This window comes from Tauraco erythrolophus, chromosome 2 (genome assembly GCF_009769465.1).
Source record: "Tauraco erythrolophus isolate bTauEry1 chromosome 2, bTauEry1.pri, whole genome shotgun sequence".
In the NCBI taxonomy this organism is placed as follows: Eukaryota; Metazoa; Chordata; class Aves; order Musophagiformes; family Musophagidae; genus Tauraco; species Tauraco erythrolophus.
The window spans coordinates 6384283-6528461 of record NC_141466.1 but is presented as its reverse complement, the minus strand read 5'-3'; the positions used below and the strand labels follow the sequence as shown (position 1 = coordinate 6528461).

The 144179-nt window shown below is 41.0% G+C and overlaps 1 protein-coding gene across 1 annotated transcript; it reads left to right on the top strand.

The window, feature by feature from the left end:
* Positions 1 to 59602: 59602 nt before the first annotated feature.
* Positions 59603 to 143614, top strand: PDE7B (phosphodiesterase 7B). The gene is made up of 12 exons (XM_086632052.1): positions 59603 to 59840; positions 107923 to 108006; positions 121777 to 121928; positions 123095 to 123158; positions 124769 to 124864; positions 126533 to 126633; positions 128371 to 128502; positions 134243 to 134334; positions 135416 to 135560; positions 137550 to 137646; positions 142756 to 142836; positions 143363 to 143614. The coding sequence occupies exons 1-12, from the start codon at positions 59603 to 59605 to the stop codon at positions 143578 to 143580; spliced, it is 1500 nt and encodes a 499-aa protein (XP_086488178.1). The 3' UTR covers positions 143581 to 143614.
* The last annotated feature ends 565 nt before the right edge of the window (positions 143615 to 144179 follow it).

Below are 144179 nucleotides of genomic sequence, written 5' to 3'. Positions count from 1 at the left end.
AGGGTGCATAATGCAGCCCCTTTTACTTGTTAGTTGATCCTGCCTCTGTTGAGAAACTGAATAGCCGTGGTTTTGTATAAGCAGTGAAAGACACCATCTCTCCTGTATGGTAACCAGTGCTATATGATGTAGTGCTAAGGGTCTACTGCTAAGAGCAGTGATCTGGTGTGTGACGGTCTGACGTCTTCTACCTTCCCACCCACCAGAGTGCAGGCTGTTCAGACTGCGAATATGCTCCATATGACCTCTCAAAGTTGTTCTTCTTTGCCTGGTACCATTAAAGATTGAGTGGGCCAGAGCACAGTTCTCTTTCTTTTGTGGTCTGGACATGTAAAGTATCTGTGGTCTTTGCTCTTTGGACTGCTTGTATTTATTGGTCAGTAGCTCTTTAATGCAAAGTCAGGAATCTGAACACCAGCCTTTCCTTTTCCAGGTAGGAGTACCGTGAGTGTGGAACGTTGCGCACTTCCTCTCTCCCTATTGCAAACCAGTCCTTGACTCTTTCCTTCACAATCAGTCAGCTTCAGTAGTTGGACTGTCTTTGATACTCTGAGCCAGACATTAACTGCAGTAGAAGTGGAGGCACTCACATCTTTTTGTCCCTTTTGTGACGTACTAGCAGCCACATTGGTTTTGGACAAGATATGTAGATATATGTAGATAGGTCCTAAGACTTTTCAGGGCACATATGGGAATCTCTGGTTTGAGAACTGGAATGAGACTCAAAGCCCTTTCCAGTTCTCAAAACATATATTCCCACATGACACAGGCAAGGCTTTTCTGGAGATGACTCCATCTAGTCCAGTAAGACCAGCTGTTAAAATCACAGCTGGTTTGTGAACAAGCTGTAAAAAGTTACCTTCAGCAAGTTTCATACTTTGTCGCTACTGTCTTCTCCCAAGAATACCTCTGTTCAAAGCTGGCTTGGCAGATAACTTCTCTCCTCCTTCCCTTGCCTGTTCAGACCTAGAAATCTCTTCTTCTTTGAGGAATATCCAAGTTCATGTCAGGTTGATGTGCATTTGTCAGCACACCCTTGGAGACTGGCAGCAAAACGCTTGCAATGATAAGTATCCCAGAAGTGCATCTTTGAGCAGAGAGGAAAAGTTGCTGTCAAAAAAATATGGAGCAGGGGTTTTCATGATGGCACATTCAAATATCCAAATTTCAACTGTTCTACCTTAGCACCTTCTGTACTTTTGTGGTCTGCCACAATCTCTTTAAACTGTAAATGACAAGACATCAGCTTCTGGAGCAATTTGTGTTAATTTGTATCCAAGTTGGTAGAAGATAAATAGGATATTCAGGTAGTGGGGATACAAGAAAACCATATCAAGAAAAGGATGCAGGACGACAGTATTAGGAGAAAATATAGCAGACTATACACAGAGGAGACTGAAGGAAAACAATTCAAGAGAGAGAGCTGGGAAACGACTGCAAAGCTGTGGAACAGTGGAAGAAATAGGGCCCTGAACAAGCATGAATGTATAACATTATGCTAAATAACAACAATATTTAAAAAAAAAAAAAACACAACCAACTATTAAATTCCTAGATAAATTATTATAGAGATAAAGGGCCTGATTTACCTCTTCTGCATATTAAGTTTATAAGGTCAATTTAACTGACCTTATAAATCAGAGATGAAATAACGTAACAACAAATTGGATCTAAGCAATAAAAAAATATATTAGGCACTACAACACAGAAGCAACATTAAAAATGAGAATGTTTGGGGAAAAAGTCCAGACATTTTCAAAATAAAATATTAATTTCCTACAGATTTTTTTCTAAGGTTTGTCATGGAAAAAATAAGAAACACTGAAAATAAAATCCTTGCAACTGAAATATTTTACCTCAGTGACTATGAAAGCATTATGGAGCAATATTTATAATAATATTTCTTTTATACTTGAACCCTACAAAACTGTTTCTATAAATTGCAAATAAGTTCTTCAAATTAAATTACTCATGATATTGGATGAAATATTTTCCGCATGTTATCAGCTAGATTTACTGTGATTCCTTATTCAAACTTGACTGTATTCTAATGACTTCCTACAGCATTTTCAAATTTCTTTTTTTAGCTATTTCTAGTCTCTCTTCAGGTGCTCATTTATGTGTGGATATACTCAACAAAATATTGTTAGACAGCAATTTTTCACCTCATTATTGTCTTGTCCAGCTCATGAAGCTCTGATGCTTTGGATGCAACCATAAAAGATTATTTTCTCTACTTCCTGGCAGTAGAGAAATCAGAACAACATCTGATATTTTAGTGAATCCTGACCTGCATTACTAATCTCTTTTCAAGTCAGAGCTTCGCTGAACATCTCGGAATTCCCTACCTATCTTCAAAGGCTTCTGCCAAGGGATTTTTTTCACCTTACAGGTGCTGAAGGATCATTCTTTCAAAGGCTTCTTTGCTGTTTCTGCCTCTTGGATAGGTTTCAAATGGGATATTACATGTAATTGTTTCACCACCAGTGATTTCCACACTCACTACCTATAGAGGAAGAGGAGCATGTCCTAGTAAGTGCTCTGTTTACAATGGCTGTAAGTACTATATTGCTCCTGAATGGCAGTGTTATCCCTGGAACTTCATATTGAAAAAGTTCCTGAGCTTCTCAGGTTCTGACAGAATGAAAAAAAAGGCCTATTTTGTTCTATTGGTGCATCTTCTGAATCATTCAACACCTCTTTTTCCAGGCAACCACTAGTTTTTTGACAAGAAGCAGATCAGCGGAGTAACAAAACAGCAGCATCAATAGTACTGTAACATCTCACAAGCAGGAGACAACACATGAAGACAAGCCACCTCAGCTTTTCTGTTGATTCTGAAAGTACTGACTAGTGCAGCAACACTTAACTAGGATTATCACCTTTTTCCAACATCAGCTGATGTCCTCTGGCACGGTGAGGATAGGAGAATTTTTATTAAATTCTTCTTACTCTTAAATTCTTACATTCTACTGTTCTTTATTTTCTGTGCCATAACTTCTGCTTCCTAATGTTGAGGGTTATTGTCTTAGGTTAGGGTGACCACTCATCCCAGGCACTTCCCATCTCTCTGTAAGATATTAACAGAGTGTTCCTCCTGTTCATCATAGAATCATAGAATGGTTAGGGCTGGAAGGGACCCTCAAAGGTCATCTAGTCCAACCCCCCTGCAACAAACAGGGATATCTCCAACTAGATCAGGTTGCTCAGGGCCTCGTCCAACCTGGCCTTGAACGTCTCCAGGGATGGAGCATCCACCACCTCTCTGGGCAACCTGTTCCAGTGTTCTACAACTCTCATGGTAAAAAATTTTTTCCTAATATCCAATCTGAATCTACCTCCCTCTATTTTAAAAACCATTACCCCTTGTCCTATCACAACAGGCCCTCCTGAACAGGCTCTCCCCATCTTTCCTGTAGGCCCCCTTGAGGTACTGGAAGACCGCTATAAGGTCACCCCGGCGCCTCCTCTTCTCCAGGCTGAACAGCCCCAACTCTTTCAGCCTGTCCTCATAGGAAAGGTGCTCCAGCCCTGTTTTGGTCTCTTGTTCTGTCCTGCACTTACTTGGCAGAAAAGCAAGTGAGTTGACGGAGTTTTGCTTTCCCTTTAGGCCTTAGCCACCAACACTTCACAAATAGAAATGAAAACTGGATCTCCGTGATAGGCTTGGAAAGGTGCATTTGTTTTTTTCACAAGTCCCACATTCAGGATGCTATCACGATTCACTCCTGTCAAATAATTTGCACATCTCAGTCCTCAAGTCATGAACCTCCATATCTAAATCAAATTTTTGTATTGGAAGGATCTATGCAGGAATTAGGACCACTTCCAGTATCAGCTTCTGCCATTCACTTTCTTCAGCATTCATGGTATTTCCCAAAGCTTTGAATCCAGTTTCTGCCTACCTAAAGATAAGAATGATAAGAGTCCTGTCAGCATATTTGGCTCATAAAAAAATATTTCCTTGGACTGTTTCAAGAGCTGTGAAGCTTATACCACTGTCTCAGTTCTTCAGAGGCATCATCATATTGTGTCCAGTTTTGGGCCCCTCGCTTTAAGAGAGATATTGAGCTCCTGGAGCGAGTCCAAAGAAGGGCAACTAAACTGGTCAAGGGGCTGGAAAATAAAACTTATGAGGAGCGGCTGAGGGAGTTGGGGCTGTTTAGCCTGGAGAAGAGGAGGCTGAGGGGAGACCTGATTACGGCCTATAAATACTTGAGAAAAGATGGTGGGGAGGTGGGGGAAGGGCTCTTTACATTAGTGATGGGAGATAGAACAAGAGGAAATGGGCATAAGCTTAGTCAGGGGAGATTCAGGTTGGATGTTAGGAAGTATTTCTTCTCTGAAAGGGTTGTCAGCCACTGGAATAAGCTGCCCAGGGAGGTGGTTGAGTCCCCATCCCTGGATGTGTTTAAGAATAGGGTGGATGAGCTACTTGAGGATATGGTTTAATGGGGATCAGGGATGGTTGGACTCGATGATCTCTAAGGTCTTTTCCAACCTAGAAATCTATGAATCTATGAATCTATGAATCATGACTGGTCTTGTCCAGAGGTTGATACACACCTTCAAGAACTCTTCTGCCTGACCAATAATGAAACAAAAAACTGGATTCACTACCTGGGTTTTCCTTCTCCATTTTCTCTCCAAATTTTCTTTCATGAACTGGGAGAAGAGGGCTCTCATTTACTCTACTCCTGGAATACCTGGCTGTGAACTGCAGGAAGAATATTATAGTCTTCTTCCTTACTGATACTGTAAGGTTTCTGTAGGATTTCATGCCTGTTCCTCCTGCCAGTCAATTTCTCTACAGAATTCAGGCTGTGTCCCCACCTATTACCATGTAATCATTTTCTTACCTCTTTGCAGTGAAGGTGGTCTTTCCAGCAGTTATCTCCTCATCTAGGAAGGTTTGGTTAGTTCAGGACTGTTTGGTAGACTCTATGTATGCCACATTTTGTACGAATGAGGCTATTCTCCTGTATCATCCCCTTTTCCTCCTTAAAATACTGTCAAAATTTCATTTCAGTGAGGATTTCAGCTTGGCAGTACCCTCATGTTTATAGGTCGGGTTGCCAAACACATGCTGCATGTTAGGTCAGTCTTCCCTTTTTATAAGGAAAAAGAGTCAGGGAAACATCTCAGATTTGCCTCCAACTGGAAGCTGTAAGATATTAGTAGAAAGTGTCTTCCTGGCTAACTCTGTGTGAAGTCTGCTCTTACACTTTCCTGGTGAAACGCCAGAGCTGACACAGTGACCTTGCTTGTGCAATGTCCTCAGCTCTGAGATGGTGCAAAGCTGCTGCCTGGAGCACTGGTCACACCTTCACCAGTTTTCATGCCACTGCTGAAGTCTCCAGGCACCGTGACACCTTTGAAGAGCAAACCTTCGGTCTTTATTCAGCCCGAGGTGCCAAGCACTTCTTCCACCAAGTAGCGATTCACCGCGAACATTGGCTGCATTCTCCAACAGTGAAAATGGTACCTATAAAGCAAGAATACAAGGGAGGAACTTCCTCATCTTTTTAGCTATGTGTTGTGATACTATTTTCTGGAACTATTAGAGTTCAGAGAAAGCAAGAGGTAGGGACAAAGACTGGTGCGCAGCATTATCTGCAAAGTAACTGCAGCTTTCTCTGTGGATGTGGTGGGGTTTTTGTGTTTGTGAGCAACTATTACAAGAGTATACTTATAGAGAATATACCTCAAAGGACGGCAGCTGTGGGTAAACAATCTTTCTCTGCTGTTGTGTTTTCAGTAACAGCGAGACATTGCCATGATGATACACTATTTCTGATCCCTGCAGGTACAACTTTCCTTTGTTGCATACAAGCTAAGAGGATTTCTATTCTCAATATTTTTTCTTTTTCTCATTTTTTTTTCTATTCCTGCACTGAGGCTTTTGTTCTCAATAATCTAATTTTCCCCAAATTAAAAAAAAAATCAACAAGCAAACATCTATTTAAGTGCAGATCTATTTCTGAAGTTATATATTTTGTTATGGAAAAGTAGAGATTTTACTACTTTTTCAGTGCTTTATACAGCAATGTTTCCTTAATCCTAAACGTATTCTTTGTAATACTTTTCTTATTCTTGAAACAAAATTCGTTTTTGAAAATAGAAATTCTGTGTGTCTTTTAAGAATTTATGTTTTTCAGGAACAAGCTATTTTTTCACACTTTCAAACTTTTCAGAAATGTTTTGTATTCATTTATACTCTTTATACCTTCCTCTTACATCGGGTTCATTCTATCACGTTAACATCTATGCCTTCATTATGGACAATTCATTCTGATTGTAAATATGAAATAGTAACCTGGATATCTTTGCAGATTTCAGTAATTATACAAAAGTTTTTATGAACAGTCCACTAACTTAACTTTAAAAACTGTGATATCTACAGTCAGTAAAAATAACGAGTATTCAAGCAGCCTTGATGGTTTTTCAGGGTAGAAGCGGGATGCACATGACAGGTGAGATGGTTAACGATGTAACCTAAGAAGAGATAAGGAGAAAGCAAACGGTAAAGGAAATGCTTTCTAGAGATTATGTCAACTTTTATAGACACTATACATAGAAAGTCAAACAAAATCCGTATCAATGCAATTCTTTGATTCAGAGGTGCTAAATCCAGTGTGAATTTGGCCTCTCTTTTGTGCCATATTAGCTACCATCAACAGCTGCCACTGTCCTAAACTCTCAAAGGAGTCATAAATCCTTCTCCTTTGAAGCACTTGGCAATGCAAGGAGGCTTTTCCCTCTTGGCCCTTGCTGTAACCCTGAGTTTAATTCTACGCTGATTTCCACCTTGAAACTTGGCTTTGAGGTACTGCTCTCTCAGCAGTTAAAACCACTTGGGCTTTCATGAGACTCTGCCAATGGAAATGATGTAGTGGATTTAGAGAACAAGAGTTGGTCATCTCCTGGAGAGTCACCTGGCCACGCTTACTGGTTTTCAAGCACAGAAGTCATATCATAGCAGCATGTGTAACAAGAAATAATAGAGAAGGCTGCCTAGTGTACTAACAAAATGAGGGAGGAGAGCTCACATCTTCTGGATTGCATACTTTCAAATTGGATTTGGACCAGTCTTATGTTCCTGTGCTGATAGCACTTTGCAAGTGCTCCAATGCCAGCAACAGGCTGGCTTATTCTGAGATTCATTGAGCAAAATGGCCTGAATGGGGGATACGCAAAGATTATAACTACGTGTCTGCCTGCGTAGACCCTCAGGATTCAAAAGCCAGAGACCAGCTTTCTGCAGTTCGAGCTCTTTTAATGCATTTGAGCCAACATAAAGAAGGTAAAACGGAGCTTTAAATTGTAGGATATTTTGGTTTTCTGGAAGGAATGGTTAAGGCAACCGAATTTTTGTCTCCCAGCTCTCACTGTTCCCCAGGGAGGAGCGGGGTTTGCCACTGCTTAATAGGCGTAGATTTTTCTTGCTGGCCTCTTTCAAAGCTGTCAGACAGAAGTGTGCGGTCAGTGGACCATGATGCCCCTCTAAGACTTCCTCCCAGCTGTCTGTAACAGTAGCAATATTGTGCCCTGCTTAAACAGCCACCATTCATGGTAGATGCTCTGGCTTTCCCTCATTGCTGTGAGCCCACGGGGAGTTCCTCTGCACATGTGCATAAATATCACTCTAGGAGTCACCAGTAAGGATTGTTACAGTTCAGATAGGTGTTATTTCCCTTAATACTGCTGTTTTCACACACATTTCCTGAGCAGTTTCCTTAGGAGCTAAAACTGTCTGGAGTTGGCACTGGCTGGAAAATCTGTGCCACTCTGTGTGTACGAACGCAGTAGCTATGCCAGGACGTAGCATGCACTAGAGAACAGGAGCAGCTTGTAAGGTGTTTGTAAACAGTAGTCTCATACAGGGGCCCTCAACCCAGTTTACACTGAGGAAATAATTCATTAATTGCAGGGCTGTTATCTAAATGTCTGCAGCCACCGTGGAAAAGCTGCCGGAGGAGTGAACCAAAATGTAGGAACCCAGAGCCTGATTGCCTGTTTTGTCTCCACCTCGGTGCCTGGCTCGCCGTCCTGCTTCTCATGTACCGTACAGTGCTCTCCAAACATTGCTTTGCAAACATTATGTAGGTGGGCCTCACAACACCTCTGCGAGGTGATTAAACACACAAACCTCACACTGCAAACAGGGAGAGGGAGGCTCCGAATTTGGCGTTCTTGCCAGGCGTGCAGGGAGAAGCAGTCTCACAGTATTTCAGGCAGTTTCAGGCATAAAGAACTCATTAGTTCTTTATTTTAGCAGTTGTGAGGACTGTGCTAACCCGTGGCGTTTGATTTGCTTCGCAGCAGGATGGTCTTCAGGTGGGCTTGGTCTCGCTCCGTTTGTCACTGTGGGCAGCTTTTAATCCGCAGAGAGAAACGGACTCTTGTAGGGTGCTTCATTTCATCCTTAAATGGATGCCTGAAGTATTCCCTACAAACAAATCCACCACTGACTCTTAACAAAGGGAGACTGCAGTAACTACTCGGCTGCAGACACCTACAGTTGGGTGAGATAAACCCCACTCTTTGGCTATGCCCATGATAACAAATAAAGTAGTGCTGGAAAAAGTTCTGGGATATGTCAACTGTATCATGAAATTGTTAGCAATATCTGGGTGCAGTTTTGGCCAGGGCTGACCAGGACTTTTCTAAAGAATTCATGGTGTGGTTCGAGGAGTCCACGCTGGCCAGAGACCCAGTAGCATTTTGGCTGCAGCCATTGTTTTGGAGACTTAATGGAATTTAATATGATGGATGTGAACTGTTTTTTGCAAGTTGGCCTTAAAGAACAGTCCCTGATATCTCTAATTTGCTGGTATAGACAAAGTTTTTATGTCCAAACTGGAAAGTTCAGAAAAGAACAATGTTTTACTAAAACCTGTGTGAAGAACGATTTGACAGATAACAGTTTGTCTCTGATGAAAGCACAGATCAGCTCCTAGAAACTGATTTAAAAGACTATATAGCAAAGTATTAATATTTGTGATTATGAGAGATTTGAAAGTACTTTTCACAAAAGCACGGATTTAAATTCCTCTTTCAGATCCTTATATTTATTCTAAACTCTCTCCAAAGACTGACTGGATTTACTCTTCTCCACTTCTGCTGTATTGCAGAGCTGGTGCTGTCAATCACTTGCTTTGCTTTTCAGGAGGATGGTTACACATTATGAACTGGAGAACTGAGGTTCTTGTTTGTGTGCTCAAATGTAAATTTGCACTTGTTTGTGTACATCCTGTATACTGGGAAAAATATTTTCGTTTCATTTTGAATGAAGTGCAATGGGTTTGAAAATCCATTAACCCTTTCTGATTTGGAAGAAGATCAACATATCTGGTAATTCAGCTGTCCATTGATGTGGACTGGTCAATGAGAAGTGTTTCTTCGAAGGTTTGCTCATGCTCTGTCTTCTCTGGGAGTAAAGCTGCTTTGTTGTGATTTTGCATGGGATAAAGAGTGTTTCTGGCAGACTTTGAAAGTATCAGTGTTTTGGTATGAAGGCAATTGGTGTTCTTTGTTAGTTTTCCCTGCAGGAGGCGAGGTAAGATAGTTCATTTCTTTTTGCTGAGTGACAGGTATCGGGTCTTCCAGATGTCAGATGTAAGATACAAGTTGCCAGGATTCAAAACTATGATTAAACAAAGTTTTCAAAGATGGTTAGAAAAAGCTTTAGAGATAATTTTTGTGACTACTGCACTGTGCCTGGTCTGGCTACGGAGGACTGAGAATTTTTTAATAAGAGCTCCTCTTTATAAAGGAACCCTCAAGTTTTTCACTGTGTCCTGTGTTTTGGTAAAGATTGTTGGAGAACCTCCTGACAGCATACTTTCCCCATTGTCTCTTCTTACGGATTCTCAAGCAGTCCTTGCACACTTCTCTTTTTCCCTTTAAAAATACCATATTATTCCTTTATGTAGCTGGCTGGTGGGTGGAGACACTCATGTCCTGGACACTTGTGGCGAAGGTCAACAGAGTAGACGAGGTTGCAGTATTTTGTATTTGTTTTTTGAAAACGTTCAGGAACAAAATTGTAAAATATTTATTTTATGTATTGTTTCAAGTATTATGTAAAACCAATAAACGTAAGTTGAAAGAAAACATAAGCATTTCTGATTTTAAATATCAAAGGACAGGAAATTCTCCATTCTTGATTTCCCATTGGGATTATAGCAATTTACTGTTTTGAAATTCTCTGCTTTAGTATGATATAACGTGTAAAGGATAAGCAGGATGACATTGAATTTCAGCTTTGTTTGGTTCCAGTCTGACCCTTCATAGTTATCACACCATTGTGAGGTGACATCCGTAAACTTCCAAAGATATCACAGCCTAAACACTTTTTGATACTGGATTAACATCCTTTCCATGGGGAAGACATGTTTTTAATCTTTTTCCAGGCTTCTGTGTTATTACAACAGGCTTTTTTAGTCCTTTCTATATAGTCTCCAGATAAAAATAGATGTTTGATCAAGCAATGTCAAATCTCCACATTGAGAAAGGAGATGGACTTATTATAGAGCCATGTAACTGGAGGAGAACCAATATACTTCGAAGTACTAACCAGGCTGGCCCGTGTCATATTTAAAGATGCTGCTGTTAGTGAGCACCACCAGAGCAGTTCAGTAGTAGCTAAACAGCTAGTGTCTAGTAGAGATGAATAGGCAGCCTTGAATGAGGGCTTATGTCATCACAGTAACGTCCAGAATGCCACTGATGTGTGATGGCTTCGATTTTTGATGGACATCCAGTGATGAACAGGATCTGTTATTTAACTCGTATGTGGTTAAAACAAAGAAGAAAGTAGTTTTATTCAGTGATGGCAGGTTATGATTTAGGCATAGAGAGGAAAGCTGCATGTCTGCTCTTCAGAAAGGCAAGGTTGAATCTGGCTTGGGATCTGGCTTGATGGCTGCCACCTGATTCATCTGTACATGGGGGACGCTAAGTGTTGACCACATCAGACCCTGGGGCAATTACTGTCTGTGGAAGATCGAATTTGTAAGCAACACTAGCCCAGTGTTGGTAGACCTCCTAGTTCAGCTGGAGCGTGATTTCCAGTGGCCAAAGAGGGCTGTCTGCCAACTGTAGATTAATTTAGCAATGGCTGGAAACTGAGCTATGCAAAGAGCCAACTTGTTGTGTTTCAGGAGTTAGATTTCTGGCAAACTATTATCTTTTTTCATTTATAGAATCTGGTACTGCAATGGATGTTTCCCAATGTACTGAGGAACGAGGCCCCAGTCAGTTGTGAAATACCACACTGAACACAAGAAAAACATTGAGAAACCCACACAATAACTTTGTTATCCTTCTCTTGGATTACTGTACATCTAGATGGGAAGATTAGTCTTACTTAGAGATTTTTTAACTTAAGGAGTTTTTGTTTGGTGATTGTTTCCAGAATTAGAATGTCTTTGGCTTCAGTTTTCTGATTTTTTACCAAGTCTTATTATTCTGAAACAGACATTTCGTTAGGATAAACCTTTTCAGTGTTTCCCCTTGAAGGGAAGTCCTGAGAAGGCAGTTTTCATCTCTATCCTCATTGACGTTTTTGTATAAATCCAATTAGCTTCATGCAAGATACATGTGTCAATACTAAACACAGAAAATACCATTTGCAATACTCGCCCTCTCCCTTCAGTGTGTCCTCATGGTTCCTGTTGACATCAATGTGTGATGGCTGCTGATACTCCAGGGATTCATCCAGTGGCTTCCAGATGGGGAGGAAGAAGTGGGGCAATTGGTGGTCAGCTTTAGCTATAGAATCACTGTTGTACCAGCCAGGGTCTTTACTTCCTCTGCAGATCAGAGACAAACGGAGCCTCTCAAACACTCACTGACACGTTACCTGTATGTGCTGGATTTACATACATACAGGTTCATAAGGAAAAACCAAATGGTCAACAAGCACAGGGCTGGTTTAGTAACTGTGCTCTTAAGTCACCGAGGTGTCTTTCAGAAATTAAATCTTTACAGTGTTTCTGATCTAATAGGACACTTGTTTTCAAAATATCTCCCTTTTCTGGCCTCAGTTGCTTGGTTGACTTTCTGAGGTGAGAGTGCTCATCAGCCTACACTATTAGTTCCTATATTTACTCATCCATTACTCAACAAGGTAAATGTAGTCATACTGTTAATGTAAAAAATATTAGACAGAATCAGAGGTAACTGGAATGTTACTTCCTGCTCTTTCACTAGGTTGACCACCTTTAGCAAGTTTGTGTAATCAGTCCTTTCCTTCAGCTCCCATCTGTACAGTATCTAACTGCAAAACTTAGCCTGTCTCAAGGGCAATGTTAAATAATATTGCAAAAAAAAAAACCCTAACATAAAAATGGAAAGACCTAAACAAAAAATCATAGAGACACCAAATGTTTTCCATGTGCAGAGACCTGTTAAAAACTCATTACATTGTTCGTGTCAGTCTCAGCATGAGATCTGCTGCAGTCACTTCAGTCAGTAGGTTGGCATTGCGTTGCCACCATTCGAATAATAGAAATGCATCTGCATCCATCATGCAGATGTAGCTGAGCAACAAGAGTTTAGATCCAAATGAAAATATCATGTGTTTTCATATAAACAGGAGGTATTCCAAAACCTCTTTTAATTGGAACTCAGCACATTTCCACTGAAAAACTTGCTTACACTGAACTGCATTTTCACCTGGGTCATTAGTTAGAATTGTGTGGCATAAAATGAACAGTACGTTTCAATTTTTAAAAAAAGTCAACTAAGATAATTAGATATAACTTCATTTTTTATATATTATGTAAATTCTGTTTAAAAAAAATATTAAATGCTCGGAAAATAAGTTTCAACAAAGTTTCTAATTGCTGGTGTAAAATCTTCGTTGTTCTTTGCAAAATGGTACAGATGTACCACTTGTAACAGGTGCAGTTTTGTGAGAGTCATGTGGCTCAGGTATATTGCAATATATGGGAAACCGTGATTCATTTGTGAAGAATGACTAGTGCCATATGTAAATACTACAGAAACCATAATAATGTATTAATGCTTTTGAAAGAAAATTTTTAATAAGAGCTGATTTCAGATTCGGACAAGGAAAGTGCTTCTCCTCCTTTCTTTCAATCACTGCACTACACGACTTCTAATGTACCACTGCTTCCCACAAAGTATAATTCACTCAGCAGTCTTTACCCTCAATGAATTATAACTGGTTTTTTATACTTCATTATAAGCATTATATGTTATATACAAAGGTATATAACAAAATAAAACAAGAAAACTGGAAACATTATTTTCCCTTCTGTTTTATTGTTTCTTTAAAGCTAGGAGGAAATAAGAGGATTTACCCATAGCTTCGTAAAAGGTGTTCTATTTACTGTGAAGAAAATGGCGTATTTTCCTTTAATTGTCTGTGAGCCTCACATCTGTACTGAGCTGTCCACCTTGTACTCTTCTCAAGTGGTCAATTAATCTTAATAACGATGACCAAAGCAGTATTAAAAATATCTTTTTAAGTCCTTCACAAAAATGCAATAAATCTAGAGTTGTTAAACAGTCCATGCTGGCCTCCCTCTATAACCAAACATTCTGGATATCCCATGTATCATGGTGAGACCTTTTGCAATTCCTTCATTTTCTACCTGCCATCCACCTTGCCGTCATCTGGCAAGGGGGAAAACATTTCTTCTGTTGTGCAAATCCAGCCTCTAATGTTCAGGATTAACACAGATTTTAGGGCCCAAAAGTAAAACAAATGTTTATGCTTAGAGTCAGCTAAATCCTTCAAACTTTAATTGATGAAGAGTTAGGCATTCAGGCTTTCTCCACAGTCAGGTGGACTAAGTCGGTCTCTAGAAATTTCCATCTCTCTCCCTTTATGAACTTAAAAATCTAGAGGTCAGTTCCACCAAGTGAGATTCAAAAAAGTTCACTGTAGTTTTAAATATGATGTAGATGTTAATTGCTTGAGAGTTTTACGACACAGATGTTCTACCAAAACAGAGACTTAATTGAAAGAAATAACTGGGTAAGACGTTCAGTATCTTAGCAATTGTCTGAAAATATACAGGGAGAATGATATTTCTTGAAATCTCTCATGTAAAAATTGAGAATTCAAGAAAAAAAAATGAAAAACAATAGATCTTAGGAGTTTTCAATCCCATCTTTAAGACAAATACATAATAATGGTCTCATTTAAATAGCACAAGACAAAAACAAACACATACAAAAAATAAAATCTTTTGAAAAGAAAATGCTACCTTGTACACCCAGTTTTCCCTTGGGGGACCAGATAAAGAACAAACTATGTATGGCAGATATTAGTCACATTACTTAACACGCCTACTGTAACAATTTCAGATGTATGGTGATAAAGTTGGTAACAGACACTGAATAGAAATGATGCTGTGCATATTATTCAGAATCAAATTGGTTAACACTAAAAATCAAAAGCATTGTCTGGTCTGGTACAGACGAGGAGGGGATATATGATAGAAGCTGCACCAGTAATATGTTCACCATGTTGACTTTGGCAGCTAAGAGTGGAAGATATGAGCAAAACTAGGCCAAAAGGTAATGTAAGATTATTCCCATGACAACAAGAGGTTAACAGGTTAAGATTTTTTTCTTCTACAGATGAATTACAGTTCTCAGTTTCCCCCCAGAAAAAGTGTCTGGTTGAATAGGGAGTAACAGGAGACATGGCCTTGCATTTTTGCAAAATGCTACGTACAACAGGAGGACACGTCTCTTCAAGAGAGTTTATCTTCGGAAGGTAAATCCAGATGAAGAGAGGGAATCACATTCAACCAAATCCTTTTCTAACCTTCATTTAGCTCCCATAAATAGTAGGTGTTGTCTCTTAGCAATGCCTGAAAGAATAGTAACTATTTCCTTCTTCCTGTTTCTATTACAAAGAAAGCCAGTTTAGTGCAGAGGCTTTCTATGAAATTAATTTGTACCCTGCTTTTTACTAAATGCTACCTTTCTTATATGATGCGCTTTACTGTATGTCGTAGCAATTTAAAGTGTGAGGAACATCATCTTTTTCTTCTGCAAAAATATGGTTCTTCATAATCAAGTCTAAAATACTTTCATGTTCCTTAGTGAGGAGAACTTATTAAGAAAACGAAGTGTGGCAGGTAAAGTGTTTGCAGTAGGGTGACTTAGGAGGTCTTTTACTCTCCAATATGCTTGGAATCTTATTTGGATTACACATGGAAGTGAACTCTATAATATTATTCCAGACTTATTTGAATACCTGTTTGCAAAACAGGATTATGACAGTCACAGGTAGCTATGAAACTATGATGTCTTTATTTTCTCTAGACTGGTGATAGATGACTCAAGAAGATTTTGAGTGCAGACCTAAGGGACGTTTTGTTCCCATGGAGTCTTTTTGCTGTTTTTTATTCCAGTTGTTTCTGCAGTCTAAAATGAGTCTCCTTAGAATGAAATGGTTTTGCAATTTTTGTGTGGGGAATCAAGATGCACATCACCTGGGAAGGCCTTGGGTCTACAAGAGAAGAAGGAAGCTACCTGGGCAACTCATTCCTTGTGTAAACTCCAACGATGAGTTTTACCATGAGTAAAAAAATATTTGCAGGAGCTTTGATGTTTTCTTTTACGATTTTAGGATAGGCATAGATGTGGTCTGGCTAAGGGATTATAACCAGAATCTGTTGAGGAGTGAAGGAGGAGAAAAGAGCAGCTTTGTGCAGCACTTGCCAACAATACATCTGTTTCGAACTGATGTTTTCACTCATTAAAAAAAAAAAAAAAAAGACTCTAAAAGAAAGTCTATGCTTCCGGGAATTATTTTCAGGGAGATAATTATTCTTTTTAGTATTGCTCCAAAAGACTGCAACTTTGGAAACTGTAACTAATATGTCCAAAAAACATGGATTTTCCCTGTATCTGAATATGTTCATAGTGATTATTGCAGTAGCATCTAAATGTTTCCTGACAAAAATGGCATTTGTATGGCTCCAAATATGCTATTAATCCCACTTTGAAAGTTGTCAAAAAGTTATGTTAGCATCAATGACACTTTCTTTTAATGCAGAAGATGCTCTTCCCCAATGTCTAATAGAACAATTTTTGAAATGCAAATTTTTCCTGTCAAAACAACACTTGCTGTTTTTTAATTCCATATGTTCTGCATGTAGAAACGTGATGTATGCTGGCTGTAACTCAAGTTCTGAAAGTCATTTTCCCAGTGCTTTTACTTAGTTTTTTGGTTTGATTTCTTTTTCTAAACTGCACTTGTATAAGAGTACTTCTAATTGATAATTATGACTGTAGAAGCATGTATTGACAGGCTAAAATACCACTATACGTGCCCGTTTTTACGGTATGTGTTTGGTGTATGCTGGACAGATGCCCACAAAATTTTGTATCAGGCCATTGGTACAGAGCAAGGGAAGATAGTGCTTACAGATTGATTGCTTAAAGTGGCAAAAGAGTTTAAAAATGAGAGCTCAAAATGTTTGAGAAAGATAACAAGAATCAAATTTGGGAGTAAGGCTGAAAGCGGTTGGTGATAAGCTCAGGAGATACAGTCCAAAGTGAGGATTTCATGTTGTGACACAGGGAATGGAAACAAAGCCTGAGGCCGTTCTTTGGTTGCGTCCTCTTGGCAGAGCGGTCAGGCCCAGGTTTCCTTAGGGCATTGTGTGACAACACAGTGTTGCAGAAAGGATTTTGTTCGCACAAAGTCTTATTTGCAGAGTCCCTCATGGATGACAGACATCAAGCACAAAGTTACCTTAGGGAAAGAGCAAGCCAGGAAAGAGCAAGGAGAGAAAGAGAGCAAGAAAAGAAACAGAGAAAAGCTCACTTCTAATGGGATGACCAATTCTGGAGTCACTGTATACCTATCCGTGAGACCCTGCTACCTTCAGACCCAGACAGTGTGTGGTGCGCAAGTGAGGAACCAGGGTAGTTTCTTGCCTTCTGCCTCTAAGTGTTCTGTTTTCAAGCTGTCTGCTTGACCAGACCTTCCACATGTATGTTTTGAGGTTTGTTTGATGACTTCTAACTCTCTCCTACCTGGTTGGTTGGTCCACTGCTAGTTCTGTTACCTAAGTCTGCGTCTATGCCAGCAGGTGAGTGAAAGCAGCGGACTCGTGAACATATTACCTAGTTGTTAGTAGGATTTTGGCATAGGTCGTTCTCACCAACTCCCGTTCCTTAGAAATGAAGTCCTGGAAAGGATGAAACAGGACTGCATCTGTGCATGCCAGTGTTTTAGGGAAGCAAGAACGCCCATGTCTTGAGAAGCAGGTGGCCACCGGCGCTTGGTACCACTCAAAGCAATCAGGGAGACTTACTGGGCAGGAGGAACCCGATGCTTGTATCAGCTTACTGACACTGTCTTCTTGTCCTTCCTGAGACTGTGCTTTTGTAGGTAAAGTGTCCAGTGTGCAGTGGGCACACGCAAAAAGGCAGGTGCCAAAATTCATCCCACATTGCTCTGAACAGCCTGAGGAGACTCTTCAGGAGATTCGTTCTCCCACAGACCTTTGATTTGCTTCCTGGAAAGAGTGGTGTGTCAGTCAGTACTTCTGAGGCTTTGACCTTTCCTTTGATCCAGTAGATCAGTGGGAAATATGTGAGAAAAACATGTGATTGAAGTTGAGACTTAATTTTCACAAATCAATCCTATATTTTCCTCCCATTAGATATTTCAGTAGAACGTGAAGGTTAAAATGGCAGTGACCATAAAAAGCAGCTAGGAGAACTGTACAGCTCTGCAACTCAGAGGAGGAAAAACAATTATGTGGTCCAGAAAATGTTTAAATACAAAAAAAAAATCTTTGATGTTTCACATCAGAGATACAATAAATAGAGACAATGAATTTGCCTTTTCCCTAGTATTGATATTTTCCTCCCATCTTCCCACCCACTTAGAACCGTTTTTGTGGTGGGAGGATCCATTACGTAATCTACAGATGTTTTACATTCTTTAAAATGTAAACTAGAAAACGAACTGTAATACAGATTCATCCCATGAGGCTCAAAAATTAGTCTGCTTTTTAACATCTCTTGGATGATGGCACCCACTCAGAACATGCCCACAAGTTGTGCCTCGCCTGTTAATGCACACTCAGCTGTGACTTATTGCTTATTAAAACCCAGCTTTTTTATTGCTTAGTAATTCTAGATTTGGCTTCCAGTGCCCGTGTTATAAACACTTAGAAGTAGGGATGCCATATTGAAACACTGACAGATTCTCAGGGGGGTCAGGGCTACTGGCGCCTCCCTAATGAAGTCACACGCTGTTAAACTTTTTTTTCCTTAACTGAAGAAGAAAACAAAGCAGTTAAACTGCTATATCCATTTTCCAGCAACATTAATCCATTTCAAACCACTCTTAAACATAGTAAATCACAGGTTTGTGAGAAAATGAACTGCCTGAAGGTTCACCTCGGGCTATTTAGCCCACAAACAAGTTGCTGACTACTGGCAACAGTGGTTGGTTGGGAATTATTGCTCAATTTAGTTGTAATTACTTATTTTGCTGTGTCTTCTGTTCAGACTGAGGGTCTACAGCATGGTGAATTCCAGAATGAAATGCATTGCCAAGGTGCTGCTGGAGATTGACGCTGACAGTGTTCAAAAGGATATTTGAGCAATGCGTTCTAACTTCCTGGAGGGAAGAGAAACCTTCTCTTTCACTGGGAAAGCTTGGAAAGGGAGGAACTTCAAAACAATTCTGCCCAGATATAGCTATTCTACTCCGCAGAAAATCATCCAGATGTTAACAGAACCTGAATTTTCAGTTTAAGTATGCCTCAATTCTGATACTAAATAGGGAAGCTGGAAATTTTGCCAATGAAACGTGGTATAGCTGTGATATAATAGTTGCAATGTAGTAGTAGTAATTTGAAGAGTAGCAAATGTAGCATTCTGGCTGCTAATAGTATTTTAAAGGCAATTGTCAGTATGTTGTGATTACACCACATTTATAAATGGGTGGGCATACACACAATACACACCAGTTCAAGTGTACTTTGCAGCCAATTTAGTGGAACACTTATCTTGCCAAATAAATTGGTCTTGTCTAAATTTTCAGGTAAGCTAAAGTTTTATTTATAATCATTAGGGGAACTGCTAATAAGGCCTGGGGAGGTGATACATAAACAATCACAATTTTTATAGATCTCAGGCAATTTCATTAGCTGAAAGATTCTAGTGGTATTCTCTACCAATGGGAAAGTTTATATATGCAATTCTTGAGTTGTATTCATTATACACATATTTTCACATAAGAAAGGCTAAGTGAAGTTCGTGAAGGATTCAGAGTTGGCAATTCAAGGTCATATGAGTAGGGTGAGCTTTTGGCCATCCTTCACTCCAGAGAAAAGTGATCAAATGCAGGCATGTTAAATTTAAAATAAGGTGTGATAAAGAGAAAAGAAGCTTTTGTCTCTAAACAAATAAAAACAATGACTTGATTTCTTTAGCTAAGGCCAACAAAGGCCATGGGTAAAGGTTCAGCAAAATTCAAAAGTATTTGACGTTTAAGGGCATCTCAAGATTACGCAGAGTTTTGGTAGGGAACTTCCTTGTTTTACATAAACATTGATTTTATCAGTTACAGATATTATTACAAGGCTTTCATTTTGGAGGAGGTGCTTGTGAAAAGGCTGCGGGCAGGACAGGTTACATACGTCAGCCTGCTCTGGTAGTTCCTGTACTTTTGTCCCTGTCAGAGAGGAGAGACAGAACTGGAAATACCACAAGTGTCACAAGGCATTGGAAATCCGGCAGTTCCTACGCTTTGATATTTCATCAGCATTCAAAATGAATCCACCTTAAATCTCCTCCCAGGCAGCCTGAAGACGAAGAGCATGTTGCCTGACTTCTTGTGAAATATTGCCCTTAATTTTCATCTATTTTTCATGAGTGGACGGTTGTTTTTATAAACGATTGCTAAGACTTACAAAGGAGTGTTGCTTTTCACACTAACAGACTTTACATCTACAAATCCTGAGGCAATCAGAATGATGTTTTTACATACTAGTGCTTTTTAAAGGCGATGGAGAAAGTAACATAATAGGAAAACAGAAATATGAATAACAGCAGTTTTTTGCCTCTGAGATCATCCATTTTTTCATATAAGCACAGAAGCTGTTTGCTCTGCCTTATATTCTTTTCATCAGTTGGGTCCACAAGAATATCTTTAAACTCCAGTTTCTGAAGAAAGGAGAAATTACATGCAGCACTCTGACAAAAAAAAAAAAAGGAAAGCAAAAACTTTTTCCAAACAATGTTGTTATGTAGAATCCACTTCTTTCTACTGCTGGTAAGAGTGAAGCATCTTAATTTAGGGTTACATTAAAAAGAGAAATCAGATGGATTCTTAAAAAGAGATTTGGCATGCAGTCAATATGCAATTAACACCTTTTCTCTATTTGGAGGTATAAAAATCCCTGTCACCTCCTGTAAAAAGAAAATTATCTAATCATTTTCGTCATGTTTGGTTGATCATGTACGTAAAGTGCCTTATTGATTATTGCAATGTTGGAAGAGGCATATGTGTTGGAGATGATCCTCAGGATGGGCAGAACAGAGCAGAACAGAGTGAAGAAGCCTGTAAATATGGTTCCTACTCCAACAACCTTTTAACTGACAAAGCTGGCTTTTCAAAACTTGGTTGTCTGCAGCTTTAAAAGATCAACATTCTATGCATTCAAATTTCATGCCAGAAAAACTCTTTCTATATTTTTAAAACACTATAAACTCTAAAATTATTAAAATAGTTAAGTATTAGTACTGTGCATTTAATAAGTAGAAAATTAACATGCTACTTACTGCAATTCTCATGAAAAAACGTTCAGATCTTTACTTGAATTTTGTCATGGGTAAGAATTTAGCCCTATTTATTTCAATTTCTTGGTTTGCATCTCTCTTCTTAAAACGTGTAATGCTTTAGTTTACCATACAGATAGAGCTTGAATAGAATGACTTCAAAAACATTTTTTTCATAGATAAAGTTTTCTCCACAACATAAGAAAAAACAACTAAGGGCATATTCTGTCTGGGGTATATACACCCTGTTTGTTGCTGCATATCTCAAATCCTCAAATGCAGGTGGTGTGAGCCCAGGCATGCTGAAAATGGAAACTCAACCTATGAATGATCACGTAACACTGGAGAAGTAATATGAGATGCATTACTGCATTAGTACAACTGACTAGAGTAGATTTTCCATCCACTCTCTGCTTGAACTTTTTTCTGCCAGTTGTGTCCTAGTTTTCTGCAGTTTTACATACACTGTTTTGGCGCAGGGCTCCATGCAGAAGACTTCCTGTTTTCCTGTGTGCTCCTCATAGTATCTTGCAAAGAGGTCATCTTGCCTGAGAGTCCCCTCCTCCAGCAAAGTCTTTCACTATGGAGGATAGTGCCTGTGTAATAATATGGCCTTTCCCTTTTCTGACAGGTGGTACTGGGACATCATAGACAACCAAGCTGGCTTCCAGCTCTCCAATTTACTTATCTCATCAAAGGACCTGAGTTCACGTCACATTTCTTCTGAATATCATGTCCTTTCATCCCTATTCTCTAGCAGCAGCTCTCTCATTTTTTTCTCTTTGTTTTTGGTTTTTTTTTTTTTTTTTTTTAAGCTGCACTTTCAGCTGCTCTGTGATTCAGTCTCTTTTTCCATGGGGTACTTCTAAGTCCCATTCTAGTATGCTACGTTTCAGCTTGTTTAACAGACTCAACATCATGGCATGCATCTGATCTCAAAGAAGGGAGTTGAGAGTAGATTATATTTTTGTTTATTTTCATATAGAAATAAAAATACTTTCTCACATGCATAATGAATTACTGGCTGCAATCTTACGTGGAAATACAGGTGTATTATTAACTGGAAGTAACTATACTTTTCTTCAGAAATAGAAAAAAAAATCAGTCTAGTCCAGAATTCAGTGATTCAAGAGATATGAGGATATATATATATATGACCTTTGAAGGTCCCTTCCAGCCCTAACCATTCTATGATTCTATGATTCTATGATTCTATATTGAAGATTCAGAGGTGCAAATTTTACTTGTATTTACCCATTTCTTTATTAAATTTGACCACTTCCAAATACAGCAGTGTTTTAAGATTTCCAACAACAAATCGTCTCTCACTTCAGGGAAAGTGAAAACCAGTGGTATTATTTTCAGCAGGGCTGCCCCTGCAAACTCACCAGCCCAACATCCAGGACTACATATAGCAGAGCCAGTCCTAACAGTGTGGTAGTAGTCCTAACCATGAAGCCCAAACTGAGATTTAAAATATCCCAAACTCAGGGATCATTTAGATCCAAGAATATGGTTGATCATATTTTTAGAGAGTGAAATCTTGGACCTTTAATGAGCTTCAAATATAGGGCAAGATAGTGAATCCAACCTCATCATAGATTTCAAGAAAAGAAGTTCAGAGGCACCTCTCCTATTTGAGTCCATTGCTCTTTCTAACTGGATAATATGTTTGGTCTTTACAGCTCACCATTGATACTCTTACTTCTCTGAAGTGGGAAAAGAAAACTGATGCCTTCTTTCAGACCTTGCTCCTATGAATACAGCTAGTGCTGCTTATAAGCAGCAGCTTCTTCTAGAGGCTGTTTAGCCGGTCTTTGAAAGAGATGTCATATTTCTCTCTTAGCTTCCCCAACAAACATATATGGTGATCTACACATGTGCAATAGTTCTGCGCATGTACAACAGATATATCCGGGGTTATTCTTCCTTCTCTCTCTGCTTTCTGACTAGTTGAACTTAAAAAGTAGAATAACCAGTGTCTAATGTCAAATTCCTATTCCCACTCTCTGATGGATCCACTACTGACTCTGTAGCCAACTTAGAAACTTTCAGAAGAGAATAAGCATCTGCTTTGGGACTAGTTCGGAAATGGATTGGGACTGGAAAGAGTCTTGGTCTCATCTCTCAGTGCCAGCCTCAATATACAAGCAGGTGGAACAAACTCAAACCAGAAAGGGAAGTAAACCAGGCCAGAAGAAGGACAGGAGAAGCTTGTCCAACCCTGGCAGGAATTCATAGCAGTGGTGGCAAAGTCTCAGTTTAATCCTAAAGATTAAATTCTGAATTCATTCTTTACTTCTTTTGCATGGAAAACATTTGCTGACAGCAAAAATGCCCAAACAATTCTATTTTTCGGGTGAGCAAAGATGACTCCTCGCTGCATTTCTGTGCTGCTTTGTACATCCAGGATCTAACTAAGTCTTTTTCAGATAATCTGAACAGTTTGGTAACAGCTTGTTTTTCATTCCATTGATGTGTATCTTTGAGCTTTTACTGGTGTCAGAAGTTGAATTGCTGCAGAAGTTTTTTCTCCTGGTATTTCTAGCTGCAGTGGTAGTAGTGAAAAATCAGCTAGGCTGACTGTTGTAGTATTCCCATAGCCAGTTCCATGGGTTGCAGGGGTTAAGGGAATTCAGATAAGGCTGTGAACTTGTATACAGTTATCTGAATCTTACTTGCAAAGTTTTCAAAGTTCATCCATCATCATAATGGATCCTGTGGGATGTTAGTGGACTCTGGGGAACATTAGCCATTTTCCCAATTTCATAACACTAAGACTGGTGAGTATTGTTAGATACTGAAAGAGATCATTTGCCAGCCTGAAATGTGATGTTTATATAAATATGTCTGGAATATACAATACATCTGAGGGACTAAATAAAAAAAAAAAACTCCAAAGGTTTTTAAAGAAAGAGCAGCATAGATTCAGGGTTGACGCAGGCAGTGAACTTTGATGTGCTTCCTTACGTCTCTGTTTTTCTCAATATGCTTATGGTCATGTAGAAGAAGCTGGGAGATATTTTTGAAAAGATGCACATATCTTAACACTCTTCCTAGAAGAATAGCAAATTTCTGTCTCCTGACAAGGAGCTGCTATAAGAGCATTTGTAAAATCAACTTTGAAATTCTGGGTGTTTGTTTTTTTTGCAATCTTTCAGTAGTATTGACTCCCACCTAGGAAGGTTAATAGAGGCGTCTCTTTGCTCCTTTTAGATGTACTCATATATCAAAAGGCTCTGTGTGGGAGATGGGCTTTTGTTTGTTTGTTTGTGTTTTTTTCAGTGTGAGGGAGGTGAAGGCTATTTTAAAAATAGTAAGTTCCAAATGTGTTGTTCATTTATGAAACTGTTGCTGCATTTCATCTTCTTTGAGGCTCTGGGGTTTTTTACTTACCTGATTCTTTGCAGGTTCTAATATTTGCTGTTAAGTGTCACTTTCATCAACAAAAAAAAAAAAAAAAAAAAAGGAAAAAAAAAAGATGAAGACAGTGCTAACCACTTTGTCTTACATAAGAGAGAAAGCCATAGGTGCAGAAAAGGGGAAACTGCATAAGGAAGAGAGAGAAAGGAAGAAGGAGGGAAATGGATAGCTCTCAGTGATTTTTTCCAAACTTGAACCACTGTGCTTTTATTCCCATTTGGTCATAGATACCAAAACCATAAACATGTAGATAAGGAAGCATGGAGCATCTTTACCTACAAAATATAAGGCTATCTTTAAGCCCGTATCATGAGCTTTGAGTGTAGTGATGATACAAATTTGCTTTTTTGTAGCACCTGAAGCAACCACTACTGAAGTGAGTGGGATCTGTACACTGACTGACTTTAATCGGAGCTGGATCAGACCCGTGAGCCACACCAATTACGTTTCTCCTGGCAACTCAACTGACATGCCTGTCTGCATAAAGGACTCAAAAAATGTCTTATCTTTGAAAACAACCCAACAATTCTGTATTCTGATCCTAACTCTAATGGAACATCTGCCCTGATAATATTCTCTACATGTGAATATTATTTTTCATTAACAAAATATGTTAGCATAGAGACATAAATTATTTGCACCTTACAAAAAACAATTTTACCTGTAGATCATAGAATCACCTGGTTGGAAGAGACCCTCAAGATCATCGAGTCCAACCATTCACCCTGCACTGTCAGGGTCCCTAAACCATGTTCCTCAACACCAAATCCACACGTTTTTTAAACACCTCCAGGGATGGGGACTCCACCACCTCCCTGGGAAGCCTGTTCCAGTATTTCACAACCCTCTCTGTAAAGAAATTTTCCCTGATATCTGACCTAAATTTCCCCTGGTGTAACTTGAGGCCATTCCCTCTTGTCCTGTCATTCCTAACGTGGGAGAAGAGACCGATCCCCATCTCCCTACAACTTCCTTTCAGTTAATTGTAGAGAGCGATAAGGTCCCCCCTGAGCCTCCTCTTCTCCAGACTAAACAGTCCCAGCTCCCTCAGCTGCTCCTCATAGGACAAGTTCTCTAAACCCCTCACTAGATGTTATGGAGTGTTCAAATTTCGTGAAATGACAGCTTTCCTTAATAAATATTTAAGAATTGTGGGGGTTTTTAAAGTAAATTGTTGGATCAGCATAGCTCTTTACTTTGTTTTCAGTTGGATCATTTCACAGATCCTGTTCAGGGTGCAGCCGTGTGACAGCTAAATCAGTGCACTGGAGAGGGCTGCAGTGTAAACGAGGCCTCCTGTATAATTGGGTCTGATGATAACAAACAGTTACGTGGATCAGGCAGTAGCTTAAGCCATAAATACAAAGGTAGTAGGTGTTACTTTTGAGGTTTTCTTGGCGAGTTTTGAGTTTTTCTTGGCAAACACCCGGAATACAGTGTTGACCCACCTTTGCACATTAGCAATGTCCATTCTTCCTCAAACTTCGTCTACTTGAAAATCTTTTGATTTTGATGTTTTTACAATGTGTCTTTGAACATCTCTATCTCCAAAACATAAACAGAAATATCAGAGGACAAGGACAGGGATACTATCACAGAGTCTTAACTGAATATATCCTTTCTTTTTTTTCCAGAGGTGCGGAGAAATCTCATTTGATAGTCCTGACCAGAATGCCAAATGTGTTCGCATGCTAGGTAAGGGTAAGAGTCTTTTCCCCTTTTGGTACAAGAAGCATGTGGAAGTATGTTTAATTGGGGACTTCTTCTCAAAAGTACATGATAATGGCCATGATGATTCTCCATGGCATTTACTCAGCTCATCCACATATAGTCCTCATTAATATATTCTTTATGGGGTATTTTCAATTACTGAAACAAAGTATATATATATTCCAGCAATGTCCACCTGCATAGATGAAAATATAGCTTTACCAACACTGTAATTGTAACCTCTGATGTACTCAAGTCCAGAACTCGTATTCAAAAGCTAAAAATCTGTACTCTGAAAGAGAGTATTAATTGCACAAATATGTATCAAAAGCCTCTAGGTCAGACCTTCAGCTGCATCAATCAATCAGCAAAATTTCAATCACTGTGATTTTACAGATTTATGCTAGTGTAGCACTTTGCCCATCGTTTGTACAAATTAATAGTAAGTAGAAGTGTCTATTCTTTGGAAACAATGCAGGGATGATCTGCTAAGTTTCATTAATTTCTGTGACCAATTTTATGGTATTTGCTTGTTTCATCTACAATGCTAGTACTGAAACATTAACAGCAAGGCTAGTATCACAATGAAAGACAGGGAGCAAGTGTCTGAAAACCTAAAAGATAATGTTTACTCAGAAGAAATGGAATCATGAAACACTTGCAGGATTAGGCTTTAAATTCTGAAGACCTTTCACCTGCCATGGTTGAAATAAATGTATGCTGTAAATTAGAGCATTGCATCTAATAACACGAAGACTGAAATAGTCACAATTTTAAAAACTGCAGCTGGCAATGTCTAGGAACTTAATTCCCATCTGGGTGCATAGCTGTGTTCTGTAATAACAGATTATGTGGTTTGTTGTTTATATTCATTAAATCCTATTGTCACAATAGACTATAATTGCTGCAGAGGAAATCTGTCATGCTTATAGTGCACAGATCCCAACAGATGAACTGACACAATGGGACATAATGATCTGTTACATCAATGATCCGTGGTTAGAGGTTCTAAATGGAACAAGCTGACAGAAAAGATACACTTGTGATCCTTTACCATGTCAATTATAATCTACATCTTAAATACTATTGAGTTTGTAATACTGTAGTTCTAAGGAAGTTATATCCATGCAAATGTTGTTATGCGTTAGGGGGGGGAAAGGAGCAGGGAGGAGAGAAGAGAACAAAAAATGACCCGAAGATGAAAGTCTTCTGCACGGGTTCATTTATCATTTGGTTTGATATTTTTATAAAAAGTCAGTCCAAAATTGGGAGCTTGGCATCATCTTTAATGCAAATGATTCTTTCGGAGCAGTGAGCAGAACAAGATCTTGTTTCCATTACATGTACACTTGTCTATGTCTTGTAGTATATGCATGTGCAAGAATGAGAACATGTGCTGTGCTCTGTAAGGAAACTGCTAGGAATGTAAAAGTGACTCCAAGGGGACGTGCCAAAGGTGTGACTGGCTCTCAGAGGTTACATCTCTTGTATTTAAAAATATTTCGCCTGCTATTATTATTCCTCAGTGTGTCTAACAAATTAAGGACTGTAGTGTCGTATATAATGTAGGTTACTATGTTTCACCCCAAGGTATTCCAAACCATGTACAGAGCTGAGATTATTCTAAGTGCAAGTGGATATTCTGCAACCTGCTCTGTCAGAGGTATGGGAAGTAGAAACTAGCATTACATGGTTACTCTGCGGGCAATTACTGGAGACAAACTCCACTGCCTTGATTTATCACAGAAATGCGTGTGGTTTTGGTAGTGCAATAAATCCAGAGCGTGTCCATTCTGGTAGCTCTCCTTTCATACCGAACTCTGTACGGAAGAGCAGGACCCAGAAATCGTGCAACCTAAAAGGTCTAAGACTTATGCTGAATGCGTTATGTAGTGTCCAATTTCAGGTTTTACAAGGGAATTTAATTTCCAAGAGAACAAAAGACAAAGTTTGTCACTGTGGATCTAACCAGTGAACAAAGCGCAACGTGCCTTCAGAGAGGGACATCCTTCTTGACTGCACGGTCTTTGAAATATGCTGAAATGGTCGTGCTGTCTTTTACTGTAACAGTGACACAGTGCTGACAGAAATCTAGAGGGCAAGTCCTAGCAACTACAAGAGGATAATTACTCAGTAAGAAAAGAAACAGAGAAGCCTGGAGTACTGACTGTATTTCTTCAGGGAACTTTGACGCAAGACCAGTCTGTACTTGGGACTGTACATTAGCGAGCAGTACTCTAAAATGGTAACAACTGGTTTTATCAGAAAAGGTCTGTATCTGGGTTATACTTCTGGTTCTGGGTTAGCTTCAGATTTAAAGATTTTTAGGAGTAACACTAGGCTTGCTACTTTAAGTCCACATTCCTCAAGGTAACACGGACTATGTGGACAAGGTTCTTTTTCTATTAAGGTTGAGGAAGAGAGGTTTGCAGTGAAAGTCTTATTCTATTCCTATCTTCCTGCTGGAAAACACGAAATAATAGATGAAGAAATGCCCAAACACTTACAATGGTTATAGGTAAAATAGGTAACTTTTCAATGGACTGACTAGCTATCGCTCAACCTGACACTAAGAGCAAAAGAATCAGTTTAATGCCTCATCTTTCAGCATTGGAGTGATGTGCATTCACAGTCCAAGTGTGAAAAATAACTTCAACAACTAAATTAAATGGTCATTTAGCAGCACTTCCTGAGGATATAATAGATAATAACTAGGTGCTCTGCCCAAGATATGCTTAGTATCAGTGTAATTATGTGTACTAAAGTTCTTACAGAAAGTGATGCTCTCCCTCTTATGCTTTATATTGTGCTTGACTTTTTACACTTCTATATGTTATACTAGATAAAGTGATGTGACTTTTGTAACTGTCACAGAAGACCATCAGTCAGTGGCCCACCATAGCCTTTTGAAGACCAGTGTTGACATCCTAAATCTATTTCTAGAGCCTGGCATTGGTTAAAGCTTTAAATACCCCTGCACATTGTCTGTCCTTTGAAAAACGGGAAGAGGAGGGCTTCCTCGCTTCTTAGGAACAAGAAGACTGTAAGTACAATGAGAAGCTGAAGTACTATAGCAATGCAGGTCATAAAAATACCACACTGTCAGTAAACGTGTGTTGTCAGAGGTTTCCCTTGAATCTCTGAATCTCTCCAGAGCCACTGCAAAGTAGAAAATCTCCAATGTTCTGCTTAAAATGGAGCTGTTAGCAAGTTAGTGAGCGCACTTGACTGTGACAAAATTGCTGCATAATGTTGAACCGGATGTCAAAAAACTTTTGGTTTATGCTACATTCTGGAAGTTATGACCCTGGGCTCCTCATGCCCTTTACTTATAATGATTTTGACTTAAAAAAAAATGATAGTTGATACAAAAATTGAGCATATAGCAAGGTACTTACTATGTGGTTATTCATCCAGATATTCATATTATGAAGGGCAGAAGGGAACTATCTCTCTCCCTAGAGCATCCGCTGCTATTTTCAATGGCACAACCTGTGGTTAATTTTTCCCATATGTAGACAGACATATTCTGGGCTCAGACATGACACAATGTCGTATCATGCAGAGATAATTGGGTTAGTTTGCTGTGAAAATTGCTGGTTGGATGCCTAAGATAATTAACTCTGCTGGGAAAAATTGCATACTAGCTTGGAAGAGTCCAAAGTTAAGGCAACTTAACCGGTTCTCACATCTTAACTAGCTCATCCAAAGCTAACTCAGTAACCTTCACATGGCAGAGTACTGAATTTTATGAATTTATCCGGGAAAGAATAGCATTCCTATTTCAGACTGTAGGATTAGTACAGCAGGAAAAAGATCTGCCAAGTAGAAGAGAAACTTCAGTGTATAAATAAATACCAGTTTACGCAGAATAGATATGGTTATCCTTATATTTGCTGTAGAGAAGGTAGGTAGCTGCACCCATCATAACACATACAAAATTAAATGATCCCATCAGTTTTAATCTGTTCAACCTTACTGATGACAGTGGAGTAAGAGGGATGGATGATAAAAGTGAATTATTTAGTTTTTTACTGTAGTAACCTATCTTCCACTACTGGATTTGGTCTTTACTCCTTACTGAGCTGCCGGGTAGATTTTGAAGAGGTCGCATCTCTTGTGGCCAACTCTGCTGTCTGTAGAGATTTTTCCAGGGAAAATGTGAATTGCCCTCCTTAAGGAGCTAGTTAGTAAGATGAAAACACAAGCCTTCCAGACGCCCCATGGCAAATGGCTGAGGTGCTTTCTTTTCATTATGGTAAATTCCATGCAGACAGGAATAATGTGGGTGAGTTTTGTTTCCCTTTTGGTGTAGACTTAATCCTTGTAAAAGCAGACAGATGAATCCTTGTTTGGAATAAAAGTAGTTTCCTCACAAATAGCATTTAGAATTCATCCAAGAAAAAAGCAATCCCCCCAAGAAAAAGGTTGGGGGTGGCACTTTTTTTTTTTTCTTCCTCAGACTACTAGAACATAACTTTGTTGCTTGGGGGCAACAAACTTTTTCATATTCCCTCCCTCCCCCCAAAAAGCTGCTCTGTGGCATACATCCACCATTTATTACCTATGGAGAGTTATGGTTAAAGGGATCGGCATTTAGCCATGAAATGAGTTTCACGGATCCAGCTTCAGTCTTGGTGGCTCTTTGCCCACAGCAGAAAACCACCACACATTTGAACAGAGTTGGCAGCTGCAGCTTAAGAGAGAGAGACATTACTGGAATAACAACTGTGTTGAAAGCCAGGACTGAGGGGTACTGGCAAGGCTCTGGCTGGCTGGCCTCTGCCTTACATAACTGTTGAACTCACCTTCTCGGGGGGGGGAGGAATGTCTTAAAATTTACTTTAAGAAACCTGATCAGGTAAATAACCAAGTAACTGAGTGGGAAAAATAAATACTGAGGAATCGTGAGATGTGTCGATTTGCTCTGAAGTGGAGGGAGAAAAAGAAATGAGGCAGCTAGTCAAATGGTTCTGCACTGGTCAAGCTTCACGGCTTTGCGGAGCTTTCTGGAGCTCTCACTGACATCATTTGAAACGTGACCCTGTACCTCTTGCACACGCAAAACCGCTACTGAAACTGATAGGCATGCATGAGCAATGGTGTTCTAAATAGCCGAATATATGGACTATTTATATCCCAGTCATTCGAAGACTTACACGTGCACTTGACCTTATGCAGGCTAAGTATTCTGTCTGTGCAAATAACGTGGCACTAAGCACGTGAATTAATCTTTGTAAAATTAAGCAATATGTTTATGGGTAAAAGGCCTAAAATGTACAGTGGCTATCAAGAAATCCACACTCAATGCTGTGCTGACTGTCAGGATTACTCAGAACTTTGAAGTGGTGGCAGTGGGGAGGCTTAGGATGTCTGCTACAAAAAGATAGGTTTCTATTCCACGAGCAGCTTGCAACACAGCACGATGGGAAACGGGGTTTTTTCCACTATAAAGAAATGGTGTGAGTGCATAAAGATAAACAGTGTCTCTTTTTGATATCTTGTTAACGTAGATAAATTCAAATCTAAACATACAAGCCAACACTGTAAGCTTTTCACTTATATTTTATACAGTAACTGCCAATGAAAGTCTCTCTACCAGCAATTTATTCTGATGAGAACAGTATGATGTAGATAAGATTTCTGGAACTGTGGCTCTTCTATCCAAACAAGTAGACAAAAGGTAGAGATTTTCAAATAACTTCTTATACTTTTTACTTTTTTTTACTAAAATGTCATTCCAGTATATTAGCACAATTTAAAAATAAGACTTAACTCCTGATCTTGCAACTATGCTTGTAAACATATTAAAAAAAGTGGTATCTCTGTGACCTTACCACCACTGAAATAGAGGCTTATTGCTGCTTCATGTCACTTAAGACCTCCTCCTCCAGTTGACTGTCTCTTCCTGAAATGCAATGCTTTCTAAATCTCACTTGTTTTCTCCAAGAACGCTCGTGACTTGTTTGCCGTAGCGGTACAGAGAAGGCTAAAGACTTGGTGCATCGCTCCGTGCTTTATCTGGAAGGCACCAGTCGAGATGCCAGGCTGCTTACATTTGAGTGTAGCTTGGAGACGGAAAGGGGCAAACCAGTAGGCACGAGGCCACAACAGAGACTCCTTTGTCAAGGAGTTTACAGTGTACACATGCCGTCATTGTGCCACTTCATCAATGTGTTATGGTTTCATGCTAAACAAGTAGGAACTCTTTGTCTTTACTGTCATGAGATTTGTGCCCAAAACTACAAGGAACATAAATATAAAATCTATCTTCTAGTTTCATGACTATTTGATTAATTTGGTTAAGAAACTGTAAAAAACGATAAAAGAAATTGAAAATTCTAACGTCCTTAGTATGTTTTAAAGATCAGTTCTCTAATACCACCTTATTATTGCAGTAATTTTGTTTTAATTGCTATTTTAGGTAACTATATAGTCTGGTTGCTGAGTGACAGTGACCACCTGTTTATCCCGTTCTGTCCTGTAAATCAGGTCAGACTGAAACCACTTGTCTTGCATTCTATTCTACCTTTCAGAAGGCTGCTAAAGGAGACAAAAACTGACCTTCGTGTTTTGAGTTAGGCATACTCAAATTCTAAATGTAATTTCTGGTTGGTCTTTTTCGCTTAAAAATTACGTTGAACCATGTATAGTTTTATCCTATGTCTGAGTTCGATGCAGGAAACAAATGGAGGGTGTCAGGGGACTTGGAGGGAACGCAATAATGGGAAAGTCATACATTAGGATTTGACACCATCTGTGTGACGTAAACATATCATGATGTCTTTCTCTAGAAGGGAGAGTTACTGTGTTGCCCACATCTACGCAAGTCATCCAGTGGGACCGTGGGAGCCAGCTGAGATATCAAAACTCAAAAGATAATTAAAAAGTTTCGTTGTCCCCCAACTAAAATACCCCAAACCTCTGACTCTTCAGCTTCTCTTTTTATCAAAAAGGCTTTTTGACTTTGCTGAGAATCTCACTGCATTTCCAAGTGTGCTCACTTAGAAAAAACACAGCTTTCTAAGTCCTGTCCAGCAGTTGCACTCAAATCATGGCTACAAATGCTAGCAAATATAGTGTGGTGCAAAGCCAAAAAGCACCTCCCTTTTTGTCCAAAGCATGCTGCAGACAGAAGGATTGCATTCTGCTGCCCGTTTATGTAACCATCTAGTGAAAGTTTAAACTTTGAATTCTGAGCTTTCAACGCCCATAGGTAGTTAAAACCCACAGCACTCACTTTTTCCTTACCCACCAAACCAAAGGCAACAAAGTTGGAGTTAGCTGGGGTTAGGCCCTCTCTGTTCCACCTATTGACCCTCCACAAAGAAAAATGCTGGGTATGGCTCCAGGAGGATAACAAATAGGCCTATGACTTGCACCCCATCTGGAGGAGCACATGCATGTAAGACAAAAAGAATCCTGAGTTTTGTTTCCCAGACCTTTCCTTTTATTTTTTTTTTTTTCACTAGGCACTTCTTAGATAAAGCAGAGAAACAGTCGCTTGATTGATTTACTGAAGATGATCTCATATCTTATTTCATGGTATTTGTCACATGAGTTATTGCTGATCCCCTGTTGGAAAAAAGATTTCAAGTGCCTGTTCAGTCTGCTGCCTCACAGTTTGATTTTTCCTCGTGCCTAACCTCGTGCCTAAACATGGACTGCATTCACGTAATTTCCCATCCTCTTTGTCCAAACTGTTATGAGTGGGATGTGTTCACCCAAAGTACTTGCTGTACAGAAAATTGCTGTGACTAACCATCCTGCTGTAATAATGATCTCTCAAAAATTGGGAAGCAGGGGGGGAAGGAACAATTAATAGATATATTAATGGGACCAAATCGGGGAGGAAAACGCTTATCCACAGTTTTGCAACCAGCCAAGCCTTCACGTTAGCATAAGTACAACAAAATCTCCAGATGTAATTTTCCAAACTTTAGTTTAAATGGTTCAAATTCATATTTTGTGGTTTGAGCTCATTTCTAGTAATTAATCTTTGTTTCTTTAATTATTACTTGGTGATACCGTGCAATTTCACAGTCTATGCAATTTCATACATATTACTGTGTAGCTACCCTTAGTAAGAGTGATTTATGTCTGAGAAAGCTATGGAGTTCCTGTGCTTTCAAGCACTGAGTTTCTGGCTGTAAATGTTCATAAACTTCTCAGCTTAAGAATGCATTTCCCTATATTCATCTCTGCTCTGTATGGTAAAGGACATCTCATTGTATTCTGGAGATAAAAATTTTTACTGTTCTGAAATGTTGTTAATTATTTTACTATTCTTACCGAAAATTGGGACCACATTATTTGTAGGATTTTTTTTTCACTTTTTGTATAAAAAAGGAAAACCCACAAAATCAAACACCTGCTGTTCTTTGCCCTTGCTAGCTAAGTAGCTAGCTTTTCTTGATGGCTTTAGCTGCCTTTTTCTTTTTTTTTTTTAATAAATTGTAATTTCTAATGTTAATCTGTTATTTTCTTGTACGTCTTGTACTACTTAAAGCATTAAGTTGATCTCTTAGATCAACCCTTGATCATCAAACTACTTAAGCATGTATTTACATATTCTCACTGAAGCCAAAAAATGCGTAGGCTGAAATATGTCCCCGTGCCAGGGTCGGTCACAGTGTCTAGCACTGTGCATACTCAAGCCCTGATCTGATCCAAATACTTGCGGCTCTGGGCTTATGAAATCATGGAGTGTGACTATGAATATTGGTAGTAAAGGACAGGAACTCAATTTAGCAACAAGAAATGGAATTTCTGAATCTCAAATAGCTGTGTCAAGAGATTACTATATTTCTTACAGAAAAGTTCAGAGAGTGCTCCTACTGGATTTCCCTTGTAGGGCATTCCTCTCACTCTGCAGAGGAAATAATGTTGAAGATAGTTGGGATGTGATTCATCTGACGGAGTATCTATAAACATCTGTAAAAAAAAATTTTTTAAGCCCGTTTGTAGTTGAAAGGAATGAGAAAGAGGAACATCCCTGAGACTCAGCTCATTGCAAAATAGATGTCTAAAACTGGTCAGAGGAACTCTACTCAGAGACTGCCTTTTCTCCCAGTTGACTGCTAAGGAAGCTGAAGTGTAGGTGCAAGCATTTGAAGGAGATTAGTCTTACTCCTGGAGTATAGGCATTATTTTTCATGGTGCTCAAAGCTCTAAACATTAAAGTATGGGGAATGATAGAAAATCAGACTAATCAACTTCATCCGTAAGATAATTTCTTGGGTTTTAATATAAGAGCAATTTCTTAGTTTTCAGTGTATTTGTAGTAATGTAGATAGAAAATTGTTTTTATTAATAGAATTATTTTCCTCATTGCCTTCTTGAAGTCTTAATTTCTCTCTCTCACCCTGTAACATAGCTGCAGGACCTCTTCCGACATCTGAATAGCTCTTGAATTTTAGTTGAATAAAGTAAATTGAAAGCATGATAAAAGATTTTCCAGATGCTTAACAGGTCCAGATTGGCCTGGTGGTCACACTGTCCTGTGGGTAGAAAATCTGGCTGTACCATGAAATGTTTGGATGTGAGGACTAAATTCAGCCATTAATATGCGAAATACAGTTTTGATTTTCATACCATTTTAAATACACATTCCATTGCACAGTAAAATTTTTAAGGAGGCTACTTTATAGCCTCTCCCAGTAAAGAGTGTGTCTACTTTAGTGTTTTAGGTCAGATCAGGAATGTGTTTTCGAGGTTTTTTTCAGCTTTCCAGTACCTAAAGGAGGCCTACAGGAAAGCTGGAGAGGGACTTTTTACAAGGGCGTGTAGTGATAGGACAAGGGACAATGGATTTAGACTGAAAGAGGGCAGATTTAGGTTAGATATAAGAAAGAAATTTTTCACTCTGAGAGTGGTGAGGTACTGGAACAGGTTGCCCAGAGAAGTTGTAGATGCCCCATCCCTGGAAGTGTTAAAGGCCAGGTTGGATGAGGCTTTGGGCAACCTGGTGTAGTGGAGGGTTTCCCTGCCCATGGCAGGGGGGTTGGAACTAGATGATCTTTGAGGTCCTTTCCAACCCAAACCATTCTATGATTCTATGATTCTATGAGATGCTATCCCAATTTACTCTGGACTTTGGTTTGCACTACAGAGTCTCAGAATAGACAAACATATGAAAGAGAGCAAGCTGTGTGCTCTGGGAGCACTTCTAGGGCGTTCTAGCTGCTGGTAGACATTTAGTCCGTGGAAACACCTTAGAAATAGTCCAAACCGAATCCTCCAAAGCATATCCAGTGGAGACACTGAGTTCTCAGCAATAGCTGTTTACCGATCCGTTCTTCTTGTGCTGCCTGCTGTGAACCTTGCCAGAGGGTCAACACCTCTTGCAACTTCAACTCAGCAGCTACTCTAACACACAGATTTCTGAACCCATACCTTGCCTTCTGCACCATTCAGCTCAGCTAAGACGTAACTGAGGATGCAGAGGATGTCGATATATTGTGATTTATGATGGGTTGCAAGCATGTGTTTTCCTGGATATTGTTTGCCTACTTCCAGTACACATGCCATCAATTTGTGCATGGAAGGTAAAACTTTATCAGGTGTTTGTCTTATACTCTGAAATGAGGACAGATTTATGGGGAATGGCAAATGTGTTTTAATCCATTGTGAAATACTGTCCTTTTTGAAACTTAAGGTAAAATGCCTTTTAACTCTAGGTCAGGATATCACACTGAGTTTATAGATTAATACAGTGCAAATTTAATTTAACATTTAAGTCAAAGGAATTACTAATATTCCAGAGCTTTGTTTATTGATATAAAATGGTGAGATCTTAACAATTTATTCATGTGTATACCAGACAAATTAATATTGTAATATCTTTTCATTTTATAACAGAGTACTAATAAAAGAAATTCAGAAATACTGGCATCATATGCTTTATTAGTAGACATTTCTCAGAAGAAAGCAAGAGTTAGTGGCCTAGAATTGACTTCTGCCTCTGAAAAAAAAAACTGACATCAAAATTGTATAACATTATCATAACAAGAACCTTACTACCATGCTGACAGAAGAAGAGATACTTATTTTCAGTCTTTCAGCCAGTTAGGTAACAGTATGTAAAGATAGCCCATACAGATACAAGTGGTTTTGTCTTCTTGTTTTTGTTACTAGACACTATACGAAATCTTGAATATCATCTTTAAAAGAAACCTGTGCATTTTCACTCCATGACCCGTATTTCATGTTCATACAAAAGTAGAAAGACAAATTTATAGTTAAGGTACGTGACTGGGCACTTTGTCAAGTCCCAGAATGTACTCTGGCACTTTGATCATTGAGACAGGCATTTGTCAAGAGACAGGTCATTGCTTGTCTAAGAAAAAGACCTAATTTCTTTACCTGTTGGTTTCCAGCGTTTTATATTTACAGACTCAGGTGAGTATCTGCCATACAACAAAATCATTGTTAAACTGGTATTATTTTGCTTTGCTTTGGAAACCTCTAATAGAGCTGCCAATACACCCAGCCATTCTGTGAATATTCAGTTCAAACCCCCACAAGACTTCTCCTAAGGAAGGAGTTGTGAGGATGTGACAGTAAGCTTTGTCGAGTCCCCAGTTAGTAACGACGTGATGTAGCAACAATAGCAGTCACTGACAGAGCTCTGCTGGAAAGGAAAGCTGAATGGCAGATGCTTCATTGTAATTTCTTGCTATCAGCAGAGAGTGTTACAACAGGCACGAATCCATGGGTTTAATCAGAGGTAATAATACGTCCGGGGAGCTACCACTTCCAAGGCGCAAGTGCAATTGCTGTCATAGTACATTTGTCCTAAAGGGCTCTTTAGGCAAGTGCATGTCATAATATTTTAGGAGCCAAAAGAATCCAAGTTCATGTGACTTTAATTACTAACATATTCCCCTTTTCTTAAAAAATTGGAATGGAAGCATCATGAATCATGATGTCCAATCTCATTTATTTTTTTTTTGTTTGTTTGAGAACAACACTCAGGGCTTTTGAAGTCTGTGTATTATTTGTTTCACGGGGAAAAATGACATTATAATAACCCTCGGAACAGCTTAGAGAGGAAATTCTGTTGGTTTTGGATATTTTTATTTTAATCCAATCCAGTTTCTGTGTGCCATGAAGGAATCTGTGTTTGGTTTAGGCAGAACCATCTTAGATACCACAGTTGCTTCAAATTGTGCAGCTCATTGAGACAAAACAAAAAGTCTCTTGATAATTGATGACTGAATAAACAAAGAGGAAACTGGAGGCAGATGTGTGCTGGAAAGCTTTCTGAAATCCTAGGATGGGATGGGAGAGAGTTTGATTTTGATTTTAATCAGAAGCGCCACAATTCTCTCTTCACCCTGAACGTTTCCTACTTGATATTTTTTGTTCTTAATCTTTGCTGGGGGAGGGCGTCGCCGATGTTTAATTTTAAGTGAATTTCCAGTAGTAAATCTAGAAAGGTTTTAGGCTGGCAGCTGTGCAGCCTCAAGCCCTCCCTCTGCAAAACAGGCTCTGAAGAGGGAACAGCACAAATCCCTCTACCACTGTCCTGCCAGAAAGCTTCTTCCTTGACATGGAAAGATCATCCGCAGGAAGTACTAAGCTACCAGCACCTTTGTCCATCTGTTTTTTATATTCTTGCTGAAGCTGTCTCAAGACTAACAAGATGTGCTGCAGGATCTCATATTATGGACGTATTTAACTCCCTCGGTAGGAGCTACACCAGAAGTATGAGTTCACGTAGGCAGGGCCCATCATTCAGCTCCTGTCTTTATTTCTCCTGCTGGTACACCTTCTTCTCTCCTACTTAAAATCTTACCTGCCTTTGATAACAAGTATGTATCTAAGCTGGCTGGAACAAGAGTTCCTTCAGAAATGTTTGACAAAAATTGTCTCTCTGAAATTAGATCCTGTAATGACACTTCAGTAAAAGATGAAAACTTGAGACTCAGATCCAGTAATTTTTAGTAGAAATCCTTTGCCCGGTAACAAACTTGAGATTCAGAAAAGCAGCTGTGGCATTTTAAAGGCACTGTCATTGAAGGTCTATACACTTCAGTCTTTTATGTGGGATGTGCATCACTGTCTCTTGCTGAGTTACTCCAGCATATGACAGGAGTCCCAGGTGACACCTCACAGAAGGTTCGGCTTGGCTGAGTAACCTCAGTCACAGAGGAAAATGGGATAAGGAAACAGACAGGCTAAGGCTCACCTGAGGAATTCCTACAGCATCTCTGAATCCAATATTTCCGGTTGGAAACTGAAATTTTGTTTGTGGGGAAAAAAAATAGCACTAAATTGCTCTGGCAAATAGAAACAATCCCTGTGGAATTCAGAAACTTTTTGATAAAATATTTTGTAGCCAAAAGTCCTATTGTCTATCATGTTCCATGATTGAGCTTATTCACTTAGAGCTAGTAAGATCTGTACCCAAATGCAGTGACTCTGCTTTGTGGCAGTAAGTTATCTGACAAGGTAAGATGGAGTCGAGTTAACACATGGACATGGATGACAAGATGGCAGTGATGGAGCTGATGGAGCTGATGCAGAAAGTGCCTGTGTCAACTGTAGCTCAATGGTATTGTGTAGCTTGTGAGAGTGTCCTGCTCATGGAGGAGCTGTCTGCTTAACGAGATATAAAACTCTGCTCTTAACACCCTCTGCTCACTGATGATCCTGCGACATCTCTTTCGTAAGAGCAGTTATTACGGTACTCTAAAAAAGGACTTCTTCAGTTGTAAAATAGTAAGTCAGTCTTTTATTCCCTTTAATTGTTGGAGCAACATGTAGCAACACATTGCTCTAAATTGGATGTAATTGGGCAAGGGACGAGGATGAAGGAGGGTTTTAGTCATCCTCCCTCCGTTTCAGGTTGGCCAATGCAACACCTGCTCCCACGTTCCAAGCTGTTTTCTCCCATGAGTGCTGGTGCACAAACACTTGCCAGTTACTCTTTGACTATAACACCCAAAAAAAAATAAACAAAGCCAACACTGGTTTTAATCAAGTTTCTCAAATCCAGGCCATCAAAATGAGTGCATCTGTCTCGGTAGAACATTTTTTTGTCTGGGTTTTCCCTGTCTTCATAAAGCTACCCTAAAGTGTTGGCTGGTGTAATGCAATTCTTTGTGGCAAGTTATTTGTAATTTCTCCCAGGCAAAACATCACAGCAGTTTGTGTCTGAGTCTCAGAGTGCCTGAGAAGTGCAGATGTCAATTCAAAGGGGGAACTCGAACATGTATCCACGAAATAAAGCAGCAGCGCTGGAACAGGGAACTGGCAGGTTCTGTTTTCTATAAAGTATTGAAACAGTCTCTCCAGACCAATGGGGCTTTGAAAACATCTGGATATAGCTTATCATCCAATTAGAAAAAGAATATGAACAAACTAATGACAAACAGTCCCTGTTCACTTGAGGACTCTCACTCCTGCATTTGATTTGGCTCACAAGCACCTGACCAACTGTTAAACCACAGAGAGCTACTGTAAACCTAGTTTAAATTAAAAAAAAAAAAAAAAAAAAGGCAAAACCCCAACACCTTAAATAAAAAGACTGACTTTAAAACCCCCAAATAAATTAAATTTTAAAATTACAGCATAATCGGCTTCAATTAACTACTGAGGAAGTATTCCTACACTGTAGTCTCTGAACCAGGAGTTCCCATGAAAGCCATGTAACAAAATCCGAGAGGAGACTGTGAAGCTTAGGCAAGATCCCCGTTCTCCCTCATCTTAGGTGCACGTCGTAGCCATTCCACTACAAAAGCCATTTCACTCTTGCACACACATACACAACAAACCTTGAATTCTTTTTTGCATAGACAGGTCCTTCCTGCTCAGCACACCTAGCGCTGCGGGCAAGGCGTTCTGCTGGCAAGCTGTGGAAGAAGCATTCCCCTCAGCAGGCAACAAAATTTAATCTGCCACCCCCACACACCCTTCCCCCCATTTTATGGACAACCCATGTAAATGCTAAACTGCTATATAGATTCCATGCACAGTTTTATTGTTATATAAAGAAAAGGCATCTCTTTTTCCCCTGGTCCTATTTTGTAATGGTCACCACTAGAGCTTGCAATGAGCCGAACCCTGTAGCTGGCACGTGCTGAGAATGCCAACTGGAGCAAACACAAGGGGACTCCAGTAGATGAATGCTTCATCTCTGGATGCAAATGGGATGGAAACATAAAAGCAGCAGTGGCTTCTGTGCCCTGCCCCAATCAGAGGTGCTTTTCAGCATGCTCACACTCAGGTCGTTCAGACGCCAACTGAGTTTTAAGGTTAAAAAGTAAAGCAAAGCAAGAAATTTGCACCAGGCACAGTGCTGAAGCATTTTCAATGTCAAACAAAAGCTAAGTAGAAGTTTTCAGGGTCTTACCCTTGGATTTAAGCACAAAATCCTATTTGGAATTCCTAAATCTCATTTCAGGAACATTTTTTGGATCTAATCCTCAACATCTTGATGACCTATGCCATGTTCTTACATTCAGTAAGAAGCCAAGACTGATAGGTCTCATCTGTAATATCCATGCATAGCAGCTGTAGGCTGCTTCTAATCATCAGCATTCTTTAATTATTAATAAAAGTTTTATTAGTCATGAGTCAAAGCTTCTCTTTTTCTGTCAAAGGGCTGGGAAGATAATTTTTCTTTCTAACAGCAGATGTGTTTAAAGCAATAACCCAAAATTTAAACCAGATTTAAATATATTAAATGCAAATCCCCAGATAGTTAGCACATTATATAGCTAAGTTGCTAAATACATAATATATCAAATAGCTGTTTTATTAAAGAATATCCCAAACAATTCTGTAATGAAATTCATGCCTTGTTTTTCCACTTTATAGAGAGCGTTCTTACTCTAACACAGTACAAGATGTTACTGTACAAACTTCATTCATGTTACCTTCTAATCTATTCTTAGGAAGCATTTTAATGATAACACCTGTTGTTCTAATAGCAATTTTCAGTCTTTATTGCTTATGGGATCTAAGGCTAATCAGAAATGTAGCACTTCATTGTGTCTAGGAGTGATTGATCCCAGTACATAAAAGACATTTTTTTCCCAGCGCAAGACATTTCCGTCTTTGTACTTTGCAACTGTTGGCATTAACAAGGACTTGGAACGAAGTCAGTGCAAATCAGAAATATGCACTGAAGATTTCCTGTATGTATTTGCTGCGTTGTCTCTCACAGGAGAGACTGTCCCTGCATTCCCCAGCTACATTATCACACACCGTAAAGGAGGAAGTGCAATGAATGCGGCTGGTTTATTCCCCCCAGGAGTTCCCTCTGGTAGAGCATGTCGAAGTACTCTGAGCTGTCAGTCTGTCAGGTCTGCTTGGATGTTTTGGAAGACAGCGTGCTCTGAATGGGAGTGTAACAATAGCAGGCTGATTTTTCAGCAGCCAGCACTGATAACTCTGATAAACAATCTTCTTGAGGTAAGAAGTGACGCTATCAGAGGTTCCTGCCTTAGACGCCAAGGTTATTTGTCATGTAATTGGATATTGTTGGAGAAAACCATAATTATCCCAGATTTAAAGGCATAAGGCCGTCTAGTTGATTGTATGCGGTCAAAGATAGTAATTCGCTGCTGAACCCACTTTAATCTTTCCTATACATTTACTTTTAAGAGATGTGACCTAACCAGGTCTTTAAACTTAAACAGAGCTGTGACTGACTGCCTTCATTATTATTGTTAAATTACAGACCTGGCGCTCTTGGCATTTCATTGCTACGGTAGGGTAAAACTTAGACTCTCCTAATTCAGAAGTCCAGGAAGTTATCCGTTGACAAAAGCGAGGAACACGTACATCCCCCAGCAGATGTAGAGGTCTAGTTCTAGCTCCAGCCAGCAGCGAGCAGCTGTAGTGAATACCTGCTATCACCATCAAGTTCTGCCTACACATTGGCCTGGTTCACCCTGCAAGCACAATAAAAATTCCAGCAGACATACAGGTGGGGTCCATCGATAACTGTGCCTGAATTTGCCACTTTCAGCTGACCCTGGGACGCCCAGATGGTGGGACACTTCACAAGACCTAGGCAGTATGTTACTCCTGTCCTTACCTACCTCTTGTCCCTGCTTCTGCTCTCTGGCTGCTCAGCCATCCCTGTGCAGAAATTGTGTTAGAGCTGGGTCCCAGCAGTCCTAATCATCTCCTTGGAACTGTAGTGGCAGTTTTTATTGTATTGCCCATTGACTGACCAAGAAGATTCTCAGAAGTAGCTGGCTTGGCCATCCCAGTGTGCTGAGGCAATTAGTCATCTGGAGGGCTATCTCCTGCTTCCAGGAAGTCAAGGACTATCACATCACAACACGTTTTAGCTCCTGCCCTCAGGGAAACAAATACATGAAAGCTCACAAAGTTATACCAAACAGAGTAATTCCTCTGTCTTGAGCCAGCTGCAGGTCACAGCAGCCTTATCCATCGCATCTTCTGGCACCAGAAAATTGATACACCTCTTCTCCTTCAATGCTTTGCTCAGTCATGTAATAGGAAGTCAGATTACCTACCATGCTCACTCTCTCTTTCATATGCTAATGAACACTTCTGTATTTCTCATTATAAACATCTGAAAACCATCCACACAAGCATGACAAAACCTTCATTGTATACAAATCCCACAAATCCTATACACTGTCTTTAAAGGCAGATTTTTGTTTGAAAAGCCTCTTGGTTGCTCATTTGCTTTTTTTATATTCCTAGCATGGCAACTATACATTACAATACTTTCTTCCCTAAAGGCTTCAGAAATGAGGCTTTGGCTTTCCTCCAGATATTTTCCCATTGTTAACAGGAATATCTGTTTTTAGACTCTTTCCCGTTTTTCCGTAAAGGTAGCCTTATCTTCTTGATCCATCAGTAACAGTTCTTACTGATTTGGAACTCAGGCTCTTTGAGGTAGCCTTTCCTGTAATTACTGTTTCTGTCATTAATTGTCCCCTGAACCTTGGGCTATCTAAATGAGATTTCATGTAATTCCTTAGGTTTATATAGGGAAGAAAAAAATAATTATACTGGAGTTCTTTGGAAGTATTTAATTTTGTTGTCTTATCAGTATGGAATAGCTGTTCACGTTCGTAAGCTCTTTTTCCATCATAGGCTGCATATGGAAACAGATAACCCTGGCTGAAGCTCTAGATTGTTTTTGGTGAGTGAAGTGGGAAAAAGTTTGTAAGAGGCTGGTACTGAGCCAAAATATCAAGACTCATATAGATCCTAGGCTTGTTTAGTCATGTTTTATGCATAGATCAAACATATTTTCATGCATATTTTTTCGCGCATAGATCCAACACATTAAACAGATCTACAAAAGAAATTATGGAACTTTATAATAAAAAAAATGACTACTTCTGAAGCCTTTGACTATATTCTCTTAATCCATTCAATTACTGCTTAAGAAGGAGTTTCATCAAGGAAAAGGAAAGAAGGCAGGAGGTGATAAGTAATAGAAAGGCATTGGAAGAAATGGTTGAAGAGCACAAATGAGGGGCCTCAGCTCTAAGCAAGGAATTTATATTGCACAATACTGAAAGTGGTAAATTCTCTTCACAGATAGCACATAGCATCGCCCAGGGAGCAGCATGCTTTCTCCTTACCTCTTTTGTACTTTTATATGTCCACAGTAAAATGTTTATATCTGAGGCTTCCTGACAGTCAACAGAAAGGCACAGGCATTTTGAGAGCTCTTTTCAGTTCACAGTATAGCAATGTAAATACCTCACATGAATCAAATGAGCTATTTCTGTTGGTTAAAGAAGGGACCCGAGGACGACTAGCTCAAGAGTTTCCTTTTCCATGAGTCGGAATAAAAAGACAGGGTAATAGGACTTTGAGAGGGCTCACATGTATGAAGAATCAGACATCTGAAATACTTGTCTGCTCAAAACTTTCTGATACCTTCTGCTGAGGAGTCAATTCTGATTATAGAAAAATTAAGAGAATTTTAAAACACTTTTTTTTTTTAAATGATCACAGGTAATTCAGCCAGAGGGGTAGAGTTGCACATTGCCTGATATTTACAGTTTCAATTCTCAATGTTCCACATGTGCATGTGTGGGAGGGGGCGTGTTTGCCTTGTCTTTCTGTGTCTGCACACATACCTAGTCCACATACATGAGCATCAGTGGGAGTAGATGTTTTCTAGAAAACATAGAATGCTTATTGTACAGTACTGAGCAAACACAAGGTACTATATTATGTATGCAAAAGGCATTTTACATTGTATAATAGAGAAAAATCACTAAATGGGTCATGCTCTGTGAATGCAGATAATATTACATGACATAGGAGGAATTAGTCCAGCCAAGAAACATGATACCACATATTTAAAAAGGAAATTTGGCTCTTGGAGGAACGATGGTACCTTTTCCTCAGCTATTATATCTTTTCCATCACAACTTAAAACCTCAGGCTATGATTTCATGATGCTAATGTGTAACATATTAAAAAGATAGCCTTCTTAGTCAGATGATACTTCTTCATTAGTTCCTGAAAATCAATTCATTTTGGATGCTTCTAACTGGATTGTCTGGCATCAGGACACCCGAATCAACAGTCCTCCTAGAAACCTGCCACTTCTAGGTTTTAAAATGGAATGATTTTGGAAAAAATTTTAAATGATTCATAATGGAAAGGGATTTAATACATTTAAATGCTTTTTAGTGTAGCACAATTGGAGGAGTTTGGTGTAAACTCTTAGCGAAATTTAACAACAAAACGAAACAAGTATCATGTGTAATGTGGAAAATAGCACATGTGAAAGAAATGCATGGAAATTACTTACAGATATTCAGAATGACAACTTTCCAAATTCTATTACTGCACATCAGTCCTGCTCAGGAAGGAGACACTGTTACTTTCAGACAGGATGGGAAGGTCTTTTTCCCACCAAAGGCCACACACAGCTGGAGCAGAAAAATCACACGCAGGGAACTTCTGCCTCCCTGCCTTACTCTTTCACGGCTCTTCATACAGCTTAGCTCACGTTGTAAAGCATTTAAGTGCCAGCTCCTCTCGGAGATGCACATCCCTTCACTGACGATGCAGTGCAAACTGGTTTGCCTCAACATCGACAGTACTTTTCCGGATTTAGGTGGGAAGGCGAGGATCAGTTGCAGCTGGTTGCGGTGCTGCAGCACACAGTGCTGGCGATAGGCCAGACAGGGCAATTTCTGAGCACATCTCGCTTCCAGAGCATCTCAGCCTCCAGCGGGACCCGTGGCTTGTTGGACCAGGCTGCGGGTGTGGGCTCTGCCTGCCAGCTCTGGCCATTCAGTTGATCCACCAGTCGTGGCGGGGCTGAAATAAAAGATAAATTAGGTAAGGACTGTTCCCTGTGTTAAAGTAAGGGAAAAGGCTTACTCTAAACAATATAGGGGATAAAGTAACTGAGATATTTGTTACTCGTGGTTATGAAAGATGATTTTAGAATTGGTCCTTATCCCACTTTGCTGACCAAAACATTGCTTTGGCCACACTATTTTAAATTTTCCCTCGTGATGTGTTCAAGTTATGGAGATAGAAAGAGCATTTATATCCAGCCCTTTTCAGCAGTGTTCACACTTCAGCCATGGTTGAACAACAGAGCTTAATTACCATAGTTTGCAACTGTCCCCTCACCTAGTAGCCCAGATGTTACTGGCAACACAACACAAATAAGCAAAAGAAAAAAAAAAAACATGTTCAAACGTGGATGGACAAAAAGATATCTTGTAAGTACTTCTTCAAAATAAAAGCAACTACGGATATAAGACTGTTTCTGCCAATAATAAGTGGACTGGATAATAAGACAGCTGGACATATGTAGCACCTCTTGAACATTGCACTTGCTGAGGACTTGAGGAGTGGTTGCAAGTACTCCGTCCCTGCCCACACCTGGGCCAGTGGAAGGCTGCTCACGCATCCTGCAAACCGAGATGCTCAGGCCTGGAGGTTAGCTGGGGAGACAGCACTCGGCAAGGTCAGGCGGGGCTGCCAGTGCTGCCTGGCGTGACTCATAGGCATTGCAAAGTGATGAACTCCTACTCAGCTCCCTGAGAAAAACACCGCCGTTTCTGAACCTGGCTAACAGTGTTACATTTCAACACGTATTTGTTATTTGTACTGTCTTGCCAATTGCACTTGAACCCTGAGGGTGGCCAGATAGCTATAAATCTTGATAGTCCAGAATAACCACGTTTGAGACAGATCCTTAAAAATACATGTATCTAAGAAGAGGTATAAGGCCTCTGTTACTGCAGTATGCTAAAGGTTCATTATTTCTAACATTTATGTTTGCTTTCTTCCTCTGAAGAAAGGCAAGACTATTCCCATATTGGCCACAAGAAAACAGTTGCAGCTATACAATGTGGCAGGTATAGAAAGCTACGAGCCACTTAGTTCTGGTTTCCTAATCAACCAACACTATCCAGCGCAGAATGGTGCTTTTGGAGCTTACATCGCTGCACTTCCCTCCAGAGAAATCAGGGGGCAAGAGAGAAAGGAGAAGTCAGCTCTAGATCTCATCCCAGCCCTGAGTTGTCTCATATTGCCAATCTTGGAACCAGGAGGAACTCCTGAGTTTAGGCAGCTTAGATACAGCCAATGTGAATAAAAGGCAATGTGATAGACCAGGGAGCTGAATTCATATCTGCTCAGAAAATAAGTGCATTACTTTTTGAGAGTATGTGTAACATGGGACAGATCTTTTGGATACTCCTGAGCTGACATCTGTAGAGATGTAAGACCATTGCAAAAGCACAGCTCATCTTCCTTTATTTTCCCATAAGGACTGTGTAAAAGAGAGGGAAGGGAGAGAACACCATTAATACAGTGAAACTCCATAAATAGGAATAGATATTGTGGAAACTGCTGGAAACAAAAATGTTTGGGTTATTCTCTTAACTTATAAATATTCGTACAGCCACTACCATTGCTGTTTTCCTGAGCATCAAAGTCTGAATTTGCAAAATCTATACTTTTCAAGAAATACTGCTGATATGTTTAAGTAAGTAACAGGTAAACCTCAAAAGTTTGGTGAGTCCATTTTACTAAAAAAAAAAAATGTTTACAATTCTAAATGTTTGTTTCGATTTATCTTAGCATCTTGGAATTCAGACCGAAAACCAAAGATGGGAATTTTCTCACGAGATTCTCCTCCCTGGAAACAACTGAAGGGTAGCACTTTCCGCACCGTTCTCATCCTTCCACTTCTGATCTCAGCAGAAACCGAGGCGCACAGTTGACTCTAATATGTATTTATTTAGAAAGCAATGGAACATTTTGAACCTCAAAACAAAAAGAAGAAAAGTTTGGTTGTTTGGATTTCTGCCAAAGGTGTGATGAATTCTACTAAACGACTGTTAAACACCAATTGTTATAATTTAGGGTGTTTGGTCTGTGCCAAGTGCTACTCCACTGTGCATTATCGTAACGTAGGGTGCAAGCAGCCTACTCAAATATCAGTACAAAACTTGGCTGGTTAAATTATCCAGCTGCTTTCCCATGGCTTCTCTTTGAGTTGAAGGGAAGACACAGGCTCTGTGATAATGGTGCCTCAGAGTAGAAGACTCATTTGGGTACTTTGAATTGTACCCTTGGGGACTGTCTCATTCTCTATTTAAGTTAGTGGCCAAGTCAGGTATCTAAAGTCAGCGTTGGAAAAGTCTCCCTGTTTCCTACACTGACCTTTGAACGATAATTAGGACCTGTCTGTATAACATCTAGTGAAACAAGATGTTTCTCCAACCACACAGACATCTGTTACCAAATTCATCTAATCCAAACTGATTTGTACTCCCACATACACACTGAGGTATACTGGCATTTAGTAATAAAAGGGGAAAAAAAGCTATTAGGAAAGTTATATTTGGTTTTACGCTGCAGGGAAATTATAAAAATAACTTAAAATTGATTTATATGTTAAATAAAACTTCTATTTGCCTTTAACATTTAAATACATAATCTACAAAGTTAGTATTTTTCATCTTATCTAGACCAACTATCATCTGCCTAATAAATGTCTGCTCCTTTCATTATCTTTTTTATAAAATAAAAATAATTACCTGTAGTAAATAACTACCAATCACTGAAGGTATATAGTTCTTTCTCACCATTCATTTCCTTCTGTTTATCTCTCTATAGTCTAACTTTGCTTTAACAGGGAAATTTCTGCCAGTTCCTCTCACGACAGTACATCATGTCCCATTGGTCCCAGCCACAGGAAAGGGCATTAATTGCAGAGTTGCTAAGGCTGTTTTTTTACCACTGTTGACTCAAAGACATTTCAGAGTGCTACAGAAATGCTATCAGGTCTTCCTGTTTCTTCTGTGCCACACACAAGATACCTGCAAGCCACTGAGCTCTTGACTCAAATGCATCCTCATTCTTGCATTCACATTGTCCAGTGCTTGCTCTTGCTTCCACACACTTCAAGATAGAAAATGTTCAATACAGTAGCTACAGCAAGCTGAATTTTTTTTCAGTGGAGTAATTTTCCCTCAAAAAAGGCAATGTTATAATTTTTTTTCAAAAAAATTACTTTTATTGACATTTTTTTCAATGAGGGAAAGCTGCTTCTCATTTCTCATTTTGTTAAGAAAACAACCAGCATTACATTCTGACCTTTTCTGGTAGTTTTCCTTTGCTATTGTTTTGTTAATTTATTTAGACTTTAATATTCTAACATGTTTATTCAAATGTTATTCAAATACCAGGTTAAATGTTATTCAAATACCAGGTTATAGGATCTGTTATCCTAATGCGGTGTTTTGAAGTTATCTCAACAGAATACTCGCTACATCAAAAGGAAAAAAATATTTTCTCAGAAGTAATTTACCGCAAATTTTTAAATTCTGCCTGATGGACATTTGGTTTTAAGGTCTAATTTCTAATAAAAACAAAGTCTGACATTTTCATAGAACAAATTCTGCTTTCCAACTCGCTACTGTTAACATTGATTTTATTACGTTACAATTGTACTCTGAACTAAGGAAACGTGTTTTTTTTTAAAGAAAACAGTAAAGAACCCTCAGGCAGTCCTAGATGAGCATGCACTTCTGTTTACACTGTGACTAGAAAAGGAAGTTTATGTTCATGCAAAAATGAGGCTTAAATAAGTATTTCCTATTGGACTTATACAAGCACATGTGATGGCATAGTTGGAAACCTTAGATGTAGCCATTAAAAAAACAGCTTATGTAGATGGCAAGTGTCAGCAAAGGAGATGCAGTTCATTTTCCAATTCATTGGCACAAGAAACTAGTGGTTTAATAGGGTGATAGGCCAACTGACGTTTGATTTTTTTTTTTTTCCACACAGTCACACAATCTGGTAAAAGTTACATCACTTCCTTGCACGCTAGCCCCGCTAAATTGTTTCCTGTGCCAATGTTCCAGCTGAATTTGGAAATACTAGAGGATTTCTTTCCTTCTCTGAAAAGCCAAAGTTAATGGTGGCTGAAACCAGCCTCATCTGGTATTACTTAAACATTGATATTATACTTTAAAAATAACAGCAAAAACTACGTAATGGGTTTCATTGAAGTGCATAAGTAGTTCCTGATAAAAATAACAGAAACCATTTTACTTATTTAGTATATGCATAACATTACATTAAAAACAAGCCAGCACTAGCAAGAAGATGGACTAGACCATTATTTAGAATTATTTTTTTTAAAAACTTTGATTTTAGGAGATGACAACAAACATTCTGTAACATCTCCACTTTTCAAAACACTCAAGATCATGAGCAGTTCTATGGAAATAGAAACAGAGCCGGGGAGCACAGTTGTCTCTGGCAGTTCAGTGCTCCCTTCAGCAGCAAAATTTTCTTTCCTTGGCTAACAGAGACACCCAGCCATCCTCCTCAATCAGCTTCACTGAATGTGGCCATACTTTGCAGAATTCAAAAAAAAGGATAACGCTTTGCTGAGCCTGTGCTTACAGAGAAAAGATGGTGCCTGTCATTCTAAGGATCTGAGCTTGGTTTCTGAATTAAGCATCCTCAGACTGCAGCCGCGGGTGGCAGAAAACGTTTGTGGGAGCAATCGCTCTTATATTTAGCTCACTCTCTCATCCCACCCAAAGGTGGCTGAAAAGAGAGGGGGTTTTGTTGCTTCTAGAGGAACTCTGTCAGCAGAAAGCACGATGAAGAGTAACCCAAATGTCCTAAAATTCTGAGATTAAGTAACCAGTGATGTGTCTTGCAATGAACTTGGCATATGATATGGCAGACCTCAGAAAAATAGATCAAGCACAGGCAGATATAGTCCCTGGGCTGGAAAGTACTGAACAGATAGTGAAATGGAGACAGAAATTTTGTTCTGACTATCCCACCTGAAAACTTCTGAAATCACATTGCTACTGATGGAAAGAGATATTCATGGATGTCAATACCTTGATCAAAGCTCACATTTTGATGTGTGGCTAAGGTCTGGGAAAAAATCCATGTACAGTACAGTATTTGCGTGATCATCTTATCAAAATAACCTGAAAGCTTTCGTCTTTTATTAAGCTTTTGATCAATTATGGATTTTTTAAAATAATATATCCTACAATTACTGTGTATCTAAATGAATATTGCTACCGTTACAGCAGTGCAGAGCCCTGCAAAATGATGTGTGATTGCCTGGATTAAAAAAAAAAAAAAGTGACAGCTATCTTTGGAAGCATTGGAAAACATTTATGGTTTTACATATGGTCAGGATGTCTTGGAAAGTGTACTGCAGCTGGAACTGCCTTACTGAGAGCAGCCTGCTCTGAGAGAAACAGCTTTTCCAGAAAGCCTCCCCTCCATCTGCAGATCTAGTGGATGCCTTTAACCAGTTATAGATAGCTTTTCCTCCTAGGCTATCTACTCGGAGTTTTTTCCTTTCTGCAGCGTTACCATCAAGACTACATCCTATTCTGAGTGGAAGCTGCAGCGAAGAAAAAGAACCGACACGTGTTTGCAGGATTATCAATGGGGCTTGATAGCACAGTAATAAAGCGCCAGCACAGGGGTGACAGCAGAACTCCAAAGCTGCTGACACTGGTGGAGCTGCAGTTGCACAATCGCATTTGTAAAGAAACGCAAAGAGCTTGATTACAGCAAATATGGCCTGATTTTGCAGTCATGAGAAACTAGGTCAGAGGGAGCTTAGTTTATCACTGGGATGTTTGTGCATCATTGTTAGACCTTTCCCACGGCTTCCCAGCTGTATCTCCTGTCCATCCCCGCAGCAAACTGCACTCGCCGCCGTCGTGCAAGATGCAAAAAGGAGAATGAAGCCGTGGCACGTCTGTAAGAGGGCAAATAACCTCAGCTTTGGGGTATGCACATCGTCGGAAAGCTGATGTGCAGACAGAATAAAGACAGACAAAATGTGATTACAGCATAAGCAGAAATGTAAAATGGTGCTCCAATACCATAGATATTTCATCCAAAATACACATCTGTATTTGTTTCACTATGATCGGTGGTATTCAACCTGACAAAAGTATATCAAGCTTATTTAGTCACTGCTAAAGTAGCTGACAGTAAAAACAGTCAGTAACAGTTAGTAACAAGTCCACAGTCAGAATGCACGCAGCACCAGGAAAAATCCAGTTCAGTTGTACTACCTACTATTGCAAATAGGAATATAGTTGGGAGAGTTCTGCACAAGGCCTATCCCTAAGCTATGCCATCCTAACTCTTATTATAGGATCTAAATGGGATTATGCACAAAGATAAATTCACCATTAATTATTAAATCGCTGGACAAAAAACTGAAGAATAATAAGGAGTAGATACTCTGCAATATTAATATGTGCAGCCATCATATATCTAACAAGTTTAAAAAGTTAAGAAATATGTATTAATTGTATTTTAAATAGTACTTTTTTTCCTGGTCAAATACTATTTCCTCTTCATTTTGAAAGTTAAAAGGAAAAATTAAGTTATCAGACCTTGTGATATCCCATTTACAAGCGAAGGATCAAGCCCTATTATTCCTTTATATTTATCATTATATTTATGTCCCATTTATTCTTACTGTACTATGATTTCTTCGACAAAAATCTAAACTAGATGTCACTTAATGCAGATTTTTCACCTACTCCATTTATTTTTATAATTTCAAAAGACAGGAAGAGACAAAAGTCGTAGTTGCAAGTCTTTTCCACATACCATAACAGGCAAGGATGCCATAGGCTGTACAGCCACTAATGCCGTCTCATTAAGGTTGTAAGTAAAAGAAGAAACATTTCAAATGTGGCACATCTCATCTTTCAAACCGCTGCCATAATTTTTAGATACTTATGTCCCAACTGAGAAAATATGTATGCACATGCTCAGCTTTAAAGACGGCAGTAATCCTTTTGAAGACTATCCAGTTACTTAACATTAGTTCTGCATTTAAGGGATATGCATCTCTCATCAGGTTAGTCCTTTTTTCTGCTCAGTCTTTTTTTGCCTATGCATGGAAAGGAATCCTGCAGGATGCTGCAGTGATTCTTGTCACAGGCTTATGACATAAAGATGATGACTAGCACTTCCACTGTCTCGTGTAAAAGGTGGTTATTTTCTGCCGACCTGATTTCCACCTACATTTGCAATTAGATGCAGTGTTCTTAACCTCCTGCTCCGTTACCCTAGTTCATTATTAAGCATCCATTGCAAAACTGTTGCAATGATCACTGTGCAACATCTGCCTGTTGGGATGGCAATGAGTTTTTGTTAAACCTCTTGACTTTACCTTGGCTCAGGTAACTCTCACTTGCATGTAAGAATTGAGGGAGGGCGTAAACTAACGGAGTCCACCAGATATATTGTGCAACACAGTTAAATATAGTGCTGGCAATTCCCTTCTCGCTTCTCCTTCAGCTTATCATTATTATTTTCTTATTACGGTTTATTAAGGTGAGATGACTCTATTATCTGTTATCCGTTATTTCCTTTAAAGCTACATAGGATTTCACCATGTACTGTGGGAGAATTTAAGCATCAGACTCAGTATGCTGAACTTTTAATTTTCCAAAGCAGGCAATGGAAAAATTACACAACCTCACTGTTTCCAATTAGTTATGGACTTCTGTTTATTCCTTTACCGCAAGCATTTTTGCTTAGTTAATAGTACAAATTGTTAATCACAAAAATGTGCTATCTCACATATGCTAAGAATGAAAAAGGAATTGGCTCCTTGCCCTCCAGAACTCAAGCAATCCTCACCCCTCCATTTCCAGAACCTTTTTCCAAGGAATCTGCTTGACTGACGACAGCCACCCAAAGATTACTGTGAACCCATAGAACACCACTGCCATTTTCAATATTTCCCAGTAGAAAAAGCTTTCAAGGAATGATGCCGTGCACAGCTCAGGCAATAACAAATAGTACATCCTACCATTCCCTTGGAAATTAATTTCAGTACTCTTGACAGTGAGATGGTAGCAGATAAAAAAAATCTCCTGCTATGTACCTTGAGTATGCACCAAAAAAAAATGTTAGTAAATTGTTGAGAATTCATAGTAAAAATAATAAAATAATGTCATAGTTGGGAAAAAAAGTTCTGAGATAGAGTTTATAGAAATTAGTATGTTTGGTCTAGAGCAAAGACATAATAACTGTCCCCAAATAAATACAAAATTATTCCTATTTAATAAAGTAATGACAATGATAGAGATAACTAAGAGTAATTGTTCTTATTAGTAAGAATAAAATTTAAAATAATAGACATCTGGAACGAGACAGATGTGGGCCAAAGAATAAGAAAATTATACTAAGATTTTTAAAGCAATGAAAGAAACCTTCCAGGAGGTCATTAGAAAAAATCTTGCAAGCTCTGCATAACTCTGCCTGCTTATGCTTCTTCTGTCATATTCTCCAAGCCTCTTAGGCACTTTGTTCTCCTGTCCCTTCTAAAAGTTACTCACATTCTTGTTTTCTCTGTTGCTCCCTTTGGGCTGCCCTGCAAGCATGCAGCACCTTCTTTTTTTGTAAGGGCTGCGCCCCAGCATTCTCAGTCTTCTCTTTCATCTTAAACTCACAGCACACTCCTAAAACCTTCTCAAATGTGATCCTGCTGATGGTGTCATCACTGGGTTCTGACCCTTGGCAATGGCCTAGGCTATTGTCTGTGCAGCCCCTAGGACGGAGGCAAAGGCATCGTTTTCCCAAGTGATTACTGCTTTAAGATGATCCCGCTAATAAGTGCCATCTAAAGGCAAGTGCTTTAAACTTTCTAAAAATCGGTATCTGATAATCTTCAAAATTGGTCTTTACATTTGGAGCACTTAAGGTTTGCTAATCACTTTTGAAAAATTCGGTAGCCTTTTTCCGTTTTATTTTTAATAATATACTGTATAAATAGACAATATCAAATCTTTTCAGGCATCTATTTGGGAATGCACTCTTAGTAATTGTGACACAATGCAGTGGTGTGGGTTAGCTGAAAGAATAGATACAGTTTCCAATAGTAATGAATCTGCCACTCTAGCAATTTATGAGCTATTTTTTCAAACATCAGCTATCAGATAGAAGCGAGAGGAATATTAGAATATAACTTCTCCTTTACAATGCTCTGTTAATACAGAAAGGCAAAGATGCCTGTACTCCAAGGAAGCTGTCAGCAAAGTTGCAGGCTGGAGGTCCCAGTATCACTTACAGCCCTGGCAAGCAGGAGGTCATTGCTGGGGAACGGAGCTCGGGGAGGGAAGCAAAAGGAAAAGGCTGGGGGGGGTGAAGGGGAGAGAATCAAGGATCTTTCTTCACCATTCTTTTTTCACAGCTTTTGTGTGTCTGGACTGATTTGTTGTGGGAGAGCTGCTGGAGACAGTATATTTGGCACAGGGCAGGGTAGCTCAAAGCCAAAAGGATGGTGCTATTGCCAGTTTAAACCATGGCTTTTCTTTTTTTTCTTCTTCTCTTTCCCCCTCCCTCCTTTTTCTTTGAAGGAAGGAAAAGAAAAAAAAGGGGAAGAAAGGGACTTGCAATGAAAACCAGAGCAGTGGGTTAACGACAGCCCTGCAGGCTTCAGTAGACTGGAAAGATACAGGAGGCACTTCCTCTACCATCTGGCACGCAATTCTGCTGCTGCTGCTCTTAGCATAGAACTTTGGAGTGGATGAGCAAACAAGTAAAACTTTTTAAGAGACATCAATTATAAACCACCAGCTATTAATCTGTCAGCTTACTCCCCTCCCTTTTCTCCCACCACAGTATTTTCTCCTCAAGTCTTTTCCAGTTCTCGTGTCTACCTGTGAAAATACGCACTGCCTTGTCAGGTTTTCAGATCTGACTCCGTTCGCCTTTTCGTTGGTATTGCTTCTCCGGATGAGCGAGGGCCAGAGTTAATACATTGCTATTTCTCTTGTAATCACTTCAGCTTCTTGGACTAGCAGTCAGAGAGAAATGCAGTTAGTAGCAATAAAGCCATCCATCTCTGTTGAAAGATCTCATTCAAGTCTGGCTGGAAGTGAGAATGCAAAAAAGAAGCTTTAGGTGAGCTGAGATTGCTCAAGGACTGTTTAAAATGCAGTCACAAATGTCTGGGTATGCTGCTGTGTAGGAGTAGGCTATGTTTTAATTCTGATGGTTTCTCTTGAGCTCAAAGAGAAGCATCGTGCTGAGGTCACATCTTCAAGCTGGGTAAATCATCATGGCACAACTGAAGTCAAGACAGAAGACTTGCAAAATCTGAGCGTTTTGTCTCTTAAGTTTCTGGGAGTGATGCTACAGGTGATTTTTGATGCTGAAAAACTCACAATCAAATATTTATCTTCCAGGCTTTCCTGTGAGCAGCTCTTATCTGGCTCCATTCTCATAAAAAAAAAAAAAAAGACAAAAGGAAAGTCAATCAGTAATAGCAAATCCTGGATGAATTAAAGATAAGTAATCACTGAATTGTACTACAGCTTTGAAGCACAAGCTTACTAAGAATAAGATGTATTAATTTACAGATACATCCATTCATGCCAGGCAACATTTTTTACACAATTTTTTTTTTTTCATTTACAACTGCTGATCCTTAAACTGGCCAGAAAGCAGGAGGGAGAAAAAAAAAAAAAGAAAAAGAAAAAAGAAATTCCAGGCTATCTAGAGCAGTTGCTTTCATTTGACACTAATTTTCCCAGAAAAAAAAAATATACTGTCTCTTAGGTTATTATATAGCTTCTTGAAATACTAAAACTACAGCAACAGATCACAGTTTTAGTTTGTTTTTTGACTGGCCTCCTGCTTTGCACCTGTAGAACTGTAAGTGAAAACAAATACAGGAATTAATGCTTCGATTCTGACTGCCTGATCCTATCCACAAGGCAGTTACATACCCAAGTGATCCAACTGTTGTTGGTGCAAAACTTTTCACAGTTTTAAGGATATAAACAGACAGTGTAGGTTTTGAAAACTCAGAAATTCAGAGGGTTGGTGGTTAAGTTTGTTTAAAGACCTATACGTTCAGATATTCATCTAAAAATTGGACTGGGTATCTGTGAATATCTTCTCTTCCAAGATACCCGGTACTTTTTGCATCCAGTGAAGATGGGAATGCTACAAGGATAGCCTTTCTTTCACAGTACTCTGGCACTTCTGCTCTTTGTCCCAGTGGGGAGCAGGAAGTGCACAGGTAAACAAAGAGGAAAAACAATAACTGGAAAAAAAAAAAATTACTGCAACTTCTTGTAGCTCAAAACCAAAATGAAGTAGTTGAGGTGTGAGGTTTAACTCACCCAGTAGGTAAGTAGCCTTCTAACTCTTCTGGACTTCAGTTGCCTAGTTTATCCCTCTCTAACAGGAACAACATTGCTTTAAAAAGTAATTGCACAACACGCACTAATATGAAAACCCTAAAGTATCAGAAGAAGCCGTATGAACTTAAAACCAGTAAAATTTGCCTTTCCACAAAATTGTAACCCTCCACTCTGTGAATGTGTTTATGCGTGTGCTACCGTACTGCACATCATCTATTTGTTTTCTTTGTTCTTAACCCCTTTGTTCCAAGAGTCAGGATATCCTGATGCTAAGGGCTCTGCAAAATAACAGTACAACAATAGCATAATACTTTGGAAGCACTTCACAATTTTCAAGACAGAGCCACCTGAAAGCATAGTATGCTTATAGTTCGGCACTACAGCCTGTAGTTAAAATAGGGGTAGTTTTTGAAAGCATTAGAGTTGTCTCTCTGCAGTGGGAACGTTAAAATAAGCATGTCAGAGGATCCTAGATCAGGGGAAACAGCATGCTGTCCCTGCTGATGTCAGCATGAGGAGGAAGGGCTCGCGCGCTCTGTTTTCTACATGTAAGGGTGTTTGTTAACTTTCAGTCCATTCTCTTGGATTCTCTTCCTCTGTGAAGGAAGATCTGGTTTGTTTGCCAATTTATTTTCCCATCTGGAGAGAAGGCAGAATATCGAATATAACCTGGAGAAGACAAATGTATTAATTATGCATCCTAGGAAATATCATAATGCCCACTAAAATCCTATTAAATAAGTCATCTTCTGCAATTTTACTGAAAACAAGGTGCTGTGCAAGAGACCATCTTCCACCTCTCTGCTGTAAACTAACGGCTGAAGGACCGATCAGTACCAACAGCAGGCTAAAAGGGACACACTGTATAAATGCAAAAGGAAAGTTCTGAAAGGCGCAAGGCCTCTTCTGATCCGGGATGCCCGGGAAAGGGTCGGGTGCTGCCGCGATGCCCGGCCAAAGGCAGGGACAAGGCTCGGGGCAGCGCTCGCCGGGCCCCGAGCGCTGCCGGCGGCTGCCGAGGCGCGGCTCGCCACCGCACCGCACCTCTGCGTGAGACGGAGCGCTCGCCCGGGCAGCTGCGCCTTGTTTTTAAAGATTAGCCATGAATAATTGTCTTCTCGTCGGAGCCTGTGAGTGATCGCTGCCACCAGGCAGCGTCCTCACGTGAACCCTTTCAGGTGGAGCTTTGCAGCCAAAGCGATGAGGACGCAGCGCGGATCCCGCACCCTCCCCCCCCCAAAAAAAAAAAAAAAAAAAGTAATTTCAGCGACTCGTTCCTCCCGGACCCGTCAAGCCCCGGCTCATTTCGGGTACTTTCCCCCGGGTTGGAGTCCGACAGCGGCGCAGGCGGGGGCTCCGCACCCCGAGGGACGTGAATCACCTCTTCGCTACCGGCTGAAGGGCAGCCGAGGTTACCGCGGGGTTTGACTAAGAGCCCAAAACCCCCACCGGTTCCGCAGCGAGCCCGGCGAGGGCGAGGAGGAAGGCGGGGGGTGGGGGTGGGGGCTCCCCCCTGGCATGACGGCAAGGATAAAGTCAAACCGCCTCCTCCCTGCCCTCCTCCTTAGCGCACAGAGGGGCGTCAGGGGCGGCTGTGCCCGCCCAGCCCCGCTGTCCGGCGCTGCGCCAGCCCCCGCGCCGCCGCCGCCGGCAGCAGCGGCCCGAGCCCCCGCCCCCGCCGCCGGGGCTCGGCGCTGCGCCGCGCCGGCATGAGCGGCGGTTCCGCGCCTGCCCGCCAGCCGCTTCGCCCCGGCTGCCGGCGCTCGGCGGCGGGCTGAGGGCGCGCAGAGGGCGGGCGAGCGCGGCGGCCGGAGCCCGGCGGTCCGTCCTTCCTTCCGCGCCCGCGGGGCCGGGGTCGGGGCCGAGCGGCGGCGGGGCGCGCCCCCTGCGCGGGGCGGCGGCGGTGGGCGGCCGGGCGCCCCCGCCCCGCTCTGGATGCCCATCGCGGCTGCTCGGGCCGGGGGGTGGCTGCGGCTCCCCGGCGGGGGGCGCGGGGCAGGATGCCGGTTCTGGAGCGCTTCTTCCCCGCGGCAGAGCCGGGCAGGCGGAGGAGGACGGGGGAAGAGCCGATGCCCTTTCCCATGGGCAGCCTGCCCGGTTATCAGCAGGGGACCCTGGCCTGGGACTTGCCCGAGATGATCAAGATGGTAAAGCTCGTTTGGAAATCCAAGGGGGAGCTCCGCGGGGCGAAGCACAGAGGGGCTTTGGAGAGCGAGGATGCCCTGGGCGGTTCGGCAGGTAGGTTTCCCCTGCCCCGCTGCTCGGGGGAGCCGGGGGGCAAACGCTGCCGGGGGCCGGAGGTGGCGGGGAGCCGCGGCTGGAGCCCGCTCGCCCCGTCGGGGGGCAGAGCCGCTGGGGCCCGGGGCTGCCGCTGCCGGAGCGGGGCGGTTTGGAAGGCGCGGGGCCGGGGAGCGCTGCCCGACGGGCGTCCGGGTTTAAAAACGTGCTTTTGGCAGCGGGCACACACTCACACACACACACTCACACACACACAAGGAGTTTGTGCCCGGTCTGGAAGCCAGGTTCATTTGCTGATGGCGCTCTCCCGTGCAATCTGTTGCGTGCTTTTATAAGCGGGGTGATAAAAGCTCAGCTAAAAACTAGAGCAAGCAGCTCCGCGGCTTTGAGGCTGACCTCGGCCAGGGCAGCTGGGGAGCCTGTCTCCGGCCCGCACGGTCAAGGCTGGGGGGGCGCGGGCGGAGGGGGCGATGCGCGGCCGACGCGGCGGCCGTGGGGCGCCTGGAGCGGGGGCGGCTGCGCCCTCCCCAGCGCCGAGGGCTTCCCCGGTTGTTTGTGCTGTGGCTTTCTCAGCGCCTGCCGTCTCCTCTTAACGCCGCCAAACTTCGCTCTCCTCTTTGAGTGTCCTTGGCTCACTTCACATGATCTTCCCGTGCTCCCCATCTGCAAAGCAGCCCGAGACTCTCACGACTTGTGTGTTGTTAGCTACCGGTGTTAAAAACTTGAGGCCAATTCTTGGAGTAACACTGCCCCGTCTCACTACTTTCTCTTTGAGCGTGGTATATCATTGGCTGAAGAGCACATGCTTTTTTATTAACTGTATAAATCTCGCATATCAGTTTTTTCCTAGCTCACTAACAGTCGTGGAGCCATATGGCACCATAACAAATACTTTGCTGAAGTCCAGGTTAGACTTCTTGTGTTTTCATTATGTAGAAATGACTTGTCGTGTTAGTACTTCTTACTTCTAATTAGTTGATACTGCATCTTATCCCATGCTCCACATCACTTATGGTTCAAAACCTCTTGCCTTCTGTTGGAGGCAACCTCTTGCCTCCTTCAAAACCTCTTGACTTCTGTTGAAGTCAGACTCATGGGCTGATTGTCTCAGTATCAGTTGATAATTGTTTTATTCTCCTGTCATCGTACTGCCGTGACTTAATAGACTTAGTGAAACTGTGTGGCTCGTCTCTTCAGATGTCTGGATTACCTCATCTCTGCACCCTGGTCACTAAACTCTTCCAGTGCGTTCAGTCTTCGAACATTCATCTTCCTTTGTTGTACCCTTATCGAGCCTGTAATTTACAGTATTTTGTACCAGAATAATTCAGTTTCTTATGTAGAATAACCTTGTTGCAGGTATTTCAAAGTGCATGTGTGTGTGTGTGCATGTATTCTGTGCGTGTGTAACTGTATATATAAACTTGAATAGTAAATACGTATCTGTGTATCACTTTTGGATGCCCACCAAGGTTGGCTGGTTGGTCATTGTACGTCCATTATTTCAGATGTTTACAGTTAAACTAAGAAATGCACGGTTCACTTCTGTTTTGAAAAAGGGAAGATTAGTTCGCAGGCTCCCAGGAAGATGCACTACCTGCCACCCCACTCTGTGGGAATCTCTTCAGTTTAAAAGAATAAGTAAGAGTGTTGTGGATAAGGAGAGAGGTCAAATTGCTCTTTAAGACTTGGAGCAAATCATCTGGGAATGTACCGTAGCCAACCAGGGAGATTGAGGTTTGTGTGGTGAATGGTGAGTGTTCAGAGATGGACCCTAATCAAACAGAACTTGAGAAACGCTGCATTCGTTACACTTCGTATATGAGTAATAGTGGTTTTTCAGTACGTTCATGTTATATCTGGTGAAATTAGTTTCATTAGGTAACAAATGAGATTCGCCTTCAGATTCCTGGAGGCAACTAAAAATGTGCATGAATGTACAGAGACTGATTAGTCCACTAGCAGGATATGAGTAACTTGCATTTACTCAAGGGGTTATTACTTGTATCCTGTGAAGGGACAGTCCTCTTCATGGTGCCAGCTCCTATTTCATAAGCTCAGTTGATTTGCACCAGTACAAATCAGAGCAGAAGATGACTCTGACTCTCCACACTTTAAATAAGAATCATCAAACAATTTGAGTGAACCAGACCTGGGTTGCTGGTTTTTCCTCCTCAGCAACAGTCATCCTAGTAGTTTTCCCTCTTGTGGTTTCATTTTAGTCACTTTAAGTACATTGGAGTATGTGGGAAAACCAGTAAAAGCTGAAATCTAGTATACTTAAATAAGTGCAAAATCAAAGAATGCAGAAATGGGAAGGAAAGATAATCATTTGGAAGGATCAGTAGTATGAGGTACTCATCTTCATGTATGGTGTTTTGTACGTGTTTGGCTCCTTTGAAAAAAAAAAAACAAACCACCCTATATAACTTAGATCTTATAAAAAGGCAGTACTTCAAGAGGAAATCGGGTTTTCTTCAGGTGAAGCTAAAGCAAATAACTTCTGCTCAAGGTACTGCTAGCTAGGCAAATAATGGTTGATTGTTCAGTAGTAGAGTTCACACCACTTTCCACATCAAGGATGTGGAATTTTTAATTTAAATTTGTAAGTGTTCATGTGATAACTCATGTTCTCTTATCACATCCTCATGAAACTACTTTGCTTACAGTAGAAGAGGAGGAAATAATACAAATTCTGGAAGGAAACTCTCAGGATTTCTTGCCTTACTTGATCATGTTAATGGAGATTAAGCTAAACAAATTCCCTTGTTCCATCCTGAGTGATTGGACTCAGCTTAGGACTGGCTTTCTAGAAAGGAACAACCCTCTTGACCGGAGGTAGTGAGAAGGAAGGAGAGCTATAGCTGGACACGATGCTGGTTCTGTGGATGGCAATGTTTTGGGGATTCATATAGCTGTAATTCATACCACATTCTTCTTTCCTGAGGAAGGAGTAGAGAGCTGCTAGAGAGCAAAACTAACTGTGCGTCCTGGGCTCTGAAATAAAAGAGCTCTATCTGGGTCTTTCATCTTCTTGTTCAGTACTGAAAATAACTACTCAATCTCTCCGCAAGAGAAGTGTTAGCAGTACGTCATGCAGCACATAGCTGGGATGAACGAAGAACCCAGATCTCACAGAGACTGCCTGCCTGGGGTTTCTAAAGATGATTTATTTTCCCTTCCAAAGCAATAAAATTCACATCTTGAGCCTCCTCTTATTGCTGCATTGCTTTTTAAAGTTAGTATCAATTAAGACTGCAGACCTTTCTCCTGCTCCTGGCCTGCTGTTGCTTAGTAACTCTTTTTCCTCCTGTTTCAATCCCTGACCAAATCAGCGCGATACTGTGGTTTGGTGAAGGCTCTCTCAGCTGTGCCAGAAGCCATTTCACATACTCAGACTGGCCATGTAATAGTAAGAAAGTGCAATAATAGAACATAATTAATTTGAAAAGCATTGGGTGGGAAATGAGTGTAATTCGGCGTCATTCCTTACAGTGTTTCAAATCGATTATTTGCAAGCCAACACTTTTTACTTGGATAAAATAGCAGCATGTGTTGATATTATTACAGTTGAATTATTCAAGTAATTCTTAACTGAAACTATATTGATCTCTGGGAGGGAACTGCGTTTTGTTTATGACCCTAACTTTCTTATCACCCTCTCCTAGAGTTCAGCAGCAGCTTTGCAGATTAAACAAATGTGATCAGGGAACGGGTACAGGTCTGCCTCCAAGAGTCTTCCTTATGAGCGTGAGCAATCTCTTAAATTTACAGTGATCATCCCAGATAACTCCGGTGAGACTTTCTATACTGAGTCTTGCACATACACAGACATGCAAGACTTTCAGAGAAGGTGCAGTGGTACTTAGAATTATCGAGGTCCTTTGAGACACTGATCTCTGTGGAGTTTTTGCAATAACTCTGAATGTTTTTTTCCACCTATCTCTTTCTATCTGTAGATGTTTTCTCAGAAATGTAGGTTCTGATTCATGCAGGCATCATGCTCATTGTTAACTGATGAGTCCCTTCGACATGAGAAGAAAAAACAAGTAGTACCACACATCACTACTATTAGAATTCGCTGCTGGGAAAATTTCCCCCAATTATTGGTGTGTCCATTTAACTTCTCCTCTTCAATCAACTGTCTCCTTTCCATCTCAGTAATTTATTCAGACTTCTTGCCATCATCCAAACTGACCTTGCTCTTTCAAACCTTACAGCTGTGTGCTGAGCACTCTTGTGATATACCTGTTAGATCTGAGTTAAATCATTTGTGTGCTTCTTCAGTGGTTGCTCAAAAGTCTTCCCTGAAGTTATTCACAAGACCTCCCAGAGACTCAGTTCTTCCATGATAAACAAGGAAACATGCCTTCTGCTTCAGTTTTCTTTTGTGATGAACAACTTTTATCATGCTGTGCAGTAGCTTTGCTGAGCGTGTTAAAATAAACTTCATGCTTCTTCCCATAATTACTTACAGAATCACAGAATGATTTGAGTCAGAAGGGGCCTTTAAAGATCATCTAGTCCAACTCCCCCGCCGTAGGCAGGGACATCTTTCACTACATCAGGTTGCTCAAAGCCCCATCCAGCCTGACCTTGAGCACCTCTAGTGATGGGGCATCTACAACTTCTCTGGGCAACCTGTTCCATGGTATACTTGCTGAATCATGTTTCGTTGTGACATCTTGAAACTCATGCATGCTTTTGTAGTCCCACTGCCACAATTAATAATCATAAAATGCTTAAAATCTGAATCTGAATCTGTTGGTGAACTGAGAAGCAAATGGGTGTTTGGCTAATAGCTTAGAAAGCTCATCATTTTGTGTAGTTGATGTTGAGTTTGTAGGTGCCACAGCCATAGAGCCCAACGATAAATAAACCACAGAAGATATCTAATGGCATTGTCTTAGCATCTGACCAGTCTCTTGTGTTATTCCTTAGACTGAAAACAGCTTCATTTGTGTCCTACTGAGAGATGCACAGCAGGCAGAAGGACAGCTTGCTGTATCTTTCTGAAGTTAGGTTTTCTTTTTTATTTTCTTTTCAGGTTTATGTTGAGACTTGTTAAATCCACTACTCTTACTAGGAACAAAGAATGTGAATTTGATAGAATCAAGGCTACCTGTGGCAACCTTGATTGCTCTCTTACTGTTGTGTTGAAACTCCAGCCTCTGAGAACAGGAAATATGCTCTTCTATATTTTTCCAAAGAGCTGGTTAAATCAGTGGAACTGTGTGTGATGGTCTCATTAAGAACAGTGGAATTACACTGTATGCAGTACCACTTCTATGGTGTGTGTATGTAGACCAACTGATAACAGACTTAGAATTCAGACCACATCTGTATGTAGTGCTGTTCAGACATAACTCTCCAGTTTACTGGCTGAACACAGGTTAGTCATACATGGGATTTGGAGTTATTTTTTTCTAAAATAATTTACTAATTAGAGAATTGGCTTCAAAGATCCAAAAAATCATTTTGAGACATTAAATCATGGTCACTGTTCGAATTCTGGTCCTTTTTTAGCATCTAATTCTTTAGAAGTATTTTTAAAATGTAGTGCAGAATGAGAAGTTGAACCGATATTAGAAGTCTGCTTTGGACCATGTCAAAATGAGCTGATGTATTTGTCAACCAAACTCTGTTTATTTTGGGGGTGAAAGTGATTTTCACTGAGCTCTACCTTTAAGTGTTTAACTACTCTCTCCTGCTTCATTCTTAAGTAAATTTTCTGTTGTGGATTTGTTAGGGTTTGGGGATATTTGGAAATAAGAGGTAGACCAGGGATAAACATTAGAGAATAAATTATCTGAAAATCTCAACAATTTCTGAATGGTCTTTCAGTTCAGCCTTGCTGGCACATTTTTTGTTTGCTTTATTTTGAATGTTGGAAAACAAAATTTGTTTGCAAAAATACTTGGAGAAGCTCTTCCAGCAGCTGTTCAACTATGTACGACCACAACAGAAAGAAAAAGATTACAATATGGAGTTAAGACTTCAGAATAAAGTTAAAATGTAATTGCCCAGCTTGGGTGTTGGCCAGCATGCAGAACGTAATGGTGCTGGTGTTCTAGGAGAGTGACAGAGGCTTTATTGATATGTCAACTCAGAGACAAATCAGCAGTCTGCTAAAAACTATAAACACAGAGCAAATTCCGGAGAGTTGTAAAATGGTGGAGTGTTCTGTTGCTTTCAGTGAAGCTCTTCTAAATATCAGGAGCCAAAGATGTCGCTTTAGATATAAAAATAGTGTTTCCAAAGGAAAAGCTACTGCACTATAACACAAACAGGCTTTTTGATGTTTGTTTTTTTTTTTTGTATGCTCGTTTGTTTCATAAAGGTTAAAGCTGATAGTTTTATCTTTGGTAAATTGACTCTGAAGTGCTTTATATTCTGTGAAGAATTAAACTGATAAACGGCTACCAATAGGAAGCAGTAGTGGTATTAGCCATGCCTGCCGACTGGTGATAATTTTCTGTATTGCTTAAATGTTGTGAAACGTTTAAAATGCACTGTGAGGGGCTCGATACTGCGTCTAACTTCCAGTGCTTCTAAAGCAGGAGTAGAGCATTGTATGCAACACGTTTGTTATTTCAGTGCTCCTTCGTAACCAGGTTACAGCTTGTGGTCTGTCGTACTTCTTCAAACTGTTTGCTTGGAGACATGCATCCCAGACAGCTTTCTGTAGTCCTGCTTTGTGAAGTGAGAGTTTGGATTTCCAAGCAACACAAGGAAAAGGGTGCCTGTGCCACCATATTCTCTCCTGTGATCTATTCTGACCCCCTCCCCGGAGCGCTGCATTCAGAATATGCTAAACCATATCACCTATGATTGCTCTCATGCTGCTTAACTGCTGTCCCGTTTCCAAGGGAATGGGCAAACCTGTGTGGATCGGGGTCATACTACAGGAACTCCCTGCTGTCAGCTTCTTCAGGTTGACCGAAAAACTCGGTTGACCTCGGGCGGTTTCTTCTCAGGAATTATGCACCTGGTTCTGGCCATGATGCTGTGAAGCACGCTAGTCCTGCTGTCTTCCCTTGGCCAGGACTAAAAAGTGAAAATACTTAAAACATCTTGAGACTTCCAGCTTGAAACATGCTTTGACCTTTGTAAAAATTTTTTGTAAGTCATCCTGACTGTGTTCAAAAAGAGCATTTTAGCCTGCTTAATTATGGGATAAATTACAGTAACGGTTAAGTACGTGACTGGTTCTTGGTGTAGACTTACAAACGCAAACCAAAAATGTCTCAGCTCTTCATTTTTTCCTCAGCTTGCAACATAAAATTTCTTCTGTCACTGTTGTGGCTACAACCAAACAAACTCTGTATGAGAAGGAATAAATCTTTCTTATTAACTTCCTGGATAAAGAATTTCTTCGGCTCTTCTGTTGACAGCTAACTGTGGTTTTCCCTCGCGCCTCCTCAAATCACCGTCAGATCATAGAAGTTCCTTATCTTAGCCTGTCACCTGCTAGGAAGAGACATAGTCCTGTGGAAGTTCCTGAGGCTGCAAAGCTGAACATAGTGTGGTCTAAGGTGTGCACAAAGAGGAAGGTCAAACAAAACAAGGGTTTAGCAGGCTCATCATCGAGAGTATTGCTCTCAGATCTGTCCTTTATTTCAGTAGCAATAAAGGGGCAAAACCCTTCCATCGCTCTTTGAACAGAATATCCTGAAATTCAGGTATCCTCCAAAGTTCACTCAGAAAATGAAATGTTTTAAATGAGTGAGCAGAGGTTGCTGGCGATCCTCACGGGGGCTGCCCCGCAGGAGTGCTCTGCAGTCTGAGGAGCTGAGGATTGGGTTCAAATTGCACTGAAGCCCATGAGAGCCTTTCCGTGGACATGTACTGGCTTTGTTCTAAATTGGGATGTTCAGTGGTACTTCTAGGTGAAATCCTGCGGAAGGTGTGCTCTTAAGTGTCTCTTTATACACAGGAGACCATTTGGAGAAATTAAACTTCCCCAGCTCCGATCCCTTCTGAAAGGGAAGGGTGTAGAGCTCCGCTTCCTTTCCTTTGTAGCCAGCTCCAGCTTGCATGGAGGTAATGCCCTTCAAATATTGTTATCTCGGTGTTCTCCTGCTATCCCTGACCCAAGATAAGGGCAAAGTATTAACTCTAAGGCCTACTTAACAGATGCTCTGTGCAGGTGCACTTAGAAATGAAGCGGAGTCCTGGAGAGTTTTCGGAACGCGCTGTGCTGTGCCAGGCATTGCTTCGTTCCCTGTTGCTTAAGCACCACCTTGAGATTGAATGTTTTGTTTTCAGCTGCTGGAATTACAGATGAGCCTGAATAACTCTAAACTAAGTACTACACAGTATTGTCTGAACGCTGCTCTTGAAAGTTAAATTGTAAAGCAGGTTCATCTAAGTAGAAGGAATTAGTTTTAATCCTGGTGGAGCTGTGTTCCAAAACGGTAGAAAAGTAGTGTGTTGCACAGATGTGCCAGGTAAATAGTCAATTAAAAATCATACAGAACAGTTGGAAAATGCAGGCACAGAACATTTCTTAAGCCATCAAAACTTTGACAGGTGCAGAAAACACCTTAAGTCCACAGTCCACGAGTCTGTTTTTAATAGCTGTTGGCCAAGTTCTTCCTTGTCTAATAAGAAGTGCTTCTCTGAACAAGCTTTCCCCTTAGTTAAGGTTAGCAGCAGTTAGTCCTTGGGGGGTTATCTGTGCATGTATCTTGATTGTCAGGAGACCTGCTTCAGTGAAGCTCCCAGGTGCTTATCCAAATAGCTGTGTGTTCCAAACTTTGCTTATCCAAACATCTTCCAAACAGTTCATGTGTGCAAAACTTAAGCTGGAAATCTCGTAATTATAGGCTTTCATGGAAGATTTCTTATTTCCTGCTTCCAGCCTGAGTGGATATACTGCTGGAACAGCTGCCTTCACAGTAATTCAGCAATTGCATTTCTAATTCCAAATGGAACTGGGAGAATAAAGGGCTGAGAGAGACTGGGCTCCTGTGAAACGCCGAAAAGAGTGATTTGATCCAGCTTGGGTTGTGCATGCAGGTTTGTCTCATTAAAAGAAGGGGGTGTGGAGGGAAGAATTCCGTACGCCTTGCTTGCAGAGTACTTTTAACGATTGAGATGATGTTCAAGCACATTAACAGCAAGAAACAGAAAACCGCATGTGAGAGATTCTGAACTTTATACATGCTGCACAGCTACTGCACTTGCTTTCTCGTCTTCCTGGAAGCACTAGTGAGCATACATTTCATGCTTTCACTTGGGAACCAAAGCTAACTGAATAAATTAATACTGGCAATAGCTCAGGGCCTTTCTTGAACTCCAGTTCAGTGTGTGTAAAAGAGGTGTGTTGCTTTCTGTGACCACTGGAAAAGAGAGTAAACAGAGAAGAATTCGCTGCACAGCTGAGAGCTACAGCCCTAAAACGGCAGAGAAGCAAGGCTTTTAGGTGAGACAGTGTCAGCATACACTTCTAAGCGAGGTCAGTTTGAACATCCTGCTTAGAGTCTGCAAGCTGAAGGCTCTGAAGAAAGCAGAATAGCAAGGAACAGCGGGCACTTACACACTTACAGGAGACTAGCAAAGGATGGAAGTTGGAAGGAGAGAAGAGGACTTTCTTTAGTGCTGTTCAGTGCACTAGGATGTCTCACTTAAGTTTCATCCCGAGTTCCCACTTGTCAGCCATGAATAAGGCAACCATCACAGCTGCATATGAGCACTGGCACAGCTTTTCCCCAACCTTTTTTCTGTCAAGTAGTCCTGCTCCTATTGGAAACCATAATTGCGGCTGTGGATCGAGGGCATGGTGACACAGATAAGCTGGGCTTGATGTAGTGATGCAGTTGTGCATTGACTCTCAAAGACTTTTTTTATTTTTAGGAGCATCTCATGAGTTGTGAATTATCAGCTTTTCCTACCTTCATGCTTCTCAGCCAAAGTGACAGAAAATAACTAGGGTAGCAGCACAAGTTATGGTAGTGTGGGGGCTCATGTTGAAGACATGCTGCAGGCACGAGGGCAGAGAAGCTGTTGCAGGACCACACTATCTCAGCTTCATGAGTAATCAGAAGGTTTCGGTGTGATATTTTCTGTTTCTTCCTCAATGCTAGTTAACTTACCCACGGTAGAAGTGGAAGGGATAGTAGGACTTAACTGGCTAGTGCAGGTAACATACTGCATGCAAAGTGAAGTGTAGTAAATAATATTAATTAGCTAAGACAGCAGTGTGCTTAAAGACCCTATTTTGCCTGGAGAGAAAATAGGAGAATCAGGAGGAAGGGATTTTCCTGTCTTAACTAGAATGGAGTGTGTTTGCTGGGTGGTCTGCATGGCTTACCCACTTGGCGTACACATGAGAAATGTATGATCTTTGACAAGATTTCACAGGTCCTCAGTAGGACCTGGATGCTCAGATCTTTACTGATAATTAGGTCTGAAGTTCTGGTTCATTAAGATACAAGTCTGACTTTAAGAAGCTGCCTGATTAATGTCAAATAAATGCTTGAGTTACCTACAGAATCCAGTGTTCTGGTTTTCTGAGCTGTAAGATGGGATCTGTAAAATGTGATCATCTACTGAAGGTGCATAGCTGTTAAATCATAATTACATTAAAGAGATGAAATTCTGAATAAAGTTATAACCTCTAACTAGACAGACACTGCAAGCTCATTTAATTTCCCAGTGGAATAGCAATAGAATAGATCTTCCCTTCCCCCATTGCCAGCAATGCACGTCATTAAATATGTACTTAGTAGCTGGCGAAACAGACTAAAAGTTAAACTAACTTTGCTAATAATGGACTGGAATTCTCATAATGAAAATGCAAGGTACCTTATTTAAATGTTGGCCCCTTGACAGAATCTGCAACACAAGCCTCACAAGGCTGTCACTAATCTTCTTGTAGGTGCCCTGTAGCCAAAAATGTGCTGATGTCTGGCTTTGCACAGACTGGAGACCTGGGAGATTATATGTTTTGAATAGGATCAAATGACTAGAAGGGGAAAGCACTCTATACTTAGCTGTCTTGTCATACAGACAGAAAAATGTTTTGCATGTGATCTTGTTAACAGTGGGAGTTAAAAGCAACTCTACAAAGTAGAGGCAAAGTTACTGAAGCTTAGATAATAATTGAGAATCTGTGTTGTTCTGGTCATCTGCTAAACATTTCTTTTTTTTCCCCCTGTTCTCCCATTTAGACTTAGCAACTTCCATTTTCATGCTGACTCTAGATCAGGTGAAGAGATGACAGTAAGAATGTGTAAGACAGCTAGAAGATCCAGTCCAGTTCTCCTCCATGTAAGAAAGGCAGAGCACCAGTTTGATACAAGATTTCTTTTTCACCATCATTGTCAAGTCCTTCTTTTCTCTTTAACAGTCAGTTGTTCTCCTTTCCTACCGCAAGTCTGTCCTGGCATACTCATCAGCTGCCATGCCTTTGAGCATCTTTCCAAATTACTATGACCAGGCTGACTACCTCACTCCAAATTAATTCTCTTCTGTTCTCACCTCTCACTCTCACACCTGCAGTCTTATTTGCCTCTTCTCTGGTTTAGAAAGCCTTTTACATCTTCCCCTCCTGCAGCATCCTCCTCTGCACTGCAGATTTTCAGTGATGCCTCTTTCAACAGCAGATTGGCGTCTCCTATCCCCTGCCACACTTCCTCCTTCTTACAGGCAGAATTTTGTTTACTACTCCTTTCCTTTACCAAAGGACAACACATGGTAGAGAAGACTGTGTCCTGTTGGAGTCTGCAGACACTTAATCTCCCCTACAAATACAGCTTTCACTGTCACTGTATGAATGGCTTGTGAAATGCATCATAAATATCTAGTCCCCAGCTCAAGTCTACAGAACTCCTGTTTTTGCACAGGTACCCCCCCACACCTTCTTTTAGTTAGGGTAGATGAAGCTACTGGGATGACTGTCACCATGCAAAGGCAGGCATGCTACCAACCAGCAACTGTTTAAATGATGTGTCTCAGCCAGGAGTTATATATTCTTTCCCCTGGGAGAGCTTTTCTTTCGCCTTTGTCCAGAAGGAGAGGGTAGGTACTGAAGCTTAATTTTCTGTGAAAACCTCATTATATTCTGGATCTCAAACACTGCAACCACCAAAACCATATGGTTTGTAGGAGTGAGCAGCTTTCCCAGGTGAAGTGGTATGGTGCTGCCAGTAGAAGCTTGTTTGGTTTTAATACTGTTGCTCAAAAGTTCTGTTCCTGTTCCCAGAAACATCTTTTTATCAAGAAAAGGGCCTCAGCCTCTTGTGAGCGAGTACAAGTAGGAAATACAACTGCAAAACTTTGTCCCACGTTGCTCTTGCAGTTGGAGACTGATAAAATAACACAGGACCGTCTGAGCCACACACAGAGGCAGAAGTGGAAGGAGCAGAGATCAAATAATGTGAAGCAGCATGATAGTAAAAAGAAAAGCATGTAAAAATATGCATGCCAGACAGATGGCTGGGGGGGCGTGCCACTAATCCATGGGAAATCCATGGGAAATCGGAACAGTTGGATGACTGTTTGAAAATCTTTTAAAGGGGGAAACCAGCAATTTAACTGGGTGAGATGAGGGGAAAGCAAAGATAAGCTGCATTAAAATGAAGAAAGAATGGCTTCTTAGGCATTACTTACATAGTGCTACAGGACATCACAAATCTAAGTAGCCCTTTTTACTTGAGTGCTGTATAAATCAAAAACTTCTTTGAAAGCAAGTGTGTATATCACCTCCACTCTAGGCTGTCGTCCTCGAGGATGAAATAAGAAAATGCTTTCTTTAAGGCTTGGTGTGGGTGAAGAGATGTCTGTGGAGAAAATTCTTATAGAAACAGGGGCTGGTGGAAGGTGGCCAGTGAACGAGAGGCAGCAATGCACAAATGAGGTGCCATTCTGTCCTTTGGGGACAGGAGTACTTGTTTTTGGGAGGGGAAAGGGAGGTGGAAGAATTAAGACTGTTTTCTCTGTTACTTCTCTCTCTCTCTGCTATCAAATGTAAAATCTGCAAACTCAGAACTTACAATGGAACCAGGGAAGAGCTGGGCAAATATTTAATTTTGCTGTCTCTGTGTACAGGATGTTTCCACAAAGAAAGAAACATGGGGGAAGTTGTGGAGGGGAAAAAATGAAATAGCTGCCTGCCAGCTCCTGTTCTCGTGCCTTGAGTGGTGTATCTTCCTGCTTGCTTTGAGTGGAAAGCCACACCTGGAAGCACGGCCAGGTGAGAGAGGCAAGAAGTCGAGCTGATGGAGCCGCAGATTGTGATTTTCCTAAATCACCTTTGACAGGCTCTGGAAATGCAACCTGCGAATGGTTAGCACAAGAGATGGCTTTCAAAGAGCGGTCTCCACTGCTTGAAAAGATACCTAGGAGAGGCAGGAGGAGGATGAGTGGCCACTGCCATGGCTTTTCTGTGCGAGTCTGTCACAAAATGCAGGTTGGGGGAGGGAACTGACTTTCTTCTGTTTCCTTTTTAGCTACTGAAGGCATGAACCGGTTTACAGGAAAGGTGCTAGGGTTGGGGTTTTTTTTTGGGGGGGGGTGTGGAGAACAAAGACTCTGTGTGTAACTTAATGCCTTCTGGGGGAAGTCAGCTCTAGCGTTTAGAGCTCCTAGACTCCAGCGTGCAACAGATCAGAAATGAGCTTGGAGTGTCAGCCGTTCAGAATACACACAGAAGCCTCTGTGAGGAAGCGTGAATTATGCATGAGGCACTCAGGAGTTGCTAAGGGTGTTGACCTGTCGCAGGTGAGCTGTGCATGGGATCGGCGGTGGTCTGGTGGTCCCTTCTTGCTGGGTGGCAGGGGGTTGTGTTTCCTGGGCTGCAGGAAGACGCGGAGATTGAAAGCAGACCTGCCCCTCTGGCTCGGGCCGCTCAGCACAGCGAGAGTGTAGTCGTACAGAGCTAAGCAGGGCCACAAATGTGGAGTTAAAAGGAACGGTCTTCTTTCCATACAGATGCAGACCTTTTTGTACAGCAGAGTTAAGCAACTTCAGGAACGAGAGATTTGGAGCTGCTGTGGCACCTTTCCAGGAGCTAATAAGAACTTGAAATAGAGCCCAAGCCCTAAATGCGCTTTATTTAGGCTGAGAGTGGCAGCTTTTCTTACTGCTGTAATTCAACAAGAAAAAGCTTATGGTCTTGTCTTTGAGTTTCTAGGTTTGAAACTGGATGGACTTAGAAGCCTTCCTGTTAGTTAACAGGTAAAATGAGGGCCAAACCCTTTTATTCTGGATTTATTTTGCTGCCAGTGCTGAACTCTGGCGTAGAGATTACGATGCCTGTGAGTGAGGTGAAAACAGAGTTTGTCTCATAGTGTCCTATACAGTTCACCTCTAAAACCATGCACAGAATGTGGATACAGATGGATGATAACTTTGGAAACCGTGGCGATAGGCTCAAGTCCATGAGTCAGGTTAAATGGTTTATTTTGCATTTAGGGAAGCTAGGGGTGTTTGCATGCTCCTCTAACGTAGCAGAGCCAGAGGGATGGTACCTTCAGCAGCATGGCAGTTACCCAGTAAACCAACAGACACTTTGAGTACCATCACTGCATCTTCTTTATACTTGAAGGTTGGTGACTGCCTGGAAGACTTGGTGTTGTTGAAAGCAGTGGCCTGTTAGCAAGACCAGCTACCAGTATGGTTGTTGTAGCAGAACAGATTGGACATCGTGTTTTGTCACTGGATCAACCCTTCCCAATTTCCCAGACTGAACCAGAGTGAACTAAAAGGGAAAGTTTTTCACCACCTGACCCCATTTTGGCTGCTCGAGGCCTAGTAAATCATAAAGTAAAGCCAACATTTAAGAATCACTCAGCTGGAGCTCCGATCCTTCCTCAGAAGCATTTAATTTACTGATTATTATTTAATTTTCATACTTTAAAATACATATTTTCCTTTTGCAAATTTTAAACCAAGGAAGAATAAAATGCCAGCTGGCCAGCAAAGCTGACTTCTCAGGTAAAGCAACACAAAAATCAATTTTAACATGCTATTGAAGGAATTAAATGGTACTCATCCCCATAAGTTCATAAGTATGTCTAATTCAACCAGTCAATATTTATTTACACTATGTCTGGACTGCTGATCTATAATTTATGATGTTTCTGGAGATGCACATTATTGTGTATTTAGAGAAAAATGATCACAGTTTAAGATACTTGTTCCCTTTGTGTTTGTCCTGATGATAATTAAAATCTTTCAAGTGTGACTTCATTAAAGCTTTCTCCCTTCTGTCCAGTAAGGCCCAGTCTGCTACACGTCATGCTAGCAAATGAATGGGAGAGAAGAGCTGAGCCTGCTAGGGCCTCTTGGAATTTCATGAGGAGCTGAAGCACCATTAGAAACTGGAAAAAGGAGAGACCAGGAACTTTTATGTGTTAGTGAGAAAGGATGGGAATTTTAGAAACTGTATGTGTGGAACTTGAGGGGAAAAAAAAAAAAAGGGTTTAAACTTTTGAAGATCTAACTTCTGTTCCTAGGCATGATAGAAATAAAGAATTAATTGACCAATAAAACGTGCGTATTGGAGTTGGCTGGAGTGTGATCACTTGTAAAGGATTACTAACAACAGGATGAGGGTTTTTTCCTCTGCAGGGAAGAGGAATTAACGAACATAAAATATATGGTGTAATATAGTCACGAGCGTTTGAAAAGCACATATATATAATGTCGTTTAGCTTCCTTTTGACTTTTGCATTCATATAACATTCCCACAGTTCTGCTGAGGAAGGGAGGAATTAAACCTCAGCGTTGCAAATGAGCAGTAACTTCACTGTCACTTGTGTATGTTGGTGCTGCTTTGGGTATTTTAAATCTATGGGGTCTTGTTTCTGAAGTGCTGGTAAGCTGTGTCAGGCAGGGCGTTCTGCTCAGTGATATTCCGATAGCTCACAACAACACCCAAAATAAACAGTGCTCCCCGTCCTTGGCTGTTGTAAAACCTGGTCCTGGGGGTTGCCCTGTTGTGCAGCCTAGATACCCATGCCGTGTTATGCTAGGCACTCTGCAGGCAAGTTAAAAAAACCCTGGTTATTAGGTTTCAGAAAACTTAAAATCTAAATAAATAGAAAAAAAAATGGATATATTTGGAACTATTCCGAAGTAACGACTATGATTTGTAATACTAACCACTTTGCTCAGCAGTAAGTAGTTGTAGAACGGGGCTTTAAGGAATGACTGAAGGAAACCAAATCGCTCAACTGCCACAAATATCCTGCTCTGTTCCTGTAAGAGAACATAAACCAACAACTAATAATAATAAAAAAAAAAGTTTTATTAACTGTTGGAAGAATTATTTCTATCAGCATTTCCCAGTAAAATTGAAGTGACTTAAGTCCCAAACTTTCTTTCAAAAAAGGCGTTTTTCCAGGCTGTTGGAAGTTGGCCACTGAATGTGTCTGTAACACATTAGGCACTGTTTTTCAAAACACCTTGTGGACTGCTAATTGGGGTTTGCATAATACCGCAAAATTGCAGGCATTCCTTTGAAATAAGCAGGAATGAAAACTGCTTTTCTGGGGTAAAAGAAAGAGGAATTTTTTATTTCTAACAAAAAGCCCTAACAAAAATCCTTTGTTTGAATATGTTATAATTATTGTTTGCTTTTTTTTCCTGAAGAAATTAGAATCATTTGAGGAAATGTTTCTAAGCAGTTTTGAGTTACACAAGTTCAAGGGGGCCTTGTACATACAGTACTACTGTTCAGGCCAAGAGGTAAACAATTATGAAATGCCTTTGAAATGCAGGGTTGGTGAGGCTTTTCAAGGTTATATATTTTGTCACTGAACACACCAGTAAGTTGTTGGGAGCAAGAGTGAGTGATACTTACTTATGCACAGATGTGCAAATGAAAAAGTTACGAAATTTAATAGCTTGGGGTCCAGATTTGTACTTATAACACCCTGTTGTAAATCTGACTTAATCTATAGGGACTGAGGCAGGATTAAAAAAAAGAAAAATTTTTAATTAGAGAAGTATACTTGCTTGATCAAAATTCAGACTTACTCTACTTTTCATGGCTTTGAATTTTCACAATGTCAGTCCAGGCAGGCTGATTTTGGTTGTTATCCTACATGTCCAACAACTTATCATGTGGGTAGCAACTCTTACGAAGGAAAAGCTGGAGAAAGCCAGCTTCAGAGCATCACCAAAGAGCAGGTGGACGCGTGAGAGAGCGGTCCTACCCAATTAACTCTTATATCTGTCCTGAAATTGTGAAAGTGCTGTTGTAACATCTCATCATGCTCTGGGTGACACACTCAGCCTGAAAAGATGAACATGATATTTCCAAATCTGCTTCATCTCACTGCATGATTCTGTGTTTAATGAAACACAGCAAAAGGAAAGCTTTTCGGCAAGCACGTGTGCTGGATGCTAATAGAGTTGGAAACTTACCACTGTAGTTACCAACGAGAACGGTCTCTTATGGTCAGAAGCTCAGTACAGCAAATAATATTGTAGTTTGGAGAACAGAGAGGTGTCGGGAAAAGGAGAATTTTTTCTTTCAAGTGTCAGGTTTGACAGTACTTTTGTTTCTATCTAATAAATACCTAATGCTTATATCTAAGACGTGGTATTTCAGGCTTACATAAAGAAGGCTTTAAATGAAAACTACACGTCTTTCACGTTAATCAATTACACAAAAATAAGGAAAGAAAATTACCTTTTGTTGCATTTGAAGCACAGGAGGAGGCGGCAAGAGCAGATTAGCAGGGCATTGTGCAGCAGTGCCTGTGTATGAAGTAAACAACTTTTGACAGGAAGATTACAAAAACTGAAATCATGAAGAGAGAAAAGCTCTTGCTAAATGGTAAGCGTGAATTTGCTTTATTTACCCACCTTTTTCCTTCTGCTTAAACAGAGACACATTCCAGGTTCTGGGGGATTTTAATCATCCCTGAACTGTCGAAAGCTTTGTCACCTGCACAATAAACTCACATTTACACAACTCGGTGGATGAGAGAAGCCCCCACCCTTCACCTTCTCATGCGGTGGCCCACGGACTCCCAGTTAATGCTGGGGTGCGGAGCTCGTGCACAAAAGTGGCTGGCGACACTAAATAGATTGCAGAAAGAGGCAGTGGCCAGCGCTGTGTGTTTTTAACTTTATACTTCTCTCTGGAAAAGACAGGCAGGTGGACGAAGGAAATGCAGGAGGCCAGAGGTGGAAAAACATCCTGATGAGAGAAAAAACTCCTCCTTCTAATGAGAGGTTTTGCCACTGAGCCACGAACTTCAGAAAATAACGAGAAGTGGTCATAGGTATCTACTGAGCATAGAATTTGCTTCAGTTAGGTTGAAAACAAGAGCAGGAAGGATAAAAAACTCTCTCCAGATGAGCACAGCATGCGTCTGTCTCTTTGCAGCAGCGATGAGAGTATCATTGTCCTCTCCATAGAGTTCTTGTGACTGTGAAGGTGAGGATCACAGGAAATAGTCAAGTAACGACTCAACCTTTCCTTCCTTACAGTTCTGACTTGCTTTGTCTCATCCTGATGCAACATTATAAAGAATTAAATATGTAATAAGAATACTCATGAGTTCAGGTACTTTTGTTCATTTGCTTACTACTTCCATAGAAATTTATCTTTTGGAATTACAAACAGCAGAGATGCTAGTGGTTGTAATTAACTGGCGATAACCTGTCAGTACGTCAGCACATTTTAAAAACTGCCATTTCTGTCACAGAGTTTCAGAAAAATCTAGAAAATTGGCAGAATGTAATTGTTTGCTGTCACAAGAGCTGCCTTTGCAAAATTTGTATTGAAATGCAGTTTCCTGTTGCAGGCATATCCATGGTTCAGATATATAATGTTCTTGTGTGTCTTATTTTAGATCCACTTCTTAGAAATTGCAGGAGGGGGACCCCAAAAGGCAGATAAACCACACACTGAGAACAGTGTCTTCTGAGACCTGGAAGAGAGTTTTCTTTGCTTTTTGGTTTTTTTTTTCCTAGCACTTTACATGTTTCCCTTACAGTTTCTTGGTTTGGCCCACACTAGTTGAAACATATGCTTACACAAAAACTTGCAAAGAAGTCTTATCTCAGTATTATTTTAAGGCCATGAAGGCTGTGAATCATACAAGGCTTGTTTTCGTGATCCTTGACTGCATTTGGACCAAAATAAGTTGTCTGCCTTAGCAGTCTACCTTACGTAAGTGGAATAGTTATAGCCATGGATGTTAATTTGTGTGCTTGCAAAGAAATGTCGTAAAGTAATTTTACTCCTGACTTGAAGATGGTAGGTTTGTTTTGTTTTATCATAGCCCCTTAAAGTTCTTCACCTAAAATCTAGTGGAAACAGAAGAAAAATACTGTGAGATGGACTATTCCCTCAGTGTTTCCAATCCAGCCAAAATGTGATTTAACATTCTTTGTGACTCTTTGCTGAGACCAAAGATGTTACCTTTCCATTAGCCTACTCCAGCTAAATGCAAGAAATTAAAGCAAAATGGTGTGTCCAGCAATGAAAGCTCTTCATTCTAGCACTACTTCCATTAAGGAAGCAGGACTTCCATCTATGTATGAGAATGCACTGAACATCATCTAGGTGAGCATGGCATTCCTCAGTTAGCTGTACACTCTCATATTGACTCACACTGCACTATTGCCACACACACGTTTAGAAGATCCTTGTTTTACTCCCTTATTGTTGAAAATCCTCATCTTCTCTTGTTGCGTATAGCTGCTGTGCAGGTGCAGTGTATTAGATAATTCACAAGAGTGGTGATTTTTATGTTCACATTGTAGATTTGGAAAGACAACAAGAGCCTTTAAATTAGTATTCACTAGTATCAGATAGCAAAGATTTATGGATTTAGGCAAGCTGACAAAGGATGTTTTCCTCTCTTGCAAGGGGTTTGTACAGCCTGAAAGCATCTCACATACTGCTACTCAAGAATGTATGAAACGGTAGTTAATGAACTGTGGTAAGCTATAAGTTAGTAAATATTCAGATATGGGCACTGTACTATGTAGCTTAATGAAGTTGACCACAATTATTATATAATTACTGTGGTCGTGGCTGGTTTCTGGGTTTTGACTTCACAAAGCATAGTTGTGTACTGTTAGTAGTTGGTCACCAGGGATTTAGTTTAATTAGTCAAGTTTAAACATAGCTTGCTATGAAAAGCAAATGTTTTAGTATGTTACAGTTTTGCTGACTGGGAAAGTATGAATTTACAATGAGAAAGCATAATGAAAGCTAAAAGCGTTCTTGAGTAATATCCAGAAAATAGATTTCTGCTGAAAACCTATCCAGATGTCCTTTTTTTCCCTTGATACTGTTGAACTAATAGCCTTTAAATCCAATTAGTTTTGCGTCAGATAACATTTTAAAATATTTCACTGCATCCCTTCCACAAAAGAAACGAGGTGAATCTAATAGAATTTTACACATTATTCTAAATGAAGCCCAGCATTTACCATTGTTCTCTCCTTTCTATATACAGCTTGCCCTGGAGTTGTAGTCCTTCTAGAGAGTTTTGTTCTTGGTCACTAGAGGTCAGTGATTCAGCTCCATGTTCAGATACTCCAAAGTACTGAAGTTAGGTGTGCAAGTTTGTGCTGCAGCGAGTGGAAATGTAGTCAACTGAATACTTACCTAGGCTCCGCCGACTCTTATGGCTTTGTCTGCAATGGGAGCTGAGACATGTAGCTCGTATACACGTGCTTACATTGAAGTATTCGAAGTAGGGATGTAAGTTTCTTTCAGCCTTTACGTTCTGCTACACTACGCTGAGGTTAGTTTCTGATGGTCTGGTCTAGAGCCCGCTCATGGTTCCTTGATGGAGAAGGCAAAACTCCAGGAGCAAAGACACAGGAACGCGTATTCTGTCCTTACCTTTGATGGCAGTAGAGCTCAGTATTTTGGTGCCAGTAAAAGAAATTCGGGACAAGGAAGGTTGAGAAAAGCTGGAGGAACTTGCCAGGCCATGCAGATGGGTGGAAGCTCTGAGAGAAACAATTGGGTATGTGGAAAAATGGGCTGGGAGAGCTTTGAGAGATGTAGGGACTATGAGTTGAGTGGGACTTTCTCTGTTCCCCAAATTGACCTCTCCAGAGATTTTACTGGAAGACTGGAATGGGTCCCTGGAGGCTCTCACGTCGGTGGCATGGATCAGACCACAAGAGAAACCTACATCTTAGCTTCTAAGACCTTCTTCCCAAGGCTACCTTCACTTCGTACATTGCCAGAGTAAGAGCACTCAGGAGCGCTCTTGTACCCCCAGACACGACATGCATGGCATGCATGCTCTGCTGCCTGTGCCCTGCACCTCTGAAAGCGTAAAAACCAACCAGGCAGAGGACAAGCAAATCCAGCTTTTGCTGCTTATCCTGATCCCTTCCCTTGGCAGTTGCAGGAAAAAGGTGCTTCCCCCTCCTTCATCCTTCTCCTGCCTGAGTCCTGGAGGAGGAGTTGGTGCAGCAGGACCCAACACTCAGTGGGACCCAACACCCTACGCAGGTACTTTGCCTGGATGGACCTTAAATGGCTCGCTCCACTTCTGTCTAAAAGCTTATGAAGGTTTTTTAAAGAATTTTTGCCAAAATAATTTGTGGTAAAATTTACAGGATCTGGAGAATTGCCGTTTGGCCAGTGCTCTTATCTCTTGGCTTGTGCAACTGTCCTTCCTTTGGTGAGATGTTAAGAAGTAAGAATAGAAAAAAGGAAAAGAAAGAACAAAAGGAAATTTCCTCCCACCCGAGTTATGTCTGTCTATCACTTAACGTCTCATGAAGTAGTCATTAGCAATTAAAAAATGAATCTGATATTGTTCCTAAATACTTAATATCCATAACTGTTGACTGTGATTTCGGACGGTTTCCTGATTCTGGATAAATAGTCTTCTCCTTGCGTGTGCTAAAGCATTAAGGAAACATCTCTACTGTGTTGGAGGTTTACAGTTTTTAATTTTTGTGGTTGGAGGGGCTGTTGTTTTGTTTTAATCTGTAATGAATTACAGTTTAAAACAAATTCTAGCCTTCTGCTTTTCTCTCGGTGTCCCTTGTCAGCACAGAGTAGTATCACAGTATTTTCCCCACTTACTTTTGTTGGTAGGGACAGACCACATTTGATGTAGTCTGAAGCCTCAAAGAACTATTTCTTTAATTTTATTTGAAAAATTACTGCTTGACAGACTTTTTAATCTTTTTTCCAAGGAGGATGTGCTACCCCTGCTAGGTCGTTGCGGACAGCATGGAGCCGTTGGGAGTGAATTGCTCTATTCAGGCACAGCCTGGCCAGTGGTGGCTGCAGCTGTTCCCTTTTAGCTCCCTCTGCGTGATCCTGTCCTGATCCGCAGTACAGTCCTCAGGAATAACAGAGCGCGTCATCCTCTGGGCCAGCAGAGCCCTCAAAACTCCCTGCTAATCTCCCTGAGGAGTTCACCCAGTAGTGGGAATGGTAGCGGTTGTTTTGTGACACGGAGACTTGGCTAGAGACGTGAACGCAAACCAACTTCTTCTTAATTACTTTTTAAAGGAAAGCAGATTTCCTCCATAGCGATAATCAATGGGACTTGTGTTCGGAAGAAAGATGGATTATTCAAAATGAAAACAAATCTGTCCAGGGCAGATTTCCAATGGATCTTACTCCTTTTAAAGTTCACTTTCATAAGTAGTTCCTGAATAATCTTTAGTAAGTGTAAATTAAAGAGCCACCCATACTAAAAAAATCAGCCAAGGTCTAAATCTGCTTTAGGAACAATTTTAAAAGCAGTGATCCAATTGTGTCAGCCAATACATTCTTCTTGCCTTTTATGATTTTCCAAACTATTCCGTTTCCATATCTAAATGGCATTATAAAGCACTGTCAGATGTATTTCCTTCAGAATCTTAATTTTCCTGAATAGAAGTCAGTGCTGTCTTTGGCTACATTTGTCAGTAAGAAATGCAGGATATGACTTGAGTCTCTAGGGTTTGAGAAAATGCCCTTAATAAATCTGTTGCAAACACCACCATAATCAACTGCATCAGTCACACCCACCAAGAAGCTGTACCTGCAGCCTGGGTTCTTGTACCCACCAAGTTCAGGTCTATTCCATGTAATCTAGAACAGCTCCTTTGATGAGAGGATGCTTATGCCACGTCTTTTTTGGGTCCATTGTGTCACAGGCGTGTGTAGAGCCAGGACGTTTTAGCTCCGTGCCACTCTGCCGGGTCACCATGTCATGGACCACCGTGCCTTGCTCGTCCAGCAGCAGGGCTGGTGTGGGACGCAGCCTACATTTCCAGCTCCTGCTTCTTCTCCAGGCTTGCAGCTGGAAATTGGAGGCAACTCATGGCCTATTCACTTTCTGGCAGTTTTCAGGCCTGCAGAACTTAAAGCCAGTTTTGGCATGTAATCCTCAGAAGTGCCTTTTTTATGAAAATAAACTGATTTTTTTGAGAAGCACTGAAGCTGCATGAATTAAAACCATCATGTTACTGACTTTCCAAGTGGAGTGACAGATTGTACCACCTTGTCCTGGTGCCATTGTCGGATAAGAAAATTAAATTCTTCACTCCTCACGATGTTTCCTTGGGTGAAAAAAGAAAAGCAAAGCCTTCATAGCTAGAATTGATTAATGTCACTTCTGTAATGACAAGAGATTTCGTTACTCTCTCATGTCCTTTAGGGTTTTTTTTTTTCTCTTTAGCAGTCTCCTCTGTTAGAACGTGTTTACAGTAGGTACTCTTTTAAACTAGAGTTTCTAAAAGAATTCAAAGAAAGAAAACAGGGAAATTACCTTGACATTCAGTGACAGCTGTAATATCATGTAGATCATTACTAATGGAGAACAATTATGGAGGCTCAGAGTCGACTGTAATAGATTTTTCACACAAAGGAGGAAAGATGTTGGACCTACTGTAGAGCTCTGAAGAAGTAATTACATATCATCTTTCGTACCTAACAAATGAGATATTTTTAAGGATGTCACACTAGCCATGACACGCTCAAGAACATCATGTTCTAGGCAGTGGGGTGTTTTGTTTGCATTTACATCTTTTAGAGCAGCCATCTGTACTGCAGCATTTGTGTGCCTGCTGCGTATTTTGGGTGTGCATGTACATTACCATTTTCATTTCGTGCAGTAGTTCAGTGACCTGTTACTGGGAACGTTGCAGTCATTTAGGGTCCGTGCTGTACATACTGACTGCTGCCTGTTATCTTGCCTCAGCAATCGTGCAAGGTCTTTTTCAAAGTGACTTCTTTTCTGTTTAGCAGTGTGACCTCCTCAGCACTGATACCTCCCATAGAGGAGAGACATGCTATTTCTATGGTGTTATTTATATTGAGGTCTGAGAAGGTTTAATGAAATTCAATAATTTGAGGATCAAAACTCTAGTGAGAGATAATTATCCATAGCTTATGAAGATGGAATAGATGCTATTTGAATGCTTCCTTGCTTCAAGGACATAATGCCGTTTGCTTCTGGCTATTCTATTAATTTTCATCTGATTTTTCAGTTCTCTGTATGAGCACTTCCCTTAGTTATGAGTGCTTTTTAGTTAATGCCACTTGTCTCCTGCCTCTGCCTTAAAGATTGTGAAAAATTGTTGTAGGGCAGTGTGCATTGACCCGATAGATGGAAGGCTTTAATTGCACCTGCAATTAGACTCACCTTTTATGGCAACCAAGTGGAAACAGAAAGTGGCAGTAGGACATGGCACTTACTCTGCCCATTTGTGGACCAGAGCCCAAAACCAGGAGCTGCCCCTCCATTGGACTGCATTAGGAGAATCCCAAAGCTTGGGTCCAGTTGCATACCTTGCTCTGTATGTTGTAGTGATCGGAGACTCAGAGCTGTGTTGTAGGATCATTTTGTGACCTGAGTGTAAATACAGGACTTTTTTAATTTCAGTATTAGTTTACTTTAAAACAAGTCACATTTGGGGATCATGATGGTTTTCATTTGTTCATATGTTGCAGTCATCTGGGCACACCACTTATCTGCCTGTTGTAGGGATGACGGATACTGAAAATCTGAGGTGCCACTTGTTCTCCACCTTTGTTCTGAAGTGTAAAAGCCTCTTGAAGATTGAAACATTTTAGCTTAAATTAAATCTTCTAATTAATAGTTGGGTAAAGGATAAGTGATATTTGCTATGAAGGAGTTTGGACTTGATAGGTTTCTAAACCTTAGATTCATGCAGATTCATGCAGGCAGTTTCAGTCTCCAACATTGATTTCCCATCTGTGAAATGCATTTTGTGTTTTAACAGCTATGTAAGAATGAACGGAGCCTAGATTACATTCATGCCTTGCTTGCATTAAATGAAAAAAGGCCGGTGTTCTTCTTTTATTTTGGACAGGCCAGGATCCATTTGACCATTTGTAGAAGGCTTGGCGAAGGAAAGCAACCCCTAACAATACTAGTTAAAAAAACAGCTTATTTGTGATCTTAATCACAATTCACTACTGTGGGAGAAATTACATCTTAAAAACATTGTAAAATGTGTGCGTATATTTGTATTTCTTTTTTCTTTGTGCTCTGTTTTTTTTCCCATTGGAGGGTTGTACAGGCACCTGTCTGCTCGAATGCTGCACCGGTCTGTTTTGATTCATGGCCAACTTTGCCACTTGTTGCTTTGCCAATATAGCTTTTAGAGAAGTCCTGGATCATTGCTGTGCATTAATAGTTTGTCGTTAGAATAATTAATGTGTGCGATCTATCCTGTGGTTTAAAAAAACCCAAACAAGTCCTTGAGTTTTACTCTTGGGCAGAATTGCCACGTAAATCTTCCTAGTGGCGATGTTCGCTTTCCCAGTTCCGATGGCTGTGCTGATGCCAAGTGATAATTGGGAAACTGATGTGGCTGAGAGAACCAAATTTGTACTGGTCTGCTTTTGCTTTTCTTTCAGGTGAGTCAGTTTTCATCATGGCTGACGCATAGTTATTTGCAGCAGTAAAACACTGGAAGCAGTTCAGAGGCAGGAACTTTCTGATAGTGTAGAGAAGAATAGAGATGACTTGGCCAAGCTGAGTAAAATACATGTTAGTTCAGTTCTGTTCTCTCCTCCTGCTGCCTTGAGTTGTCTTTGACGTCTAGCCTGTGATGAGAATAGTGCGCTTGTCTTTACTGGTCTTGCTAATGGATACATCACACATATTGGATGCATCACACATATTATCTATTTCAGGGTTTCGAAGCATGTATTTTTAATTGTAGGAGTTAAAAAAAAAGATCATGTGCTTTGAAGCAATTGCGTTCTAAAAATCACTTAATGCAGGGGAGACTTCACAGATCAAAGCATGGCGTATTATGATGGCATGTTGTCTGAAAGATGCCCAATGCCCAAGTGGAGCCTTCAGTTTTCAAAGTCTTGTCAACTACTGGCGTAAATCTGCCTAGCTGAATAGCTCCAGTTACAAAGTATTGATTCAGTGTCATGCAACTGAGATGAAGGAGTAGGAGAAAGAGCTTGTCTCACAAGATTTGAATTATTTCTGCAAACATATGTAGTGAATTTCAGTAGTTGTGTTCGTAAGAGAAACTGTTTCTCAAAACTTTGTCCCACTGGTGACTAGTTGCTCTTCAGAGACCTCTAGGTGAGAGATATCTGGGAAACAAGATACATGCATCCTATATAGAAAGATTTTGCATGTGCCTCAGCAGTTTAATGAGTGCGTGCAAGAGACTGTGGGAAAGGTACTACAAAATCAAAACATAAATAAAATCTGAACAATTATAGAGCAACAGCCTGGAGAAGAGTAGGCTCCAGGGAGACCTTACGGCTGCCTTCCAATACCTAAAGGAGGCCTACAAGAAAGCTGGAAAGGGACTTTTTACAAGGGCGTGTAGTGATAGGACAAGGGGTGATGGATTTAAACTGAAAGAAGACAGATTGACTTAGAAATAAGGAAGGGTGGTGAGGCACTGGAACAGGCTGCCCGGAGAAGTTGTGAGTGCCCCATCCCTAGAAGTGTTCAAGGCCAGACTGGATGAGGCTTTGAGCAACCTGATCTAGTGGAAGATGTCCCTGCCCGTTGCACAGGACTTGGAACTAGATGATCCTTAAGGTCCCTTCCAACCCGAACCATTTTATGATTCTATGCCAGGGGCTTAGACCTGGAACACCACCACCCACTCACCTGCATTTTGTTGAAGACCTAATGCCTTGCAGGGCCATAAAAAACATTAATTGGCTCTGAGAACGTGAGGCTAAGTTGTGATGTGAAACACGTTCCCAAAACTAGCAATTACAGAACTTCAAGTAAGGTCTTGTAGATGAGAAGATAGGGTTTTAATAACAACCATATTCTCATCAGGAATTTGGCAGCCTAACTGTTCAATGGTTCTAAACAGAGCTTAACACTTCAGCAAGATTTCTTGCAGGATTTCTGTCCTATTCCATTCCTGATGCAGTTGGATCAATATTCTGGTGACGTTTTTCCATACCACCTGAACCCCGAATGTACAAGGAAGCATCAGCGAATGAAAAACAGAACAGTAGGGGAGGAGAAGAGAGTCATTGAATTTTTTTTATGTGGAGAAGAGCTACAACAGGTTGGAAATGGCCGCCTGGACCCAGAGCTCCACTGGATCAGATGGTGCACAGCACTGTGCTGGCCTGGGCTGCCTGCAGCCTGCTGCCTGTGTGCGTGAAATGATGGCTGGAGGAAGAGGAGGGACAGTTCGAAAAGCAGCTTCCCCAAAAGAAATTCAGGGGAGGGAAGCATTAACTTGCAGCAAACAAGGTTTGTGGAGTTCAAGATGTTTTTCCGCTTCCTGCCAAAGCAAAGATGAAAAATAAATAGACATTGCTGCCAGAGATAGTCTCAATAGGTTAATCTCAGAAATGAACCGTCTCAAAATCTTCAGCGGAAATGAGATTTGGTGGGATTAAATGTGATGTAGAAAGAATGATTAGTGGGGTCAGTGACCTGGAGAATGTGGATAAATGTTGGGAGCAGAACTTTCAGAGAATACAGAGGGATAAACAGATTCATGAAAGAAAGTAGTAACCTAAAAATCCCCCAAAGTGGAGCTGGAAGATCCTGTTAAATGTTAAAAGCAAGACATCCTTTCCTTTCCAGAAGCAGGAACAGCTGCAGCTGTAAAGAATCTCACAGACCTGCCTGCAACTCTGCCATCCTCTGCTCTCAAGCAAGCCCCAAGTCAGGACATGGAGTGAAAATCCCCAGAACCGTACAGGTGGAAGGGCCTTTTGCAGGTTTCCAGTCCAGCATGCAGCTCCAAGCAGGCTTAGCTGTGAGCTCAGATCAGGATGCTCAGGACTTTACCCAGCTAGGTCTTAGGAACCTCTGAGGATGGAGAATGCACAGCCCCAGTGGGCAACCTCTTCTTGAATTCAAGAAAACTCAGGAGAGCTAGAGTCTTCCAACTTGTGTTGAAGGACATCAGAGTGTTTCAGGCACTGTCCCAGGCTTCTTTAGTGAAAAGTAGTCTCTGGCAAGTATGGTACCTCTGAGAGGAGTGAGGTGAGGTTAAACATCTTTGTCACCAAGCTAGGCTGAATTTCCACATGTCAGGGAAAGAAAAAAAAAAAAAGAATGGGATGTACAACTGAATGGTTAACAAAGGTGGAAGCTGACTGGGCCTTCCTTGCTGTAGTATGTTTTAAGGTGAAAACATAAAGGGAAGGTAAAAGAATCATATAGTTTGTGTTGGAAGGGACCTTTAAAGGTCATCTAGTCCAACACCTCTTCAATGAGCAGGGAGAGCTTCAACTAAATCAAGTGGCTCAGAGCCCCATCCAACCTAACCTTGAATGTTTCCAGGAATGGGACATCTACCACCTCTCTGGGCAACCCGTTCCAGTGTTTCGCCATCCTTGTTGCAAAAGGTTTCTTCCTTATATCTAGTCTAAATCTACCCTCTTTTAGTTTAAAACCATTACGCCTTGTCCTATTGCAACAGGCCTCAGTAAAAAGAAGAGGCCTTATTAAAGAGATTGGAAAAGTAACCTGGGTTATGATTCCCTCTTATGTCAGAGAAATAAAGGCAGTTTTCATCAATGAACTTCCTACTATAGTTGGTGATACTCAACAGGTTTATAAAAGTGTTGGACAGGTTTATGTTTATGAGAGGAGTGGATTTATGTCCTGAAGACAAAGAGAATAAAAGGGTAGAGGTTTAGTAAATTATGATGGAAAAAATCAGCCGATAAGAATTATTTCAGTAACTGTTAAAGGGATGAAAAGCCCTTTTTTATAGGAAGCAAAGACAGACAGATGTATTATTATGCCATTATAAGGCATGCATTTATAGCGTGGTCTGAAGGAGATAGCTGAGAACATCAGGACTGCTGCTGTGCGCTGTCCCCTCTCCCCCAAAATATTGGGGGAAATATGTCCTGAGCAGTCTGTATTGGGGGGAGAAGGCAGTAGGCAGTAGGCAGGTTACAGGTCTAGCCCTTGATTGATCAAGATGACTGATAGCTACACAAAGTAGCATACAGAAAAGTTAGCAAACTCCTTACAAGGCTTGCTTAATTAATGCTCTTAAGGAGGAGAAAGTCCTTCCTCTTGGAAGAAAGCAAAGGTGTTTGTAATACCATGAAAGAAAAGAAGAGGCTACTTATCATCTATACATGTTTCATTCATTGCAAATTGACTAGTTCTCGCTGTCCTTGTAGTGGCAGACTAGTGACATGTTAGATACGTATACCCAGAGCAGTATGGATTCATGGTAGGGGGACAAATTTCAGACAATGATAGAAAAGTTCTGCTGTGAGCTATACAATGCAGAATAATAACAGGTAGGCGATCTGGTGGCCTCCTGACAAAAGAAAATGCCACTGAACAGCTAGAGGGGGTATTCAGAAACACTGCAGTGGCTTTGGTGGTAATGTGAGACCTTGTGTTTCTGCTGTGTATAAGAGGTTTTAGGCTTTTGAATTAGGGAAAGGAAAGTCTTTAAACCGGTTAATTAACATGGCAGGAGCCTCTGCGGTGTCTGCAGCTAGAGCAGGAGAACATCTGTCCGCAGCAGTTAGACAGGAACTTCCAAACCAAAGGGCTGCTCACAGATGGAGTGGTTAGCTTGCCAGGCAGATGATGTAGGGATGTTTATGCAAACCCACTTTTCCTCTTAAAAGCAATATAATAAATAGCAAACATGTATCATTGGCAATCTTTGGGTATAAAATTAATTATGATAAATGTGAAGTGTTAAGCGCCTGCTATTTTGAAAAAATGACACTGGGAGAGGAAAAACCTCTCAAACTCAGTAAGCACAGTAAGAATTCATAGTAATGTGACAGAAAAACACAAGGTCTTATTGCAAGTTTATTGTACTGTATAAAATAATAAAAGCCTTTGAAGAATGGGTAGAGATGTAGCTTTCTCGGATAAGCAGAACAGCTTTCTGTAAAATGAATATATTTCTACAACCTATCCTATTTATTGCTGTTGTTAAGATTAGAGAATTGCGATTGGTAAAGAATTTCTTCTCAGAATCTATCAAACGTGTCAGCCTGGTGTGGTCAGAGAGTGTATTGCCCTGCAAGGAGGAGGGTATGAAATCGTCTGAAAATACTTGAAGATACCATGTGGTGTAGGAGGGGGGTTTCAGTATGTTTATTTTTACTGTGTGTAATGTTAATATTTATAAAAAAGTTCTCATGGTACTATGTGCTCCACTATTATCAGATGACATGAGAGTTAAAATCTATTTGATTTCAACAGAAAATATGGTAAGACTTCACACGTAAAATCTTGGAGAAAAAAAAAGCAAGGAAAGAAGTTTGAAATAAACCATGAGGAAAGATGTGGAATAGTTGCCTTTCATCTCCCCCTGCTCCCTCAACCCTCTCCTAAATGTAGTGTAAAGTAAATATTTGTGCTGTATGGCTACTATTTCTTTTGATGATGATGCTCATTTTCTGATGATGGTAAGTAGTGCTACAGAGGTTGTTGGCAAAGGTGCTTCTTTTTCCAGTACCTTGTAGTTGTGAAAGAAACTCAAATAACCACCTCTGTACTATTCTGGTTTAGCTACCTATGCTTTTCTCTGAGAAGCTCATTTTATAGAGAAAGAAAATCCGATATCCTGCCTTTTACAAGTGCTAGACAAAGTATTGCTCAAAGCAATAATTTCCTACCCTACCAAAAGCCGTGATTTGCTAAAACATAGTTCAGTTTCTCCATAACATATCTCATCAGATTAGACCGATTGAAAAATAAAAGGGATCCACATCTGAGGGACAGACATTCTGTAGCCAGAATCTTCTGCATTCCAATAGATATTAGTGTATAATTTAGTATTTTTCCTTTGTATGTGTTAGTATGTTTAGGTGGGATACAAGGCTTACTTCTTACTAACAGCTACATATATTCCATTTTAGAAAGCAAATATTAACCTCAATTTCTTGCAGTTTCTGTCTATTCCACTCCAGATTTTTACCTGACTGGGAAAAAAATTATAAGTGAATTTTGGATCTGTTTTTTTGAAAAGTGTATTAGTCTCTGCTGAATTGTCCTTGCAGCCTGACATGACTGCCCTAGGAGTGCAGGATGTCGCTGCTTGTTTCCAGGAGCCAGAGTTCTGTGGCTGCTGGATCAAAGTCTTGAATACATACGATTTTTTCAAGTTGTAATTTCCAACTCAGTTTCTGATCTAAAATGTCAGCACTCCTCAGTAATATGCAAACAGCATAGCATGTCTTTATAATTATGATAGGACCCTGTTTCCCTGAGGTTGTTTCCTCCCCCTACCACCCTCAACAACTTTTGCTCTTACACCGACTCTAGTGGTTCTTGCAGAATCTGCAGCATCCAAATGCAGCTGCAGCCGCTCACTTTCTGAAGAAGAAAGATTTGGCAACAGGGACTGTCGCCTCTGCCCCAGGGGCCTGAGGGAGCACTGGCTGGGCTGTTCCTTCCATGGAAGGTTCAGGGCAACCTGGCCCTTTCTCCTTGTTACTCCCAACACCACCCCAGACCAGGACATTTACTTTTCCAGCAGCCCCAGTGATGATGTCAGTTACTGACACTGGAAAATGAGGTCACAGAGAAGATCAAGCAATGGGAAGATGACTTGGTCACCTCCAGAACTCCATTCCTGTTTCCAGAGAGTTGAAATTCTTTTCCCCTTTTATATACAAATGGAAAGGCAGTTTAGGAAAACAAGATTTGTCTTTTCGGGTGAAAAAGCAGGACAGACTGTTCAACTTCCACTGGCCCTAGTGCACATAAGATCTGTCTGCCCAGCAGCCATCTGTGTCCAAGTCGGCTGAGATGTCTGGAGGTGGGCCAGCAGATCTCAGAGCAGCTACGGGAGCCAACGCAAGGACCAAATGCACCAGTACTTGATATCTGAGATCTAGGAAAAACTGTTCTTCCTAGATGTAGGAAAAAAGCATTTGCTGACTTTATTTCTTAAAGATGGAGAGAATAGGAACATCTCATACTGAATCAACAAACCTGAAGTGTGACCTTGCAACCACAGTGTACTTGCCACACAAATAACAAGGTACTGGAAGAAGTGATTTATTTTTCTCTGTAACAATCACTTTGTGCTGTGATGGGTCCTGTTGCATTCTGGAGAGAGAATTACTCAGCCGTTAGGCTTTGGGGAGGAGTCAAACAGGAAGCTTACTTTCAGGTGAACTGCAATTTATGTCCTTCGTTGGGATTTTAGGCATGCTTCTGTCTGCTGGTAGAATTTTAATCAATATTTTTTTCCATGTAGCTGATACAGGATCTGTGTTTAATATCCATGAACACAGTGTATATTACCTTGCTACACTTGTAGGGGAACTAACAGAGTACAGCATTTTTCCCAGTAAAATGCATCTGGTATTAGAGCCTAGGCGAAAATATTTGTCAGTTTTACAACTATAGACAGGATTTTGTGACGTTCTTCAGTAATGTGATAATGATGAGCTGATTCTTACAAATCTTCATGAGCTTTCTCTTCATTGTAGAACCAAATTAAAATTTAACTTTTTCAAAATTTTCAAGTGTTTAGGTATTTCACTGGTTTGGTGAGACCTAGCCAAATATTTGGAGAGAGATGTTCTTGTGAGTTTTCTAGCAGAGTTTCTGAATTGCTTCTCTGCAATAAATTCAACATCTAATTTGCAGAAACTTTGTATTAGATATCATTTGTAAGTAGAGTTTAACTAGTTAAGATTATTTTTCATATGGTTCTTGATTTTTCTTTGGTAACCGTTAGCTACAGAATATACTGTTAAGTCTAGGAAAACCACAACTTTTTTTCTGTATGTTACTTTAAGATATATTCCATGTTTATTCCAGCTGGTCTGTTTTGAAGAAAAAAAACAATAATCTTACTGCTTTTTCTGTGTTATGTCTTGCAATTCCCAGAACAAACAAAAAAAAAACACCGAAAAAAAAGGAAAAAAATCTCTGCTTAGTATGAATTGCACAAGAGTATGATGAGTTGAGAAATACTTTTTATATGCCTTCACATGCACATGCCAAAGAAGTCTTTGCCAGAGTTATTCTCTATTGGAATTTACAGGGGTCTGTAAAAAGCAAATACTGAAGCACCGTCTTGCTCTTTCTCTTCTAAAATACTATTTGAGGAGGAGCCTGAGGAGCTGGATCAGTCAGAAAAGGATCTGTTCAATGGATATCTAAGACAGAACTCTTGAGTTGCTAAGCTGTAATTTAAAGGTAAACTTTGAGACAAAACAAAATCAAATTATTGTTTGTACAGTTTATTGTTCCTTTGAGATTTATAAAAGCATCTCCAGTATTTTTTGCCTCCACCCAAAAAGGTCTGTTTGTTGTATTAGAAGTTTTAGATTGCAGTTCCCTCTTCTTTCCGAAAGCTTTAGCAATTATTTGAATTCCCTAAGAACATGTTAAAACACAGGAGACAAAAGCCTCAGCTTCTGTTTTCAGCCTTGCTTCTGCAGAAAGGCAGTGTTGCAGTGGACGCTGTCAGTGACATAAATTGGCATTTCTCCTGTAAAATTGTTAGAGATACTCATAATATTTTTGTTGCTGGTTTGGTTTTGTTGTTTTTCTATATTAAAAAAACAGTGAGAAAATGTGCAGGGGTTTTAGTTAACTTGAAATAAAAAGTGATGCAGATAGCACAATTAAATACGTTTGCTAGTGACACCTTTTAAATAATGAAGTGTTTGTAAGACATTAAATAGGACGTTCATACTGGGCGTCTTGGCCTCCGGAAGGGGTGTGATGCCAGCACGCTCTAGACCACCGGTATCCTCGGGAAGCTGCCTCGCTGGCTCCTTTGGGAGAGGTGTGCCTGGACATGCCTCCTGGTAGCGTTCTTGGCACTGACACAATAGATAAAGCTTTGGCAAAAGTTTACGCCAGCGGTGGGCCCGAATTGCAGACCTGGCTTCTAGATATAGCTTCGTCTTAGTGGTTCCTGAACGTAGATTTCTGGGTTTGGCCAGTTAGCAGTTTAGTTAGTAGTACAATTTTTGCGATGTTGATTCATTTTTCTGTCCATTCATGGTGGTTTTGGAAGGTTATTAAACAAATATGTATTGATGCAAAGATTGAGCAGTGAGTAGTTCATTGTCTGAAAACCAGGCTTTTCTCCCACTTGTGGAAGAAGATACAGAGTAGGAAGAAGGAGAGAATTGTCTTCCCTCCCCTGCTCTGTCCATCCTCCTCAGCGAAGAGGATGGACATCATCCTCCTCATTATCTTCCTCCTCATCCTCCAAGCGCAGTCTATTTCTGTTTCCAGGGCACGACAGAGTTCCTATCCCTTCAGGTATGTCTGGCCTTTCCTCCCAAAGCGTAGTGTTTGGTGCAGGTCCTTGATGTGATACTGCCATTCATAACTTCAGTGTCGAAGTGAAATCAAGACTATATGTACATAATTATGGGATGAGGAAGGAAGATGCTAATGTAAAGCATGTTTGAAAGGAGCTCTGGTTACAGGGAGCTGTGCTTAATCCTCTCAGCGAATCTTGCGAGTTGCTCTTCCTTTCAGATACTGAGATTTTTAGATTTCTGAAATAAGGAGCTGAGATAGAAGCTCATGTTCACTAGAACAAGTTGGGCAGAGGCTACCTGGCATCAGCTTGCACATTTGATGGGCTGAGGGTGAAGCCACGGTTGCCAGCACATCTGCTGGGGAAGAAGCCCGAGCGCCAACTGCTCCTGCTGCTTCCTGGCGTCCCAGTCCGGGAAACACAAAACCAGGTTCTAGGGAAATACCAGTCTTTGCCAATGGCAAGCACCTAATTAGTTTGGTTTATCAACTCTTTTGTAATTCCAGAGGTATGTAGCTAATTATTTTTCTTTGAGCCAGCTCATGCTCACCTCTCTTAAGAATGTGCAAGGAATAAAGAAGGTAAACTGCTGTTTAATTGTACTTCAGACAGTAAGTATTCAATGCAACTGAACCGTAATAGTGAATGGAGCACAGGGAGTAGGTTAATGTTTGAGTAACATGATCCAGAACTTTCTCTCGTGCCACCCTTTTCTAAAGTTTTAAATTCTAAATGCATAGCACATAGCAAAAACATGTCCAGATTAGTGATCTGTTTAAGTGCAAGAGGTAGTATTTTTACTTAATCGTAGGCAAGCTGAGGTTCTGGATTTGGTGGGTTGTCTTTTCTTTTGTTTGTTGGTTTTGTTTTTTTTTTTTAAGATCCAATCAATTGTTTGAAAAATACAGTGTAGAAAACAAAAAACCATTTTCCAAGCAGTAGAACAGTCAAACTCAGCTTCCACTTCATCCAGCTTTATTCCTGTGTCTAGCATCAAAATGAGAAAGGTTCCACTCCAAATAGTTATATTATCTACGTATGACTTTTTTTTTCCTAAACTGAAAAACATTCTTGTAAGAAAGAGGATTTTTTATCAAAATAATACTTTCTGATGAAGAAATATTACGTGATAAAATGTCTGCTAGCTCAGGAAATACTCATCTTGAATAAGCAAATAATGCTAAGGTTACCTGTGCTTATTTTGGACAAAGTTTGTTCAGTAATTCACTGAGTTATGGAGGTATTAGTATGTTCCACAGAGCAACTAAACCAAATTTAAAACCAGTAAGAAAGAAGTTTTGCAGCTATTGGCCGTAGATACCGCTTTTGAATACAAAAAAAAAACCAACAAAAAAGAATTTATTGCAATACATGATGTGCAAACAAAAGTCAAGTCATTAATCTCAAACATTTGTTCCTGCAGTTTCATGGGTAGATAAAGCTCTTAATCAGAGCAAAGCTTCAGGTAGTGGGTAAAGTTCTGTCCAACAAGATATCACAGGCACCTTCTCGCGCTGCCGAGCCAACACTCAACACTTCCTTCTCCTCCTTCCCCCTTTCATTGCTCCCTCCCAGCCACGAAGGCTCCTGAGGCAGCCCCATCGGGAGGAGTAAGTGCCCAACGCTGCTCCATTTCCTGCTACAAAGCCGCACAGTACTCCAGCCTCGGGAGAAGGCAGTGAGTAGAGATGGGGCTGGATTACCAATGAGTCAAAGAGAAGGGGAGGAAGAGGAAGGGTCATACCCAATTTAGGAATATGTGCATATATATGTGTGCATAGTGCAGAGGGGAGTTGGAAAAGAGGTGAAGAACGTGCAGAAACTGATGAGGAAGGACCATCCTGTGGTTAATGCACAAGATTGAGACTCATTTCCTTTATTGTGTCTCACTTAATTGTACTGATGTACCTTAAAGGGTTGTGCAAGCACCGTAGGATCTTTGGACAGAGATGTCAGATACCGGGAGACAGGCTGAATCAGCAGAAACCGAATCTCCTCTGTGAGAGGTGAACGGCAGCCTTACGGTTCTAGTATAGAATTAAAAGGGAGCAAATCCCAAAGGTCTTGCACTTTTCCCCCTTGGCTCTTCCACAGGCAGAACTGCCGGTGTGTAAAAGCTATTAAGAGACAGTTAACAGGTTTTGGCTGATGTTAAGCTTTTCAGAAGTAGGTATAATTCCAGTACCTAAAGGGGACCTACAGGAAAGCTGGAGAGGGACTTTTTACAAGGGCGTGTAGTGATAGGACAAGGAGCAATGGATTTAAACTGAAAGAGGGCAGATTTAGATTAGATATAAGGAAGAAATTCTTCACTCTGAGGGTGGTGAGGCACTGGAACAGGTTGCCCAGAGAAGTTGTGACTGCCCCATCCCTGGAAGTGTTCAAGGCCAGGCTGGATGAGGCTTTGGGCAACCTGGTGTAGTGGAGGGTGTCCCTGCCCATGGCAGGGGGTTGGAACTAGATGATCTTTGAGGTCCCTTCCAACCCGAACCATTCTGTGATTCTATAGTGGCAATTACTGTATTACTACTTACAGTTTTGAACACGTATCTTTTGTAGTTTCATTGGAGAGGGAATGTGTAGAAATCTTGTGGGCAAAGCTGTGGAAATAGAGGGAAATTTTCTTAAGTGTCCTGTGAAGAGTCAGCACCAAATTTTGGTGTGATGTTATGAGCCAAACCCTCTGCCTTCATTTTCTTTGAATGTTGCCTAACTTAACTGTGGCTAGTAAGAAAGGCAGAGATCATTAGTGTTTGTACTACGGCGATGCAGAAACCAGGACCAGGACTGCAGGTGCAAGATGCTGTTGAACCAGTGAGGCCCTGCCTTTGAGAACTCGCTGGCTACACATGGCAAACAAACCACAGAAGTGGAAAACTGAGGCATGGAAAGGAAACGATTTGTTCCATAAGAATCCAGGAAATGAGCTCAAAGCTTATGATTGCCATCCCACATTTTAGTTCCAAGAGTCCTCTCTCAGAAATAAAAATGTTAATCTCAAATTGTTGAACGTTTCCCAAAGTAAGCTCCATTTGTTTTATTCCAATTAGGAATTATCAGCATTTTTCTATTAATATGTATGTCATTATATCAATTGTTTTTTTACATAAATTTACGTAAAAGTCTATATAATATATCAAATTTCAATCAATGGCAGCATTAGCTACACATGGATTGTAGTATCAAGCAGTTTCTGTTTGTCTACATAATAGTGCCTTAGCAGAAAATGAGAATGATGCCTTGTGGCTCAGGTAACTCATCAATGCAATTCATAAAATGCATATACTTGCAAACAATAGTTCTTGAGGAAATTGCAGAATAAAAAATAAAAAGTTAATTAAAATTAATTAATCACTTAACAAATATTATAGGTAGATGAGAAACGATAATGCGGAACAAACAGTAAAACAGACTTGGTTGAATAAATGCTTGATAATTGCCTCAACTGTCTGCACAAAAAGAATCTATTCTTCAACTGCAAAACTCTCAGTGGCAGAATCATAGAATCATAGAATGACATAGGCTGGAAGGGACCTCAAAGATCATCTAATCCAGCCTCCCTGTCATGGGCAGGGACGCCTGTCAACTAGATCAGGCTACTCAAGGTGCCGTCCAACCTGGCCTTGAACAACTCCAGGGAGGGGGCATCCACAGCCTCTCTGGGCAATTTATTCCAAAGTCTTACCACCCTTGTACTGAAGAATTTCTTCCTAAGATCTAATCTAAATCTGTTCTCCTTCAACTTAAACCCATTTCCCCTTGTCCTATCAGTGGACACTCTCATAAAAAGTCCCTCCCCAGCCTTCCTGTAGGTTCCCTTCAGGTATTGGAAGGCAGCTATTAGGTCCCCCCCAAAGTCTTCTCTTTTCAGGGCTGAACAATCCCAGCTCCTGCAACCTGTCCTCGTAGCAGAGGTGCTCCAGCCCCTGGATCATCTTTGTGGCCCTCCTCTGAACACGCTCCAACAGGTGTATGTTTCTCTTATGGTGGGGACACCAGAACTGGACGCAGTATTCGAGTTGGGGGTCTCACAAGAGCAGAGTAGAGGGGGAGGATCACCTGTCTTGACCTGCTGGCCACACTTCTCTTCATACATCCCAGGATGTGGTTGGCCTTCCGGGCCGCATGAGTGCACTGCTGGCTCATGTTGAGCTTCTCATCTATGAACACCCCCAAATCCTTCTCTTCAGGGCTACTCTCAACCCACTCTGTGCCCAGTTTGTATTTGTGCCTAGGACTGACCCGGCCCAGGTGAAGGACCTGGCATACAGTTGTGTTCTCACAGTGGAAGCATTTGATAATGCTCAAATCAGATATCCGTGTAATAGAATCAGATGTAGATGTTTGAGAGAATTCAGTTGCAGTACACAGGCACATGCAAAGAGGTGTCTGAAAGAGCAGCTATATCTAGAACGTTATTCCAGTTAATAAAATGTATAGTTTGGATAACTTAGGGTCTGAATGTAACTATGATTGAAGAAAATAACATGTTTTGGGCACTGGCAATAGAAGCATCTTGACCAAATGCACTACGTATAGAGATCTGAACTCTGTACCTCTTTTTGGCATTGGTCTTGGACAAAACACAGGTTCGTTGTGCCTTTTTTTTCTTTTTTCCCCACAAAATGAAAGTCGTTACACTAAACGACTTAACCTATTTTGGAAATTTGTGGAATTTGAAGCGTACAAGTCTTAGAAGTTTGTTATTAAATACGTGTTTATTTTAGCAGCTGGGAGTCTAGCAGAAGAATAGAATCAAAAAAAGTACAATTTAAATAACTAATACTTTGGTTTTATTTACACTGTAATTTATTTGGGAGAGGGATGGGAGTAGCATGACAGTAAGATATTAACTTCAAAGTTGCCATGGTAATGCAACCTACTACCTGTTGCTAAGACAATGCTATAGCTGTTGTTATTACTTTTATTACAGCTCTTAACATTTCAGGATATATCCTTTAGTTTTTAAGGTGTTATTTTAGACTCAATTTCATGTGTGATAAAACCAGTAAGTTTTATCACTTCCCAGCAGGGCTTTAGAGTAATAGCAATGATAGCGATGCAAGAACCTGATTCTGCTAACATAGCTCCCATCCTCTAATGCTGAGTAATTAACAAGCTATCTAACAATACAGGAAGACAAGAATCATAAAGATAGTTCAGTGCCCTGTCTATATTAATATTCTCTTTCCCTGGAAAGTCAGTGATCGATATTTAGAGACAGAAAAGACAAAAGCCCCAACAATAATGCAATATAAAAAACTTCAGAACACAGGCAGGTGGTTCCTAGCACTAGCACTAGAAGTGGTTAACGTCCAGTTTACTAAGAGGATCCTGTGCACTGCAAGTCTGATCCAGCAAAGTGCCTCGGGACCACTTTTACTACACTGAACCCTTCTGAGCAGCAGTGGTATGATAAGCCTCAGGTCATCTAAAGCGCTGCCATCCAGGACCAGGGCAGCAGCGAGACTCTCAAAACACCATCAGTCATATGCTACTGCTTGTGGGTACAATAAGCTGCAGGCAAGAATGGGAATTATAAATGGGTCACTCAAAAAAAAAACCAGAATCACATCTCCTCCTAGCTGCCTGTTCTCCCAGGCTTTCATTTTCATCTGTAACTAGTGAGTTCAGACCTCCAGACAGTAGATGCTAGCTCGTTACGATATAGTTCAAGCAAAATATTTACCAAAGTCAAGCTGGTTGTCTAAGCTGATGCTTTCAGGCATGGAGGTGGCGATAGGTGATTTCTGTCTTCTGCACTTGCAGCACTGTATTTATACAAGTCTTTGTGCTTTCTCCTTGCATTCTTTTTTCCAAGATCGGTCTCCTGGTTTTAGTTCAACAACTCTCTATTCTTGCTGCTAGATACCAACATTTGTCTATCTTTTCTTCTGCGTATGAAAGCGATTGGCTGAATTTTGCAAAATTCATGCTGGCAAACTCCTACATCTGAATTTCTGATGTCTCCAAAATGAAAAGTTTGTATGTGAATAACCAGTCTGTGTAATTTGTGTAAGTTGTCCATGTTCTTATGCTCCCCTTTTGTCTTTGTGTCCTGTGGTTTAGCACTCTATGTAAACTTTTGTATAAACTTTTGGGTTTTTGTCTAGAAAATACTGATAGTGAAGTAAGTATCACACAGTAGTATCAAGGAGCTAGTTGTTTCTTTTTATAGAGAACAGCAGTCCAATTACTATGGCATAAACGGAGGTGTTTTTAACTGAACTGTGGGATAATACTAGACTGTACGAGCATGCACAGTGCGTGTTTTGAGGCTGCACCCACACTGGTGTGAATTGAAGGTGTATGGATCTATGATATTTATTACAAAATAAATAGTAATAGTCACAGGGATAATCACAGTGAAAAGCACACTTACAGGTAAGAGGTTTAGTGTGGTCTCGACTATCTGAATATGATCCTCACGGGCAAGGTCTGGAATTCTTCCCCTGATATGCTGTGCTCATAACTGTGGCACCTAGGTAAGGAACAGAGATGTCTTAGGCTTGATCTGCAGTAAAAGCCAAAAACGTGCGACTCTGAAAGGCAATTTCGTCTTTTTAAGCATTAGTGGAAAGGAGCAGGTTCCTTCACCCGGTGACTAACTTATACCTACAGTTACGTGAAATACATCTGACCCTAAGGCAATAATTCGTAGCCCATTATCAAACTCAGTAATAATTGAAAGCATTTCTAGTGCAGTATACTGTATTAACATTTTGGAAAGCTGCCTTCTTTAGCACGTGAAGGACTGTCTGTCCTGATTGACTCTGACCATTTTTTCTATTAAAGATATCTACTTAATTTTGCAGGCTCCGCGTTTGCTCATGCGAAAACAGACAGGTCTGTGAAGAGGGTAGTATGGGTATTGCTTCAATATCTGAATTTCTGATGGCTGCTGTTACCTGGTTCTCTATGGCAGTTTTCTCATCCTCTTGGATTTCAGTTTTCTGCAAGTACTTTTTCCAAAATCTACATGTTGCAATAGCTTTGCCTCAAGATATTTCAGTTCAAAATCTTTTCTCCAGAGATACTGATGTGATCTGGTATGGTTCAAGGGAGGACTTCAAGAGTGTCTGTGAAGTATTCATTTACCTTTACTCTAGATCATAGAATCATAGAATCATAGAATGGTTTGGGTTGGAAGGGACCTTAAAGATCATCTAGTTCCAATCCCCCTGCCATGGGCAGGGACACCCTCCACTACACCAGGTTGCCCAAAGCCTCATCCAACCTGGTCTTGAAGTCCATTTGTGAGACTGGACCAGCTGTTAAAGACATTCCTGTGGGTCCTAGGGTCTTCCTCTGGCTGTATATCCAGATAGACTATGCATCAGTGCAAAAGCGATCTTACCAGGACACTTCCAGCATTGAGGAGAGGTTTATGAATGGCTTGTCAGCTTCTGTTTCTTGCATTTTACTGATTGGCACAAGCAGTGGCAATTATATTGTTAAGAGATTAAGATAAATCAGTTGTATGGATTTTGGTCAGTAAAGGAGGACAGAAATTACAGCTGGCGGGTACAGTTGGGCAGTGCCACTAGTTTATGTTGAGCATAAGATCCACCATTCACTCCAGAACACAGTTTTGTAAGAAAATTGAGGATGAGTGAAATGGTTCGGCTGCAGCTGTTGCTGAACTGGAGATGGAATTTTGAATAGCTGAAATTCAGATAACTGACTGGTAAAAAAAATAAATAAAAATAACTCATTCACAGATAGGACCACTGCAGGAGAAATTAAGATATTTTCTGTGTAAAAAACATGTACAAAACCAAATGATGGTTTGTACACCATTACTTTATCCCATTTTTGTAAAAAGGGGGTACCAACAGTTATCTCCTTTGCGTAGCATTCTGAAATGAAACTGTAGAACACATTGGATGAAATCACTACTTAGGAGCTCATTGGGACTATTACCAGAAACAGTAGAACCATGCATTGTGTGGCACAGAGAACCCCATGTTTTGGAATATTTACATGTTTAAAAAGTCAGTGCTTACAAAGGGATGAGGGGAGCTGGCTCCCGCAGTTTCTCCTGCTGGAAATGAGACTCATCCTACCTCTGTAACCTCCCATGTCAGCCTCATCATGTCTGCTCAGAGGAAACGTTCTTGTTCTCTGAAAATCTTACACACATGAGGAAAGCTGCATAAAGTGCTTTCTGCAGACAAGAATTTACAACAATAAACTTTATAACACTAAAACAACAAAATGAAAATAATCCAAACAAGTACAAATCACTATGAACACCATGGCAGGGGGTTGGAATTAGATGGTCTGTAAGGTCCCTTCCAGCCCAAACCGTTCTATGACTCTGTGATTCTATGAACAAGCATTAGACGTCTTCAAAAATAGTTCCAGTAATTCTGCTACTTGTTTTTAACCTAACTTTTAATCTGAGTTTGCTACTTTTACACAGAAACACTTTCCTCTTTTAGAAAGCTTTCCACCAAAACCAGAATGATGCTTAAACTGTCGACAATTCATCTTCCTTCATCTCAGAAATCCCAGTCCTTTTTATGACTGCAGTAGTGAGGGAGCCAGGGACTCCATGAGAGACCTTATTCCTGCCCCTCAGTTTTCCATGGAAAGTACTCAGCCGCTTCCGTATGTGTCCTAAAGCAGTCAGCTTTGGAAATATTTGGATTAAAATTGTAGAAAAGCTTAACTAGAATAAATATGTGGAACCTCTTATGAATTTGCTGTGGTATTGCTGACTTACCAGACAGAGCTGTGTACTAAATAAAGTCAGTAATTTGGTGGCCGGTCCTAACTTCTGCTGCTTGAAGCTGCCGTGCTGTTTTGTCCCAGCTATGGCCCTGTTTTCTCTCCTAATTTGTTGTGCTTGCTCAGTGAAACTGAATCCCTCGTCATTTCGGGCAAGTCTTGGAGAAGTTGTTTTCCTCAGTGCAGATGGCTCTTTCCTCCAGATGTGTCAGGCAGCGAAGAGCTGCCTCGTTATTTTCTTAACCCTTCTGCCCATCTTGAAATCGCGCTGATGCTACGGCCGCGGCAGTACCGTGGGTCTTGCCCCATATCCGATTTTCCTGTGACTATAAGCTGTTGTGCGTGTCAGTCACAGCATGCTCTGCACGGGCTCCTGCTACCTAACGTAGGTGGCTTTGGTTTGCTCCGTTTGTTTGGGAGATGTCCACGCTGGAAGCTCTCATGGCAACTTGGCTCCGGCAAGGGCGCAGCCCTTCGTGTTTGCGGCTGCAAGCGTTCCAGCCTTGCATCTTCAGCTCAACGCAGCCAAGGAGAGAGCCTGTACCCTTGCCGTTTCCCTTCACCCTGCTTGTTTCACTTGGGAACACAATGAGCTGTCAAAATTTCCTGCCCTGTTTCCACAGAATCCTTCCTTTCGCTCCAGAACGGATTATTTATCTGAAACTGCTAATTGCAGAAATTGTCAGAACAATTGTTTAGCTTGATTTTAAGGTGGAGAGCAAAGAGATTTAAGGGTCTGGTGGACTCATGAAAGTCACCCTTGAAGTCCTGTCAAAGTGAAAAAGAGGGTCTGGTGTGTTGCTGTGAATGGCCCTTGCCTCTCAGAAATTAAAAATCATGTGGTATGGTGTACGTCTGGTGCAGTCCTTATTTTTAGTATCTCTGTTGAACGTACTTGGAGGTAATTAAAAGTAATAAGGAAGAATATAAATGTTTTCCAAATAAGTGAGCCAAGCAAAAATGGAGGAAGGCAGGTGTGGTTGATTTAGCCCACCACTAGTTCCTAACTAATCTTTCTCTAATGATGTAGAAAGAGACTAGGTGGCACCTGGTGAAGTATTTTGAAATAACAGATTCATGAGGTAGAGCTACTTGATAACATCTTTGACTCATCAGAAACTTGCCTTCCCTGAGGGTAAAGTTAATAATCTTGGAATATCAGGATTTTAGTGGCTTTTACCAAGTCAGCGGGGATGCAGATTTGTTCTGCATATAGATTCCTATAGTGCTAGTGACAGTCCAAACTTTTATTATCTGTAAAAAATGTAAAATGACACAAATAGCCAACTAGAATAATTGGTAATTTTCCAAGACTTCAGGTCCTTGGCTTTGCTGGTGAGGTAAAACTCATTCACATTTTCTTAGCTTGAAGAACATAGAGCTGGTAGCAATTTCATTGATCATCATGCATAGTACTTAACTATTTCAGATCATCTTTCTGTGTGTATAAAGCCCATGCTATCAGCTGCTTCAGTTGTTTTTATCTCCTTCTTCAGAATGAACTGCTTCTGAACATCTAAATGGTTCTTTTCCCACTCTGCTGCTTATCAACGGTGAGCATTACTCCAGAGTTATTTTCCTTTTATAAAACGTCTCTTTAGTGCTCTGATCATCTTCCTAGAGGTCCTTCTCCCCACTTTTCCAGGAGGAATTCGGCTTTCTCAGAGGCAATACTTCAGATGAACTTATACCAAGTGCTTTCACTAATGGCATAAACACCTTCCTTGCTTTCCCTCTCTACTGGAACTACCTTGCCTGAATTGTGTACGTACGTGTCTGAATTGGCTAGTCTGTAGTTCTGTAGGAGACATCAGCAGCACCATGAGAGGCAGCTGGACTACCAGTAAAATTAAAGCGGAAGTTGCAGGTAGCTGGGCCATGGAGCAGTTGGGGCAGAGGAGTGACAGTGGCAGTGAACTTCATTTAAAATAGCTGCAGCTGCGTTTACCTGCTGTCTCCCACTTTGTGTTATCATCAAGCCCCAGCAGTGCTCTCCCAGTTCTGTGCCAAGATCATCAGTAAAAAATGTTAAGACTGTTCCCAATAGGAATCTTCTAAAGAACATGCAGTAATTGTTCCCAAACAAAAGTTTCCTTTCAGTGCACCTTGTTACCTTCTTACTTTTAGCCTTTTCCAACTTCAGGCTTTGTACTCATCTCTTACCTTTTCTTATATGTTTGGCAAAGTCTATGTGGTTGAAATGCACTACAGTATTGATTTTTTGTCTAACAGTTAGCTATTTTATTCAAGGTAATTAACTATCAAGTTTTATCTTGTATAATCTACTTTTACTAAGCCCACATGGTGTTTCCTTTTGTATTCCAGTTTACCTACCTTTGCTATTCTTTTCTCAAAATTTGGGGTCATACTATTAACATCAGAGTTAGCCAATTTTTTTTGATACGTAACTGTGTATGATTTTGTTATTCTCTAGTACTGTGGTACCTCTCTTGATCTGATAAATGTATTATTTCATGTCCAGTCAGCAAATCAGTCTTTCTGGGTTTACAGTATCGTATGTCTTGAATTTTTTCAAGATTTTTTGAGTTTTAATTTCTCTCTTTTTTTCCAAAGTATCTGTTGACTTAGTCGTGAGTAATGTGTGTTAATGCAGGGGAGTATTTGCAGTTTCCCGTTAATTCGTTGGTACGTACAGAAAACCAAAAGCCTCAATCAAGGCATGCTCTGAATTTACACCCGTTCTTAATTTGCTGACGCTTCTATTAGCAACACGCTCAAGCTTGCCTTGATTTTTTGGGCTTTATATAATGTGTACCGTATTGCTTGCCATTCTTGCTCCTTCTGCACCAATCAGCCAGTCTGATGGGTCTTCCTGTGGTGGAGAGCAGTGCTTTTAAGTCAGGGTGCTGCCTTACGTGACTCATGGGTGCTGATGAATCTTGCTTCGGTGTTTTACAAACTCTCCAGCTATTTGCTCCACATTTCTGCCCTTTACGAGAAGGATCGCAGGGGAATAGGTTTATATACCTTGGTTGCCACGAGCTGCATGTGATTTTAAACTGCTGATGAAGGTCGCCCCACTCTATTACCATGCCTTTGGAGCTCAACAGCTGAAGAGCAGGCAGAGGTTTGCACCTCCTGCCCTCTCTGTTGTGGGGTAAGTGGGGTCAACAGCAGCTTGAGTCGGTTTGGGCTGGTTCCTTAGAACCAGCGGTTGGCAAGCGGGAGCTGAGTACAGGGAGCACGCGTTCTGACACTGGAAACAAGAAAGCAAAGTGAAAGTAAGGACACGAGAAAATAGATTTATCTCTATAATCAAAAGTGACTGTGTTTGAAATATTCTTAATTTGAGTGCGCACGCTCCTGTGTCTTTCGTACCTCTAAGGACCCCTAGAGGGCACGGAAGTTTTTCTCCACCTCGAATATTTAACTTAATAATTCTACTTGGCTTTCTTCCCTTAAACGTAATTGTAAGCACATTTTAGGTGAACATTAGATAGAAAAAAATAACAGCATCTAACTAGGTCCTCCCTTTATGCTGCGCTGTGGTTTCTTGTTGGTAAACACAAGCAGTAGAAGCTAGCACTAGCAGCCAAATTCTTAAATTATTTTTGTTTAGATTAGTCAGAGGCTGTATTCTTATCCCAGAGGAAGCGCAATTCAAACTAGCTAATAATTCATAATTTTATTGCAAACTTTGAGAGACCTACAGTGTGGGCTGTCTGAGGAAGTGCAGTGGGTGTGCTTTCAGGAATATGGCCTGTGTTTCTGGAGAGGAGGAATCAATACTGTGAAAAACTTGGGTAGTCTAACCTGAATTTGTAAAATCTCCAAACTTTATCTTATTTAAGGTTTTTTAATATTTGAGTCTTGTTATTCGCTTATAAAGAAATTACTAAATTACATTACAAGATCTTTAAAGCTATGGAAATGTAAAAATGACATCTGCTTCCCACCGCTTCCTATGTATGTAGAGTGAGGTTTTGTAGCCCTCATTCACCCCGAGTAGTATTTTTCTTCTTAAATGCATTTTGCCTATTTCTTCAATGTTACATGATAAGTCAGGTACTAATCAATGTGAATTACACAGCGATACTAATTCTTAGTATTGTGTTGTCACTTGATGATATTTAAATTTACGTTCTAAGGCCCTGGAATACTTATCTGAGAACATCAGGTTTTGCCTAAATAAAGCAGCTTCAGTGCTTGAGGAGATTGCTGATGTTTTCCAGAATGCTCAAAGAGCAGTAAGTAAAACACAAACAAACAAAACCTAAAAAAAAAAACCCTTCATGTTTTGTTTGGGGATTTTTTGATCAACTCGTGATTTTGAGACCAGTTCCACAGCTTTGGAGGTTGGTTGGACTGTGAGCCCCCTCCAAGGTTGAGACCTTTGTGTGTGATGCCATGACAGTCAGAATCCAACTGGTCTTGTCTGGGAAAAAAAATGAACCTCTACACTACCCTTGAAGCAGCGAGAGTCTACTTACTGGTGAGAAGCTGTTCAATAGAACAAATACGAGAGGGTTTGTGCCTTTGTTCTGACAAGAGGATCAGCTGTACTGCTTTACCCAATTACCCAGGGATGTCATGGGAGATGATTTTTTGGACCTTAGTTTTCCCACTGGAGGAGTGTAACGTCATCACTTTGAATAGAAAATAGAACTAGATCTAAACAGCCGAGAAAGGCAGCTGCCCCTTCTAACGTCTCTGGGGATTTTGTGTTTTGCAGGAGATGCACGGGTGAGAGGTCAGACAGGGGTTCTCTCCGAGCGCCGCGGCTCCTACCCGTTTATAGACTTCCGTCTTCTTAACAGTAAGTGCAACCCTTCCTCCAGGTCCGTATTTTAGTAAATAAATAAATAAAAGCCTGTATTGGAAGTATACGAACCAAAGTTTCTCATTCCGTACATATCTGTAGTTCAGCTGTCTTCCTACAGTCAGCGTTAATAATTATATTATTCCCACCCAGCGTTTGTGAAATATTTTGTTTGTGTGAATACTGTCCATAATTCTGAGCCTGTCAGGTAAATACAGTGGTTCCATGGGGTGTGCTGGGGAGGCAGGGGGTGCTTCAGAATTAAAAAGATAAACCTCTATGTCCTTTAGCCTCTTAGCCAACAGTTGGAACAGATTTATGTGAGTCTGTTATCCGGTCATATAGAATTGGCACAGAAGGGGAGCATGTGACAGCACTGACCAGTGGTTTACAATAACATTAATTTTTCCAACAATTAGAACCCAATCCAAAGCCCCATGGAGTCTTCCCATTGACGTCAATGGATTTTGGGTCAGGCCAGCAGTGAACATCTGTTAAAAATAATCTTAACCTCGTTTCGATTGAAGTTATTTTGCCACTGTTGTAAATAAAGGAGGGCAAATCTAAAAGAAAAAAATAAAATAAAAAAAAAAAGGAGATCCTGGGATTTTTTTTCACCTGAGGGATTCTCTGCACTGATGGAAACCCGTTAGCCAGTGTGTAAAAAAACTAAAAAACAGATAACTCTAGTCTTGGGCTCTGTAGCATCCAGTCTGGACACTGTGTTCACTCCAGTGTTCAGACACAGGCAGATCTAGATGTGTCCTGGTGTACTGCACAGACCGCTCCATCTAAGCTTTGATTGAAAAGTTATTCACTGTCTTCATCAAACCAGCCTGAAACTCAGGCAGTTTGTTTAGTGATGACACCTTTAATCTTCTAACAATTATTCTTTTCATTAAAAAGCAATTACCAAACCAAAGTTTTATGTCTCTTTTTTTTAACTGCTTTCCCGAGGGCCTGGGGAAGGGGAAGGGAGGGAGGTGGAAGGGAGAGGGGCAGAAGCCCACCTGCAGAGGGTGAGATCTGGCTGGGAGTCTGGAGAAAAGAGGGACTTGTAGGAAGGGGAGGACTTGGGCTCTGATTCACCCAAGCTGGCAAAGTTACAGCCATCTGGCAAAGTTCTTGCTTTCAGTCTTGCTGATAAAAGGTATTTTCTAGGTCATAGGTTCATTGGAGTACTTGCCATGGCTGAGGTAGAAGGACATAAGGGATAAGATGGGTCCAGCAATTTTCCCAGGACAAAGAGGGAATAACGTTGAGCAGAGGTCTGAGGATAATTTAGTGCTGGCTTGCCAATGAAAAATGTGAAGAAAAACCTGTTTTTAGGTTAGCTGGAAGTATTACTGTTGATGCCTTTATAAAGACTGAGAGAAAATAAAATGCATCTTTTCATTCATAAAGTAGAAGTGAATATATATTCACATTCAAGTGTGACTAAATTAATTATTTCTTTTTTTTTAATACATACAGATTTTTTAAAATTCTCATTGTATGTTCTTATCTTCTCCCTGGTTAAAGAAACCAAAACTTCTCAGCTTTTTTTCTGGGAGTAGGGCTTTCACTTTTATCCCCTGTAGATGAATCCTGCCAGCCTTCAGATCCTGCCAGCTTCAGGGAAGTGCTGGTGCTGCCCGTTGTTCTGCCTAGGGAGAGATGCATGGCGAGAGATGACCTGGTGAATACTCAGCCAAGGGGAAGGGCGCTCTGCATAGCCCCTCTCCTGTAGCTGCTGGACTTAAAAGCAATGCTTCCTTCTGTACGCACCTCGGGTCCCACGGAGGAGGAGCACCGGGAGTTTTACGTTCCTGTGCCCTCTGTCCTGGGGACATCTGACTTATTCTTTATTTTTACTGCTTTTCTGTAATCTGAAAGAAGTCGCTACAGCTGATCATGATGTCTGTGTGAGGATATTGTGTCCAGTTGTGGGCCCCGCGGTTCCAGAAGGACAAGGAACTGCTTGAGAGAGTCCAGCGCAGGGCCACAAAGATGATGGAGTGGAGCATCTCCCTTCTGAGGAAAGGCTGAGGGAGCTGGTTCTCTTGAGCTTGGAGAAGAGGAGACTGAGGGGGGACCTCATTAATGTTTATAAATATGGAAAGGATGACTGTCATGAGGATGGAGCCAGGCTCTTCTCACTGGCATCCAATGATAGGACAAGGATATAATGGATATAAGCTGGAACATAGGAGGTTCCTCTTAAACATGAGGAAGAACTTCTTCCCGGTAAGGGTAACAGAACACTGGAACGGGCTGCCCAGAGAGGTTGTGGAGTCTCCTTCTCTGGAGATGTTCCAAACCCGCCTGGACGCGTTCTTGTGTGATCTGGTCTAGGTGGTCCTGCTCCGGCAGGGGGATTGGACTAGATGATCCTTTGAGGTCCCTTCCAATCCCTGACATTCTGTGATTCTGTGACAAGCAGTGATGCTGATTGGGGATTTCCCACTATTTTCAGGTTTTTATGTATTTGCTGCTTTCTGCCTAGGGAGTGATGTTGGCTTAATTTTTCAGTGCAAAGTGAGATTTCCAGGCACTTGACTACTAATTTTGTAGATGGAAGTGCACTGGGCCTGGCTTACTGGGTCACCTACCGATAAGTGAAGATGCTCAGTGTCAGAGCATGCAATCGTGTTTTGCCAGGAAGTAGAGAGATACATATTATTGGTTCGTATACATCTATCTGTCAAATCCATTTCTGCAGACTTTTTTGAAAAGTGCCTAACTAATGCTTACAGTAAGATTTTGGCACCATGTTACGTTTTTGGGGGGCAATAAATGCCAGGCAGCAACTGTGTACTGAAAGCTGTTACAGTAAGGGAGGGTCAAGGCAGAGAAAATTTTATGGTAAATATCCTCTAAAGTTATAAAGAAGCGCAGCGTAAACATTAGTCCAGCTTCTCACTAATTCAGAAGAGCTGAGCTTAAATAGCAATAGTTTCCTCTACCATCTGAAATATCACTCCCAATGACAGTACCACCCTTGTTTTAAAGTAAGGGAAGACACTGAAGCTCATTCTTGAGCAGAGTTGACATTCATTTTGAAAATTGACATTTAAAAAAAAAAAAATCAGAGCATTGCTCTTTAATGTCAGACTAAAGGCTACTTACATGTAGCTTTTTTAACATACTTACAGATTCAGTCAAACTAGTGGATTTTTCCCTACTACGGCTATTAAGGGTTAACACTGAGTAGACCAGATCTTTTATTTTTTCTGGAGTCCTGCAGTAAAGTCACTGTGTAACTTAAGACATGGTTAAGTCATTTTGGATAGGAAAACTTCCTGCGCTCTGAGAATGGGATCTTCTGTAGCCTTCATCAAAGCCAACTGGATTAATGTTGACTTCTTGCTGTTTGAGCTAACATCTGCGATGCCATCTACACATTCCTCCGGTGCCTTTCTGCAATGTAGAGAAAGTTAGGGAGTGTTCCTTCACCTCGTCAGTGCCAGGCTGTCAGGACCGTGAGGATTTTGCAGGATCCTGTCTGGAGGAGATGCAAGGCTTTAGCATCTCCCTATCTTTTCTCTGCCTAGTTGTAAGCTTTCCTTGAGGTGTAGTTGCACTGGTGGGTTTTGAGACTCTTAAGATGATTCTGAAATACAAAATTGAATGTAAAATATCCCCACGCCACCAAGAACAACTCAGTTTTGCATTGCGAGGAGCGTATGTTTGCCTCAGCCTTCTGGGTCGGTCCCTGCAACTTCTGGAGACCTGTATGACCAGCCAGATACTCGTTTTCTCTTCTACTCGTACAGGTAAGGCGTTCCTTGAAATGGGAACAGTAGAATTAAAAAAAGACTTAACATTAGAAACTTGTTTTCCAGGAGTAATGGAATGCAATAGGCAAGTGTTAGGTGCCATTGAGCAGCTGAATACAATGTATAAATGGTTCAAGGCTGATTCCAAACCAAACCTCACAAATTTTAGTAAAGTTTGACTCTCAACACGGTAGCTGTAGCTTGCAACTGAACCTAATGCAGGTTGAAATTAATCATGGAATCACAGAATCATAGAATGGTTAGGGTTGGAAGGGACCTTAAAGATCATCTAGTTCCAACCTCCCTGCCATGGGAAACCCTCCACTACACCAGGCTGCCCAAAGCCTCATCCAGCCTGGCCTTGAACACTGCCAGGGATGGGGCAGCCACAACTTCTCTGGGCAACTTGTTCCAGTACCTCACCACCCCCAATGTAAGAATTTCTTCCTTATATCTAACCTAAATCTCCCCTCTTTCATTAAATCCATTGCCCCTTGTCCTATCACTACACACCCTTGTAAAAAGTCCCTCTCCAGCTTTCCTGTAGCCCCCTTTAGGTACTGGAAAGCTGCTATAAGATCACCCCGGAGCCTTCTCTTCTCCAGGCTGAACAGCCCCAACTTTCTCAGCCTGTCTTCATAGCAGAGGTGCTCCAGCCCTCAGATCATCTTCGTGACCCTCCTCTGGACTCGTTCCAGCAGCTCCATGTCCTTCTTGTGCTGGGGACTCCAGAGCTGAACACAGTATTCCAGGTGGGGTCTCATGAGAGCAGAGCAGAGGGGCAGAATCGCCTCCCTCGACCTGCTGGCCACGCTGCTTTTGATGCAGCCCAGGACACGGTTGGCTTTCTGGGCTGCCAGCGCACATTGCCGGCTCATGTTGAGCTTCTCATCCACCAGCACTCCCAAGTCCTTTTCCTCAGGGCTGCTCTCAATGATCGCAGTTTATTGGCACTTTTACATTTCCGTGAATTAAATGAACCTTTTCGTGTTCACAGAACAGAAAAGGAGTGAAACTGAATATGTGCAGTATAATAATTCAGAATTTGAAGCACTTCTGCAGTGAAAATTAACTTGATCCAATTTTCCTTTTAGCAAAGCATAGTCTGGATTTGAGAAACAAAGGGATTGTAGGATAAGGCAGCAATAATTTAGTTTTCTGATTGACAAAGTTGCTTAGTGAGTCATTGAACCGGATCCTTCCACTGACTAATATGCATTGATTAAAATGGATTTTATTATCCCATGATGAATTGTGCTGGTGACTGTGATGGTACTTTTCTTTTTGAGGGAATTACTTGTGATGAACCTAGAGTTGCAGGTGAGCATGCCGCTAGAACCAGGACGACCTCACTCTGCTCCAGTTATATTAGATACTTTGTTTTATTGCCAGGTGAAATTAAGTAGAGTAACAAAATAAATTGTTTACATCTGAGGTGAGTAAGTTTTTATTTACAAACTTGCTTGTCAAGGTTTAAGTCAGAAGACAAGCAGATTCATAAAACAGTGATTCTCCAGTTCCCATCTTCTTTATACTAAGCTTCTCTCTGAATTGAATTTTTGCTTTGCAAATGACAAAATTATTAGTCTCTAATTAACTATATTCAAATATGTCTGTCACGGAGTAATATAATTTAAATTGTTTCTGTTTGCATTTTTAACTTTTCCTGAAAAATTCTTCGTTAAGGGCACTTTGTTTTTGTCACAGTATCAGTCGTGCCAGAACTTTCATTATCTTACACCCACTTATTTTCAGTAAGCCACCCACGGTATCCCAGTCTCTGATAGAATTCACTTCTCTGTATATTGATCTAGGAGGGATAACAGGGAAAGGGAAAGGATGTAGTATATGACCTGCAAAGTAGAGTCTCTCTACCAAAATGCTGTTACCCAAAGAGATTTCTGTTTTCTTACACCTTGCACGACAGAAACATAGAGTGGGATGTGAGAATATCTAAAAGGTCAAAACATGTCTGTAGACGCACCAAAGGTATTACTGTGCATTACTTAGGATCTTGCTATTGGCATGAAGGCACAAGTTGAGTCAAAAAAACCCCACCTGCTTTAAGGTTAGCTTAGCAAATTAGGGTAGTATGGATGACATACTTTTAGTACTAGATGGTGATAAATAGCGATATTAGGTACCATTCAGTCTCTGTCCTTTATTTGTTATCTGATTTGAGTCAAGCAAAATCCTCTGGTTTTCAGTCTGTTTGCAATAAAGTGATGCTTTGAAGGCACGTGATGAATGAGGTACTACAAACATGAAGAGTGTTGTCAGGGTTAGTAAGGCAAGATACGAACTCATGAAAAAGTCTCCATCTCAAAGAATCAAAGTCTGTGGACGTTTGAATCTGTGGTTTCTGCCTGTCTACAGAAGGGTCTATTTGCAAAATTTACATTCATTTTTGGGTTTGGATTTTGAACAACTCCAGGGCTTTCAGGTAGGGCCCATCTCCAGGGAAAATAAAACTCAACCACAGCCACCAAATCAAAACTGAACCGTCAAGTAACCTGGACTCAAATGAGTGAGGTTAAAAAGAGTTTGGTTAAGTGTCTTGTTTTGTTGCCCTTGGCTAGAAAAAGAAGTGGGAGTGAGAGGTGCCTTTTTAGATATTTCTGACCCGGGTTAAATTAGGACACTAAAAGTCTTGTGAAGAAGTTTCAAGGGCTGATTAGATTACTCAGATCCCAACCCAGCCCGTGGAGATGAGTCCAAAGTTCCAGATGGTTATTAAATTAAAAAGGGAGAGATCTTATGAGGTCTGCATCATTTCTACACAATGCCTCCCATAGTTCCTCATGGATAAGCACATCCAAAAGATACTCATCAACATCCCGAAGGCACGTGGGTTTCTTAATCTGGTTATCTTGTGTCTGGTTTGAATGTGAAGAACATTGCCAGAACTGAAGTCAGCCTATGGCCTTGCTTTCACTTTCCTGTTCAAGGAAGAGGAACTGGGATTCTCTTAGTATTATGTTTCAACACAAAGATTGTTCTGTTTTCTAGTAACACTTCACTATATTCAAAAATTTTTCCTGTCATTGGAAGTCAGTTTGGTTCCCCTTTTCATCAAATAAGAGCAAGTTTTTTTTGGTTCAGAGCATTGCTTGCATTTTAAAGTGTTTTTAACAGTTGTTATCTGCAAAATTTAACAAGGTAGATTGAAAAGTATGTTCTGCTTCCTGCCATTTATGCTCCTTGTCTAGCTTGTACGCTACATTTGTAGAAAATGAAAGCCAGAGTGTAAAACTGATTGATGCATGTGCCCTCGTATGCTAACAGAATGCGGCAGTTTGAGTTATGAATGCTTCAGCAGAACTCTTGAGAGCAAGCAGAGCAAACAAAAAAAACCTAGATGTGCTTGACACACAAAGTCTGACTGAACACTGACCTGATTGTACAGGTTTGTAACTTACTTTTTTAACACAGAGTTGGGATTCAGTTCAACTGAGAATGTCCGTTTAAAAGTTTCCAAATGATGCGTGACCCATTCTGCCACCCCACCTTCTTTTCCCTGATTAGAAAAGGGAAAGGGTGTACTGGAGATAACGCTGAGGATACTTTCCAAATGACCAGAGGAAAAGAAAGAACAAGGAGAAGGGATCATTAAGATGATAAATGAAAGTTGGCTTTGCTGTTATTACAGGTTATGTTGCTTTTTCTCAAGGGGAGTGAAGGGGGAGGAGAGGTACCATTTCCTGTTAGAGAAACTATAATCAGCTATAGAACATTTGCAGTTTTAGGGAAAAAAAATGATCTTGACTCTGCTACTGTATGAAGATTGAAGTGAAGGTTCATATTGAAATGATAATGACTTTGTGGCGAGATGGAACACAACATGCTGTTTCCTAAGAACTTGTAGGAGGCTTAATAAAAGATGCCAAGATATTTGTTTGCATAAAAATGATTGATGACCCCAATAAAGGCTGCAAATTGTGAAGAGAAACAGATCTAAATTAATCTTAAATTTGGATTTAATCTACTCCTCTTCCTGTTATTAAGGCTAATACTCTGTTACCTAACTGGCCTTTGAAACCTTAGTTTCTCCAGAACTTGGTGTAATGGGATAATTCGGTATATTAAGTGGGAGAATCTACATAATTCTGAAGTTCTATAGTCTCTTTCAAACAGTATCAAAAGGAATATATTTTGGGATAGAGAGGGGGTGTGCATGACTAGCGTTCTTCAAGATACCAAGAATTGTGCAGGAACTTTATGATTTGGAAACAGCTGTTGCAAGCCACCATCACCTCAAGTGTAACGTTCAAAGAGGAGGAAACCCCCTAGCAAAGTGACATAGAAAGTTGTTGTCCCAGAACCTCCCACATTTCATTAACTGCATGAGCCAAAGAAACATCTGAGCTCCTTTTCTGTGAACAGGGCTCTGCGTGGATTCTGTGCGTTTGTGCAGGGAGTTGAAGAATGGGTCTTGACTCAAAGTGGAAAATTTTAAAGATCTTTTGTTTTACTACTCCTAATTTTCTGCTTTGTTCTGATGTGTTGAGTCCCCCTCTCTCTCACAGCCTAATGGAAAAGAATATGTTTACCCGTTCAAAGAGAAATAATACAGTTGTAACCCATATGAACAATGGCAGCTAACAGAAAGCACTTGACCTCTAAAACTGAATTTTATTGAAAGTCAAGAAACAAATAATTTTTTTAATACATCAGAGAAGCAAGTGAAAACAAAATGTTTATAACACAACCTTTCTGGATTCCCATATAGTTTGATGAAGCCTCATGAGGATTCCTATATTTAGAAGATTTCAGTACAACGCTGATTTATCTGCAGATATGATGTAGTGCAAGGTGGTCATTACTGTTGTCTTAGTTGTGGTGACCAGCGTATATTCAGATGATAAAATTGGTGTTGGCACCATCTTACTGTTCTCAAATCAAACCTGTTTGTCAGTTTCTCAGACCAGCTGCGGACGATTGAGAAGTACAGCTGGTACATTCATCTGAGCTTCTTGGTCCTTCTGTGCTGGACTGAAAACTTTCAGGCAGCAATTCCTTTATAGGTTTCTGGTGCTTTGTGCATTTTCTCAGGCCTTTCTTCAAAACTGCAATGTTTTCTTTCCAAAGGATTTTTGAACTGCAAGGTGCAAGGTGACAGGAAGGCCTTACACAGTGCAGAGAGAAGAGGTGATTTGTTCTTCTAGTTTACCAGTGCCTTCTCCAAAATTAAAATGTGAAATGTTAAGTTTTGAATTAATTTTTATATTACCTATGCCATTTCAGCTATCCCTGCTCATACTGCTGTTGTCTTTTGGATAATATGATAAATCCATAAGGTAGGAATATATCAAGAAGGCACAGTGATTTTTGTCTGTCCATCAGTGCTAGGCACTTTTCTTCATAAAAAAAAATTTAGGAACCAAGTCATGCAATGAGTATACCAAACAAGACTTCAGTAAAGGCAATCTAAATGTCTGACATGATTTGACACACACAAAAAATGGACGAACACCAATTATTCCTCATAAGTCAATTACATATCTCCTGGGCTCTCAAATAAAAGCATTCTAATCAGCTGTCAAACCAGGAACCAGTGCAGGAAATTGCCTCTGCGATGTATAGGACCGGAGAGAAATTGTTTCCCAGAGTCCTTGCTGTTGCAAACTGTCTGGACAGTAAATTGCAGGCTTGATCGTGTCACCTTATCTTCCAGATATTCCAGCACTTTTCTACCGATCCCACCTGACTCTTTGAGCGTACGGTTGTAGAGCAGTGGCTGAGTACCGAATGTCTTTGCATCCTCAGAAAAGGGGAAAGGGTTTTATAAACCATAGGAGTCAAAGGCAGATTCGTGAGGACCTGATTTATATATGTTAGGTTTATTCTGCATCCTTTTGGAAAGATGAGGAAAAACGTTTTCTGTTTCTGAATTGGCTGGCTTTTGAAAATTAATAAACCTGTTGTTATCCACTCATGCTGCTGAGTGACCTGTTTTTATTGTACACTAAGGTACCATAAAATAAAAAAGATGATACTGTGAAGGAAAACTCACCAGCCTTATTTGAATGCATAACCAAGTTTGTTTACTTTGAAAGAACAATTCCAATGTAATGAATGTCTGGTGCAGCGTTAAATACGTCCTTGTCCAAATTTGATTTACGTGATTGTTTCTGGATGTTAACTCAACCATTGTTAACACAACCTCCGTCGGTTTTATATTTGTGCTGCCCGTGGGCACACACTAGCCCAGCAATGTGAAAGAAATCTGAAAGAAAACTGGTAGCAGTCCCTAGTGCAGGAAACCTCTTTCCCAGACGTAACAGAGGTTGGGGGGTAGGGAGCCGTAGATCACGTTAAGGCGAGCAGATCTGCGTAACTGGAGGAACTTTGTTAGCAGAGAGAAGGCCACCATTGATTCCTGTAGCTTGTTAACCTCTTGAGGGCCACATGCAGTGTCCAGACATCACCCACGGCCTGATGGCGAGTGTACGTGATGTGGCTGGCAAATCACACAATGAAAAACGCAGCTGCTTTTGCTGCCTGCTGCAATAGGGCAGGAGATGATGCGCTGTGAGCTCAGGCCACCTGTGGTTTTGAAGGTAGAAGTTAAGCTTTGTGAGGAACGCTCATACGGACCCTTCCGTAAATGTGTCGGGATGTGTAGGTAATTCATACAATAACTTTCTTAATATACAGAGACGGGATTCTCCAGCCACTGTGCTAGGCAGTAATTCCCCAGGATACGAGAATGTATGTCTTTTAAGAGATACAGATGATGCTTTTTTTAGGTAAACAAAACATTCAGAAGTTTCCACAACGATTAAAGACAAACACAGTTCTCAAGGGAAGTTTTATGGGTATAAACAAAAGACATTCTTGTTCGTCTTTCACATTCATTTCAAAATTGCACATAATTACTAAATCCTTCCCATGTGAGCCTTGCAGCTTGTGTTCTTTAACTAGATAATATAGCGTAGGTTTTAGCACCCATAGTTCCATGATTGAAGTTCAGTGACATCCGCAACAATATTTTTAAATCATTTGCTTCTAATTCATTTTAACCTAATTAGAAATAGCTATCAATAACTCTTTATGTTTCAAAGTCATTATATGGCTTACATCAGGCGTCATCATCTAAATTTTATGTTTACAATTTAAATTTAAATTTACAATTGTCAATAAAGAAGTGGTATGTTCAGTGTATTACTGTAAGTCTTTCATATAAACCTTTAATTTCATCTTAACCTTTAATTTCATCTGCTTCACCTTTTGCTCTTCTTTTTTAATCGTCGTTTTTCTCTCCATATGGCAGTGCTTTTCTTTTTTGTTTGATACTGAGCTTGGGAAGGGAAAGAGAAAATGCTGATGAGATTCTCATTATAATAGTATGGTATAATAGTTGTGCTCAGAGAGGGGCAGAGTCTTAGTCCAATTTTATGCAAGACACCATGATAATAAAGTACATTATTGAGGATGGCATAGCAGTATGCTAAGGGTCATAGCAATCATCTGAGAAGTCCTGTGATTCATAGCCAAATCAATTTTTACTGAAGCAGCTCAAAGGATATGATTTTAACATGATATCCTTTAAGTCAATGTCCAGAGTTTGCGTGTGGATAGATTGCAGTGCAGGATTTGGACTGTTCTGTCAAGAGCCCAGTTTTGAAAATACGCTTCCTACCATTCTTTATCGTCTTTATGAAGTCCTTCCCTCCTGAGTGAAAATACAGGGCAACAGATTGTTGTGGGCAATCTGTGGGTAATTTCGGAAGCTTGCATGTTATTCTTACTAATAGAGGTGGCAATTTCAGTCATCTGTCTTTAACTAAGACAATAGATATTAATTTAGATAAAAATTAGTAGGAACAACTACTCATTTTTAATGTACAAGAGGGAATCACAGAATCACAGAATGTTAGGGATTGGAAGGGACCTCAAAGGATCATCTAGTTCAATCCCCCCGTCGGAGCAGGACCACAAGTTTTCGTACTTCAAAATTTTAAAAGTTTTCCATGCTTTAAAATTCAACTTCTTACCAGAAAGCAGTGTCAGTTTAGGGGCAAAAATGGAATTAGGAAAGTTGGAAAGTCAGGAAACAGCTGACAAAAGTTTAAAAACTGAATTAATTTTGAGAGTGTTTTCCTATCCAGGAGTTAAACTGAATGTCAGTCACTTCTTAGCAGCACCATATAAATGAAAAGAAATGCAAAAACAAGTCTACCAGTTCCTCCACATGTCACTGTCACTGGGTGACTGTTAGCACCTACGTTAGTCACTCCTTCAACGGGCCATGAAATTGTTCCAGCTTTTAAAATGTGTGAGAGAATTAAGGCAGGTGCTGGCACATCATAAATGAAAATCTAACCTTCAAGCTGGTACAGTAGTGGCATTGTTACTGTTTGCATTTTTGGAAACACATGACCTGTCAAGTTGCAGTAATATTATTTTGTGCTTTTATAGTATTAAAAATCGGTGGGGTCTTTGGACTGCCCACGTGAAGCGTGAGACTTACAGGTCTAAGAAAATACATTATTTATTGATACTCAGGATGTAAGCATGTTTTTTTGGTTGTTGTTACTGACTTTTTGTTGCTCAATAGCTGTTGGAATACTTAAGGAAGAAACTTGCTACAGAAGGTGCTCACACGTCTGCTGTTGAAGAAATCAAACACTGAACCATTTATGATAAAAAAAAAAACCCTAACGACTTCTCTGGAAAACCTCTCAGAATAATTATACTCATAAAAACAGCATACAAAGTCATATTTTAATTTAATAGCAGAACAAATGCTCAGCATTTTTGCATAAAAAGAAATAGCAGAATAGAGAGAGTCATCTTCAGTCCATGGATATTTTTCTTGAGCTCTTCTTTAAACCTGAAATCCAGTGACTTGCTATGCAGCTTCTTATCTCAAGCAATCACTACTGTTCCCTAAAAGGAGTGCTTAATCTTTAGTTTCTTACGAGGTTCCTCTTACGAATAAAACTCTGTTGAATCTTACTACCTTCAAAAAACTGTCCAGTTTCTGTCCTCCCTTTTTCCAAAACTTATACCAGATTGCAGAATGAAAACATCGCAACTGCATGTGAGGTTCTCTTAAAAGTTCAGATGAAATTACCTAAGTCATTACCAGTTTAGGAAGCCTGCATGTTATTCTTACTAACAATAAGATAGTTTAATTACTCCGATTGCTGATTTAATCACTGTATAAAAACTGCCTTGGTTTTTGTGTCACATTTATCCCTATATGAAAATCTCCTAATACAGCATTAGGGAATTAGAATTATCCTGGTACTGAGTGAAAAGAACATATTCTGTTGTGTAACCAGAAATGCATGTATTGCCTGAATATACTTGCTTTCCTAATTGTACGACTGAAATATTTTCTTCATTTATCATTTGCCTTACTATGTAGAAAGTCCAGCAGACAATACAATAGAATTACTAACCTGTTCTTTCTCTCTTTTCTCTCATTTTCCAAAAATGAGTCATACATTTATGCTTTCAAACTCTATTTTGAGGTCTCTTTTGGTGTTACTTGTTTGGTTTTATATCCAAGATCACCTTGTATGCTAGTGCTGTGCAATTTTAATATATTCCAGTGACACTCCAGTGAGGTAGCAATGTTCAATTGTATAGGTGGGGAACAGAAGCACAGAAGAGTAAGAGCAGCTTTCCCATACCTAACTCTGCCCAGTTGTTTGGGATCCTCTAGATATGTACATTCTGGTGATATATCACCCTGTCAGTGACTTAGCCTGAATCACAGTAAGGTCTGTGGCAGGCAGCGTACTGAACTCGGATCTTCCAAGTCCTACATGACTACTCTGATTACTGGAACGTACTTCCGTTCTGGAATAAACAAATATATTATACTGAAGTATAGGGATTTGAATACTGCTTCTCCATGCGGATTGGCAAGAAGCATGAGCTTTATGATTTTTGTACCGCTCTTTTGAAGTTTTTGCTGCTTCTCTTATTCAATCATTGAGAATGTCATCCTGCGTCTTGGGTTTCACGGTTTCTGTACTGGTGTTGCTTTTCGCAGATACTACACTCTCAGGGGAAATCGGCACCAAGAAAAAAGTGAAAAGACTGTTAAGTTTCCAGAGGTATTTCCATGCATCCCGGTTACTGCGTGGAATTGTACCACAAGCCTCTCTGTACCTACTGGATGAGGACTACCTTGGACAAGCAAGGGTAAGAGTCTCCATATCTCCATTTCTTTTAATAATATTCCAGAGAGTGTCAGTTTTATTTCAGTGTTGAGATAAACAAATGTATGGCTGATCTTTCTTAAACGACCCACGTTACTTGCCTGCCTCGCAGCAGACTGTCCATTCCTCTTTTATGGTTACAGCTTTTAAGGCTCGGTCTCAAAGCAGCAAGAAAATGTCTAAATCTATTCAGCGTTTTCATATTCTGTCAACTGACATTATAATCTGGATTTATTAAAGGATGAAAGATCGCTGGCTGAGTTACTGATTTAAGTAAGTGCAGCCTTGACACAGGATTTAGTTCCTCCGCTTGAAAAAAGACAGCTGTCTCTCAGCTGGTATGGAGCAGCTATTAGGCAACCCATAATAGCTCTCCGTAATGGCAAAGGCTAGGAAGCAGGGAACATTCACTGCAAAGAATTTCACAATAATCGAAATACAATTCTCTCATTTTGCAGCTTTTATACTTGCTTCGAATGATGTTTTCTAGCAAAACTTGCATGACCGATGGCATTGGGATTGTGTGACTAGGCAATTTTTATTCTCTGCAAGAGAAGATTGCATGCCAGGTGTTAGAAAGGAATTAAGAATCCAGAGCTGGTTTGAATACAGACTAAGCGGTGGGAGTAAACGCACGTTTCACTCACACATAGGCTGCTGCAGGTCATACGGTTAGTCCAGGCTCGGTCTCTGAACTGGTGTAGCTGTAGAAACATATCCATATCACATAAGGTGATATGGATGGATTCTTCTCTGTGGCTGAGTGAGCTTCACAGAAGCACTGTATCTATGTTTATAAAAGCTATTCCTATGTATTGGTTTGTTTAGCAAAATGTAATTCATATTCACCATGAGAGCTGAGCTAAGATTGTGTTTTAATGTAATGAAAATCTTCAGAGAAAATGTACTGAATTGATTTGGGGACATGAAAGAACAAGAAAAAAGTCGTGCAGTAAAAGGGAATATTTTCATAATATTTTGTTTTATATTATTCCATGTTTTGAGCTCCATTGAGAAGGCATTCTCAAAGCCTTCTCCCTTGAAAGTGCAAGTGATATCAACCCTGTGATTGATTAATGTGGAATAATAATTGAAAATCTGCTTTACAGTTTGACATACCAGTCAGGGTTTCGTATTTGTTTTTTCTAGCATATGCTATCCAAAGTGGGAATGTGGGATTTTGACATTTTCTTATTTGACCGCTTGACAAATGGTAAGTAATTTTTAAAAAGTTTTTATTTTAGTATCTCTCATATACGACTATTCTAAAGATCCCTAATTAATTAATTGCTAACTGCTTCCAGTTTAGATTACTGGAGAGAAATTGGACACAGTTAACTTCTCTTAAAATCATATCCTTTTCAGGCTTTTCCCAGAACATTCATAACTATAGGATAATGTTTAGAGTGGGTTTGTATATTAATCTAATCTCCTATGTTTGTTATGGTCAGCTTTTCAAGGAGGTGTTTCAGTTTCCTTTACCTGGGAAATTCCAAAGGTCCCTTAAATACACCTGTTAGGTACATGGGTCGGTAAGTCCAGACCTCCATAATCAGTCAATTTCTATCAAAATGAAATACTTTTAACTGAAGATCCCCTTGCTTCTCTTCAGCAGCAAAACTTAGGAAATTCCTTAAGACAGTAAAAATCTGTGAAATGTTTTGCCTAAATCTGAGCCTGTAACACCACACACCCCCCAGTCTCTAGGCAATACCTCTTGATCGGGTAGCTGCTGGAGAGGGTTATGATCACACCTTTCTCCTTTCTGTATTGCTCGTAGGAATGAGATCTCTCATTCCTCACCCCTGATCTAATTACGTTTGACTGGGGCAGGAAGCGTAGAAAAAAGTTGATTTAGAAGGTAATTCAGCTGAGTGACTGGCGGTGAAGAGTGGAAAGGACTGCAAATGGCAAGGGAAGTGAAAACATAATTCTTCTCAATTACCTTTCTATGCCCCTGCTCAGTAGTCAAGGCCAAATAAGTTTCCATGTCCTCTTCGTACATATATTTATTTTCTTTCCTGAATTACATTAAATAAGAAAAGACATCCTTCAAACATTGTTTATACATTGTATGGGCTGGTTGGTTTGGGGCTGGGTTTTTTTCTAACTTTTCTGGAAACATTGCTGCTGAATTATGCAGTGTAAATTTTTTAAAATACTGTGTGTATGTATGGTTGATCATATAATACTAGTTAGGCTCAATTTTGCCAGTGTTCCCGGTATTGGATTCACAGGAAGGCCAATATAACATTACAGTGGGACTTGAGACCGTAAATGCTGCAACTCATTTTTCCTGTCTGCATCATCATTATGTGATGCAATTGTAGCTGAACTAGGTACAAGAATTAATGACATGTTTGTACAGCCGTGTGTAAAATAAAAAATTTAATTACGAACTACTGATTTCTCCCTAATTAATTAATTAGTACAGTATGACAAACTGAAGTGTCAGAGAAGACGTTCTCCTTTCTGTCATTTCTGGAGGTAGACCTGGATTATGAAGATGATGAGGTTCTCAAACAAGCCTGTCAAAAGATTTCCAGTTAAAACCACGTGTCATAGTGGAACCAGCAAACGTGTCTTTATGGCATCTAGACACAAGAATGGCACTTCACTGGTACAGCCATACCATCAAATCTTGATTATATACAGGAGTAATTTATATAAGCTACTTTTGAATACATGAGTTTCATCCAAGCTCATATGATAGGAGCTAAGGTGATAGGAGCAGACTAATAGGAAATTGCCAAGATTTTCAGTCTTGCTTGGTTTGCAACTACACATTAAAGGAGTCTAATACTTGTTCCTTCCTGCTTTTAGGAAACAGTCTCGTAACACTGCTTTGTCACCTCTTCAATGTGCATGGACTTATTCACCATTTCCAGTTAGATATGGTTACATTACACAGGTTTTTAGGTAAGTGCTCATCTCAAAACCATCTTTACATGCAGTTTACAGCTGAAGTGGGGCATCAGAGAAGGCACTGGCTTGGTCTGCGTATCTATGTAAAATCATGCGTGTTGTTGCAAGTATTTCAGTAAAACATTTCCGTGGTAGATATTAGCATACGATTTACAGGCACTCAGGTACTTGGTTCAGTACCTGTTAAGTCAATGCAGGGACTTCAGAAGGCTCTGCTTTGGGTTGAAGAATCCCAGTACCATATCCCAATCACTACTGGTGATTTTAGAAGAAGTATGCCATGCAGAGAGTAGGCCCACACAGACGTTGCAGAACCTACCCATGCACAGTACAATGGTGGTGCAGTGCCATTATTTTAGTGACTAATAGACCACTGAGACCCAGAGCAGTTAAAAGCTTATGTGCAAAATTTAACAAATTATATCAAGCTGTCTGCGCTGAATAGTGTTGATGAAAGCCCCTGCTGCTGTTACTGCCAACAGAAATATTAGCCCCATGCTGTCAGTGAACCAAAAGAAGAAATTGGCCAAAATCAATTACTTTTTGCATCATGTTTTGAACGCAGCTGAATGCCGGTTTGTTGGGCTGTCAGACGGAGTTTCAAAGGCAAGGTCTCTTCTTTAAGGCAGCGTAATTGTCACTTCTGGAAAGGATTCCAGACAAAATCTCCCTGGCGTTTCTGACTCCTGCGGGCAGCCACGAAGTGGACTCTCAGATGATTAGAGTTAGCAGTATCCAGGGTTTAAAGGATTGCCCACTGTAACTTCAAATGCTCGTGGAGCTGGAAACAAAGTGAAGTCCAGGACTTTCTTTGGCGTTCCCCACGCTGGAGGCGAGTGCCATGGGAAATTTGCCCGTTGCCTTTCTGTTTGATTAATTTGATAGTGTCTAGGAGAGCGCTTTGGGCAAGATGACGCGCAGCTGCCGCTGTTTACGTGGTGTTGCCCCGAGACCACCGAATGGCGCGAGCATTGCTGCCAAGGAGCAGAGGACTGTGAAGCACACACCTCCGTGATTTTTTCTGCAAGTGAAAGCTGAGAGTTAAAAGGTTGTCGCTCGGCCTTTCAGCTGGCCCAGTTCCAGCACTGCACTGTAAAACAAGAGGGACTGGTATTTTAAAATGGACGCCGAGATGTGACTAAAATTATCACAGGAGATTTTGCTCCGAATACCCCGATGCTTTATGTTTTGATTCTCCGTCTGGAGGATGTAGGAATGCCTTTGACCATTGCTAGTCACTTGAATAACAAATGATGCCAGGATATCAGGGCCTCACTCCCTGCTGCTGCAAAATAGGTGGTACTGCCTTAATGACATATTACTCCCCTATGACAGCAGCATAAATAATTACACTCCGTTGTGGATAAATTTGCCTCTCTTCCTTATTTATTTTACTCCTGAATGAGAGCCTTCACTAAGGCAAGAAAGAGTTGATTTATGAACTAGACCCAGTGTATTCCCTTGGGCCTCACAAATCCTTTCATGCATTTTTTCTCTAAAGGTATCCCAATAAGAGCACTGGTCTAAGTAAGGTACAGATATTTGAAGAAACTCCTTAGGCAACTGACTGTAAAACCTCAAATTGTATTTTAAATCCAGTTCCCACTTGTGGCCGTGGCATTCAGAGACAAAAGGATCTTTGTTTTCTGTTTTGGTTCCCAGTTATGGTTCAAGAAGATTACCATAGCCAAAACCCGTACCACAACGCTGTCCATGCTGCCGACGTCACACAAGCTATGCATTGCTATCTGAGGGAGCCCAAGGTAATGACAGCCTCTCACAATGATGTTGCTTTCAGATAATTTTTTTTTTCCCACGACTGAAAAAAAAACAACCCAAAAGCTATTTTTAGATAGTGGAAAATGGTTGCATACTTGAAGTCAGCAACGAGGCAGTAGCAGAGCCAGCTACAAATTACAGATGCTTCACACAAGCTCCTGGAGTCACTTCTCATCACGCAGGTGACGTATCAAAGTGCTGTCTTATGACCTCCGGCAAGTTTTAACCATGATGGTGTGTACCAGCCATCCCCCCAGCAAAGCCTGCAGAAGGCAGCCCATTCCCGTCTCTCAGTCCCTTCGAGGCATAAGCCCCACATCGATGTTTCACAGTACCAGATTGGACAGTGCCACACTAGAAAAGGAGGAAACGGTCCCTTCGCCTGGGTCTGTTGTGGTTTCCTCTGCACGGATGAACAGCAGCTTCCTGACTGCTGCAGCGAGAGCTCACAGCGGGGGGGTGTGACGTTGGTTTATGTGTTACTGGGAGGCACTGTGATACTGTCATGCGGAGCCACAGTGTGAGGATATACCCAGCCTTTCCTGGCTTGGCTTAGAATTAGCAAATTGGTAGACTAGAATATAGTAAGTGAGGACAGGAGCAGGCCTGAGCTTTCCTGTATTTCCATCTCCTGTAAGATCTGCAAGTCTCTTCTGTCAAGAGAACATCCAGGATCTGTACCGTACTGCTCTTCATTTCCCACCTCAGGATGCCTCTTTCAGCTCGAAGGGGCCCGTACTCTGTACAGACTCACTGGGCTGGTAAAAACTGTCTCACTCTCAGAAACAGAAAACACTAAGACTTCCAGTTATTTTTTTCCAATGATAACAAAATTTGCTTCTGAGTGATAAGCTGTATAGAAAAAAAAAATCTGGGCAGGTTTTCAAACTTGGATGTCTGAAGAAAGGTAAATTATGTTCTCTAATAAAATACCTGTATTTGAAATGAGATATCTAACAACCAAGTTTGAAATTTCAAAGTTTGTAAACTCTGCGGTTTACAGCACAGTGCTTGCTAGAAAAATGAATCATAGAATCATAGAATCACAGAATGGTTTGGGTTGGAAAGGACCTCAAAGATCATCTAGTTCCAACCCCCCTGCCACGGGCAGGGAAACCCTCCACTACACCAGTTTGCCCAAAGCCTCATCCAACCTGGCCTTGAACACTTGCAGGGATGGGGCATCTACAACTTCTCTGGGCAACCTGTGCCAGTGTCTCACCACCCTCAGAGTGAAAAATTTCTTCCTTATATCCAATCTAAATCTCCCCTCTTTCAGTTTAAATCCATTGCCCCTTGTCCTATCCTACGAAGCCTGATGCGTTGTTGGTATTACTAAATACTGCGTGAGGCAGAGCTCTTACCATGTATGCCAACATACGCCAGCCTGCTCGTATACTTACTTGCTTTTTTAAACTGAATCTTTTAGACAAACCTCAAGCACTTCTTGTGTGCTTATATCACAATCCTTATATTGCCATAAGCGATAAAGAGCTAAGAAATACAAGCTGTAATAAAATATGAGTATATAGTCTGATATCTTTATAGATGTTTGTTCAACAGTTGCCTTAAAAACGTTGTTCACAGAATTTATTTTATATTTGACATTTGTGTACAAATGCCTACAAAACTGAGCAATGCCATGATGTCAGCTGGTTTGTTTATTTGCCAAAAGGAAAAAAAAAAAGTGTTCATGTTCTTGTGATTAACGTGTGATTCAGCTTGCCAACTTCCTCACCCCGTCGGACGTCATGCTCGGACTGCTAGCTGCTGCAGCTCATGACGTGGATCATCCAGGGGTCAACCAACCCTTTCTGATCAAAACTAAACACCACCTTGCCAGCCTGTACCAGGTAAAACTGCTCATCAAGTTGCTAATATGTAAAATGGTGTCAAGGAGAGTCTAAGCAATTTCCTGTGAACTTTAATGCCAAAATCTGGTGGTGGGGGGATGTTCATCAACTCAGCCTTCACATTAGAGTCTGGACAATTTCAGTTAAGCTTCTCACTGGGTGTCTCTTCTTACAGCAGAGCTGATAGACATGAGAAAGAAGGTGAAAATGTCAGATTTTGTTGAGGACATTTAAACCAAATCATTGTGAGACTATTTGTACTTCATCTTCGTTCAGTGAGCGAGTCAGCAGCAGGCATGTTCTAAATTGGGGTTGCATTAAAAGAAACTTTTGCTTCATGTGGGTCTAGTAAAATTAAACACTTAATGAATACTGCAATTTGGAAAAAAATAAAATAGAAGATAGAGGAAACCACAGGAAAAGTTGTAGATATTTGCACAAACATGCCTAGAGATACAAAGAAAGGACTTAAAAACAGCCACTGTAGATCACACCACAGGCTGTCTAGACCAGTCTCCTGTTTCTAAGAGCAGCCAGTAAAAGATCTCAGAGAGAAACATAAGCCTGGGATAAGTATGGAGTTCTCCTTCACCGGGTATACATCCTTCCAGCTCTGGCAAGCAGTAGTAGAAGACTTCTTGAAACAAAAACACAGACCCTCTTGTTCAATAACTATCAATGAACCCATCCTGCCCTGATCTTTGTGGTCCTTTTTGAATATATTTGTAGTTTTGGCCCATGGCAATCACTGTAGCTCTGGATTTTATATACAGCTGTTCTATGTGTATGATCTTTGCATGTCTGCATACGTTATTATATATGCACATCTCTTCTTTACATTCTACTCACATACACACCAGAGCAATGCCATAAATAATTTTGTTTGCACTAAGCATAATTCGTTGCTGATAAATGGAAATTATATTGATTTCTAGCCGTTGGAAGAGTCAACTTCAGCCTTTGTAATAAGGTGTCAGAAACAGAATATCCCGAGTTAAAAATCAATCTGACAACTCACTAACAGCTATGTACCTTTGTACACACACTTAGCAAATTGAGAGTTTGCTGTGATGTGCTTACTACTCGAAAAGAGATTGTCTCTTGTTTTCCCCTACTCAAGCAGCGTTTGGGTTTTCCTGTGAGAAGTGGATTGTGGAACAGTGCAGCTGTCCTGCCCCGAGATACGGGAACAGGCTGGACCGTGGGAGCCTCAGCCAGGGCACGGTGATGCTCAGACACTTGAAATTTTGTGACTGGCCTCGTCACAAGCTGATCCAGCTTATTAAGTCATACTCGTACATGTCTGGTGCATTTTGCTCCAGACTTTTCTAAATGCCAGGCCAGCTAAATAGGGAGGGAAAAAAGCCCAGGGACTCAGTCAGGGAATTTGGGGAAAGTTATGTTAACAGTCCTTTGAAGAGGAGTGAGTAGAGCCATTCCACAAAAGCCCTGGTCCTACAAAAAGGTATAAACAACTCCTTCTCAAATTAATAGTGGAAAACAGTAATATATAATCAGGTTGAAAAGTCAGGCTAATCTGAAAGAAGTGTAGCTAAAATAAATTACTAGTATCTTGGAGAGGGGGTTTGTGCTTAGCTAACTGGGCTTTCAAATGTTGGTTAGAAAAGGCAGTGACAATACAGAAAATGCAATCTTTCAACAGCAGATGTGATTTTTAAGTATCCTGTTTAGGGACATTCACTGCTGGCAAGTTTGACTTACATTATTTTATCTGAAATTGATCCCAGATTGTTTCCGAAGATTTTAGTAGCATCCAGGACATGGATGCCAATAAAAATAACCATGTTGGAAAAAAGTTTTGCTGAAAACAGTCAAAAAATTTAGATTCAGGAAATAGTCTTCAAAACAATAAATTATATTCTTCTCAAGATTAGTGCTTTAACGTGTGCTTGAAACTGAAAGAAAAAAGTTCTGGGGTTTTTGGTTTTTGAATAGCAGAGCCACGGAACTGCTGGGACCCATCAGAATGATCGAACGACAGTAAGTTTTGACATAGCTGGCAGTCTTCTGTCACTGAGACAGTAGTAACTGAGACTAAGGGTTGTCTGTTTATGGTGTCTCTTTGCTCTTGATTGTAAATTGAAATGCGAACTTTACATTTGAATTATCTGGGAAAAAAAAAGGATTTGCAAAACAAGGTCATTTAGTATTTGACAAAGATGCAAAGTGTTTGACAGGGTCTGAAGGGCATATATGAGAAGAACAATGTTACATGAAGATCATGTGTCGTCACTGAGGAGTTCAGAACTTTCAATATTTATTTTCTAAATTAAATCCACATTTTATGATGCAAGGCATTTTTTGTAATGTATGGGGTAATTTCCACAACAATCTACTGCATGTGAGGCAGCATAATTTTCCACAAAAATAGAAGCACCTAGCATGCCACCTTTAAAGCAAACCTGTGCTACTCAGTTTTTTAAAAAAAAAAAAAAAGTTACGGGAAGCAAGCTCTCTGGAGATCAGAGCTGAGAACCCCAGCCTGCAAACCAGCACATAGACTTTTGCCTGCATGGATTATCTCCCCACCAGCCTAGGTGATCAGATAGCTGGTGGCAATTAGTCTTAATAAGGTAGGAGAGTGTTCCAAAGTGGAGTAGCTGACTCTGCTAATTGTTGGCAGCAGCTTCAGGGGTTCTGACTGCTAGCATTTAACAGGGGAGTCATATGACTTTGTGCTCAGTTGTCGCTTGTTAACTTGACCTTTCCTTTTCCCTCCTCCGTGTACTTTGAGTGTGGGAAACTAGACGGTGCAGCAGCTTTGGTTTACGTTCTCCTCATAGCAGCAGGCAAAGAACAGAAACTTACAGAGGTGGAATTGCTCTGGGATGGATACCTGAGTTTACTTTTTACTTTGAGTAACTGTTAATTGGATGCAAGAAGGTTCTGGGATGCCTGTATGCTCAGCCTTGTTCTGGCTGGTCTGCAGCATGGCCAAAGAGCAACTGCATCCCTGGAGTGTAATTCCCTGGTTGAGGTAGGTGCTGCTGAAGCAGCTCATCCCAGCAAGTAACGCTGCTGTGCTGGAAGGGATATGGGGGCACATGGTGCTCTCAGAAGGATCTCCTTACTAGGGATGTTTCAAGGGAGCAGTCAGACTGGGGCTGCAGGAGTTGTGCACACAGGTACTTTCTTAAATGAATGTAAGCCTTCCCAAAAGCCAAAGGTGACAGTCAGGCAGGGTTTGTCTAATTTACTTTGGGATAGGAAGACAGCAGCCTGTGGACTTGGGTGGCTGTTGCAACCAGGATTCAGCTCTGAGATTAGGGGAGTGACAGAAGGAAAAAATAATTGTTATTCTCTATTTTTCTTGGTCAGAGTGTGGAGTTGCAAAAGTCCATCCTGATGTATTTCGGCAAAAGGAGAGAGGGATGTTTCAGTTGGCTAATGAACAGAATTGCTGTCAAAAGTAATTTAGATATTGCGTAGCTGATCCTGAGTTCTGAGTCTGTCAGCTCTGCCAAGGAAAAGGACTTAGTTTTTGCATGGTTGGAAAGTTTTGGGGTCGTATTTGGTTTGTTCTGTTTTTTTCCCCCAGTATCTGTGATTTCTGTTGGGGGAGGTGGGGAAACAACAAAGAAATACCAAAGCAACATATCAGCAATTGTGTGAATTCAAAAGCAGCAGAACATACTGCAGGAAATATTGTAATGGGAAAGCAATCAAATTTGCACTCTCACCTTTGCACTAATTTTGAGCACAAAATTTAAAGAAAAAACACTGAGAAGATGATCAAAATGCAAAGTAGGTCTTGGTAACTGGCCATATTTAGTGTTTCAATTGGATATGCATTAGATATAGAATCATAGAATCATAGAATGGTTAGGGCTGGAAGGGACCTTCAAAGGTCATCTAGTCCAACCCCCCTGCAAGGAACAGGGATATCTCCAACTAGATCAGGTTGCTCAGGGCCTTGTCCAACCTGGCCTTGAACGTCTCCAGGGATGGAGCATCCACCACCTCTCTGGGCAACCTGTTCCAGTGTTCTACCACTCTCATGGTAAAAAATTTTTTCCTAATATCCAACCTGAACCTACCTCCCTCTATTTTAAAACCATTACCCCTTGTCCTATCATAACTGGCCCTCCTGAACAGCCTCTCCCCATCTTTCCTGTAGGCCCCCTTGAGGTACTGGAAGACCGCTATAAGGTCACCCCGGAGCCTCCTCTTCTCCAGGCTGAACAGCCCCAACTCTTTCAGCTTGTCCTCATAGGAAAGGTGCTCCAGCCCTCTTATCATCTTCGTGGCCCTCCTCTGGACCCTCTCCAACTGGTCCATGTCCTTCTTATGTTGGGGACTCCAGAACTGGACGCAGTACTCCAAGTGAGGTCTCACGAGGGCAGAGTAGAGGGGGAGAATCACCTCCCTCGACCTGCTGGCCACGCTCCTCTTGATGCAGCCCAGGACGCGGTTGGCCTTCTGGGCCGCAAGAGCACATATGTAATTAGGATTGCTAAGGAGGATGGGGAAGCCTTGAGGAGAAAATACTGTTCAGTTCCTCTTGGAGGAGGGGAAGCTGTGCATCACATCCAACAGGAAAGGGGGCACTAATGCAGCTACACCCCAGAGCTGTGGGACTGTGCAGAAGGAAGCCAGAGACGAACATGGCCAGAGAGAGGGATTCTGACTCTAGTTTCCCAATTGGCAGTGATGGGCTGGAGTGCTTGCTCTACTACCTGCCCAAAAGATTTGGCTGTGTTTGGGGTTTTTTTAATCCATTGCTCACCCACTGCAATAGCCATTAAGTGCCCAGAAGAGAGATCAGATGCCCCAAGACCCTCGAGAGTGTCCCTATTGCTAGGTGACCGTTGTCTCGTTGGCACTGTGCGTGTTGTTGTGGCTGAGGACTGGGCCATTCCCTGGAGGAGTGCTCCGCTGGGCTGCTGCTCGGCAGCAAGCAGGTGCTTTTGTGAATGAGAAGAATTGTGTTACAGGTTTCTGAAAAGTGACGTTTGTGAGGCGTTCAGTGGTAGAAACTACTCCGTGAGCTAAATGAGCGGTGACTGGCAAACGCACTGTTTCTTAGGATAGTAATACAAAGTCTTCAGGCACGACATACCCGATTTGTTGTAATTTACAGACAAACTAGAAAGCTGAGTTTCTGTTCCCTAGGTATTTTTTCTGACCTAACTTTGGTTCCACTTAGCTGGAAGCAAACAAACAAAAAGGACTCAAAATTTGTTGCAGAGTAAGTTGCTGAAGCCTGCAGATGCTCAGTGATACTGATACTCCTCTTGCCTTCACTGAACAGCTCCAGGCAGCGTCCAGTTCCATGACTCCAAGGGAAATTTGGCAGTTTAGTTTTCTTTTTCTTGTCCGTTCTGCATTCAAACTGTAGAATCTGAGAATCAGAGATCAGTAGGAGGTAAAAATACAATTTTGCACTCATGCTTTAAATCATTTGTTAATAAATCTGTTAGAATGTGAGCTACCTCCCACTCAGATGAGATTAACTCCTCTGTTCACAGCAGGAGTCAAACACTGTAGAACAATGGGACTCTGGGGCTGACCTTAGCTAGGAAACCTACAAGAACAAGGTCCGTAACTCTAGAAATCCAGACAAATTCCTCAAATCCAAAAGGTGGCTAAGAAGCACACATTTTAGGCTCCTGTTACAGCACTTCCAACCAACTCTAGGCATCATGTGATATGGCAAATCTGTATCTATACCATGCATAACTGCCTAATCCCTGAATTTATTCCTTTTATTCCTCCCTAGAATGTTTCAGTGCTAGAAAATCATCACTGGCGATCTACAATAGGCATGCTTCGAGAGTCACGGCTCCTCGCCCATCTGCCCAAGGAGGTGACGTAAGTGTCTGCTGGAGGAAATGCATCACTCAAACTAGTCCATGGCTTCCTTCACTCTTCTTTAAAGGATGCTGGCAGAGAAGCCCAGGCTTCAGAGTAGGCTTAACTTTCTGCGCTCTCCTGGTGCCAGTATGAAATCATGAGACAAAGTTACACAGCGGAAGCATTTTCTAAGACTTCACCACTTCTGCAGGACAGGAATGGCCACTGTCAGCACTGGGAGCATTGGGAGTCCCAGCAGGAATGGACCTTTTCAGATCCATCGTTGGCATTTTTAGTTTTATATAGCCCCAACCAAATATGGAAAGATTTAGTGATTAAAAAGCATGAAAGAGAGAGAAAAATGAAGGAGTTGGTCGAGTAGCATCGAGACTGCTCAGGTCTTCCACACCTGACTGAGGAGATGCGGTTTGGTCTTTGCTGTCTTTTTGGGTGAAGGGGAAAAAATAAAAGCAACATGAGCACCTTGACCAAGGTGATGTTAACTTTTTAGCTGCTGGTTCTGTGCGGTGTTACAATGAACCTGAGAGAGGAATGGAGACTGAGAGAATGAACAGCCTGCAATACCAGGTTTCAATCACAGTGACCTTACCAAGAATATAAACAACTTGCCTGAAAGCAATAAGCTCCATATCCCTCCAGAAATCCTTTGCATCAGATCAATATCTTCAGTCCTCTTTCAAAGGACTTCAGTCCTTTACAACTTCAACTGCAACTTTAATGTTGCTGTATCCTGCACTCAGCTCTGAGCAGCTGAAGTAAGATGTGAGCGTTTTTCTAGATGCATCATGCTATTGTTTTGGGTATTTTTTTTTTTACTTTACTAGCACTTTGCAGAAGCTTTCAGAACCACCTATGCCAACAAGCATTTTGCTTCTGCATTATCTATTCCTCCTGAACCCATTTAGGCAGCTAGAGCAGTTGTACCTTGCAAACCCCAGCAGAGACTGAGCGAACGGATCAGACTGGATCCATAAAGAAAGAGGAAGCTTTATGCTAGCTTTGATCCATAGCAGCTTGTTTTGAGCTATTGATGTTCAATGGTTCCATGATTGAAGGGGCTTATTTTCCTTAATTGCAGACAGGACATCGAGCAGCAGTTGGGCTCCCTGATCTTGGCAACAGACATCAACAGGCAGAATGAGTTTTTGATCCGTCTGAAATCTCACCTTGACAATCAGGATTTGAGGCTGGAGGATGCACAAGACAGACATTTTATGCTTCAGGTAACTTTAAAAAATATTTTTCTACTGTTGTTTTTTATTCACTTTTCAATCACAGTATTGCCTAGTATATGTTAGAATAGCATACGATAGTGTTTCTGGACATCAGCATCTCCTTACCTATCACCATAAGCGCTTTCCTTCTGCCACCTGGCGTGTCAAGTATTTCCGTATGTGATTTCTTTGAGTTAAAAAACTGTGAATGTGACAGATACAGGAGAGTGTCAAATGCTGAGAAATGAAGATAAGCTATTTATTATTTTATTCCCAGACCACTGCTTCTCTTGCCATGTAATGCTTCGGTTATAGTCTCTCTTCTGGCAAACGTCGCTTCACTGGTGTTATTTTTCTAGCACCGTGCAGGAGAGCCCCCTCGTTGATGTTCTTTCCAAGAGAGCCTGACATCAGGTGCCCAAGTCCCATTCCTGTGATGGATGCTCAGAAACTGCCTCTGCAGAGACAGCTGTTGCCATGGCAGCAGGTGGTTCTCTTGTGGATCTGCCCAGCTAATGAAGAAACCATGCTTTATTTAAAAATCAAATAGATTCAGACTGGTTCTTCCAGCTAAGCTGCAGTCATTAACAGGCTCTTCAGAATAAACCTCTACCTATTAGAGCAGTATTGTGATGAAAGTAGATGCATATACATGCTTCTCTGGAGAAATGACATTAATTTCACTCTTAAATACAGAAAGGAGTTTAAGTAATTGTTATCATTTATAAAACAAACATTTACCTGTTATCACTTTGTCGAGGTTACAGGAAAGGTGACAGTTGCAAAGAAAGAAGTGCTGATCTGTTAATTCTTCCCCCTCCAGCAGCGTGGGAAATGTAGTAATCTGCTCGCCTGTCCTCCATCAAACACGGTCTTCTGTCAGATTCCTGCATGGACCATGCAGGGCAGGATGATGGGCTTATCATATTTCTGGACAGATTAGGCAAGCAAGTTGTACAAATGCCAAAGGCAGAGGGATTACAGGTCTCGACTATGGCAAAAAGTTTCTTCTGCACTTTACTGAAGATAGGAACTAGGGCACAGACGTGGTGAGATTTACTTATCTGATGGATTAGTTGTGGAAGAAGAAAAGAAAAAAATAACAAGAAATCTCAATTGATTGGGATAAGTTAAAGAATGTTTGAAAGGTCCTTGTAATAGACAGTAACATTAAGGCTAATCGATTTAATCCAGAGAGAAAAGTGACTTGGAGACTTCCCTCCTCCAGTTCACAGGTCTGAATTTGTACAGGAAATATTTCTTATGTTTTCCTCTCGAGTGCCAGAATGGTTTCTGACCTCTGTCAGGCTAACAGACTGTGTTCAATCTGTGAAGAAACGAGGCACATGACATCTTGTTCCAAGGCAGTAAGGCAGACAGGCTATTACATGGTTCACTTTTCTCAAGCAGTTACTTGATTATAAAAACCTCTTGCCCTCCTGTACTCTTCCCTCTGCAAAGACTTGAAAGTACGAGTTAACTAAGTGAAGCCAAGCGAGAGGCAGTGCAGAGAGCCCTGTGCTTAGCTTTGTAAACAAAAACATGCAGACATTAAGATGAAGTGCAGTCGAAGTGAGCTGCAAGGTCACTCGCTGAGACCGCAGAGCAATGGTGCCCAAATACACCAGCTTGGCTCTTCCCTTCCTTGTCATCAGCCACGGGTGCTGAGCCAGGCAGTCAGCAGGAGCCAGCCTGAGGCTTTTGTTGGCTTATTCCTTGCAAGGAATATCCAAAAGACTTTGCAGCCTTGGAATTTGGCCCTCCTCTTGTTCTCGCTACAGTAAAGCAGAGGACTGAATGAAAGTTTTGTGTGCGGCTTCAATAAATGCTCTTTCCTCAAAAGGCATATTTGGGTGAGGCTGAGTCTCTAAAAGGTGATCTTAACGCTTCCCAGCGTCCCTGGAGAGGCCTGGGAGTTTCACGGCTGCCGATTTACCGCTGAAGCGCTGCTGAACAATCATTTCTTTTCTCACCGCTGCTTTTCTTCTTTGCCTTCAGATTGCACTCAAGTGCGCTGACATTTGCAACCCCTGCCGGCTCTGGGATCTGAGCAAGCAGTGGAGCGAACGGGTCTGCGAAGAGTTTTACAGGCAAGGTCAGCCCCCTCGCGCGTGGCGGTCCCCTTTCACCCCGGCTTCGCGGGCGTTTTGTGGGGCGGGACAGAGGTAGCATTCAGCCTGCCCAGCTTGCCTTGGAATCTCCCTCGAGAACGAGCTGTTGAAGAGATACTCCGCCGAAATTGGGAAATGGGAAGGGATCGAAGAGCAGCAAGCGTTTCTTTGCCCTCAGTGCTCCTGTACCAGTGTTGGGCAGGAGCCTCAGCACTTGAATTCGGCTGGAGAGCCCACGGCTGGGTTCTTCTCTGAGAGCCCTCCAGTCACCGTTAGCTCTTCTGAGCTGGGACGGCGCCAGGGCTGCACTGCACCAAAATCCTACTGCTGCCCGCTGTGTTTTATCTCGCTTTTCATGCTCCTGCTACAACTCCGATGGGAGCCTTGCCCTCGCTGTTTCCCAAATATGACACATTCTTCTGCCTACAAATGCAGAGAAAGGGTTCAAACGCAGTTCCCAGCACGCCAAGCTCTCCTAACGCTGTTGAAAGGGCCAAAGTAGGCGAGCCAAAGCTCGGCTAGGACCTATTGCAAATGTTTTCAAACCCCTGCAGAGAGTGCAGTCAGGCAGGGGTTTTTTTTCAAACACAGTAATTACACCATTTGGCTCTATCTGCATAGGCAAGGTCATGCTGTGCTACAACACAGGGTGCAGCAGAGTTTAATCACTGCTAAATTCTTTGTTCGGAGCGTCCTGGGAGCCGAAGGCAAGTGGTCCAAACACTGGAAGAGTGCACAATGAAGCTCTCAATTCATTTAAAATTCTGCACTACAAAATAAAGCCACATTCGAGCTGGTACCTAGTACAGTTAGTCCATAGCATTAATGAAGGACAAATAGGTAAACAAGTTAATTTTCAGCCAGTGTCAGCTTAAGCTGGTGAATTGTCTTTGACTTTGATGCTTTTGAAGCAACATAAGCAACATGTCAGATGCAGCTTTATTTAGTCAGATGTATATTGAAGACATAATCAATATTCAACACGTAAGGACAGGGCACCAGTTGTGCGATACCTCAGCTGTAGTGTCCTGAGGGACTGCGCTGAGAAAGACAGCACTCTCAACTCTTACAAACGTAAGCTTTTTCCCCAAGACTCAAGATTTAATAGTTTAACATCTAAAATATACCTCTGAAGGGGAACACTGGAACATATGAGACCAGTTAGAAGCGTAACAGGGAGAAAAAGAGCATTTTTTGTGGGACAATATACAGAAACTGTGGTCTGACTATAGAATCATAGAATGGTTTGGGTTGGAAGGGACCTTAAAAATCATCTAGTTCCAACCCTCTGCCATGGGCAGAGAAATCCTCCACTACACCAGGTTGCCCAAAGCCTCATCCAACCTGGCCTTGAACACTTCCAGGGATGGGGCATCCATAACTTCTCTGGGCAACCTGTTCCAGTGCCTCACCACCCTCAATGTAAAAAATTTCTTCCTTATATCTAATCTAAATCTGCCCTCTTTCAGTTTAAATTCATTGCCCCTTGTCCTATCACTACACGCCCTTGTTAAAAGTCCCTCTCCAGCTTTCCTGTAGGCCCCCTTTAAGTACTGGAAAGCTGCAATAAGATCACCCTGGAGCCTTCTCTTCTCCAGGCTGAACAGCCCCAACTCTCTCAGCCTGTATAGTACTGGTAAGTGATACAAGAAACCATATTAACTACCAGGTATTTATATAACATTATCACTTAAGAAAGTTATTGTAGACCTCTCTACCTCCTTACACACAATGCTGAGGCTTGAAGGTATTTTTTTGTCACTAAGGTCAGCATTTGAAAACCATAGCTCTTAGGCTTTGATTTTTAACTATAGATGAGGCAGATGATACCACGATTAGTGCCATGTTTAATCCTCCTCCTGTACAAAGTTTGAACATTTTTGTACCAAATGTTTCTAATGCCGTTTTAATAGACTCAGATCTTGATCTTCCAGTGATCTGGTGCATCTGCACTACATCTGTTAGCAAATAAAATATGGAACTCAGGTACGTTTCAGGATGCACCTGATGCCTACAGCAGCTCCTAACATGAACTTTTCCTAGAAAAAAACTTTTAACTTGTTCTCAAATGGGCGTTTTAAAAGTCAAGTAGGAACACAAGGTAAATAATACAACTTGATTTGTTTATATAAAACTAGAACTGGCAGGAAACAAGTTTCAAGAAAATGGCTAATGTTTAAGTAATGTTAATGACCAGTTTCTCTGGAGAGGTTTTAAAATTGCTTGGAAGGTTTTCCCGAGCATGAAGGACCTCAGCAACTAATTCATGCAGGTACTTTATAGCAACTTGAAACATATGAACATTGACTGTCATTTAAGTTGTTACCATGCAAAGGAAAATCTTATTTTTGTCAATTAAATGACTTGTCAAAGACAGGAAGATGTTGATACACTTCAAGCCAGACAGGTCAACCGTTTTGAGCCCAGAGTACCTGCAGAGGGAACATCCCTGGAGTTAGACACTCCATTTTTTTCGGCCAAAGATCCTTGGAGGGGGTAGAGGGGAAGAAGAGAACAGACAAATCACACATTCGGAAACATGACAAACTCTTGTTTTGTCTCAGTGTGGCTGAATTGTTCCTTTTGATTGTTTGTGAAGCTAAAAACATTTCCCTGGTGTTTTCCAAATATCTAATTAAAACTGAAAATACTCTCCTCATGTTTAAGAAGCCATTGCATGCTGCAGAGAGGAGAAAGGCAAGGCTTTAAAATGCACACAGTATTTTATATGAGGCTATAAAGCCCGAGTGGCACAATAGCATTTAAGTCAAAACTGTCAATTAGTGGGGAGAAAAGAACTTTTAAACAAAAGCAGTGGATTTAAAGCAAAATGATTCCTTTTGGGTTGAATACAACATTTTGTCTGATCTAGCAGGTCAGTCTTATTTATGGGAAAGTAACCACTCCTCACTGCATCCTTATTAGTAAATCAAATAGACAAAAATGAGGGCTAAGCGGCACAACTTAAGCTTGCACACTGTTGGTCTCCCCTCCCTCCCTCCCATACTGTACATAGGAAAGAAAGGGTCTGTACCTCATGGAGCAACCAAAAGTGTACCCTGGCAGTGTCTCGGATAACAAGCACAAAGGATGAATGTGATGCACTCACAGACAGAGGGTTTGTTTAAAAAAAAAAAACAAACCAACCAACCTTAGCTCATTTACAGCCATCTGCATGGAGTACTGATTGCACGGGGAAAGGCAGTCTCTCCAGTAGGACAGGTGGTTGCTGTCTAGATGGCAACAGCAGCTTCACCTGGAGCAAGCGAGACTTCCTGAGCTGGTTTTTCTGCTGAATTCTTCTATTCAGCTGGCCTGTGGTCCTCTCACCCCTCCAGCATTCATAGAATCATATGATCATGATATGATCCTTTCCTGTGAGGACAGGCTGAAAGAGTTGGGGCTGTTCAGCCTGGAGAAGAGGAGGCTCCGGGGTGACCTTATAGCGGTCTTCCAGTACCTCAAGGGGGCCTACAAGAAAGATGGGGAGAGGCTGTTCAGGAGGGCCAGTTGTGATAGGACAAGGGGTAATGGTTTTAAAATAGAGGGAGGTAGATTCAGGTTGGATATTAGGAAAAAATTTTTTACCATGAGAGTTGTAGAACACTGGAACAGGTTGCCCAGAGAGGTGGTGGATGCTCCATCCCTGGAGACGTTCAAGGCCCGGTTGGATGAGGCCCTGAGCAACCTGATCTAGTTGGAGATGTCCCTGTTTGTTGCAGGGGGGTTGGACTAGATGACCTTTGAAGGTCCCTTCCAGCCCTAACCATTCTATGATTCTATGATTCTATGATCATTGCTGTTGATTACCTTCAACTACATTAAAAATTTCTCCTAATAGTCTTAGCTATGTACAGAAGACTGTCTTGTGTGACCATTTCTACATCTGCAGGAATAGTCTCTACTGACTGTTCATAAGCATCTTCTCGATGCCAAATTTGGTCAAATCTGCAGCAGGAGCAGTCTGAGGTGACATCTGGAGTGAGCAGATTACCCCACCCAGGCTTTTCTTCAACAATTTGAAACAGACCCTGGGGCCAGTCCCAGCAGGTGCTGCCTTGTAGGAGTCTTCAGGGCAGTCCCAGATTTGCACCTGGAGACCTCGTGCTCCAATTAGTCAAATAGTGTGCCACGAAGGAGTCTAGGAGTTCAGTCAACCACTTCGTTTCAAGTCTGTCTGCTGTCTCAAGTCAGTCCTGTGCAGATGACTCCCTGAGGGTTTCCAGGACCACCCTGAGATTTGGTGATACAAGTTCAGTACAGCAGCACAGGCATAGCCCTGATACTGAGGCACACCACAATTATAAGACAAAGGTTTAATTTCATCCTTTTTCCACATTTACAACTTGAATTCCATAGCTCTTGGCACATGATCACGTGCTGCCCAAGCCCATGCTCTGGCCCCTATTAGTTTGCTAGTGCAGGCACAGCTGCGGACTGCTGGGCTGCAGCACGCAGCAGCTGGAATTCCATAAGCAGCAGTTTCCATAAGCACGCAGTAGCAACTCATGCTGCAGTACTAATGGAGATGCCTTTCTTCTGAAATATATATTCTGCGTTTTTCTTGTAGGAAGACATTTGAACACTGAGTAAATGAACTAGAATGTCTTAAAAATCTTTTATGTGAGAGAATCTTATTTTAAAGATTAAGGTCTTAAGAACATGTACGCGCTCAGATTTAATCACAGAATCATAGAATGGTTTGGGTTGGAAGGGACCTCAAAGATCATCTAGTTGCAACCCCCCCTGCCATGGGCAGAGAAATCCTCCACTACACCAGGTTGCCCAAAGCCTCATCCAACCTGGCCTTGAACACTTCCAGGGATGGGGCATCTACAACTTCTCTGGGCAACAATATTCATTCAGAAGTCACCTTTCCTTAGAGGGATTTTTCTTTGGCTGCATACTCAGTTTCTCTGATATCTGCAACAAAGTCGAAAAAATGAAGGTATTTATAGACGTTTAACATGGTTGTCATTGGTGCAAGATTCCAGCTGCTCAAATCCACAGAGTTGCAGTTACTGTGAGAGTCTGACATAGGCATGGAGGAGAGATGTAAGTGGCAGAAAATTTTCTCTTCTTTTTTTTTGCAGGTGACCTGGAACAAAAATTTGAACTGGAAATAAGCCCCCTTTGTAATCAGCAGAAGGATACAATACCAAGCATACAGATTGGTAAGTATTAGTTTTGTTCTCTCCATATTTATCTGAGTATGGCACAAGCTCAAAGAGAAACTTTTCTGTTGGTTTTTTTTTTTTTTTCTTTTTCCTAATCTAGTTGTTTAACAGTAAGAACCGTAGGTACTATAAGAGTCACCATTCATAGTCTAAATAAAAATGTTCAAAAAGAAACCCATCCAAGCCAAATATTCAATAGAAAGACAAAAGTGTCGTTGCATAGGGAAAAAAGGGTCATACTAATATCTGTGGAGAAAAATCGCAGCCAAAACATGTGATTACACACTGGTTGCTTTCTATTTTGAAATCTCCTCAGAGAAGGATGCCGTCTCTCACAGATTTTACTGTTGCACACACAGATAGAGCCACATCTTGTCATGCATGCTGGTCAAAAGCTGTGCAGTTCAAGAAGAGTCGATGGCTGTTTGAGGGTTGATTGCTATTTCTCTTCGGGGTTTTTGCCGGCAATGCAGTCAGGGAATGAATTTGTTCCTCACCTGCTGTTCTTTGTGTGTTTCCTCAGGGTTCATGACGTACATCGTAGAGCCACTCTTTGAAAGGTGGGCCCAGTTCACAGGCGACACCCCCCTATCTGAAAACATGCTAAACCACCTCAGGAGGAACAAGGCCAAGTGGAGGAGTTTGCTGCACAAGCAACACAGCAGTAGTAGGAGCAATGACCGCTCAGGTCAAGTGACTGGCAGCCAAGAACAGACTTTAAATGAAGAAGAGACTCCTTAGTGGCAGCTTTGCACTTTTCCTTATAGCACTGCTATCTTTGTCTTGATCACAGCAGCAAACGAAATCCTGGGGAGCTAGGAGCCTGTTGTCAAGACCGTGAAAAGGGAAGAAATGGCAAAGCAGAAGCTCTAAGGGTCCTGGCGAACAAGCCCACGGTTCTGCTGGGTTCCTTTCTGGATCTCCTTCACGTTCCTCTCCCCTCTCCCCATTCTGCGCATGCCCGATGCCATCGGTCACTTGGATCATGAACTGCCCGAACGCAGAGTCCCAGCCAGCAGTACTGCAGCCAGGCCGGTGACGGCTGCCGTGAAGCAGGAGGATTACCGAGAGAACAGGGGACACAGAGGCACTCTTGGTTGTATATTCATGTCCCACGAGTCATACTGTGACATATGTATATAGGCCCAGAACGCCATATGCTTTCCAGGCTGGCAGCTGGGCTGCACATTAAACCACCAGCATCTTCAGCATCCAGAGGACACTGGCTGAGTGAGACAGCGCTCGCAGAGGGCAGAGAGAGTCTGGTTATTTTAGTAATTAAAACAAAAACCTTTTTAACTTTTGTATTCTGTGCACTAAACAACAGATCTGTAAACCTT

Coding starts and splice junctions, on each gene's coding strand:
- PDE7B (XM_086632052.1), top strand. CDS start 59,603: ATGCCGGTTCTGGAGCGCTTCTTCCCCGCGGCAGAGCCGGGCAGGCGG. Junction 121,929..123,094: donor ACTACCTTGGACAAGCAAGG/GTAAGAGTCTCC, acceptor TGTTTTTTCTAG/CATATGCTATCCAAAGTGGG. Junction 142,837..143,362: donor AATACCAAGCATACAGATTG/GTAAGTATTAGT, acceptor GTGTTTCCTCAG/GGTTCATGACGTACATCGTA.